Source organism: Schistocerca americana, chromosome 2 (genome assembly GCF_021461395.2).
Source record: "Schistocerca americana isolate TAMUIC-IGC-003095 chromosome 2, iqSchAmer2.1, whole genome shotgun sequence".
In the NCBI taxonomy this organism is placed as follows: domain Eukaryota; kingdom Metazoa; phylum Arthropoda; class Insecta; order Orthoptera; family Acrididae; genus Schistocerca; species Schistocerca americana.
Genome location: NC_060120.1, coordinates 1,112,024,939 through 1,112,169,117, shown reverse-complemented (window position 1 = coordinate 1,112,169,117; position 144,179 = coordinate 1,112,024,939).

The following is a 144,179-nucleotide window of genomic DNA, read 5'->3' as shown; positions in this document are numbered from 1 at the left end:
GAGAGGAAGACAGTTCAAACTCGCGTCCGGTCATCCTGATTTCGGTTTTCCGTCATTTCCCTAAATCTCTTCAGGCAAATGGCGGGATGGTTCCTCTGAAAGGGCATGGCCGACTTCGTTCCCTTCCTTCCCTGACAGGATGGGACTGATGACGTCACTGTTTCTTTCCACTCCTCCCCCCACCCACCCCCAAATCAACCAACCAACTTCATGTCTGTATGTCTCTCAACAGCTGGGAAAAATGTTGTACCGTGGGGGATAGGGTACCTAGGAACGCATGATGTTTTCTGCTCGACGTGTGCAGTGACTGAGTTTAGAATCACATGAAGGAATATGTACTAGAGATGGACAAAAACAGCTTCTGGCATTTTCTAACATTTTTGTCACTGCTGTACTGCGTTCCAGAGGCAGGCCAACACGCTCTTGATGCACATAATACGCCTACATGATTCACCAATGTATCGACACTGCACGAACAAAAAGGAGCGCTCCTTTCCAACCCCGTAATTTTCTCCACAGTCCAGGCATAAGTTGGAAATTTCGCTCAAAAGTGTCCACCATCTTCCTCTGTAATGGAGAAGCATGGCGCCCTGTAAAATCACTCTCTGCGTCGACGACGCTTCAAAGACGAAGGAAAAAATATGCCGAAAAAAGGCCAGAGCTGAGAAGTTCACGTGACGTCTCAAGTGGATCAACAATCGTCCGTCTCCGTTGCGTAGCGGTAGCGTTACCGCCTACCACGCAGGGGGCCCGGTTCGATTCCCGGCAGGGGACTGAGTGTTGTGTGCCTCTCATCGACTCGCAAGTCGCCGATGTGGTGTCACCTAAAAAGGACTTGCAATACGGCGGCCGAACTCCCCCGAATGGGGCCGTCCGGCCAACAATGCCATACGATCATTTACATTTTTTTTAATGCCACACTGGCACGTAACCTCGACACAATGCCATCCAGTGTCACTTTGGATGTGTCACAGACAGGAAGGTCGTCAAAGCCCCTATTACCCCTTACTTTGAGGCCTGTGCGATGGAGATCAGAACCGCGACACCCAGTGTTGAAATCACGCGGTATTGTTATGAATGGCCGAGGAAAATATTACAATCACACCGCCGCTCAGAGTAGAAACGAAAACGCCTTACAGGGTGGCATAAAGGGCGTCAATGAAACCGCCCCTTTCTTGGGACGCTGATACCCACACAGTTCGCTGTCTAAAAAGGCAGTTCACAGTGCAATGAGTAAAAGGACGACGTTCTTGGCGACCTTTGGCACTATTTACACCTTCTGGGCGATTCAGTTCTTTTCGACGGACATCACAGGGCTGCAACTCTACTGAACGTGCACTCACCACTTATGGGTTCTGGTGTTAAACAATTTCTCTGACACTCTCCAACCTGTCTGCTAACTTAGCCAATGCAGTGTCCTCCACATTCGCTCTTCTCAAAAACTGTCGTCTTGGCTTCTCCCACTCTGCAGTTTGTATAGGTTAGTCAATGGGGAGGCCTCTTACAACTTTTTAGGCCAGGGGTCACCCACCTCATGTACTGTGACGAAAGGGAGGCAGCCGAGCAAGAAAAGAATTTCTGTTCACAAAGCAGGCCAATTGCGTCTCATGAAAAGGCAAAACGTTAATCTATCTCTGACTGCAGCTTGCATAGCATTCGTGGAAAGTGGGTCCTCAACAGGAAATGAAGTTTCTTTGCAGTTAGTGTGGTTGCCAGGATGTCCTTGTACGTAAAAATCACGACTTCTTACCAGGTGTATTTGTCTGTCACGCCATGTTAGGATTTCTATAACTGTAGATTTGGACCCATGTCGCACAAAGCATATACCATTACGCGAAATCCGGCAGGAAGGCTACTGGTCATCACTAGCCCTTGACAACTGGGAGGTCCAGTGTCCAGTACCTTCTTCCTCCCAATCTCTGTTGGTTACACAGGCCCTAGGGGATCACTCTAACATTGGACCACTGGTCATGTTGTCCAGCTTGGTTCGTCATGTACTCATCTGAACTGCAGAGAAATTCAAGCAAAAGCCCTACCAATGTAAAGAAATTTGTATTAATTTAGACATCCGGTAACCTCACGTTATCACAACTGTAAGTGCCGACGTTTACGCTTAGTAATTGTTTTTATTCTGTACTCAATTGATAGACAAAAAGTGAACGAGAAGTACAGGAGACAAGAGTAATCTGCATCCGAGGCGGTAACTCTCAATACAAGATGGTCGGCTTAATGTGCAGATCATACGGGGGACCAACGAAAACTGCCGTTACCGGCGGAAAGCCAGATTATATCAGCCAGGTCGGCCACCAGGTGACGAGGCGATTTCCTCGAGCTCGTGGCTTCTTTCTGGCGTTTCTGTTGTGGTGACCACTTGCAGCTCGCAGAGCCACCAGTGCTGTGGGCGGCAAATACGGATCGATCTTTGACATTTATTATAGCTCCACCTCGCTGTCTGAGTCAGGAGTGGCATCCTCCCGACATGGGGTGGGTGGGAGAGCCCTTGGCCGAGCCGAGTCTGGAACAGGCTGAATCCCTATGTCGACAATCCCAGGATTCTTAGCGACAGGCATTGCCGTGTTTCTGCCACAGCAGATGAGACATTCCCATTGGAACTTGAGCAAAGACCGACGGGGCGCTGGGATCCACTCCATGAGCCTCTGATGCACTAAGGGCCCAGCCCAACTGGGGCAAAGTTGAGATGGAGGCCAGAGAGGCAGGAGACGATGAAAGCTGCGATCTGTGGGGTATCTGGTTCTCGTGGCGCCAACAAAAATGGCCCACAGCGGAGACTTCGTACATGACTGTGAGAGCAAGGGGCTGTAGCAGGAACCCAGGATGGACAGCGACAGAAAGACGGCGCCCAATGGAGTACTGATCTGGAACCGGCGTTGCGCCCGAGGCAGGAGGGGTTGCGAGGTCCTGGTGGAGAAAGCAGTGTATGGAAGTCTGCAGATCCCATGTATTATCTCTGCATGGCTCTTCCCAGTGATGTATCGTGGCAGGTGGCTAAAAACAGCTTGAGAGGCTCATCCCTGGAAGCAGAGTGCACCATGGCCAACATCTTCTCCTTGAAAGTCAGCAGCACCCATTCCGCCTCCCCATTGGTTTGTGTGTGGAATGAAGCATTAATGTGTGTGACCCCTAGTGCGAACTGTGCGGAGATTATGTGCATGCTGTCGTCCGAGACGGTAGCCGACAGAAGACCCTCAATAGCAAAGGTGTGTCACAAGGCCCGCACATGTGAAAGTGGTACAGAGAAGTGTATTCAACGTTCAAGAACGTAACCATCATAATGAGCCACGTATGCCGCAAAAAAGGGAAAGTAAAGTCACTGTAAAGATGCTCCCAGGGGCCTTCCTGGAGCCACAGCGAGGATATCTTGGCGAGGAAATCTTGGATGGTGGCGGCTGCTGGCAGGCCCACCCGGTACAGGACCGAACCATCGACTCGATATCTCGTCCTCGTCAACACTGATGAGGTTTACACTTGCTAGCACTCTTTATTCCGTATTCACTGGATGGACTAACAGAGAACAAGGAGAACAGAATAACACAGTCTGTGTCCAAGGTGGTAGTTATCATGACAATTTTGTCGGCGAAATATGCGGATCGTATTGAACATCAACGAGAACTGACGTTTCAAGCGAAGCGCCCGATTACAAACGCAGGCCGGCCATCGGATCTCGCCAGCTGCCACGGCGATCACCTCGAGGGCATGGCTTCTTTCCAGCATTTGTTTTGTGGTAGCCACTCGCAGCTCCTTGCCCCATCGGCGGCGTGGGCGGCAAGTGTGGAGCGATTTCGTACTGTTGTGACAGCTCCATATCGCTGTCTGAGTCAGATAAATCAGTTAAGTATCTTTATTAAAAGGTAGGGCATAAACTCAGATAGTACCGGTTACATAAAAACAAATTGTTCTTAGCGTATGAGACACTCCAGTCCGGCATCAGTCTGTCACCTATCAATCTTGGATTCATGCTTGGATAGCTCTGTCTGTAGGGCAATTGCCTTCAAGGGAAAAAGATCCCCGGTTAGAGTTCTGGTCCGGAGCACAGTTTTAATCTACCAAGAAGTTTCAAATCAGTGTACACTCCACTGCAGAGTGAATATTTGTTGTGTTACAAAGTTCTGAAACTTAGTTTTAAGACTGCACTAATATAAGATATTTATTACAGAGATTCTTGGAAGTGAAGTAGTGAAAACAGATAATAAGGAATGACACTTGATGTTTCCATTTTATTTCCTAACGTCTTCTTTCTTTAAAGCACATGTAGGAATTGTGAACTGCTTTTTGTTGTTGTCATCACTTAACCTTTGAATGCTGTTCGTCTCCAAGAAAATACGTGACACGAAGAATTACCGACAAGACTTTCATCCGATTGTTTATATATTCGCGGGTTTAAGAAAAATTTCGTGGATAGTGCTGAAAAAAAGCAATAAGTCCGAATGAACATTCATTCTCTATAGATGACATTTCTGTAACTTCTTGATACTGTTCCTTCTTTTGTCATTCTGCTGAGCACCTATTTTGCTGTTGAGGTGCCGCAATCTGACACCACAAAAAATCTGTCCCTAATCTACTCTCGAGCCACAAGTCCTTTATTTTCTCTCATGTTTCCTTTTTACGTGTTTCAATATCTGACCTGTATTTCGTGATGTGTATGATCCACGCAAATTAACAAAACATGCCTCTATTGTGTCAACACAACTCAGAAATCAGTGATTTAGTGTTGTCAAATATTGTTTGGGGAATGTTTCTGTGTGAACAGAGGAAAGAGTACCATTGAGGTGTAAAATTATGTATTATCCTCACAGGAATTCTTCCTATCAGTGCTCAGCAGCGTACTTTGCCTGGCTACTTAACACAGTAGTGCTTTCAGGTATTTAGTTGTACAGGATGTAAGAAGACACTTCTAGCAAAGAGGTTCCGCTCTCCCGGCTGGCATTGTCTCCTTGGATGGTTCAGACGTAGTCAGTCCTCGATCCACCGACATGTCCTCGATATCATCAGCCCAGCTGCCTGCATTTGACAAGTCCATCTTTTGATCTGAGCCCTTTCCAGTTGGACACTGTTCTTTACGCCCCTCTCTCAGGAGCTGCTGTGTCAAGCGCAGCTTTGGTGCCTCCCTCTGGTGGGAAAGGGAGAAGGTTGCCTGTTCACGTGCATTTAAGGGGCGCTATGAGCTCGCCGTCAGTCAGTCTGGGTCAGTCTCTCGTCCCCAGCTTGCTAGTCTGTCTCTCGCCCGCATTTGTTAGGCAGTTAGGTCTGTCTGTCATTAGGAGTGCTAGTATGTCTGTCGTTCGGATCAACCTTTAAAGCCGGCAAAATGAGAGTCTTTCCACTCCACCAGTAAGGGAATTCAGCGACTGGTCGCCCGGTCGGGGCTTAGTTCCTGCATCTGAGTCTGCACGTTAGGCCGCCAGTCTGCTCGAGTTTTCTCAGGCAATGGTGATTGGCAGTTGGATCGTTCGGTTGGTCGGTCGCGCACTGAGACAAAAGATGACTGGTCCGTCTTGAGCGTCGGCGCATGTGAGGTCGGCAAGTGAGTCCAGTGGGCCGCGGCGTATAGCGAGGGGTAGTGACTCCTCGGTCGACACGAGAGCAACAGGAGTCAACCCACGACATCGGTCTGGCCGCTGCGAACTGCGACGCCGTGAGACGGGAGATCGGCGCGCGTTCCTGCGTCCGTTGAAGCGGCTGGCAGCGGACGGTTCGGGATAGCGATTTGGTTGTGCGGCGCCAGGTCTTCTCGAGAAATCGCAGTTTATTAGAAGTTCAGTGATTGGTGATATGTTGTTTGATTTACTCTTGTTAAATTCTACTTATTTTCTTGGTGAGGTCACCAGCCGTTTTGCTTTGGGATCGTCCCACCATTCTTCTCCATTTGCCTACCCGCAGGGAGGAGGTTATTTATAAATAGGGTGGTCCGTTTTTCCCTTGTGGAGTAGGGGCGGGGTAGAGTAACCTGCGGTTCTGGTTGTTCGGTAATCAATCTACCGTACGTTAGTAGCTGCCTCTGTCATGTTTGTTGGATTTGGTGTGTTGACCAATTCATTGCTTGGTGTGTAACGGCCTAATGCCTGAAAGATGTTTTGATCTTTGGAAACTTTGATATTATTGCCTATGATCTTGAGAGCCGGCATCTGTGTACTGTAGAGCATCTTAGCTATTGTTTGGCCAACCTTGTAGAATTTTATAAAAGATTACATTTTACTTTAATGATCATTTTAGTATATAAAGTTGCCATCCTTTCACCATAAGACTTTTCTTAGAAGTTAAAATCAAATTGCACCTTCGGTGGCAAGGTTGATATTTTAGTTATTAGCGTTTTGTACCATTTCCATCCCTCCTACGGGGGTGCATAGTTTGTGTGTTTGTGTAAATTGTTAAAACTCTTAGTTTAATGTTATCTGGTGTGTTGCAGATTTGCACCAGTTGTAAGACGTCGTGGTCTCCTGACCTTCATTTCTTACATATTCCGACCTCATAATCACGTTCCGCACATCAAGACGCTTCATTCGAACCCAAACTCGACAAGATAAAGTCAATGTTGCATGAATTCATGTAAACGATATGCAATTGACAAGTGAGCACACTGTGGTTGAAATACTCGAGGCTCGCGTGCACACATACATTCCAGTCACGACCGTCACAGAGGCTTTTAGTTCGAGAGAGAGGCCGCACAACGGGACGCCAGACCCTTCAGAGGGCGACCCAGCCCATGTTGGCCAGTGACCGCCTGTAGCGGACAGCGTGGGCCCGAGTGGAAAGGGGGGAACAACCCCGTGTTTGGCTCAAAAGCAAATTCCGCTACATTGTGTGGGAGCGGCCAGCCTATGCATTCGTTACACATAGCACGCAGTTTCAGAGATTTTTCACAGGGAGACTGCAAACGCCAAACGCCAAAGCTACAAGTTTCCAGATTGGTCGCCTTAAACGAAACGTCATTCTCCCGTTTTAGAAGAGCAACGCTGATTGGCAGACGATATTTCTGACGCCTTGAGCTGAAGGAATAATGGAAGAGACCGAAAGATATACCTCTTCACGTCTGGGGTGGAGAGGCGCCGTTCCGTTGTCGCTCTTGGAGCGAGAACACGTAATGAGAGCGTGCGTCCTCATACGTATACTCAAAGAGAGAGGAACAAGTTCCTCCTCAGTACTTCACTGAGAGAGCACCTCTGTCGAGAGCGAATCGAAGTGCTCCTCTATATTGAGTCCTTGCGATTAAGCTTTGTTCACTGTGTTGGCCGACACACTTATTGTGCGGTGTGAACGGACAGAGTTATAGTTCAACGCCTTCGAGCGAATTTTGAGTGGCATCGAGGTGGACTGGTTATCTGACCGGTGTACCACGCCAATAGTTAGACTAGGGGCGAATAGGAATCCTTGACTTCATCAAGGCATAAGGAGAGTTTGATTGGCGAAGGTCAATCCAGCTAGAACGAGAGATATCTTATTTGTCAGCAGCGAGCGGCGCAGACGGCAGTCATCGCAGCTTACGCTATTGTGCGCTACAACTATTGCGAGTCTCATATTTCCTCCACAACAGTACACTTCACTGCATTTCACGCGCAAGAGCCTCGACTGTACCTAGCAAAATTGTAAAGGATAATTATTCAAGTTGAGTAGGTGTGCCTCTCAGCCATTCTGCCAAGTTAACTACCATCTTAAACTTTGTGAAAAAATTTCATTAGCGAATCCTATCCTTGAAAGATAACTTCACATTCCGAAAAGAACCAGGATATAACTTGTTCAATTCATAACTAAAAGTGTCATTGTGATTTTTCAGAATTTTTGCAAAATATATGATAACTTTCGTTAGTTTCATGTTTTTCTTACTCTAACTAGCACTACTCCAGTACCCAAGTATCCCACTAGTTACGTAAGAAATTTTGTGAATTTTTGTGTCATTTCCTAACAGCGGACGACTGCATAAGATATTTATTGCTGAAGGTTTTTCAGGCATTCCTCTTTAGAACGTTAGCAGCGTCTGTCTGACTTCTGTAGTAGTGTGGGGGTGTAAATTGCTTCTTGCTGGAGCCACAGGGTACAGGGTACATCTCAGATTAATCCGTTGCGCTAGATCAACCCCAAACCTCAGACAGTGTAGTCTTCCAGAGGCTGTTGTGAGCGGTCGTAACTACGGCCGTGTCAAAAGGGAACGGCAAGGTTCTCTGCCTGAAAGCTCATACAGTCAAAACTTGTTTCTTTCTGCCTCTGAATAAATTGTAACTTTGATATTTAGATGGTGCTTTCTGGTTACAATTTTAAATCTGTTTCTTTTAAAAAAAATGCTTTTAGGCACTATTAAAGTGAATAAAATTCCCATTTGTTAAAAGGAATTTGGTTGTGATTTCATCAGATACTCCCTGGCAACCACTTCCATGCTTACATAGTGTGATTAAATGTGTTAATGTTCTTGATGAATCGCTAGTAAGTAAAATAAATTCTTAAGAATATCCTTTGAAAATAAATCACTGTTTAGCCTCTACCGTAGGAATCAGAAATGAGGTCTGTATACCAAATTTAAACCCGTCATTGGGTCATACGATGGCTGTATCGGTACTATTGGAGATTGGACTCGCCAGCGTTTACTGTCACCCATTTAACTAAGCGTTTGTAGCACAAATCTGTTGTTGGGCACGAATGCTGTATATCATTTTAATGAGGAGAGCGAATTCGCAAGTGTAAACGACTCCTTGTGGCATTGCCACTACTTACGCAGCAGTTAGGCGCGATGATTATTATTTACCAATACATTAGTGCACATTATTTGATATTCACACACGTTATAAAATCGGATGAACGTATGTTCGTGCGTGTAAGTGTATTTGAGTATGTGTGTGAGTTCCAACCTACACCTAAAACAATGGACTAATATCGACCAAACTCGGTACACACATCCCTTACTGTCAGGCAACAGTCGCTGTGGGAGTAAGAACTACCTATCTATCATTGTTCAGACAATATGATGTCATAACAATGAGATTCACGAAGCACTGTCGCATTTTTCATGTTTAAATTTATTACTTCTTTGGTACTAACTTTATTCGTAACACATTTCTCACACAGTATCCACACATGCCGCTAAATTTACCTACACAAATATACAGTTGCACAATAAGTAGTCCATGAACGCTGAGGTGTGTGATAATAATGTTGCACCATGCATGAAGTTTTACTGCATTTATCCTTTAGTACTAAGACACTACCAGAATCTGACGTGTGGCAGCGTTTTTTTACACATGTCGACTGCGAAACGCAAACAGCTGTAGACGAGGTGGAACGTCGGCCCCCATGGAGTGTAAACATGTGATGTGGGATAGTGAACTATGAGCTCACAGGCACGTTTTTTACAGACGGAACACTGAACGTGCACAAGTATCGCAGCCTCCATCTTCCACGTATGCTAGAAGATATCCTTCTGCAGACTAGGAGGAGCCTGTGTTATCAACATGGCTATCCAGCCCATAGTGCACGAAGTACTACAGCAAGAATTTCTCCAAATTGTTGGATAGGACGCAGACGACCCGTACCTTGCCTGGGCCATCCCTCAAATTTGACGCCTATATATTTTTTTCTGGGAAGGGGAAGGGGGACAGAGGAAATCTGAAGAACGCTGTCTATAATGACACACCAACCACACCTGATGATATCCAACGGCGTATTACTGCACCTGCTCGGATATCTCCGCTGAAATGCTAGAAAGTGTGCAGCTGTCGTCCCATACCAGACTGGAAGCGTGTATTGCTATATACAGCATATGATGGTCAGCCGTCTATTACTGCCGGAATCCGCGTAACTAGTGTACGCACCTGTGTTATTCTTTAGTGAGTACTACCACAGGTATTGTACAAGTGTCTGTGTGAGAACATTCAAAATACTGCTTCTCGTTAACAACTCGCACTATATTCCTGCAACAAACACTACTGACATTCTAATGTACCCAACGTTTCATCTGTTAATGTCAATAAACATTATTCTATTTAAAAAGGTGTATATTTACACAAAAATTCTAAACGTATTAAAATCTGTTGACTGGCTAATAATACAAGCCGCTGACCATTCTGTGAAAACGGCACATCAATATGACTTTCTATTCCCGCAATATTTGCGGTGCAAGTTTTAGGTGATTCACTCTATATAAACACACACACACACACGTGTATTTTTTATTAAATGTATAATTTTTAAATGAAAGAATGTGTACTGACGTTAACAGGTTAAAAGTAAGTAAATTAGAATCTCAGTTGTATGGCAAGAGGCAACATTGCGTCCCTTCACATCTGTTGAGCGACGGCGAAACTGTTCATGTGGTTACCTGTTCCGGAGGAAGAACGGCCCGTCTGGTTATTACGTTATCTAAGTTCTAGAAAGTCCAGTTTACTAGTCAGACAGTTTGTAATCGTGGAAATTAAATTAGGAATGGTAGTATATGGACATCTTTAGTACTGTTTAGTCCCACCTTCTCTGTTTCATTTCTCTTACCTTCCAACCTTTCAATACTACCTTGCACACGACCACCAAATGGTCTTCAAGACATACATCATCTTCCGGAAAATATAAAATATATTAGAGCAAATTTTAAATGTTATATTACTGAACGCGTTTCTAGATCCAAACTTCTAGTGCATGCAATCTAGTGAGCTATCCTCGCAACCACGCTTGGTACGAAGACGCCGTATTAATTGGTGGAACACTGCTACGTGCCAGTCTCCGTTTTGTTAAGCGGCGTTTTGTGCACAACGAGTAAGAAGTTTCTGCTGCTTTCCATGTTTTTTCGTGAAATATGCGACATTCTGGTTTGTGACGTATGCAGCAGCAAGGACTTGACTCCCAGTGCGGAATAATTTTGCAAAATTGGTAGACGAGGGCAGAGAACGATGATTCCCGTCTGTTCGTGTGCCAGTCGCCGACTGGTGCTGATTGGCACACCCTAGCTGACTCTAGGAGAAATGTGGCTGTATTTCCATATTCTGGACATCTCACTACTTATTTGTTCCCTCACGCAGTTTCTGTTGTCTATTCGATTATAATTTTTGTTCTCTTTTGTGTCATTGACTTTAAGTGCATCATAAGGTTACAAATAAAAATCGGTGACATTGAAAATTGACTTAATTTTCAGATTCCTAAACTGTCCTACACCTGATCTTTAGTTAGGCAACCCAGAATTAATAAATGTAATACGTTATATACCCAAGTTGTGGTTCACACTGTGACAGTGTTTTTGTTGTGTCCGCAGCTCGTGGCAGTCTGGCTTTAGCTGTCGCAGCGGTCGCACGCTCCTCAAGTTTGCTCCGTGGACGCTCAGTGTTCACGCCATTGTTTTCGTGTTTCGTGATCGTTTACTGGCGTTTTGCACGTGGATTAAGCGTTATCAATTGAGCATTTGGTCTTCGTTCGTGTCGTCTTTCTATGTAGTGCCGTTGGGATTTCGGCGTTGTCCGAGATTTCTTCGCTGCATAACACCATGGCAAACTCCGTGAGAAAAAACACCGTGATTTTCACCTTTGACAAGTACACCCGTCGAGTACAGCCCTCTGCACTTGAAATACACGACTGGATTACCGAGGTAATTGGCCTTCATTCTGAATCTGTTCATACCATGCAGCTAGACTCTGATGAATACTGCATTTTTGTAAAGTTTAACGATTCCGTGAGTGTAGACCGCTTTCTGGCAAAATTTGGTTATGAAACGGAATTTATACACCGTGATGGTACTAAAAGTACTGTAAAACTCCGGAATTCCGAGTCTGTAATTAGGAATGTTAGGGTTTTGAATTTTCCCATAGAAGTAGACAATTCGAAAATTAAGGATGTCCTTTCAAAGTATGGGGTTGTGAGGCAAATAGTCAACGAAAGGTGGGCTTCGCATTTCAAGCTGCAGTGCTTTAACTGCATTCGCTCCGTGGAGATGGAAGTGAAGGCAAACATTCCCTCCCACATCTTTGTTGACGGACACAATGCGCATGTTACGTACTCAGGGCAAACCCCTACATGTCGTGTATGTAACGAGTCTGGTGACCTCCGTCAGGACTGCCCTCGCCGTGTTTTTGTGCTAACAAATAACCTTTTGCAACGCCGGAAATTAACACTCAACGATTTGTTGCCAGCCAGTAATACAACAGAGCCGGCGGCTGTCGTGGATCTTGTTACTACCTCTGAAAATGTTGCACTTAATGTTAATGACTTTCCGCCTTTAAAACCTGCATTAACTGCTGAAATCCCGTCCCGTGACAGCGAGATTCCTAATAAAAAGCGTCCTCTAGAGGACACTGAAAAAAACGTTGATGAGGACTCTTCCTGTGAAACACCCGTTGCCAGGAAGCCGAAGCCCAGTCCTGAAGATCTGTTGGAAGTGGAAAAAGGAGATGAAATGCAGGTCGATGTGGCTCCCACTTCCGCACAAGGACTTATACCGCCACGAGCAGATAGTAACGCAGGTGGTAGTGACCTTTCACGGAAATGTGACCCTGAGCCTGAGGTCACAGCTGCAATAACCACATCAAGTGCACAGCCCATACAGTGCGAACAGTACGAGGAAGTACCAAGTAAACAACCTGCTGACTCCGAAGCGCAACGTCGCACCGAAGGAGGAAATAAACAACCATCACCGCCTCGCCAGCAAGACAACACAACAGATACCACGCCGGAACCAAATATTGACGACTCGTAAGCCACGGCCGTTGCGCCAGACGGCCACCGCCGGCGGCTGCGACCGAAACCGGGTCTTGCTGTCAAGCGTCATCAAGCGAAAGACACACCAGAGAAGAAAGACATCAAGAAAAAGAATATTAAATATGAAGTCATCAGGGCCAGCACTGAAGAGGAGAAAGAGAAGGGCCACAGTGACTTATAGAAATGCATTGTCAGGATTTCAGGATACTTTTCTTCTCAAGCTCTCTGTTTAAAAGCAGTGAAAATTTTTCTAGGAAGCTAGTACATGTAATGGGCACACAGCTTGTAAAGATCGTGACTTGTAGAGAAGCACGTTGCTGCTATAATCATACCGATCCTCATCCCAAATAGCTTCTTCTGGTATGTCTGTGATGCAAGCTTATAGCATTACTACTATTAACATTAATAAAATACAGTCGCCCTTGAAATTGGCAGCACTAAAAGAATTCTTGTACCAGTCTGGGACAGATATCGAGTTGCTACAAGAAGTTGCGATAACAGAATTTCGGATCCCAGGCTTTTTTTGAAATTGTTAATGTTTCTACGGAAGCCAATATCGGTACAGCCATTCTTATAAGGGAAGCATTCCGGTGACTGAAATTGAACGACTAGAATCAGGAAGAGCCATAGACAGAAAAATTTTCGATGTGACAGTGCTTAACCTTTACGCCCCATCAGGAAATTCCCAGAAATTGGATCGTGGGAAGTTTTTTCAAGATGAAGTGATTTATTTATTGAGGAAACATCCGTGTTATCTTATACTAGGTGGAGATTTTAACTGTGTTTTAAACCAGAAAGATCATCAACTCAATTTCAACTACTCGCCACAGTTAAAAAAGTTTGTGAGTGATCTACACCTTAAGGATGTGTCGGAACTTCAGCACCCAACGTCAGTCGGGTTCACGTATATAAACGGCCACTCCCGCAGCAGACTAGATAGAATTTACGTGTCACTAAATTTGCAAAATTATTTATTAAACGTTGAAACTATTCCCGTGTATTTTAGCGATCACAGTACACTTTTAACTTGCTTTAATTTAAGTGTACAGCCAACCCGTCGATTCAGAGGCCAATGTAATTTAAATATCTCTGTTTTAACTGACGAAGAACTGGAACAGGAAATAAGAGTAGCGTGGACTATGTGCCTCCGCACAGTAGACAAGCACCCAACAGTCATCGACTGGTGGACTAGGAGGGCTAAACCAAGGCTGCGGAAAGTTGTCATGCAGTTTAGTGCAGCGAGGCCCAGGGAGTTGAGGAATACAATGGAGTTTTATTACAAAGTTTTAAGAGACTTATATCAACAGGCGCATGATGACGTAATTCGTCTGAATGACATCAAAAAAATAAAAGCCAACAGATGGAGGGACTAAAAATTAAATCGAAAGCCACATCAGTCGTAGCAGATGAAACAGCTTATCTGTATCACTTGGTGCGGCATGCTAAAAACAGACGTCAAACTTTTATTGATGAAGTCCAAACGCATACTGGTACGAGGCTCACATGCCAGAAAGAAATACTGGACGAAGTCCACAGGTACTATGAAACCTTATATGCCCTACCACAGTGGAAGATGCAGCTCTCGAGGACTTTCTCACTATTTTAGGTCCACAATTGTCGGGAACAGACAACGCTGACATCCTGTCACCTATTACTAAAGATGAAGTGCATGAGGCAGTGCGTAACTCACCTCTCAAAAAATCTCCGGGACTTGATGGCCTCCCTGTGGAGTTTTATGCCCGCTACTGGTCTATAATTGCGGACAAGATCACTTCCATGGCAAATGATGTCCTGAACGGGAAAACGGTCCCTGCAGAGTTTAAGGAAGGTAAAATATTACTGATTCCTAAGAGTAAAGGCAAAACCAACTTAAACAATTTTCGGCCTCTTTCGCTACTAAATTCTGATTACATAATAAATATTTCGTATTATCAACAAAAGACTCTCTGTCTTTTGCAACAAAATATTGAGTCATCATCAATCTTGTTCTCCGGCCAGAACGATATTCGAAAGTCTATCTGCATACAGAGACGTCATTGCAATTACCTCTGTGACAAGTATAAAATGTGCTTTAATCTTTATAGATTTCAACAAAGCTTTTGACCGCGTTAGTCATAGATACCTGTTTGCGGCGCTGTCAAGAATGGCTTTCCACCCCCAGATTGTCAACATGCTAAGAAATATTGCAACAGGTATAAATGCGAAAATAGCAATCAATGGCCAAACATCTAAACCCATACAGATAAGGCGAGAGGTTCCACAGGGCAGTCCCTTATCTATGTTTTTATTTTCCGTATGTATAGAGCCCTTCCTCCGCACTGTGCACGCAAGATTAACAGGCATAACATTGAGTGGTGAGAAAACTGTCATACGAACTTATGCTGATGACTTGGGTGTTGTCATAAGGAATAAGGAGGAGACAGTTACACTGGATAGAGAAATCCAAAAGTATTGTCTAGCGTCAGGAGCGACAACAAATGAAAACAAAAGTAAAATATTGAATTTTTAGGGCCTAGATCACCTCCGATCGGCATGGGCAAAACAAGACAACAAACATAAAACGTTGGGAATAACCTTAATGGCATGTCCGATGAGGATGGCTGCTTTTAACTGGACGGAAACTAGGAGGAAAGTTCATGGTGCTGTAATGGAGAACATCCATCGAATTATGAACCAGGTGCAAAAAGTCAGATTCATCAACTCCTGCGTTTTGTCTAAAGCGTATTTCACTGCGCAGGTATTTTCAATCCCCAAACTAGTAGCGAAAGGGATCATGTCCACTGTTACCAATTATTTATGGCGAGGAGACATATTCAGGGTTGGTGCGACTACCGTTATACTGGATGTCAGAAACGGGGGCCTCGGTTTGGTGGATATTCGCAATAAAGCGTCTGCTCTGTTCCTCAAACGGACTTTCCATATCGTCAGAGAACTTCCACAATGTATAACCGCAAAGCTCTTTGAGGCTGTGACACCCCATTGCCTGCAAGCACCGATTGATGTGGGAAGGATTAATGCCGGTCTGCAGTATGTGAGGAACTTTTTCCTCGAAGCAAGTTATCTTAGTGACGAAATCAGAAGCAACACACGTATCACAGAGCGCTATATCATACTTGAAAGGAAGTTAAATGAGGGCAGAAACAAAATTGAAACTAAATTCCCAAATTGTGCCGGCCGCGGTGGTCTAGCGGTTCTAGGCGCTCAGTCCAGAACCGCGCGACCGCTGCGGTCGCAGGTTCGAATCCTGCCTCGGGCATGGATGTTTGTGATGTCCTTAGGTTAGTTAGGTTTAAGTAGTCCTAAGTTCTAGGGGACTGATGACCACAGAAGTTAAGTCCCATTTTGCTCAGAGCCATTTGAACCATTTGAACCCAAATTGTGACTGGAAAGCTGTATGGCGGAACATCAACTATGCCGGGCTATCTACAGACGCATTTCCGCATGGTACAAAACAGTTAACAATGTCATCAGCACCAACGAGAGACTATATGGGATCGGTTTAAACCAGACACACCTCTGTGGAAAATGCAATCTGGTGGATACACTCATCCACAGATTCACCTGTGGTGGCAATGTGCATAACTGGAATTGGATCAGGCAACAAATCGCTTTTCTCACCAGATCCTCTACGGCATATATAACGCCATCGCTCCTCCTGAGACCAGACATGACATACTTTCCGAAATTAAAAACCAACGCCATTAGCTGGTTTCTGGGAAAATATGTTAGTTATGTCATCCACAAACTTGGGTCGGACAACGAGATAGAATTCCGCGTTTACATGATGTGTGAATATGCAAAAATCAGCACGTATCGCAACCACAAGAAGCACTACGGCAACATGCTGAAGATCATTTTTGAAAGAATGGGTGTTGGTTAAATATGTGGAACCACTACAACACCTTGAACGAGAACGAACAGAAGAAAAATAAAAGTCACTTGTTTTTTTTCTTATTACCTTGCTTCGGGAACTTCTGTGTTACACGAAAAGTTTTTTCTTTTTTTTCCAAAACATTTTGTTCAGAATTACTCGTGTTCGACTTCCAAAGTATTTGTGTGATTCAAGAAGAATTGTTAAGTTTTTATCAGTGTTCAGTTTTCTACTTAGAGAAGAGGTTTCTTTGTCTTTCTTACATCGGAGAATGGGAATATTGTGTTAAGATGTCTGCACACTTAGTGCTATGACCCAACAGGGAACATGAAAAAAGGGGTGGGACGGGTTTGGGCCTCGACGCACTGGCAGTGCCGTGATGAGACCCCACTGTTAGGGCGGCGTGTATCACGCCCTGAACATCCCAAAACAAAAAAAAAACAAAAACAAAAAAACAAAAAACAAAAAAAGGATAGAGCGTCTGTCATTTTAGCAGGAGATAAAAAAAAAGTGGTCGTGCGGTAGCGTTCTCGCTTCCCACGCCCGGGTTCCCGGGTTCGATTCCCGGCGGGGTCAGGGATTTTCTCTGCCTCGTGATGACTGGGTGTTGTGTGATGTCCTTAGGTTAGTTAGGTTTAAGTAGTTCTAAATTCTAGGGGACTGATGACCATAGATGTTAAGTCCCATAGTGCTCAGAGCCATTTGAACCAACCATTTTTTGTTTTTGTTGTGCACAGTGACCATACACTACCAGCTGCTGTTTGAAAATAAAAAGATCTCCCCCTCCCCCCCCACCCCCCATGGCTTTCATGGTAACCCTTATCCAGTACATAACATTACGTGTCTTCTGATATTTTGCAGTTAGAAGGCACAGTGAGACACATCTTGGGGTACATAAAGCTGTAGTGACCCTTTTTCCAATTTTGTATTTGCTTCCACATTAATTTGCAGTTTGAGTTTCGCTTGTAGATTGTGTGTTACTTGTAATTTTTTCCCTTTGTGTATTTTGGGGGATTTAATTAAATTTGAATTGAAAGAGGAGTTTTCCCTCTAAATGTTAATTTTTTTGTGCTTAGGATGTTTTATGTACGTTAAATTTCCGCCAGCGATAGTTGACTGTGAAGTAGATATCTGATTTCATTGTTGAAACATGACAGAGCAAATCGCACTTGGCCTAGAGAGGCAAGTTTTTAGCTAGGGGGATTCAATGCCATGGTAGAAAGTCGTTTCAAAGTTTTCTTAGAAGCAGATGTCAGTAGCAGTTGTATTGCCTGGAACTCCATGGACCATACCCACCAATTATGACAGTGAAATTAGCGTAGCTTCCGAAACATAGTTGGCCGTGGCGCAGAGCAAATCGAAATTCGGAATTATTGGGGACATTACATTCTGCGTCAAACAGATCCTAGAACAGGCCGAAGCAGACAGGAAACAATCTGAAGTAGACAGGAAAATGGAAGAGGAGAGAGACAGAAAAGTAAAAATAGACAGGGAAGAAGTGCAGGAAAGGTATGGGGAAGCTGGAGCATGCAGGAAACAGGCCGAAACAGAGAGGAAAGAAGCGTAGGAAGACAGAAAACAGTTTAGGCAATAGATAGTAGTGCTTCACAGAAAATTAGATTTTTTATTCAGATCAGTTGACGGAAAGTTGGGCGAAATTACAAAAATATTACTAACAAGGAACGAACTGCAAGTAAGGCTAGACAACAGAGTCAATTTTCAGAAACTAGGATGTTTGCCTCGCTGATGCGAGATATAGGGAGATTACAGAGAGATCCTAATTACGTTCAGCAAAAGAACGTTAAGTAAAAACACAAAAACTACAATGTGGGTCACAAAGGAATGAAATAAGTAGGGGATGCAAGGAAGGCAAAGCCAAATGATGAAGGGAAGCATGTGAAGAAATCAAAAAGATATGGTCGACGGATGGACTGGTTCACTATATAGCAAAATGAAATCAGCATTCAGTAAAATTAAAACCTAGGGTTTCGGCATTAATAGCGCTTACAGAACAATCGCTGTGTAGAATGAAATTACAATGAAGTCCAGACCATTAGCTGCTTACAGGCGCTGAAATGTGTGTCCCTACCAGAACTTGAACGCAGGATCTCCTGCTTCAATGGGAGACGCTCTATCCGACTTTTTTTATGCCATTTTGTTCTATACTGTTCGTTAAATGTGTTCGGGGCGGACGTGCGATGACACCCGTGGAAGTTGTTCAGTCAGTTTTTTTTATTACGGAGGGCAGCTAACCCTCTGACCGAACACGGTGAGCTACCGTGCCGGTTGACTGAGCCATCGTGGACACAAAGGATATTGAGACTGCAGGGATTTATCTCTGGCACGCTCCCCGTGAGACCCACGCTTCCAGCTTACTGTCCACACATTACACTTGTTATGCCCCTGCCCACTATACCCATTACTCGCGGCTGTCAATCTACCGATTCCCGTAAGAGTTTGAGCGATATGAGTGCATTCGTTCTGAAGAAGGGCACTGACTTATCTATATGAAGATGGTATCTATATGAAGATGGACATGTCCGAAAGAACAGATACCATCTTCATATATTGCTGTGTCGTGTTTGACAGTGTCTTACAATTCACCTGCAGAGGCAATAAGAATACATAAAAGTTGACTGGCGTATAAAGAAACCTTCCAGACAATTAACAGTAAGAAATGATTGCAAACTATGTTCTGTCACTCTTTAGTTTTTATTGTTCACCTTTAAACTATACGGAAATTGCTAATTCTCACCAAGAGAACATTAGTATTACACGTAATTCCAGAGTAAAGCAAGAGCCAGAGCTACGCCGGGTCATAGTTGTCCATAGTACCGCCAAATACAGATAGTTACAAATTAGTAATGGTTGCAAAAATAGTGTCGTTATGAAGGTCTTAAGAAGAACAACAAGAGTATTGAATAGATTTAATCCGTTCGCTACAACAGACGTAATTCCTTTAAGTGCGGTTAATGTGCTATACGTACAAAAAGGAGAACCGCATACACAGAGCATAAAAAGGTCGGTGCATTGGCGGAGCTGTCATTTGTGATCAAGTGATTCACGTGGAGACGTTTTCGTCGTGATTATGGCGCACGCCGGGAATTAACTGAACGTGGAACGGGAGTTGGAGCTAGACACATGAGACATTCCATTTCGGATATCGTTAGAGAATTCAACATTCAGAGATCCACAGAGTCAACAGTGTGCCCAGAATACCGCATTTCAGGCATCATCGGCCACCACGGACTACGCAGTGACCGTCGGCTTTTGCATAACGTCGAAGAGCAGCGTGGCTTGCGCAGAGTTGTCAGTCCTAACAGACAAGTAACACTGCGTAAAATAACCGCAAAAATCAATGTAGGTCGCACGACGCAGGTCTTAGTTAGGACAATGTGGCGAAATTTGGCGTTAATGGGTTATGGCAGCAGACACTCGACGCGAGAGCGTTGACTAAAAGCACAACATCACCCACAGCGCCTATCCTGGGTTCGCGGCCTGGTCAGATGAGAGACGATTTTAGGTTGTAAGAGTTGATGCCAGGGTTCGAGTTTGGAGCACACCCCTACGAACATATGGACCCAAGTTGCCAGCCGGGGTGGCCGAGCGGTTCTAGGCGCTACAGTCTGGAACCGCGCGATTGCTACGATCGCAGGTTCGAAACCTGCCTCGGGCATGGATCTGTGTGATGTCCTTAGGTTAGTTAGGTTTAAGTAGTTCTAGGGGACTAATGACCTCAGAAGTTAAGTCCCATAGTGCTCAGAGCCATTTGAACCATTTTTGACCCAAGTTGTCAACAAGCCACTATACAAACTAGTGGTGGTGCAGTTGATTTTATGTGGAATGGACTGGGTCCTCTGGTCCAACTGAATCGATCATTTCCTGTAAATGGTAATGTTCGGCTACTCTGAGACGATCTGCAGCCATTCGTGGGCTTCACGTTCCCGAGTAACGATGAAATTTTTATCGATGACCATGCGCCATGTCAATGGGCTACAGTTGTTCACGACTGGACAAATTGAGCTAATGATTTGTCCACCCAGATCAGATCCCCATTGATCGTTCATTAGACATAAACGTGTGGTGGTGGTGGGGGGGGGGGGGGGGGGGAGGTCAGTTGGGGCACAGAATTCTGCAATGGCAACATTTTCACAATTATGGAAGGCTACAGAGCCAGTATTGATCAATAATTCTACGGAGGACTTCCAATGACTTGTTGAGGCCATGCCACATTAAGGTAGAAGAATGTCCGACATGATTTAGGAGGCATCTCATGACATCTGCTCTCCCTTGAATACTACCATATTCGGAAAAATTACCTTAGATGTCTTCAATCTTTCACTAAATAAGAGGGGTGTTATTTCCTATGAGACTTGTGCAACATATTTTTACTATGAACTCGATGATTTTTTTGGAGAATGTTATGACGATCTCGTGGATCAGTTCCATTCCCATTGCCTTTAGAACTTTCCCTTTAGAAGGGTCTGTCTGTGTAAAAATGAACTATACGCATAGGCCCTGGCCTAACGGTCACTAATACGTCTTTCAGTCATTTTTCATAGAAAAAATTTGCGAATGTTAAACAGCCGTTCTCCTTTTACAAGGGCAAACCAATTCATTGACTAAAGCACTTGACTGATTCAATAAACAAAAAATATTCATTATTTCTGTAGCTAAAGGCATAATGAAAATATAGTACAATACCAACATTTTACTTGACTGGGACGGTGTTTCAATATTTTGAATGGTTTATAATATCAGATGGTTTGCATTCAGATGGAAACTCTATATCTTCCGAAGATACACGAAGGCAATCGAAAAGATTACGGATATTGTGCCAATATGCTATTCCTTTTTTTTAAGTATATAAATTGTTCATGAAGATTTCAGAATCTTTAATTTAAAATATGGTCGCATAACTCCCATTTGCATAGCCTCGTGGCCCGGCAAGCTATCACGTTAAATTGCCGCATGGTATTTCGACCGACTAAGTTACGCAACATGATGTACAACAGTGGTCCACAGTATTGTCACAGATTCCGGCTTTCCCTAGTAGCAGTTAGAACCTAAATTTAAAAGCGCTGGGCAAAATACAGGCTTTGTAGGCAACACGTATATTCTGTGATCAGTAAAAATTTTCTTTTTCGTCGCCGTTTCGCAAAATAAAGAACACGGTGATATTCAGAGATCAATGTTCTTATACCCTAACTGCATTTCACAAAAGAGATTTTCTTAAATACGAGTTGACAAAAACTGGCTGGGAGAAGTGTACAGTAACAATCGGTTAGTCATGCAGCATCCGTAGGGAGTCCACCGATGGCGTCTGCTGTATATACAGCAGCGTGTAAAAGAACATCGATTATTTCATTCCACATCATAAAGTAGGGTAAGGAGGATACATTTGTGATAAATTTGTTATTTTGCTAATTACTTCTGATGTTTATAAAAATAGTCGTTTATGAATACTTGCCTGTTAGGAATCGGACGTAATACAACGGCCTTAGACTGTATTTTTTTTTATTTAAATAGCGTTACTGAATAAATATAGCGGCATCATCCAAACGATAAAAAGTATGTAATTTCGTGGCCTAGGTGGGTAATTTTGTGATAATAGTAATTTAATTTCATGATAAATCACATTTCGGTAATTTCACAACAAATTTATTGGAGTACTTCTTTTTTTTTTTCAAAATACCGATACAATTGGTCATCCCGCTGAAAATAATCTTCATTGTTGTTATAACACTCTTCCAGGCATTGTTACTTACGATGTCTGAATCCTCAAACGGTTGTCGCACATATAAACGTCCTCCTCTGCGCCGGAATGCTGGCAGAGTGTATGGTATGGTGTTAGGCAAAACGAGCACTGGATCCACTTAGCTCCATTCTTTTCGCGAACATCACTTGAGTAAGATTTATGGCGTGTACCACAAAGCCAATCAATCATCTTCTGTCTTGTCTTTTTTGCGTGTGGTTTTTGTGATCTCTAATTTTGATGTAGCCCCCCCTTCTAACAGCCGTGTACCGCAAGTCTCTAGAGGACCGGAAGGTTCCAAATGATTGGAAAAGAGCACAGGTAGTCCCAGTCTTCAAGAAGGGTCGTCGAGCAGATGCGCAAAACTATAGACCTATATCTCTGACGTCGATCTGTTGTAGAACTTTAGAACATGTTCCTTGCTCGAGTATCATGTCGTTTTTGGAAACCCAGAATCTACTATGTAGGAATCAACATGGATTCCGGAAACAGCGATCGTGTGAGACCCAACTCGCTTTATTTGTTCATGAGACCCAGAAAATATTAGATACAGGTTCCCAGGTAGATGCTATTTTTCTTGACTTCCGGAAAGCGTTCGATACAGTTCCGCACTGTCGCCTGATAAACAAAGTAAGAGCCTACGGAATATCAGACCAGCTGTGTGGCTGGATTGAAGAGTTTTTAGCAAACAGAACACAGCATGTTGTTATCAATGGAGAGACGTCTACAGACGTTAAAGTAACCTCTGGCGTGCCACAGGGGAGTGTTATGGGACCATTGCTTTTCACAATATATATAAATGACCTAGTAGATAGTGTCGGAAGTCCCACGCGGCTTTTCGCGGATGATGCTGTAGTATACAGAGAAGTTGCAGCATTAGAAAATTGTAGCGAAATGCAGGAAGATCTGCAGCGGATAGGTACTTGGTGCAGGGAGTGTCAACTGACCCTTAACATAGACAAATGTAATGTATTGCGAATACATAGAAAGAAGGATCCTTTATTGTATGATTATATGATAACGGAACAAACACTGGTAGCAGTTACTTATGTAAAATATCTGGGAGTATGCGTGCAGAACGATTTGAAGTGGAATGATCACATAAAATTAATTGTTGGTAAGGTGGGTACCAGGATGAGAATCTTTGGGAGAGTCCTTAGAAAATGTAGTCCATCAACAAAGGAGGTGGCCTACAAAACACTCGTTCGACCTATACTTGAGTATTGCTCATCAGTGTGGGATCCATACCAGATCGGGTTGACGGAGGAGATAGAGAAGATCCAAAGAAGAGCGGCGCGTTTCGTCACAGGGTTATTTGGTAACCGTGATAGCGTTACGGAGATATTTAACAAACTCAAGTGGCAGACTCTGCAAGAGAGGCGCTCTGCATCGCGGTGTAGCTTGCTCGCCAGGTTTCGAGAGGGTGCTTTCTGGATGAGGTATTGAATATATTGCTTCCCCCTACTTATACCTCCCAAGGAGATCACGAATGTAAAATTAGAGCGCACACGGAGGCTTTCAGACAGTCGTTCTTCCCGCGAACCATACGCGACTTGAACAGGAAAGGGAGGTAATGACAGTGGCACGTAAAGTGCCCTCCGCCACACACCGTTGGGTGGCTTGCAGAGTATAAATGTAGATGTAGATGTAGAGGCTTTCAGTTGAAGTTCTTTATTGAGACACTTCGCTCCTGGGTCTTTTTTTATTTTTTCTGATTCACATTAGGGCTACTGGATTTTATCGCTGCTGTTGCCAGTGTCAACAGATCGTTTTCCATGTCTTGTGCCATAGACCTATTTTGTGTGGGTTTAACAGGTTTATTTGTTAGCTGTGAAGGAGCAACAGCCGCTCCTGAAATAGGATTTCTGTTGAAGGGATACATTCGAGGTTTTCTGAAGTCGCTTTGAATATTCTTCTCACAAAAAGTCTGAATAAATACTGGATTTAAAATTGTATGAAAGTTGCTTCTGTTCGGCTATTAAGCCGGAGTTTCTTTCATGTACCGCTTCAATCTTTTGGCCCAGTGATCCTTTACTGATTCATACACACCCACATCAACTGGCTGCAGCAGATGCAATGTATGAGCAGGAAATGTCAACAAGAAAGTGTGACTGGTATTAGCCATTCCTATGACATCAGGGTTAATATGCGATGCATGAGAATCCATCAGGAGATGACAGGACAATCAGCAGGGATGGCATCGACAAAAAAATTGAACCATTCTAAACACAAATCACTGTTAGTCCAGCCTTTTGGAGAGATTTTTACTAATGAATTTGGAAGACTGTCATGCTTTAGCACATCGCTCCATCGAACTCCTTTGGATATAATCACAGGTGGAATCTATGTTCCATTGGCACAGAAACAACCTAAACGTGTATGCGACTCTCCGCGACCTGCGTAAGTTCTCTTGTAAACGTATCGTTTTTCTACTGACGTAATGGCTTTATTTGCTTTTACGACATAGGGCAAATCAGTTTCGTAGCAATTCCACAATCGATCAGGCAGGTTCTGAATTTTTAAATCTACCGCCAATTTCTTTAATTTGGAAAAGAGGTCACTAATCATCTCTTCATTTGCCATAGAAGACCTGTAAGCGGCAAGGTTCTCAGGAGTTCGCAAAGTAAGATTGTACTTCGTCTTGTAACTCAACCACCACCATTTTCCGGCACTTCCTTCTTCGGAGTTTAAGAAATATCCACGACCAGCTCGTTTCGCTAATTCGTATGCCACTTTTCTCACCGTCATAACTGTGAACTCGAAACCCAGTTCTTGCATCTTTATAATGTAGTTGTATAGTTCTATGTCAAGATCTGAGAGCAAATTGCATTCCTAATTTAGAAGGATCTAGAGTCTCTTTCACATTTCTGTTGAGGTAGTCTTTTAATGTGCTCCACGGAACATACATTTGCTTTGAAGCTTGGTATATACACACATTATTAACTTTCGCTAGTTGAGCAACGTCTAGACGTTGCTGAATAGTGTACCTGCGGTATTTTGAACACTCCCTTGGCATCCAGTATATGACCTTCAATAAATGTAGGTAGGTAATTTCGTGATAATGTAAATGTAGATGGGTAATTTCGTGATATCTCAAAACATAAATTTAGAAGTACAGACGTGTAGAACACGCTATTAACAACAACTTTGCTTTAGTACACTAAGCTGATATCTCGCTTACAATTCACACGACTGGGCAAAATAAGACAGAATGCAAAGATACCATTCTGTTGAGTGGAATTTGCTAAGAAATTCACTGTTCCTCTTAAGCATTATCCCGCGTAACTTAAGGGTAGCCGGAGGTGGTCAAATCCAAAGAATTCCGATTTTTTTTGCTACCGAAAATTAATTGGAACATTCCTCTTTAATGTAAACTTTGAATTATTGTTCTACTCGCCCTAGAAGTGGAGTTATTACAATTTTCCCCCACGCCTGCAGAGGAAATGGGCGGCCGCTGAATGCATCTAACGCCCTCTCGTGACTTCCTGGCGAACTGCTTGGGATTTTCTCGGACTGTTACGCATACAGCGCCTTATGTTACGCATACAGCGAGTGTGCAAGGGTTGGCTACATTGTTTTCTGTGACAAATGAAGCGCTAAGAGCGCGGAACATTGTCTCTTTGCTGTTTACCGTTTCGAATTAGTTCAGTGTTGCGCCTATTGTTGGTAGTATTATACTTCTTGTGTAAAGCGTTGTTCTGGTTACGATGCCACGTTTTAGTAACCGTGTATATAAGAAGTGGAAGCGACGTAGAGAAAATAAAATTAACACTAATACCAAGTTGCGATACTACAATTACTGAAACTGTGCGTTCTTCTGCTAAGCAATACATGGCCGGCCATAGCCCTGTGACATCTTCTAGCAAGAAGCTGACTGGTGGAAGTGACAGATTTCGTGAATATGTTAGCGACAGTGATGATATGAACGAAGTACTGAATATTGGATTATTATCTTCTGTGCTGAAAGAAAGTGTTCTGTGCAAAATGTGTTCAAGTGTAGGAGTGGGACTAGAGATAACAAAGCACTTTGGTTTAGCTTGTGAGATGAAGATAATCTGTGCATGTTGCAAGTAACAAGTGACTTTCTACAATTCACATGCCAGTCTGTTTGGTGAAAATGGACGATCTAGAGTGTTTGATGTGAATGTTCGACTTGTGTATGGTCTTCGATCCATTGGAAAAGGGTCTGCTGCTGGTAAATTGTTTTGTGGTATTATGAACTTTCCATCGCCTCCAAGCAAATTTGGGTACTACTGTGGACTGGTTGGATCCTCTGTTGAAGATGTGGCTCTGAAAACCATGAAGGAAGAAGTGGAGGAATCTGTAGAAATGAACGGCGGTTCTAGGGATTTGGTAGTGGCATTAGATGGTTCCTGGCAAAAGAGGGGTCATAAATCCCTGAATGGGGTTGCAACTCCTACTTGTGGTGATAGTGCAAAACTGATAGATGTTGCAATATTATAAAAACGTTGTAGGTGCAAAAATAAAATCAAAGGAGAGCACAGTGGAACCTGTGAGGCAAATTTTAGTGGATCAAGTGGAGCAATGGAAGTGGATGGAGTGAAACAAATTTTTGAACGTTCAGATCCCAGATACAACGTTAGGTACAAATACTACCTTGGGGATGGTGACTCCAAAGGTTGCAAGACTGTAGAGGAACTGAAACCATATGGAAATGAATTTGTAGTTGAAAAGTTGGAATGCATTGGGCATGTGCAAAAGCATATGGGTGCACGGCTTCGAAGGCTCAAACAAACTTTTGGTTCAAGTAAGCTCAGTGATGGAAAGACAATAGGAGGGAGAGGCAGGCTTACTGATGAGGTGATTGAACGTCTACAGAGATACTATGGGTATGCTATAAGGCAAAATACTAGTAATGTTAGTGACATGCGAAAAGCAGTGTGGGCATTGTTCCTTCATACTGCCTCTTCCAATGAATACCCTCAACACAGCCTGTGCCCAAAAGATTCCTGGTGCAAATATAATGCAAAAAGGGACTATGATCACAAACATGGTTTGCCAGCAGCTGTGATAAATGCAATGAAACCAATTTTTCATGACTTAGCACAGCCAGAATTGTTACACAAATGTCTACGTGGAAAGACGCAGAATCCTAATGAGAGTGTAAACAATTTGATTTGGAAAGTGATTCCTAAAAGGGTATTTGTAAGCAAAAAAACACTGCACTTTGGCATTTATGATGCAATAGCAACCTACAACCAAGGGAACAGTGTGAAGTGTGAAGTTCTGAAGGAATTAGGATTTACAGCTGGGGTGAACACTGTACGAGCACTAAGAAATATTGACAGAGAAAGGATAAGAGGAGCAGAAAGAAGAGAATGGCATATGAAGTATGATGGAACAACAGGCCAGAAAAGAAGACTGAAGAGGAAGCTTTTGGAGGATGAAGAAGAAGACCCTGATAATCCATCCTATAGTGCAGGAATGTATTGAGAAACTTTGATAGCCATTTCCCATAAATTGGAATTTTTCGAATATAAGGAACATTTTCTCAAAATCCACTCAAGCTAGAGAGATGAAATTCTTGTACAGCACTCCTAGTGGTCAAACGTACTTTGTAACACAGCCATTTGGCAATATGTTCAGTAGTTTGATTTCAGTTTAATTATAAAGCAATTATTTGTAAAAAAAAATTGGGTCATTAATAAAAAAATAATTGGAAGGAAACTATAAAAGATACTCCAAAATCCCTCTGTCATAACTGCAATACTAAACCACTCTATATGTAAAAAAAATTCAAATTTTTCTATTTGGTAGTTTATTCATAAATGTTCCTCAAACTTAGTGATTTTAACATGGGCAGCATAGGCACCTCCGGCTCCCCTTAAGCCGCACGAGTAATTGCAATGGATTTTTATGTTCACTGTATCACTGACTATAACATACTGTAAAATTGCTTACCTTCAACAGGTTCCTCGCAGTTTTCACAGACGATGCAATAACCACCACAGTATTTCGCGAAACGGCACGAAGAGTGAGAAGAAGTTTTGTACTGTTGACTTTAACCCTTCAGTGGTCGCACCTAAAATTGTTACACAATAGGTCGCATGGATGGCAGTAGTCATCCACTGTGTTTCTCTGTTTTATACGATTATATAATGTATTTTTATTTCTATTAATATGTATTATTGGCCTAATATGAGTTCAAGAAAACGAAATATACGTTAAACTGGTTTATTTTTAATTATGAATCTTAGTTTTTATAAGAATAAGTACAAATACGAAACATGACATACAGAAACATCGTAAACTTTTACAATGTACTTTACAAATGTAATTTTCACCATGTATCAGTTCCATTTGAGAAAGTTAATAAACGAAAATAAAACCACTCAAAACAGTCGTTACACACGTCGGAACAATGATCTGGGCATTCGCAATTCAGACACTTTGAGCACGATTTTCTCGTATTTTTATTTTCGCTCGACCACAGATCTCGCATCTTCGCCTTGCACCTGCAGAGCGGTTTTGATTTTGACTGAATTTTTGTGCTTCTGTCTTGAGTAAAAGAGCACTTATTTTCCTATTTTCGACTGGTACCTGAGGATTTTCGACTCGTCGTTGTAGTTGGGGTGAAATCAGCTCCCAGCAAAATGATTCTATAAAATCATCTCGTTTGACTGCTTTATAGCCATTATTCACTGAGTATATGCACTCTGCATTAATCCCAGACATGTTCAGAAGATCGAAGAAAATAATGGCAGGGCAATCTCCTTGTATTCCTAGCCACCGAGTAGTTTGCACGAAGCTTATCCACTACATCAACACCAACTTTTATCCGGTTGTAAAAAGTGACTATTTCAGGTTTTCTTTTGTCTCCAGTAGATTCATCAATTGAATCATCCTCGTGAGTTATAGATACCAAAATCGTGGATTTGTTTTTTCTTTGGGTGTACGAAATAAGAGTTATTTTTTTGAAAACCTAAAAGTATTCAGTTACTCCTTTTTATTTAGTAGGAACACTTTTGGCAGCTCCCTTTTATTTTATTTTTTTTTCAGGGTCCCAACATAAGTAATATTTTTTTTCAAGTAATGCTTCCAACAGAGGAATACTGGAAAACCAATTATCATCAGTAATATTGCTTTTAGAGCTATAAATTGATTTGGCAAGGCGAAGGACAAAATCTTTCTTTAGCATTGCTGACTAAATAAGGCCCTGGTTTCTGTTTCCCACAGTAAACTTCTAAATTCATCGTGTACATCATTCTACGATCTATAGGGGCGAATACCTTTATTCCATATTTAGCAGGTTTGCTTGGAATAAACTGTCAGAAGAACACTTCTCCCTAAGAGGAAGCAGTTGTTCATCAACCCTGAGGTATTCGCCTGGTGCGAAATAACGCTGAAAATTCTTTGTAAATTGTTCCATAAGGCCACGAATTGGCGCTAGCTTGTCTGATTTTCTTTTGTCTGCTCTCGTGCTGTAATCATCAAAGCGGAGACAGCGCGTCAGAAAACGAAGTCTATACTCGCTCACTGATAAATAGCAAGCTTCTATTCCACATCCTTAGGAGATATCCCACATGTTTTTGGTACTTGTTCTGCTACAATGGCTCGAGCCAATAAGGAAAATAATTCCAATCAGGGCACTAATTTCAATTTCATGTGTGAGACGATTATCCCAGTCTCTGGAGAAATTACTCTTAATTATCTGATTATACAGATTTGTATATTTTGTAATGATAGTGATTATTCCGTCATCAACAAACAGTCGCAATGTATCTATTTCTGTTTTAGCATATTTAGCTCTGTCTTTGGTCCCGATAAGCTTTTATTATATTATGTGATCGAATTTTGACATTTTTCCGGGGCACATTTTTGCTCTACTTAGTGCTCCCATCGATACCTACAAATTTCTCTAAATTACAATCCTCACCACTCTTCAAAGTCAGTTGTCTTCTGTCTCAGAGCTGTGATTCTCTGATGCTACATAATCGCTGTCACAGTCGCTGATGTTACTGTCGCAGTCTAGAGGATCATCGTCTAAATCAAATTCCTCCAGCCACTTTATCTAAATGTTAGGGTCTGAAATACTTTCTTCATAATGGAAATTTTATGCTTTACTGAAATAAAACAAGAAAATAACTAAAAAGGAGATATAAGTACGATTAAAATATTTAATATGATGTAATGTGCACTAAAAAGTGTTAAGTAAGTGAAATACTGAAGGAATACATCAGTCAAAACGTCGCGTGGATGACATATGTCATCCAGGCAAAAGAAAGTGCAACTGCTCTTAGCGAAGAACAAATTTCAACCGACACGTGTGGTTACAGTGTGTCTCATCCCCTTCCCTGCAGACTCCTGGCGGCTGGTCCTCATTGTTGCCAAAAGAAATTAACCGTGGCAATTGAAAGAGGAGTGGATGACTATAATCCACGCTACCACTCGAGGATTAAGCGTAGTGGAACAGAAACAGGCATATGGTGGCATCTGACGGGAAGCACGGAACTACCACTACACGGGCCAACGTTCTCCTTGCATAGGGATATCCGCTGCACACATGGAAAAAATATCACGAAAATACCTATACCACGAAAATATCTCCCTTTACCCTATTGCTAGCTATATGCCGAAATAGCAGATCTCCTTCAGGTTACAGTATATCTATTTTTATGATTCTATATGTCAAATAAATTTTAATCTTGTGGATATGTCGTCCACATTAGGTCGTTCGAAACACTAGAAGATACTGAATGTGTCTCAATTTATTAGTTGTTGAGTTTGTGACAAGGCCGCCGTTTCTTTCACTACGATAAACTTATTGATATTTGGGGGAAAAACATGAATCTGAGTGCTGTCTGTTAAATGAAATAAAACTCAAACATAAGCAGAACTTCTGTGAGGACAGTGCGGCATAATTTCGTGGAGAGCCTGACTGCATTTGGCGACGTGCGCGTACTCTGCGGCAGTATGTGTGAGTACAGATTTTGCAGGAAGAAACACCGTGCCCGTGTTTCGTATTGACGAGGACTGCGCCGACTTGTAACGGAATCAGAGTTCTGAAGAGCTGCAGGTACTCTCTTCGCTGGTGCGTAATTAAATAGCGGCTGTTTCCTCTGCTAATTAAATTGGGGCCAGGGTGAGGGCAGAATGGGATGTGAGCCACCTGACCAGCGTAAGAAACAGCCGCAGGTCAGAAGGAGGCGTAATTACATTAACACACACACACACACACACGTCCAGGGTGGCTGGAGCTCCTACTGGTTCTTGTTAGAGGCACAGGCAACGCAACCAAGCATTGAAATGTGCTCTTGTTGTTAAGATGTTCCTCCTGATTACCAACAACGGTCAAAACGTGAAATACTCAGGTATTATTGTCCCGTTTTGTTTTGTATCGCCGCAACTGTGAAGATTTAGTTGCACCAAGTGCCTACTTGGACGTATATCTCATTGTGGCAGAATCAGTTTGAAAGCGCCAGTACATGTCTTAAGAAATACTGCCAACGGTCATCAGCTTTTGATATTTTTAAATCAGACCCTCAAGACTGGCAATCTTTTACAGAAGCTCGAAATTTTGCTCGGAGATATTTATAACTAGAGGTCGGATTATATGCATTGGTATGTTGCATATGCATTTGTATATTTGGCTCCTTTTCAGCAGTTATTGCATATTTTATTTAAAAACTAGTGACGACGCATATTTTCGCTCTATGTTTACAACATTTTAAAAATTTAGGCGGGTGGTCTCTAGCTCGATTTAGATTTGATATCTCACAGATTGACCGCTACCTAGAACTGCGTGCAGTCGCTAACCGATAGCCCACAGCCTAGAGAAATCATTAACGAAGAGGAACAGGAAAAGGCAGACAGAGTCAATGCTCCTGAACCCACGCACCCGGTTAATCCCCTCCGCTGACATACCATAGCCGTCGACAACAATTAAACTACACAAGCTTTTAGTCGCACGTCCATTGTTTCAGTTTAGCTTTCTATTTACTTGTAGAAGTGTAGTGTGTGTCGTGTTGTGCGCCATGCCACCCGAAAAAAGAAACGTCGTTACGTCGATAGCTGAACATGCTGGGACATTTACATAGGATGGAATTGTTTTATATTGTCGAGTTTGCGAGAGAAACGTTTAGTGCAAAAAAGTTTCAAATAGACAATCATGTAAAGACAAGACTTCAATCGCAGAAATGCAGACGAAAGGACCACAACTTCTGACAACAAACAGCAAGTTGTAGTAGCAGGGATTTGTCCAACGGTAAACATTAAAGTTGGTTTAACATAGATATATGTGAAGCATTCATTGCAAGCAATATTCCTCTTCGCAGACATACAAACCGTATCCTCAAAGGCTGCCTGCGCAAATATTGCTTAAATCAAAATATACTAGACGAATCAACATTGGGTAAAAATTACGTACCGACAATTTACGTAAATGTTTTGGAAGAAATACGCAATTTGTGGTGCCACCGCCAGACACCACACTTGCTAGGTGGTAGCCTTTAAATCGGCCGCGGTCCGGTAGTATACGTCGGACCCGCGTGTCGCCACTGTCAGTGATTGCAGACCGAGCGCCACCACACGGCAGGTCTAGAGAGACTTCCTAGCACTCGCCCCAGTTGTACAGCCGACTTTGCGAGGAAAGGGTCACTGACAAATACGCTCTCATTTGCCGAGACGATAGTTAGCATAGCCTTCAGCTACGTCATTTGCTACGACCTAGCAAGGCGCCATTACCAGTTTGTATTGAGATTATTATTGATGTATCAACAAGAGCGATGTACACCAATTATGGATTAAAGTTAAGTATTGCATCAACTACGTACTTTATTTGCTACTATTAATTCCCTTAACTGTTCCAGACCTCGCGCCAGCCTGCGTGAGCTTAAGCGCGTGCCTTTCGGCTCCACCTCATAGTGACTTGGCTGTCTTGCCAAGTCACAACACAATGAACTCAAGGACTGCATTGTCTGAATTTCAGTCGACGAAACTACTGACACTTGTGGCCGTTATATTGTAAATTTCATTGTTGATGCCTTAAAAGAAGAGCCTAGTTCTTCTTATTTATCAGCCTGCAAAGAACTTGAAAAAGTAAATCATTCTACGATCGCCAGATTTGTGAACGAGGGTATTAGAAAAATATTACCAGAATCTTCTGTAGATGAAAGGATGTTTGTTTTTATTTCAGATGCTGCTCTTTATATGAACATAGTAGGAAAAGCCCTCCGAGTACATTATCCCAATTTGATTCATATTACGTGCTTTGCTTATGGAATACATCACCTTGTGATCAAAAGCATCCGGACACATGACCGAAAATGACTTACAAGTTCGGGCGCCCTCTATCACTAATGCTGGAATTCAGTATGGTGCTGGCCCACACTTAACCTTGATGACAGCTTCCACTCTTGCAGCCACACGTGCTGTCAGGTGCTGGAAGGTTTCTTGGGGATTGGCAACCCATTGTTCACGGAGTGCTGCCCTCAGGAGAGGTATCGATGTCGGTCGGGGAGGTCCGACATGTCGCTGGCGTTCCAAAACATCCAAACCTGTTCCAGAGGATTCAGGTTAGGACTCCGTGCAGGCCAGTCCATTACAGGATGTTATTGCCATGTAACCACTCCGCCACAGGCCGAGAATTATGGACAGGTGCGCGATCGTGTTGAAAGTTGCAATCGCCATCCCCGAATTGCTCTTCAAATGCGGGAAGCAAGAAGATGTTTAAACATCAATGTAGGCCTGTGCTGTGATAGTTCCACGCAAACCAAAAGGGATGCAAGCCCCTTCCATGAAAAACAAGACCACACCATAACACCACCGCCTCCGAATTTTGCTGTTGGCACTACACACTCTGGCAGATGACGTTCACTGGCATACCCCTGCAATCGGATCGCTACATTGTGTACCGTGATTCGTCACTCCACACAACGCTTTTCCGCTGTTCAATAGTCCAATATTTAAGCTCCTTATTCCAAGCTAGGCATTGTTTGGCATTTACCGGTGTGATGTGTGGCTTATGAACAGCCTTTCGACCATGAAATGCAAGTTTTCTCACCTCCCGTTTAACTTTCATAGTACTTGCAGAAGATCCTGATGCAGTTTGGAATTCCTGTCTGATGTTCTGGATAGATGTCTGCCTACTACACATTACGAGCCTCTCCAACTGTCGGCGGTCTCTGTCAGTCAACAGACGAGGTCGTCCTGTACGCTTTTGTGCTGTGCGTGTCCCTATACGTTTCCACTTCACTATCACATCGGAAACAGTGGACCCAGAGATGTCTGGGCGTGTGGAAATCTCAAGTACAGACGTATGACACATGTGACATCCAATAACCTGACCACGTTCGAAGCCGTTAGTTGGTTGGTTCAAATGGCTCTGAGCACTATGGGACTCAACTGCTGTGGTCATAAGTCCCCTAGAACTTAGAACTACTTAAACCTAACTAACCTAAGGACATCACATACATCCATGCCCGAGGCAGGATTCGAACCTGCGACCGTAGCAGTCGCACGGTTCCGGACTGCGCGCCTAGAACCGCGAGACCACCGCGGCCGGCGAAGCCGTTAGTTGCGGGAGCGCCCTATTCTGCTCTCTCACAGTGTATAATATGTACTAAGGTCGCTGATATGGAGTATCTGGCAGTAGGTGTCAGCACAATGCACCTAATTTGAAAAACGTATGTTTTGCGGGTTTCCGGATACTTTTGATCACATAATATACGTTCCATGTTTGTGAATAAAAATAAACTGATTTGATCTACAAAGAAAGTGTTTTTAAAGGGTCCTGCTCGCGTCAATATCTACAAAGAAAAACTACCAAATGTGCCTTTACCTTCGGAGCTAGTGGTAACTCGTTGTGGTACGTGGATCAAAGCTATGTTGTTGCACAATCGACATTTCGAGATCATTAGAGGGATAGTAAACGACTTCAGCAGTGCAGAGTCTCTGGCAACTTGCCAGTGCAAGGAAGCTTTTAATGATACCATTATTAAATAAGACACTGCTGTGATTAGCACTCATTTTCTCCATATAACTGCAAGTGTTCAAAAGCTTGAAACTCAAGGTTTGGCTTTGAATGGATGTATTCAGTTAATGAATAAAATTATTCTTGTTTAGTTGGTTGGTTTAAAAGAGGGGGGGGGGGGAAGAGACCAAACTAATTATTGTAGTGAACTCCTCATTGCTGGTGGTATTCCCAACAAAACTCAAAGAAAAGTTTGACAAAATTTTAAACAAATACCCAGGCACTGAACCCTTGTGCCAAATTGATAGTTTTATTAATGGGATGGGTGAACTTTTACCTGAAACAATAAGTGCCAACATAGTACCCAAATCCAAATACTGTCCAGTTACCTCAGTTGTGAAGCGGTCCTTTTCAGCTTATAAAAATGTTTCGAGTGATCGAGACACAATCTTGCTGTCATATATTTGGAATAGTACTTGGTCGTTTGTATTTACAATAGAAGAAAAATGTAAAATAAATTGTAAATGATGCTTTGGTCCAGTAGTATTAATTAAACGTTAATGCTGTCCCAGAAATTCATGATTGTATGCTGTTTTTTAAATAAAGTATTACGGAGTTTTTGAGCGTGCCCGTCTGCGTGCGATATATCTCGAAGTTGGTCCTGTACATATCGACTGTTTCACTGCGACTCACTCGCATCGCATCCGCTTGTTAACGACTATAGCAAAGAAAGAACAATTGCTGAAACACGGTATGCGCCCCCATTTTGAAAATTTTTAGAAAATAATCCCAGAAAAGCGCTCTTCCTTACCTCTACCAGAAAGTATTCAGAAAATGGGATCAGCGTCCTAAATGCACCCATTTTTCGCGTGACCGGAGCTCTTACTCGTAACTGATATGCACAGGGTCGACTTTGAGATGTAATGCACACAGTAACTACTATATTTTGTTATAATTTGATCTTATAAATTTCGACACTTTTCATGCGTTTTTAAGCATTTTTCATGCAAATTTGCATGCATACTTTAAGGTTTCTATTAAGCATATTGTGGTGTCACCGCCAGACACCACACTTGCTAGGCGGTAGCCTTTAAATCGGCCGCGGTCCATTAGTATACGCCGGACCCGCGTGTCGCCACTATCAGTAATTGTAGACCGAGCGCTACCACACGGCGGGTCTAGAGAGACGTACTAGCACTCGCCCCAGTTGTACAGCGGACTTTGCTAGCGATGCTACACTGACGAAGACTCTCTCATTTGCCGAGAAGATAGTTAGCATAGCCTCCAGCTAAGTCAATTGCTACGACCTAGCAAGGCGCCATCACCAAGTCATATTGAGATGATAATACTGTATCAACAAGACCAATGTTCACCAATTGTGGATTAAAGTTAAGTATTCCAGCAGCTACGTACTTTTCTTTATAGCATTCATTACGTATCCTGTTTCAGACCTCACGCCAGCCTGCGTGAGTTTAAGCGCGTGCCTTTCCGCTTCCTCTCATTGTGTCTAGGCTGTCTTGTCTAGACACAACACATATAAACCTGTGTCTACTTATAGCAGTTTCCACTATGAAATTTTGTCTCGAAACCTGACACAAAAATGCAAAAAGATTTTGGTTGTATGTAAAATATGCTAGCGGCAAGACACAATCTACGCCTCTATGTGCGATAGCAAGGGAAGTATTATCGTTGGTAGGGCTGCTAAAGGAAAGTAACTAAACACAGCCTTCCGAAATTTCTTCACCAAGGAAGACGAAGTAAATATTCCAGAATTCGAAAGAAGAACAGCTGCCAACATGTGTAACCTACTAGTAGATATCCTCGGAGTAGTGAAGCAACTTAAATCACTTAAAAAAAGCAAGCTTTCTGTTCCAGACTGGATACCAATTAGGTTCCTTTGAGAGTATGCTGATGCAATAGCTCCATACTTGACAATCACATGCAACCGCTCACTCTACAAAAGATCCGTACCCAAGGACTGGAAAACTTCCCAGGTTAAATCAATATTCAAGAAAGGCAATAGGAGTAATCCAGTAAATTACAGGCTCATATCACTAACGTCGATATGCAGCAGGATTTTTGTATATATTGTGTTCGAGCATTATGAATTACCTTGAAAAGAACGATCTATTGACATAGTCAACACGGATGCAGAAAATATCGTTCGCAACTAACTCTTTACTCACACAAGTGTTGAGTTCTGTTGACAAAGGATTTCCAACTGATTCCTCATTTCTAGATTTCCATAAGGCTTTTGACATCGTGCCTGACAAGCGGCTTGTAATCAAATTGCGTGCTTATGGAATATCGTCTCAGTTATGCGACTGGATTAATGATTTCCCGCCAGAGAGGTCACAGTTCGTAGTAATTGACGGAAGTCATATAGTATAACGGATGTGATTTCTGGCGTTCCAAAAGGCAGTGTTATAGGTCCTCCGTTGTTCCTTGTCTATATAAACGATTTAGGAGACAATCTGAGCAGCCGTCCTAGGTTGTTTGCAGATGAGGCTATAGTTTTTATCGTGTAGTAAAGTCATCAGAACATCAAAAATAATTGGAAAACGATTTAGTAATGTATCTATATGGTGCGAAAATTGGCAATTGGTCCCAAATAATGAAAAGTATGATGTCATCTATTGAGTGCCAACAGGAATCCTTTAAACTTCGGTTACACGATAAATCAACCACATCTAAATACCTATAAATTACAGTTACGAATAACTTTAATTGGAAAGAACAAATAGAAAATGTAGGGAAGGGGAACCAAAGACTACGTTTTATTAGCAGAACAATTAGAAGATGCAACTTATCTACTAAAGGGACTGCCTACACTATGCTTGCCCGTCCTCTTTTGCAGTACTGTTGCCTAACATATCGGTTTAATGGAGTACATCGAGAACGTTCAAAAAAAGGCAGCGCGTTTCGTGTTATCGAGAAATAGAGGATAAAGTGTTACTGACATGGTTAAAACAAAGACGTTTCTCATTGTAGCATGATCATCTCACCAAATTTCGGTCACCAACTTTTCCCTCTGAATGCGAGAACATTTTGTCTACGCCGACATGCATAGAGAAAAATGATCATCATAATAAAATAAGGGAATCGGAGCTCGCATGGAAAGACGCAGGTGTTCGTTTTTTACGCTCACTGTTCGAGCGTGTATAACATTATTTGTTTACGCTTTAAAATTCTCACACGTTGGTATTATGTTTTCTGTAGATGTAAATTAAAATGTTTTATACTGTAGTTTGAAGTTCTTTGCATTGTATGTGTGTAAGGTATGTAAAATACTACGGAAACTGTTTATTACTTAAATAATTTTCTGATGACTTTTGTATCTAAAAATATTTGTGTGTATAAATTATTCATGTTGATGTAAATCTGACAATTTAAAAAAAAGTCAGGCTTAGGAACAATGTAAGGCATAGGTGTTATGTAAAAGCCAGTGTGCTTTTATTTGAAACGGAAGTAGCTCTGAGGAGTGGAAAAGGTGGTAACGGCGGGTTGGCCCGCTACGTAGAGCAAGCGCGGGATAGTCTGTAGGCAGCAGTGATTGAGGCAACACCTTGGTGGAGCAGGAGAAGCTTTGCCTGCAGATTTGTACAAAAATGCCTGGGATGAGCACTGCAAATGGCTTACGGCATGGCTGCGAGCTGTTGCGCTACTGTATGTAAAATCGAACGACGTCAAGAAGAGAAGTTGAGCCCATACAGCAGGGTACTTCCAGGCCGTACAGCGGGTAGCGTAGCCGTCATAATTATTCCCCACACCCAAGCCTACAGCCACCAGATACGACTTTTTTTTACTTTTGTACAGCGTAAACCATTAATTTAAACTGTGTTTTAATAATAATTCTTGAACTTTAAAGAAACTGTTTCACCCCGTTACTTCATCCTAATCATACGCCTACATAGTGTTCCTTCCTGGTGTTCGATTAATCCGCGTATCCTGTTTTACAGACATACAAAGTGCCAAGTTAATATAAAGAGGCATCATTTAAATTGTTTTTTATTATGTGAACAATGAAAAAAGTTTCTTAAATATTGCAACGTGTAATAGTAAAAGTTAGCTTACGTAAAATTGAATCAGACTGAAGCCTAGTTACTAGAATCTGATAAATATTTATACAGAGTTTGTTCAAAGAGTATTAGCTCCTGAAAGTAAATTCCAGTAATAAATAGGTTCTCTTGAAGTGAAATGTTGAGTGTAAAACGTGTGTGCTTTAGTACCTAAGTATTTTAGTATTTAAGTTGGTCTACTATGGAAAGTGCTTTTCTAAAGGTCCCCCCTGGTCCAATTTTTCCTTTCATCACTCTGTGGAGGTACCTGCTTGAAAATGTTTCATAAAGGGTTCTAACTATGTGTAATCTGTGTGGAAGTCCTAAGTGTCCGCATTCTCCAATACTAGAAGAACGAATTGTGTATATTTGTGCACCGTAAGTTGCGCTGACTCTGGACGTACACACAGGTTGTAACTGCAATGCGGGACTTGGCGTGTAAAACCTTTAACATCAGAATGTAACGCTTAATGAGAAGGTTATGACAGCATTTCATTTTTAATTTCAGTCGCGGGCCGGAGTGGCCGAGCGGTTCTAGGCGCTACAGTCTGTTACCGCGCGCCCACTACGGTCGCAGGTTCGAATCCTGTCTCGGGCATGGATGTGTGTGATGTCCTCAGATTAGTTAGGTTTAAGTAGTTCTACGTTCTGGGTGACTGATGATCTCAGAAGTTAAGTTCCATAGGGCTCAGAGACATTTGAACCATGTTTTTTTAAATTTCGGTCAATGATTACACGAAATGTCGAAAATCGAATTTTTGTTACCCCTACACTGCAACTGGTACCGGCCTCCGGGTTAGTACTTTAATAATGTAGATAGTTATGTATTTATTGACTCTCATTATGTTTATGTGATACCATGTATTGATACCACCCCAAAGGCGTCGTTGTGTTGGTAATGCAATGGCACGTTTCTGTCTAACACCGGTGGAGCACACCCACCGAGCCATAACTCCAGCTGCTCTGTACTTTGAGCGCCCTCTGTCGCCGCAACGTAGGATGGTCGGCGGCAGCTGCTAAGCCCATGTCCTCTCAGAGCCACATGGCTATGTGATACTGTGCAGACGATGCCTTCTTGTGGCTGCATCTTCATCGTTTGTGCTTCTTCCATCTGACGTAGATAGCTGGACTCTATTTCTTGTCACATAATATGTAATGAGTCTTCGCACAACTGGAGAAATACGTTACATAAATCTTTTTTTTGTTGCGTTATCTTGATCGCTACTCATTTTTGCTCCTGTCCAACTTTCCTACTATGACAGCCGCTGCACCACTGTGTAGCCCACCTCTCCTTACCATGCTGCATGAAGACACACTCTAAAGTTTAACAAAGTTATTATTCCTCTTTTAGAATGCCTTACATCTCATCCATACGTTTTCATCACTTTTGCATTACAATCAGTCATGGATAGTTGTTATTTCTTACAAAGTCTTTTATTTTGTACAATAACTGAAAATTAGATTTGAACAATTAAACATCGTATTCCTGTGTAATTTTTTTCGTAGCTTCTCAGCATTCGACTTATCAAAAAGAATTTCAAAATAACGTAAAATCTCTTACTATCTAAAAATTTTAATTATTTACTCGATTCCAAATAAAATGCGAAACTCCAGAAAAGACAAATTTCAGACAGAAATATACACGTGTATGGAGTGCTTCACTGAAGTGCTGTATTGGAGTTTACCCTAAATTCTAATGGTGGTAATTAAATTTCAGCGTATCGTGCTCGAATTTAGCCAGTAGACTAAAAACCTATATTTTTTGTGGTGTCACCGCCAGACGCCACGCTTGATAGGTGGTAGCCTTTAAATCGGCCGCGATCCGTTAGTATACGTCGGACCCGCGTGTCGCCACTATCAGTGATTGCAGACCGAGCGCCGCCACACGGCAGGTCTAGAGAGACTTCCTAGCACTCGCCCCAGTTGCACAGCCGTCTTTGCTAGCGATGGTTCACTGACAAAATATGTCCTCATTTGCGGAGACGATAGTTAGCATAGCCTTCAGCTACGTCATTTGCTACGATCTAGCAAGGCGCCATTATCCGTTGCTATTGATCTTGTTAATCATGTACTGTCAGACCGACGTTCACCTTTAACGGATTAAAGTTAAGTATTCCACCAGCTACGTCCGTTTTTCTATATTCTAATTTCCTTGTCCTGTTCCAGACCTCACGCCAGCCTGCGTGAACTAAAACGCGTGCCTTTCGGCTTCCTCTAGTAATCCGGGGTTGGCTCTGCTGCCAGCCCACAACATTTTTTAAATATTTTTTTAATAACGCATAGTAAACAACACCAAAAACGAAAAATTAGATAACTAATAATATATAAAATATAGCCCTCTTCTTCCCTTGAAAAACTTCATTTAATACTCTACTGTATCATCATGTACATCGACAAGATCCTGGGCCTAACAATTTTGCACTCGTTTACCTTAATCTTCAGGTACAGTATGAGGGTTTCATATTTTTTGAACCTCTGATGATCCCTCACCCTTATCTCTGTAGCTGGCGTCCCGAGAAACTTACTTACCTCAGACAATTCCTGTAACTGTCAATTGTATTTGAATCCTCTGTTGCGAGCGACAAGTTATCAAATAGTGCCATGACTAATTGAGAGTGAGGTGAATGTTACAACAATAACTTCTTCTTATTATACACTGAAGAGCCAAAGAAACTGTTACACCTGCCTAATAACGTGTAGGGCCTCTGCGAGCAACACGACTTGGCATGGACTCGACTAATGTCTGAAGTAGTGTTGGAGGGAACTGACACCATGAATCCTGCAGGGCTCTGCATAAATCCGTAAGAGTACGAGGGGGTGGAGATCTCTTCTGAGCAGCATGGTGCAGGGCATCCCAGATACTCTCAACAATGTTCATGTCTGTGGAGTTTGGTGGCCAGCGGAAATGTTTAAAATCAAAAGAGTGATCCTGGAGTCAGTCAGTAGCAATTCTGAACATGTGAGATGTTCACTGTCTTCCTGGAATTGCCCAAATCTGTCGGAATGCGCAATGGACATGAATAGATCAGACAAGACGCTTACGTACGTGTCACCTGTCAGAGTCGTATCTAGACGTATCAGGGGTCCCATATCACTCCAACTGCACACGCCCCACACCATTACACAGCCTCCACTAGCTTCAACAGTCCCCTATTTATATGCAGAGTCCATGGATTCATGATGTTGTCTCCATATCCGTACACGTCCATCCGCTCGATACAATTTGAAACGAGACTCGTCCGACGAGGCAACGTGCTTCCAGCCATAACTACTCCAATGTCGGTGTTAATGAGCGAGGCGAGGCGAGGCGAGGCGTAACGCTTTGTGTCGTTTGTGCGCCAGAAAAAGGAAATTTGTAAAACTGGACGTCACGAATTTATATATATATATTATTACTTCTGAACACTATTAACATAAATACATTATTTGTTCTCTATCAAAATCTTTCATTTGCTAACTATGCCTATCAGTAGTTAGTGCCTTCAGCAGTTCCAAAAGTAATGCACTGTGGAACATGATCGATTATGGGAAATTTGCAGCTCAGGTAGCATTTGACAGTAGTATGACATTCTTGGGTAATTAGTAGCAATGAAGTGGCTTTTCCTGTGGGAGGGAAGCCTCAGAATTTCGTCGAGCCTCGCCTCCAGAGGACGTTTTAGCTTAATGTCTCTAATGTAAGCCATTATGAAATTAAATTTATCAATTATTTACTGCCGGTCGGCGTGGCCGAGTGGTTCTAGGCGCTTCAGCCTGACTTCCACTTGTTTACCTGGCCAAGCTTTTGCTATATTGATTCTGCCCTCTGACAGTGGTTGTTGTTGCTAATCTAAATTGGAATTTATCGCTTTTATCAGAACATTAAATAAAACTTGAATGCTGAATTAATTCAATGAAATGGGGGCCATGACATTATTGTAGTCAATTATTGATAAGTGATTAATATACCTACAGAGGATTTTTTTTAAAAAAAGGCAAAATTTATTCATCATAAATAGGACAAACGACACAAGTTAAGTCAGATGACAAATAAATCATGAACTGCTGGCTATGCAGACTGAATCAACAAATAGTTAGAACTACACCTGTGTGGCGCCTGGTTGCCAAGACTAAGTTTATCTGTTTTATCTATTTACCTTGACACAAAACATTGATAAAAAAATCTAAAATCATCTAACGCTGAGTAGACTTCGACGGATTTATTCTTTGTAGAAGTATTACTACGTTGATGCACCTGAGGCCAAGTGGCGAGACTGCGACTCTCTTTGCTCTAACCAGCTCGAGCAACAATACTACACTCCTTTCTCGATGCATAGCACTGTCTAAGGTGACTTTCATGGTGTAAGTGCCTGCAGAACAACATGTGAGGCGCCTTTAATTCGTTACCATTGGCACAAAATATGAAAAATTGCTGGCAAGCGATCTGCTAGGCAGACTGCAATTACTTTCTGAAGGAGCAGTTTCCAGCCTGCAACATTCCCATTCGCCGGTCATACCATGGACCAATTTGAGTCACATATACGGCATGTGAACAACAAGATCAAAGGTCAAGATGGCTAATGTGATACAAATAAGACTGTCCTCAGAACAGGGAGTCGTCTGAGATGACTGAGGTCAAATCTTTCGGTACAGCTGCGACTTCATCACAGGCTCCCCAGTCTAGCGCCAGCGTGAAGTCACGCTCAGAACAAGTGTCCGAAGTGCAACCCACTCATAACAAGAGTCAGGACCAGTATCTTCTCTCCAGGCCAGAATCCGAATCAGAAGCCTCATTTCTACACTCGTCCCTTTCCATCAAACCTTGGTAAACTTGAAAAGTGCACCCATGCAACTGCCACCACCAGGGTTATGTACCAATCACAAGACACCACGAGCGTTATGTCTTTCCTCTAGCTTGCCTGCTCCACCCTCTTGCCCGTCCTAACCCACATTAATAATAATCTTTCCCTACTGAGGAAGCAGCCCAACCTTGACTTGTCAGTTCCCACTCAGAGAGGAGACAACGTTGTGATCCCGAATTCTTTTTCCTATGGCCACTTTAGGGAGCAAGTTTTGAGTTTTCGTTTAGACCTATAGTGAACAATACATTTATCACAGAGATCATTATCTGGATAGGTCGAATGTTACAGAATGTCTGACCAAGGGGCTCAGCTAAACTAAGAGAAGTGCTTTTTTATCGCAACATGGCCCATTTCAGAGCCAACACACATATTGCATTTCATCTTTCGAGTGCCTGAAGCTTTCAAAACAAGTCGACAGCCAGAGAGACGACACCATACGATGACTCCTTCGATAATGTCTGTTCCAAGGTAAACATGGACACTCACAGACTTTTATGGACGCCACATCTTTATAAAATGAGCATTTACGAAACTGTCAAAGCGCCTTGTTCAGGCGACCCATTTTCTCTGCTGCGCCTCTATCTCTCCACGGCCAGTAACGTCTGCCCGTTAGTGCGAGAAATTAATGGGACCACTGTTTTGTAGTGAGTAAGTGCCTTTAAATGATCCTCTACCTAATAGCTGAAAGTGGCTTCCTAGCCCTAAATGTCCACTGCAAGATTTATTGCTGAATAACGAAACTGCCTGCTCAACTCCAGAAAACACTATTCAAAGAGAGCTACCATAAAGATCCCACATGCTTTAACAATGTATATGCTCCCATCAAAACTTATTCATTTTGATAACTTCTTGTAATCCCACAAAAATAATGTCTAGGGTGTAATAACAAAATTAGAGAATAGCCTTGAGAATGGAAACAAGTGTGAGAGTGACTTGTCCTCTCTGAGTATTACTTATCTATAGTCACAAACTTTATACATTTTCTATCGTTGGCTATTGTTCCATATATACTTTCATTTTTAATTGTTTTATTATTCACTTTTACATTGTCCTGTGTATCCATGTTGTCCTGTTCTGAGTTTGCTGAGTCCCCCATTCAGTGCGTCGGGCCTAGGAATCCTGCATGCTCGGTTTGCTAGACAAACAATCAAACAACTCTCATTAATGAGTTTTATTACAACAAGAAGATTACAATACTTAACTTTGATAGATGTGTCGAAAGCAATGGGTGACATACAAAATAATCAGTCTTCTTCAGAACAGAGAAACACAAGTCTGTGCTATGTAGAGAACACTAATGGTAGAGTCTATGATGTGTCAGTAACGAACCGCATAATGTTGAAGGTGTTCTCGAAGTGGCTGCCGACAGCCGGCGCAGCGCTTTTGTCGTCTTCATGTAGAGGCCATTTCTGTTGCGCTATCGTCCCGGAAGGAGGTCGGCCAGCGTGCGCTTGGCTGACCTCTTCTCGTAGCCTTATCCTCCCTGTCGTTCCTAGCTGTCATGCTGGCACTGACGTTACGCCGTAACACAGTGGTTGCGCTGTTGTCAGAACGGTTCCATGTCTTGTGTTATCTTGGACGTTCAAAAAATGGTTCAAATGGCTCTAAGCACTATGGGACTTAACATCTGAGGTCATCAGTCCCCTAGAACTTAGAACTACTTTAACTAACCTAAGGACAGCACATACATCCATGCCCGCGGCAGAATTCGAACCTGCGACCGTAGCGATCACGCGGTTCCAGACTGTAGCGCCTAGAACCGCTCGTCCACTATGGCCGCTGTCTTGGAGGGTGATTCCCTATTCTCCATCACATGTATGGTCTTTCCTGCCTGATGTTGTGTGGTGTCCTTGTGAAATTTTGTCTGTGATGGTGTTTAGTTGTAACCAATCATCTGGCTGTCTTATCCCTTGTCATATGTCACTGTGTGGCTGTTGTGGTCGTATGTGTGTAAATGTGTCACAATGTAATGTGATGTCTTCCGCTGAGCCATATAGCACAACGTGAGGGAGATGTCGTGGGTACGGTCCACGCTCTGTAAGAAATTGGACTACCCATGTGTCGGATCACTATATTTCATGCTCATTCGTTCTGGAATGTTTGGGAAGAATGTGTACTCTGCGTACTTTGTTGTGACCCATTCGTTCTGTCAGATGTCATAACGCCATTCATTAAGTTGTTTCTTATCAGTTATCTGTTGGCCTGCAATTTCCTATACTTTGTTCTGTCGTCCCTTTTTCATCCAGTATGCTGCAACTCTGAAACGTACAGTAATGCCTATTGAGTACACATCTAGGAAGACGCATAATTCCTCCATGGGTGTTGTCTGTAACGCTCCTGATATTCTTAAAGGGATGTACCCTGTCCACGACGCGCTATGGTTTTGTGTGATGCGAGGCAGAGACTACAGGCCCATTTGCTGGCTGCAGAGCTCAGAATGGATTCACACAAAGAGATACGGTGGGTTCGTATCATCTGCAGTGATATTCTAAACTGAGTACTGTTGAGTCTGACTAGTTTATGCTTCAGATTCGTCGCTTTGTCAGTCGCAGGTTTTGTGTGGTCTTTGAATGGAAGTTTTGCAACATATACTTCTAATGCTCCCATTAGCTGTGGGTAGACAGTTTTGTTGGCTGCTATTCGAAGTTTTTTGTTGTACCAGTTATGCACCTTTTCCAGTATGTGTGTTGCCTTTAGTTCAAGATTTGCTCTTCAGTTGGGCGATATAATTACCATTACTTCATCTGCATAAGCAATAACTCGTCTCATCCTCTTGTTCTCATCAACAGTGTTTAACCATACTATTGTGTTCCAAACAGAAACACATATATTGTGAATGGGTCTGTTAGACCCGCAACTTAAAAAAATTATATGTTCTTAGATGATCCTTCAAAATATATTTTGTATTTAGTTTTTTATGTAGAAAAACAAAAGTTTGAACTTTTCAACATTTATTGAACATATTTAATACAAAAAATGTTTTGTAAAATTTTAGGTCGAGAAACAAATGTTCATACATGGTACTTCAAAATAGCGTTTGTATCAGGGCTTTTGCATATAAGCGCATGTTATAGTTTAAATTTTAACTTTTATTATACGCAATAATTATCTTAAAATTTCAATTTAATTATGATATTTGATTTTGAGGAACTATATTTAACCCAACTTCTACAGGTGTGGTATTATCGTACACAATTATTGCTGTAAATATTTGCATGCTCTTGGCAGAGGAATGATTGACGACTGTCACACGTTTTGGTTAGTCTTCCGATCTTTCTTCGGTCCACACTCTTTGCAACGGCCCCTCTTCCGTTCTTTTGCTCCTGAACTCATTGCAGCTATATTTTCAAAACTTACTTTCATTTTGTTAAGAATATTTTTCGTCATTGTTTCCTCTCGCATTGGTTTTGTAGCTCATATCCAAGTTCTCTTAGAAATAGCCGTCTTTTGTACAGTTTGTTTTGATCAGAGCCAGAATTAGTGTGTACATACAACACGTAAGCGATTATTGCAGCAATGTCTAGCATGTTATAGAACAAACAGGACATCTGTTAGTGCACGTTTTACAGGAATACGTGCTGGCAAGTTTATCTCTTGTGTCAACTCCTCCTTTGGTTTTGTTGTAATCTAGTATTACTTCAGGCTTCTTATGCTCTTCTGAAGACAAGATATAGTCATGGTGCATCATAGATAGTAATACTACTGCTTTATTCTTTTTTTTTTTTTGGCCCGTACGAAACCATCGTAACATGCCTCTGAAATCCAAAGATGGCTGAAAACACTGGTCTGCTATTGTTTGCCAGCATTTCCTTCCGAATTTCAGCTTTGTTCTTTCTGAGATTTCTAACTAATGTTAGATATTTCTATAGAAGTTCTTTGGCCAGGATGTAATCCATAAAGAAATTATCAGTGGTAATGTTGCGCCCAGTTTTCTAAATACTTTCCACAAACCTCGATACGACCTTTCTGCTTTGATTTGCTTCTAGTGGACCATTTACCGGCTTTCCTGTATGCACTTCTGCTGCACAAACATATGCTGTTTTCACATCAGAAAACAATCATAATTTTATTCCTCTCGGTTTTGAAGGCGTGTACTGACGGAAGGGACACCTTCCTCTGAATGGAACCAATTGCTCGTCCGCTGTGACATTTTCGTAAGGAACGAACATTATAGGAAATTTTTCCACAAACATTTCAAAGACAGTCCTGATAGCAACCAGTTAATCACGGCGTCGCCTACATGGAAGGTCTTCTTTGTTGTCAAATCTCGGAAATCTGCTGATTGTATTGAAACGCTGAAGTGACATCGTTGCACGAAAAACTGGTCGACCATTCATGTTGTCCGATAGCTCTTCAAGAGATTCTCCAGCAGATCTGTACACAGCAGTCAATGTAAGAAGTCCCAAATAAGCCATCAGTTCCTGAGTTGTAATAGACGTGAATGTCGCATCTTTGGCTTGTGATGCTCGGGTCATTTCTGTGTTGGTTTCATTCAACATCAATGTCGACATTTCTTCAGTTATAAAGAATGAAAATGAGGATACTTTCGTTTCGTTAATTGACTGAAGAGGAAATCGGCCACGCTCTGGAGCAGGACGAAGAATGTTTCTAGCCATAAACAAATGGAAAAAAATAAATAAACTAGCTGAGAATTAACCACACATCAGTAAGATAAACCGCAAAGAAACACAAGAAAAGTAAATCTGGCGTTAGGTGAAAAGTGAAGATATATTGCATAGAAGGCCCAAGACATTATGAAAGACGAAGGTTTCTATCTTTTTTGACAATCAGCACATTGCCTTCCCTGCCACAAAAATCGGCTTTGGCCGAACCGAGTTTCGAATCCAAGACCACAGTGATGATAACCTACCGTGTTAGACGGTTCCTTACGACCCAGAACTATAATAATAATGATATACTTGTAAAATTCAGTTGCATATAATATATTTATTATGCTCACCTCGTGGTGACGCAGCTGGAGGATTTGTAAACCACTCTGTACCATTACGTGGCTTATAAACACTCCCAACTACATTAGTTTTGTTAGACGATGTAGCTGTGCCTTCATCTGCTACAGTAATAACTCTCCTAACTTCCAGCTGATACACTATCAACATCACTTGAACTCTCAAAATAATCTTGAAAATCTGAATCATTGACACGATCATCTACTGTTTCGTCATATGACTCATTCAGAAGCCATTTTAATTGTTCGTCGCTTAGAAGACGACTAGCCATGATGGCACACTAAATTAGACTGACTGTGCAGTTGTTATACCAATTCTTACAACAATATGAAATACCTCTGAGCCATTGTAGACCATACAACATCAATTTGTTGGAAGAATTCAAATTAATATCCGCCTGGGTCTAAAATACCCATTCACGAAAAGTGTGTCAAAGCTGTTTATCTCAAAAAGTATTTCAGATTCTGAAACAAAAACTAAGGATAACATAAATTATTACATACTTGAGGATTACATAAGATCCTGTCACAAAATAAACATTGTTTATATTAATTTTAGTAAACAAACTGGGTCAGCTAGCCCCATTCACAATGGGAAGATTAAAAGAGGGTCTGTAGAGATGCGCCAGAATATGGAATCGCGTGTAGACCCCCCTGCATGCAGCCTTTCGTAATTCTTTCGATGACCGTCTGATGGCCAGCGCGACGTTGTACAACTCTGTTGTTACAGGAGTCTAGTAAACTGTAATATAACGATATGGGTATCTGCATTTCCCTAAATATGGCAAATAGTGCAGGCCTTCGGATGCGTAGTGTCTCTGTATTCGGTCTTCTTGATGATTGCTGCATTGCCAGATTTCCATGTAGTGGGTATCCTGTGTTGTTCTAAGGCGTCATTCAGTAATTCATTCAGAAAAAGTATGCCATATTCCGGATAAGTTTTTGGGCGAGTTCAATGGGGGTCTGAAGCTTCCTTTCGTTTGAGTTTGTTAATTGCGAAAGAAATGACTACTTGCTCAGTAGCGTAGCTTATTATTCGGCGGAGATTGATATGTTGCTGTTGGTCCTGAGTTAGGTCATCGTCTGGGAAACGCTTTTGTTAGATGATATCTTGTAGAACTTCTCCAGTCTCTTGCAGTGTAGCAAACTGGACGCCTAATTCTGGGCATTACATGTGGCGTTTTGATTTAGTTAGTCTGCAATTTGTATGGTTCTCCTCATATATTATTTTCTAACCGAGTCCGCCCATAACTGTGCCAGTGGTGCTATCTTGTTAAGTTCGGTTTTATATATGTCTTCAGCATCGCAATAGATTTGGCATCCCCGTTCTTCTGTCGTTTTTGACCTTTGATATTGCCGTCTTTTGTCTCGTCATACGGGTGGCTAGTCAACGTAGCGGTCTATTGAATTCCCCGTTTGCGTCCTTCGTTTGCTACTGGTATGGCAGCTGATTGGGCTTTTTGTAATACGCGTGTCAGTGTGTAAACATTGAAATCAATGCCACCGAGCGTAATATAGATGTGTGAGCTATTCCTCTCCTCTCTGAGAGTTCGCTGGTTTGCCTTGTATAGCAGCGACCGTGGGTGCTGTGATGTATGTGTGTTTGTGTGAGTAGCGTTTGCTGTGTGTGTGACTACTATGCTGTGATCGCTATGTGTGACTATGTTTGGGACATGCCAATTTACAATGTGTGTAACTGATTTTTCATTTGTGAGAGTAATGTCAATGTTAACGGTTCCACCTCCTTGTCCGCAGGAGGTCGGTGGTTGCCCTACTTTATTCAGTACGAAAAAGTTACATTCGTTTAATGTGTGTAGAACGTCCTGCCCTCTGGCGGCCGTTCTGTCGGCATGCCAGGGGATTGAGCGCGCGTTGATGTCGGTGTGTCATAGCAAGCGTCTGGTGAACTGTATTATCCCCCTTATTTATTTAGTGAGTGTTTCTATTCCGAGTGAGTATTAAGTATACATGAATGAGATTACCTAGTGTTCCATGCCTTCTTTGATTTCTGTTGTTACTGTGTGTTCCGTGGTCAACCGTGTAATTTATCTGAATGTTCTCTGTGTGTTTGCCATCCACGATTGTTGCCTTTGAATCTATGGATTACAGTTTGTTGCCTCGAAATGTCAGGTATTTTCCCACTGTGCATTTATGATTCCTTTAGGCAAGTTACGTCAGCTTCTTCGTCCTCTATTAGTTTAATCAGCACGTCCCCACCAAGGCACTTTTCATGGACTTTAGTTGGATGAGTTTCATGTTTTTGATGGATATTTTGTGTAGATGTAGCTTTTTGTCCTACCTCTCTAGAGTCGTAGTAAACACGCCCGTGTGCCCTTACGAAATTCTTGTAAATTCGTTTCCAGTCTATTCCGTCACCCGTTCTTGAGCATGCCTGACCCAGAAATTTGATTAAGATGCCGTGGTCTGTCGGGAGATGTGCTTTTCGAGATATCATTCTATCCGTTTGTTTGGTGGTTGTGAAAACATATTTTATCACCTTCTGGATATTTTGTACGTATTACCATTCTTAGTGCTCTTTGGAAAGTGTCTTTATTCTCTACTCCTCTGAGAGATAGTGTACTTTGAAATTCTTTGAGGATTAATGAGCTGTTGTCTGTTGTACTTTGTTTCTCGAATTAATTACATGACGCTTCGTTTCTCGTTGCGTTTCTGTACGTCGGTGTATCTTTATGTAGTTCTCTTACGTGTGGTATTTCTCGCTGTCTGTGAGTGTATTTGATGTGGGTGTTATGCTATCTGTTATTCCTATAGTGACTGCGTTAGCTTATCGTTATTGTGTCAGGTTTGTTTTATTGTGTGGTGTTTTTGCGATCTCGTTGTCTTCATTGATACCATTTGTGTTTATTCTGAGCGTCGGTGTATCTTGTGTGATGTGTTGCCCGTTTTTGTTTTCTGTCTTTAGCGTATCTGGGCTGTGTGGCTGTGTACGCTGCCTCAGTTTTGTTGGGCGACCATATCCCTGACAGTAAAATCAGTTCTGAACCGCTACAGACTCTTTAATTCTAAGTGACTGAAACTTGATGTATACTCTGCCCCTTCGTAGCAATTGTTGGGGAACTATTGGAGTGGTCTCAGTTCGCTTTCCCGTTGGACCCGTCTTCTCTGAATTCTTCTTCGGATACGTGGCTGCTAATTTCGTACAGTTCCTCCAAAAAGTCATCATCTGATAAGGTTACATTGGCAAGACTGACCGCAACTTGCCTACTTTACTTGTAGCTACCCACTGACACTTGCCGAAGCAGTTGTTGCTGACGCTTCTGCTGTTTACGTGGTCGCCGACGTCACACGCCGCGTTCGCCGCTGAAACCGGTGTCTCCGATTGCGGGCGTCACGCTGGTGTTGTTGATGCTGCTGCTGCTGCTGAAGATGATGTTGATGTTTGGTTCGTGGGGCGCTCAACTGCGCGGTCATCAGCGCCCGTACAAAGTCCCAGTTTATACACAGTCCATTTTCTTTTCACGGTCCAGTCTAGTCACCCTCACAAATGATGAAGATGATGAAATGATGAGGATAACACGAACACCCAGTTTCCGGGCAGAGAAAATCCTCAACCCGGACGGGAATGGAACCCGGGACCCCGTGATCCAGAGGCAGCAACGCTAGCCCCTAGACCACGTGTCACGGACACTGATGATGATGATGACGATGATGATGTAGGCTGCTCTGACGTTTCGCAATCCGAGGCGACGGGTGACACCACGACCCTGGCTGCGGGGAACGACTGCCACACACAGATGAAAGTCACGAAGAGCACTTTACACGCCTTTTGTGACCACAGTTATACGCGAACCCATCACACTCACTCACAGTGGTACTGATGACACTACCTGCACTCGCTCATCGAACTCGAACGTTAATGTTTAATGATTCCCGTTTCCCCCCTAAATGCGTAGTAGAACCGCAGAGTGCGTTAACCCATTATTGACGCGACGGCCATGTTTGCTCAGTAAGACAGTCTTTAGTGCATCGAAAGCTGCCTGCTGGCGTTCAGTCCTTTCAAATGTCTCCCCTTATTTGCGCAATTGATTTAAAGACTCGGCCAGTTCAGCAAGTTTAGGCACGAACTTACGAAAAAAATTCCTCATGTTACTTCCTTCTTGGTCTCGCATGGGCGAAAGTTGTAAACAACCTTAGTTTTCGATTCATCAATTCTGACTCCCTCAGCAGACACCGAATGACCCAAAAAGGAGATCTCCCGACCTGCTAAAATAACCTTGGTTTGTTTGATGGTTAATTTTGTCTCTCTGCACTGCTCCAAAACCTGGCACAAGTGTTCTGCATGTTCACCAAGCGGCACATTGTGTATCCCGACGTCGTCGAGGTGATTATATACGAATTTAAATTTTACATCTCCGACCACGGAATCGAGCAACCTGGAGAAGACGGCCACCCGACTGAACTCGCAGCAGTTACAGCCGGTACCGAAGGCGGTGGCTGCTTTTGATTTTTCAAGCAGAAGGGTCTGGTGGCATGCCTGGTTGAGATCAAGTATAGAGAAATATTGGTCCCCAGAAAACCAGGAAAAACATCCAAGCAAATCAAGAAGGGGAAAGGATCCCAGAGTTAGCTTTTGGTTGACTATCCAGCAACAAACCACTGGTCTGAAGCCCTTCCTCCCCCCCCCCCCCCCCCCCCAACTGCCCTCAGGAACTAAAATTATTGGTGATGCATATATGGATGTCGATGGTCTACTGACTTCCTCACCCACCATCTTGCCCACTAATTTACACAGAATCTTCATCTTGGGGAGAGATGGCCAATACAGAGATTGTCTGACATGAACCTGAATGGTTAGTAGAGTCCGAGGCTCTATTTGATTGGTCATTCCCAGCTTGTCGATCAGTGGTTCAGGGAAGCCCCTCAAATCAGCAAGGAGAGCTTCGGGATCGATAAATGGCTCATATAGAATACTACACGTCCAGTACCCACATTACAAACATCAGACGACCAAGAATGTCGACACAATCCGTACTTCATCTCAAGTCGAAACCCGTGGCGTAATCCAAATTCTGGGCTGTCTTATGTGCAAAGTCACATCCCAACAGAAGATCCGGACCCAATCCCTTAGCCACCAAAACCCCCAATGGCCAGGAAAACTTCCGAATGCGTCAAAGAACACACAACCGATCTTACCAAGGGAAGAACCTGCCCGTTCGACAGACCTGAAAGTTCTTTTCACATGCTTAAATCAGGGAATCTGCAAATTGCCTTGTATCTTGAATACCACCTGCGGGTCAGTAGTGAAATGCTACTGCCAGAATCCAATGAAGCACACAGCCGCCCCTGATTAACGCTGGCGCACACGAGTGGAGTTGCTGATCACCCACCTTACTGTGTTACACCCCGTCGACAGGCGGAAATTTGACGCCGCCGCCGACCCATGCGGTTTCAGCTGCGTGAGCGCGTGTTTCAGGCGGGCCGTCATTGACGAGCAAAATGAGCTTGTCGACCGCAGCGACGGCAACCACCTCTAGCAAAATTAGTCCTACCGGCTGGCCGCGCTCTCTGGGTGGACCCACGCCTGGTTGCAACGGCGCCCCTCCGCGTTCTTTCCGCTGAACGGCTTGCTGAACCCCCATTACGGTCGTGACTAATCGGTCCAAGTCGCCGTAGGTGGTTGGCTTTTCAGAAAATAGCATCAGTGACCGGTCTTTTGGATTCATTCCCCGGAAAATGTGTCCGCATACTCACCCTCAGTCAAGTTCAGACCGAAAGAGACGGCTGCCGTGGCCGCTTTGCAAATGTACTCCACCGGTTTCCCCTGTATGTTGTGAGCCGGGCAAATGCCCAGTCGGCAGGGCATTCATAAATGGGCATTCGTCCGGGAATATACCCAAAGCACTTTCAAGTGCCCAAAAGCTGGGAATAATTAAAAAAGTACTTTTTAAAGTTTTTACTACTAGAATGTTACCAATTAAAGTAACGGATGGGACAATACTCCCAATATTAGAAGTTAGTAAATGTTTACATTTAAATATACATGTGTCATTCATTAATTGTCTTTATTATTAAATACGAAAGGGAAGTAGAAAGAAGGCTTTTTTTTTTTTTTTTTTTGTACAGTCTCCTCTGTTTTAGTTTTACCACTTTTACTGTTACACAAACACCCATGCGTGTACACATACACACGCACCCGCACACACACACACACACACACACACACACACACACACACACACACACACACACCGCGTTGAATAGCTGTGTAGTGATACGTCGATAGAAAAAAAGAAAAGGCATTGTCGTTAGGTCATCGTTTCGTGATGTAACACACTTCATAATACGTGTCATCTCCCTGAACATTATCGAAGAATGGTTATTGACAGCAAAATTATTACTGAATATATTAAACAGATGACACGTCTTTCTTTGTTTCACTGTTTTCAGTGAAGCTTTGTTGTCAGATGTAGGGAAGCTTGAGAGAGACTGTAGTGCTCTATTCTGCTCCTTTCTTTATCTACTTTCGTATGATTGCCCTGCTGTGAAGATAAAATGAGGACACTAACATAAAAAAGGTTTATTAACAAAGATTCGATGCCGAAGACGCTGGAACCGTTCGCCCCTGATACTACTCGGGTCCTAGAGAATCGGCGATTCTTCGAGTCGCGGAACTGGAATCGGCACGGGACTCATCCCTAATTATAGTCAAAACGGGTAAACTTTTCTTACTCTAATATTGAGTCGGGAATCTAATACTTAGTAATTTATTAACATCCGAAAGAAAGATAGGATTCCAGTAAAATCAAACTCAAAATTCAAAATCATAGTAAATCGCAAAATCATTATAATTAAAATTCGCAAAGTAGAACCAACGTTCCCAAAGAATACTCCATGTGGGTACTATTTGAGATTCGTGAGTAATGGCGAAGGATAATTCAATCCATTGTCACTACGTTACAAGAGTTAGCCGAAGCAGGTCATACTTATGAATGCTCGTATATGTAGGCGCAATTAGATTGTTGTTTTCAGAATCGGTTATTGCGATCTACTATGACGCAGTGAAACGATACTTTGGCTATAAATATTACGTTATTTAGAATTCAGATAGAGGACTTGCATATATTAGACAGAAGTGACATTTAATTAGATAACCTGAAGTTAACACTGTTTAGGAAGTGAACACAGATAGACAATTTCGTTCGTAATAACTAATGGACTATGGAACTTGGCGATAGTTACGAAGCATATAATTTATAATTCCCCCCCCCCCCCAATACCTGGGAAAGCTTCTTCCTCACGGCTCTGTTAGGAAGTGACTAATATTGTGTAATAAACCAGCATATCGTGTCAATTCACGCACTTATCATTCAAGTTTTACAATATTATTTATAGAGATAACGTGCAGCGATATTATTTGACTGAAGCGCTTGGCGCTTATATAGAAACTCCTTGACGTTAGGAATTAATGACACTGTTACGACTGATTACAGATTTGAGATTACAACCAGTCTATAGGGAATTTGGTGTTTCTGGAACTAATTTGAACTTATCATTGATATTTAAATAGCAACTGATAAACCATCGATTATAAACGATTTAATTACGACATTTGGTGAAGTAAATATCTCGCACAAGTCTCGAGTTCATCACTGTTCTGTTTGAAACGTCGATACCGATACATAAGAAATAACAATCTCATTGCTCTACCGCTGAGTGTTAGCCAAGACCGAAGATCCGAAGGACGTTACATGTTCTACGTCGGAAGTGACACATTGCTGGACGACAACGCCCACCTGCCCAATACGCGTCACTGTTGCCTGCGCAGGAGTCCCTACGAGTGGGCGCAGCTACGCAGACAGCTCTACGACGTCCCCTCCTCCGATTGTCTGTGAATATGGTTTGGAATTGCTCCTTGCGTAGGCGACCCACCCCCACCACGTGTCATGGTTCCATAACGCGACTGGGTACACCCGAAACTTCTAAATCAACAGATTCTGTCAAGCCAATGATAACACAATTGAACAGGAATCCATTGAATTTTACAGGATAGTACCTTCAATTCTAAATATTTCTTAAGGTTGTGTTACGGACGATACTCAATGGGAATATCAATCTCCTAACTTCGGAAGACCACCACCCTCTGGCTGCCAACTGTGACGCTAGACTCTGCGCCTGGTCGCTAGCGTGTGGAAGGACTGGGAAAAGATGGGATTGAACATCACACACAGCACTGATGAGATTCGAAACAATACCTACTAACGCTCGTGACGCTGAATGAAATACGGATGTAATTGAAAAGAAATTATACTTTTTAGAATACTGAAAACTGAATGCCATTTAACTAAACTGTTTAAGCCAGTTCATTTTAAAACAAAGGGCTCCGTATACTTATTGAAACACGCGGCGATAATTTTTAAGTTGATTGTTGAGATCTGAAAGAGATCCGACGCATATTATCACTTTTGTAAAAACTGTACACACGCCAAGTATTACTCACCTTGTGAATGTATTACATGAAGATTGTGTTTGAAAATATATTCGAGATAGTTTTAAAAACTTGTTTAAATATTTATTTATTAGTCGATGAAAGTACATCATAGTAAATATTTCAATGACCGTGAGGACCTTTAAGGATACCAGTAATAATGGAGGGAAACACTAACGTGCCTCCCCAAGGTTGAAGGAGTATAAGAAATCATTTCAAAAAGGGACATAAGAACGTTGTTAATTTTTATATCTATATATTCAGAACGAAATTTTAAGTTTACTTTTTTACAAGCTACGGTGAGTGTTCGGATAGCTGAACACCTATTTTATCCGATAACATATGCCACAAAAATTTTAAAAAATCATTTAATCCTTTAAATAATATTCCTTAGTCGTTTCCATATCCTGTTTCCATAACTTCACAAACATAAAAAACGGTTCGCCAACTTTAATAACATTTAATAATATCAAGATCACAGCTTCAATAAGTAGACTGCAGAGTCGAAATACACTCATTAAGACCTAAAAATTAATAACATCATGATCAGATTTACAACGCCTGTTTGAAACCAGAATTAAGCACATTGAACAGCAGCACCTGCTGCCGTTAGTTCGATTGAGGAATGTCAAGAAATTGAATGGCCCAGAATTCTGCCTTTCACATTCTACAATATATAAAGTACACTGGAGAGCCAAAGAAACTGGTACACTTGCCTAACACAGAAGTGCCGCAACATGACGTCACGTAGACTCGAGTAACGTCTTAAGTATTTCTGGAGGGAACTGACACCTTGAATCCTGCAGGGTTGTCCATAAATCTATAAGGGTACGAAGGGGTGAAGATCTTATCTGAACAACACGCTGCAAGGCATCCCAGATAATCTCAATAACGTCCATGTCTCGGGAGTTTGGTGGCTAGCGGGAGTGTTTAAACTCAGAAGAGTGTTCGTGGAGCTACTCTGTAACAATTCTGGACGTGTGCGTTGTCGTATCGTCCTGTTGGAGTTGTCCAAGTCCGACGGAATGCACAGTGGAATGAGGGATGGAAGTGATCGGACAGGATGCTTACATACGTGTCACTTGCCATAGTCATTTCTAGACGGATCAGGGGTCCCAAATCACTCCAACTGCTCACGCCCCACACGATTACAGAGCCCCCACCAACTTGGAAAGTCCCCTGCTGACATGCAGGGTCCATGGATTCATGAGGTTGTCTCCATATCCGCTCGATACAATCTGAAACGAGACCCATCCGACCAGGCAACATGTTTCCGGTCATCAACAGTCCAATGTCGGTGTTGACGGGCCCAGGTGAGATGTAAATCTTTGTGTCGTGCAGTCGTCAAGGGTTCATGAGTGGGCCTTCAGCTCTGAAAGCCCATTTGATGATGTTTCGTTAAATGATTCGCAAACTGACACTTGTGGATGACCCACCATTGAAATACGCAGCAATTTGCGGAAGGACTGCACACGTAGAACGATTCTCTTCAGTCGTCGTTGGTCCCGTTCTTGCAGGATATTTTTCTGGCCACCGTCAGGTGGCTTGCGGAGTATGAATGTAGATGTAGATGTCGGAGATTTTATGTTTTACAGGATTCTTGATATTCACGGTACAGTCGTGAAACGGTCGTACGGGAAAATCCCCACTTCATCGCAACCTCGGAGATGCTGTGTCTCATCGCTCGTGTGCCGTCTATAACACGACGTTCAAATTCACTTAAATTTTGATAACCTGCTATTATAGCAGCAGTAACCGATCTAACAACTGCGCCAGACACTTGTTCTTATACAGGCGTTGCCGACCGCAGCGTCATATTCCTCCTGTTTACATATCTCTGTATTTGTATACGTATGCCTATACCACATTTCTTTGGCGCTTCATTGTAAATGTTATGAAAGTGTAACGAGACTGCGAACTTATGCGGCGGGGCTGGTTGCCCTCTCACTATTTCTTAAACGATCTGTCCGCCTACCCGGATAAGCTTCAGGTTGTCTGCCAGTTCACTCTGCGATGGCAGGTGCTGGTTTAGACGACAAAAGCAGCATTGACAAAAATTCGACTAAATACCTACCACGCAAAGGTCACGTAACTCCATTCCAAGGGCAGCTAATTAAACTGTCTGGCGTTCGGGATTCTTGCATGAAAAATGTATAAAATTGTAAGTTGGTTTCTTGTCTTCAAACACATAAAGTGGTTGTCAAGTCCACCACACTTTAATATCCCAACATCAATTATGCTACGTTACTGCCTGTCCCTCTAACAAATTCACACCCAGAAGCGGACAGAATGATTTTAGTCTGAGTCGATATTTTAAACGACCTAAATAGTAACTGACCCACGAGTATTCGCGAGTTAACAAAGTCAGTCGTTCAGTAGGCTTATTGTAAAGAATTCCTCGTAATCTGTTCGAAACGCGCCACGTGGGGTTTATGTACGTCTTGAAATGTTCACAAGCGAATATTTCCTAAAATAATCCATAAACAAATTTCAAACTTTCACAAAATACCCAAAACTGTAATCGCTTTCCGTCAGCGATACGGTAACCGATCAAACGCGCGGATTTCCACGTTTTGGTACAAATTTGATTAGCGCGATTTAACAGAGGTGTTTTCCAGAAGACGGCTCCTGAGCCACTATCTCGACTTTAAGATCTGAGGCACGAAACCCTACTCAAACGCTCAGTAAATGTTGCATTTCTATTGGCTAGTATGTTAAGCAGCGGTGAAACATCAAATCTCCAACATCGCTGATGCTGGAAAAAAGATCCCGGATGAATGGGACCAACGATGACTGAAGAGAATCGTTCAGCTTGACAGTAGTGCGACCCTCCCGCAAACCGCTGCAGATTTCAATGCTGGGTCATCAACAAGCCTCAGCGAGAGAATCATTCAACCAAACATCATCGATATGGGCTTTCGGAGCCGAAGACCCACTCTTGTGCACTTGATGACTGCACGACACAAAACAGTTTGGATCCGTCAACACCGACATTGGTTTGTTGGTGACTGGAAATATGTTGTTTGGTCGGAGGAGTCTCGTTTCAAATTGTATCAAGCGGATGGATGTATACTGGTATGGAGACAACCTCATGAATCCATAGACCATGCATGTCAGCAGGGGATAGTGGTGGAGGCTCTTTAATGGTGCTGACCATGTGCAGTTGGAGTGATATGGGACCCTTGATACGTCTAGATACGGCTCTGATAGGTGACATGTACGTAAGCATCCTGTCTGATCACTGCATCAATTCGTGTCCACTGTGCATTCCGACGGGCAATTCCAGCAGGACAATGTGACTCATCACACGTCCAGCATTGCTAGAGATGCTCCAGAACACTTTTCTGAGTTTAAACAATTCCGCTAGCCACTAAACTCCACAAACATGAAACTTATTGAGCTTCTCTTCTGTCCATAAGAGATCCCCACCCCCCGTACGCTTACGGATTTATGGGCAGCCCTGCGGGATTCATGGTGTCAGCTGCCTCAGTAACTACATGAGACATTAGTCGAGGCCATGCCACATCGTGTTGTTTCACTCCTGCGTGCTCCTGGGGGATTTATGCATTATTAGACAGATGTACCAGTTTCTTTGATTCTTCAGTGCACAATGACAATCCTTCGTGTTCAGCTTCTGAAATTTACTACTATATGATGAAACACAGTGTTATTCATTAACGGAAAAGGAAGTATAGGAAACATTACGCACTTAGAAATTTAGTACACTAAACCTCTTGCAATGTTGTATTTAGTTTGAACACTGGTTCGACATTGCTTTCCAAGATGGTCTTTTCTGAGTCAGCCTCGTTATTTCTGCAGGAATATTGCAAATCAAACACGTCTGAAGATGTATGTGTAAAGAAGCCTTACTCTTCCTGTAAAATTTTTGCATCACCCCCACGCCTCTCTCCATTACCCAACTTACGATTCTTTGTTGCCTCAGCATGTATCCTGTAAACTGATCCCTTCTCTAAGCAACTGTGTGCTATATGTTTCTTTCTTTCCTCAGTTCGGTTCAGTACCCCCTCATTAGTTACTCGACCTACCTACGTAATTTGGTCTGGTCTGTGGACAAGTTATCGGTAACCTGTCACTGCCTTTATTTTGTTCCTTCTACTTTCAGCATTTCTTATTGTCGCCAGGGTCCTACAACGGTCACCACAATCCACATCTCTGACACCAAACGTCTCTATCTTACAATTCTTCCTCGCCCTATTCTGTTTCTCTTTCCACCATCGATTCTTGTATACGGCTTAACCATCTCTATTCGTCATGCAAGTGCTTCCTTTGACCACCATTCTTCTTCCTTTCTTTTGATATGATACAACGGTCCTAGCTGTCTTTCCTGTATGATATTTCCTGATGTGGTCAAATCGGGAAAATGTCTACATGCTTGTGTTAACAGGCTCATTTCTAATGCTCTGAGACCCTTTTTGTTATCTTCCGTACGTCCCCAACACTCACTCTCGTAACTTGGTTTTGGTTCCATGATGGATTTGTGTAATCGTACTTTATAAACTCTTGTTTGAGGTCGTAAGTACAAGATCTGTTGAATAACTTAGCTGCTAGCAGACCCTGAAGGCGACGAAGAGTCTCTCATAACGTCCCAAGTTTCCTTAATCAGATCCTGATGTTTCCATTACCTGTTTGTCGTGCTGGAAGACCTCGAAACTCTGGGAATGCGTTTCTATCTACCGGTTGGCAACCAGAAATATTTCTTGGTTCTCCAGGGCGAGGATTGAATCGTTGGACCAGTTGCCCAGCTGACATTTTCTCGGCTCAAGATCTCATGTAAATGCCTCTTTTGTGCGTCTCAAAGACTGTATTCCAACCAACACTGTGAAACACTTGCTCTTACAGCAATAACGAAAGCAATTCTTAGTTGCACTTGTTGCTGCTATATAACAGTTTCATTCCTACGAGGTGCAAAATCAGACATATTTCTTTCTATTTGTAATATTTGCACTTCATGGGAAACGACGGTAATTACGTAAAACTATTACATGATATTTACTGACAATATATGCAATATATGGTATTAGCTGTACCGGGGGTCTAAAGAGTTAGCGTAAAATATGGGGCTGGCTCAGCAGCTGACTTCCGTACCGCAGGAAACCTGGTGAGGGTAATCTCCCACCGGTCGCCGTTGCATAATATACCGCTGATTTACGGGCCTCATTTCCTGTGATCCATTAAGGTAAGTAGCTCATCAACTCCACTTTATTCGCGAGCTGTCGATAAAATGGTGCGTTTCTTTTCATTTCTACAGGAAATCACCCAGGCGTCGTAAGTCACTCGATTCACTACCGTGTTAAACGTTGTCTTCCGACGAAAAATTTCGAAATAACGACTGCGACTCCATTGACTAGTGTCTTTTTTTTTCCTTTGTAACTGTATAAGCCTGAAGTTCCATTGAACATCCACAGGCTGTCATTATGAAATTGTATATTTCGTACCTCATATATACAGGATGAGACAGCTAAGACAGGCCATCCAAAGTATGTCCAGAATAGATAATTATATCGAGATGGGATTTTCGCCAAATTAAAGAGGACAATATGGTGAATTTCCTGACGTTCGCAAGCTACTTCTATCGTTTGTAGTTGCCAAATTACGACACCGGCTTTACTTTTTTCTAATGGAACTATATAAATACTTCTGTGGCATCGGAAAGAAACTCCTAACAAAACTTAAACGACATTAAATGTAAGATACTTGATTAAATAACGTCTAGATAACAGTGCCGTAATCCACTGTCCCACCATCAGCAGAAGAGGTCCCACAAACGTCTGCCCTATTATGCCAAAAGTAACCGAGCCCAAATGTAAGCAAACACGCAACTCAGGTATGGTCCTTGTGCTTACCTGTGTGATTGCAGCCCATCCGTCTGTATTCTGTTGTTATAGAAATCAGATAACTTGCCCGTGCGACAATTGAGACATTCGCATAGACAATAGAGAAAGTGAATTTAGTTTATAGCTAATGTCGCGAAGTTATTTGAACAGCAATTCGGTTATATGCTGAAGAGTATTCAGATCGTGCCAAGCACTCCCGATCTGCCTATGTAAGCAACATAAAAATATAATAGAAACTGGAAGTGTGGCAAATGATGTATGTCAAGGAAAACGGAGAGCAAATGATCAAAGGAATGAAACTAACATTTTAACAGCTGCAGTACATAATGTAAATGTTCAGTGAGGCATCTCGGAAGTACGAGAGGGATCAACCAAACTAGTGTTCTGCGAACACAACACTCCATCGCATTTCATCCTTTTCTCATTTGACTGCATCTAAAGTTTCATGGCAATGACTTCCAAAATTTTATCTACGAAAGTACAAAGAGACACTGCATATCTATGCAAAATAATGTTTAAGGGAGAAACATGGTTTACAAACCATTGGTATGTCAACCATCGCAATGTGCACTAATCATAAGCTGAAAATCAACGCTTTCTCAAAGAAGTCCGTCAACGTTTGGTGCGTGTGTTTCAAGACCCGCACCATTGGTATCTTTTTTTATTGATCGGAATCAACTACAGTCAAGTATCTAGAGTTCTTAAAATACGCTCCCGGCGCAGTTATTGGTAGACATCCCACTGCACATAAGGCAGTCAGTGTGGTAACATCATGACAGTGGATCTTCCCATTCGGCAGATCTAATGAGAGACCATATTAAGAGAACATTTAGAGAGAACTGAAACGGTCGTTTAAGAAACGCAAGATCGCCTGCACACTCCTCAAACTTTATACTTTTTTATGCGGCGAAACTTAAAACCAGAGGATACAGCGACGACGCCCGAAGGCAATAAATGCATTCTAAGAAGGGCCTGTGCTGCCTTGAACTCCAGATAAAATTCAAAGTACAATATTGTTTCACCAGAGTCGCTTTACAGAGTGCATCAATGCTCAAGGTCAACATTTTGTGGACTTCGTGTTATACCCGTAATAACAAACATACGATACGTACCTGAGGTACGTGTTTGCTTACACTCGGTACAATACAGCAGACGTTTTTGGAACCTCTTCTCCTGACGGTGGGGCGCTGTTATCTAGGTAACATTTAATACAGTCTCATTAATATTATGTCGCTGAAGTTCTTCCAAATCCCACAAAAAAGTGTATAGTTCCAGTAGAAAAAGACAGTCGGTGTCTCTCCACATTGTACGCTATAACGTGGAAAAAAACCGCACCTCAGTATATTTATTCATTCTGGATATCTTTGGCGTTGTCTGTCTTAGCTGATTCATCCTGTATAAGTATTGGCAAAGAGGTTGCTTATTGAGCCATCCCTGTGACCTATTTTCTCTCACTGACCTACCCATAGAAAATGCCTGATGACAACGTGCATCGATTAATGACTCTGTAGTTCAGTCCCTTTACTCTCCAAACGAAAGTCATCTAAGCGCCTGCAGTAGAACTCCGCTAGTTGGCGTTACGTCTGTAGCTCCGTTATCCAGTCTCGTCACATGATGAGAAAGTGAATGGTTGCTAGTCTAGCAGGTGCGTTACGGTTAATCATAGCAGTAGAAACTCCTAAGGACGAAGCTGCCGTGCAATACATTTGTGCGCAAGAAGCGTAGAATTACCGAATGTAAACAATATGGTTTCTTGCAGTCTCCAGAGATGCTACAACTACTGTGACCATCTCTCCCGGATTAAAGTCAACTGAGAACAAAAGGAAAAGAACATAAGAGTTCAATCGCCCCTTCTACGTCGAGATCATTACTGTGGGGCGTAATTCGTATTAGCTAAGGAAGGGAGTTGGCCATGTCCGTGTCAAAGGAACCATTTAGTGTTCGTCATCATCAGTTTTGAGTAGTAGGGAAACCTTTAAATCTGTATGGCTGGACAGAAATGTAAGAGCCGACCTCTCCCTAATTTCTCCGTTGTCCCGCTCGATAATGCGAGCCGATGACTGCGGATGCGCAGTGTGGCGAACTCGTACTGCAGCCACAGTGATGTTGAGCTGTTACTTCTGGCTCATATAGTCCTCTGACATCAACGAAGGCTTCAAGTGTGCTGACGATTAGCGTATTCTTTATAATGGTGGTACACTGAAGCAGATATGATTGTTTATAACTTAATGAATATGCGCTCTTGTCTATGTTTCAGGGGACCATCGAGATCCGCGAAAAGATATAGACCACGAAAACGTATTTCACCATAGCCTCAGTTTGTGTTGAGAAAAAGTGTCACTGGCAATAAGAGCCAGTTTTGGAGTGACGGAATCCTGTGAATAAAATCATTAATCAACCCATTAATGGGCCACATGTAATAAGTCCTTACAAAGTCACTTATTCCGTGACTCAAAACAGCAATCAGTCATAGTCCAGGAAACAGCAGAATGAGCTACTTCAAACCACGACTGATGTTTTGTAATCGAAACCCAATTACACTACCAAAGGTAAGAACTTCTGGTTACCACAGTAAATCGAGAGGAATGGCGTGCATACCACAATACTTAATGAAAAACAAAGTTCCATTGCCATTAATGAGTTTTCCACAGTAGAAGCTTCTTAAGGTTTACAACACGGCTACAGCTTTTGTTTGGTGGTTTTAATTGTCAATTGGTGACATTTTGGGACAAGTGAAAAGGTAATCTAAGTTTTTGAGGAAGATCAAAACTGTATGACAGTCTTCGTTGACTCGAATTGTTTCTGATACTGAGATTGTATGTAAACAGAAAATATCTGATAGAAGAATCGGTTGAAAACTTCGGCTCACAAAATCGAAATAATTTCTTTGAAGAATTTAAATTGTCCGAACAAAAACAATAACTGAATGTCAAAGTATGTAATAGAGTAAATTACTTCTTTGTTCTTACAATCACCATATATCTTAAAACTAAATAGATGAGCTCGTTGATCTCCGTGAGTGGGTAACTACACTGGATATTCAACATAATCAGAGGAAAGGAATTCGAGTACAAATCTTAACACCAACACAGTATTGGTGATAACGCAAAACTTGGAGATGTCGTCATTGAGTGCAAGTAAGAAGAACTGTGTCCTAGCAACAGATATAATGTTTTTAAAGAGTGCAACTGGTTTCAGAATTTGCTATCGGAAAAATAACAAAGAGTTGAAATAGCAAATAAGAGTTAAAATGCTAACTGGCACAAAATAATATAAAACAAACGTTAATGCCTCCGGGGAAAAATGAGAGAGAATGAAGTAATGAAGTGAAATAACTATGACCTCAGCAGTAAAAGATTGGTAGATAGCGCAAAGAAGAGATTTAAGCAGTTACGGGACCATTTTTCGGAACGGATTTGCAACGTATGCAAATTCCCCACATTCAAATTATCGATCAGCTCTCGTCTTGCATAAGTCACAGATCTTAAATATATGAATTTTCATTACTTGCAGCAGTATAAAGTTAGATCTGCATGCCATTGAGGAGTAGAAAAGTGCTTTGGAAGCATACTGAACAACACAGTCAGTGACCTCACTGCCAGGTCGATCAGACGTCCTTTTGGCCATCTTCGGAGAATGGCAGTCACATAATGGTCAAGGGCCAGCAAGGCCATTTCTTAGCGCCGTGCAGTGCCGCCAGACGGATTCCGTTACAGAAAGAGCTTCCTGGATCGACCGATTGCGAAAACGTTTTAGGAGATGGAGACGAGGAACCGAAGTGGAAGGCGCTGTAGCCTGTCGAGTGTAGAAACGACTTTTGGGATAATGCCGGGCAGATGAAAGGAAGCCCCGAGTGGGACGCTGCTCCAAGTGTAGCTCTTACAGAAAAACTTTGCTTGAGAGTGTAAGGAGATTCGACATTGGTTCACATTGAACTTTTCTCCCATGTGAATGCCTAAAGAAAGCTCCTTCATCGGGTGAAGGAAGAGCCAGAGTGAGGGATAACTTTTTTCGAGGAACCTATTATGAAAAGATTCACCAGTTAACGAACTTAAACATAGTCCGGGGAAGGGGACAAGTGCTCGCAGAGCTGAGAACGAACCAATTCTGCGAGAGATGTAGGAAGTCACATATGAGTTTACAACTTTAACGTCTTAGATTTTCACTCTATTTGTTTTGCAGGTCACGAAACCTTTGCTTGTGCTTGCAGAGCTGAGAACGAACCAATTCTGCGAGAGATGTAGGGAGTAACATATGAGTTTGCAACTTTAACGTCTTAGATTTTCACTCTATTTGTTTTGCAGGTCACGAAACCTTTGCTTCCGAATTCCCCAGCAGATACGAGGTAGTATCTTCCACAATCCAGTGTGTTGGCTTCAGTAGTCCTATCCCTTACTAACAGATTTCACGACGGTCACTCCGTTTGTTGTTTTCCCCCAACCTCCCTGTCAGATTAACAGATTTGTGTTCACGTAGGCTGCCTTACAGAGATGTTGCCACAAGATGCCTTTATAAAACGTTATTGAGAATTAAATACCTTTGTCCTAACCGTTAAGTATTAAAAAGTCATTGAGAGAAAGAAGGAAAACAAAGGGAATGGGAAATGCATCAATGACATGTAAGATAATCAGAGGATGTCAACGTCTAACACAGGGCCGGCCAAACGCTGCACAGTGTGCAGACGTGCAGAAGTGCTGCACATGAGCGCACGTGTGCGACAGCGACATCTGTTATAAGACATGTGTCCTAAATGAACGGCGGCGGCTCCACTTCCCTGTTTATGTGGTACATTTCAGACGGAACTGATGAAAGATGTAGCAATAATGGTATTGAAATAACAGGTGATCATCGAGAGGTCTGCGGTTATCATTCTGTTCAGAAGTGATTGAGACAGAAATTATGTGAGTGTATCTAAGGGCACCGAGAATTAGGAAACATTGCATTAGTTTGTTATTTGAAGTCATGAATAAGGTTCGTAGTCGCTAAGTGCTCTCTATCTTAAATACTAGATCAAAGACGTTACGCGCATTTACGTGCCGTCAGTCAAGCTGCCTTAATAAAAACTCACGGTTGTTAACTGTGTTACTTGTCTTACTGGGTTAAACTGTTAACATAAAAGTAGGCGTCTCAGTGAGTAGACTGTGACAGTATTTTAAACGTTTAATACGCGAAATACCTTACCGTGGTTGGCTTGCAAGCTGTAGAAAGAGCACTAGAATGCGCCGGTACAGAGTATCCCAGCAAGTGGATAAAGCGACATCTGTGCGTAGAAACATGCACTACATGAACGCTGACGGCTGCGGCGTGCACGCTGTGACCCGGAAGTTGCACATGTGCAGGAGCATAGCACGCGTGCAGAATTTCTGGCCGGCCCTGATCTAACAGGATGAAAAATATCTTCGGCAAACATTTTTAAATTACTGTTATAGGTAGTGCATTTTTAATTTCTAAGATTTCAGTCGATACACTACAACAGACTTTGTTTTACAGTTATTAGACATTTCGTTGTTTATTTCTGTCCTCCGTCTCTTCCTATTTAGTGTCACTGTTTACTCACAACAACCAATGCCATAACTGAGCATTTTAGCTTGTTCTAATCTTTGTTTGTCCTTAAAATTTGTAATTTCAGTTACTGTTTACAGCACCAAATACCTTATCACTTGCCTTTAGTTCTTCAGACTAACACTTGATGCACGCGCTCCCCATGTACTGGCTGTCTCAACATCCATAAATACAAGTTCCAACCGGCCATTCGTCTCCCTTCTCTCCGACGCCGTGCTAGGACCTTTTATGAATTTCTCGACTTATGATCGTCCAGAAACGACGAATATTAATTTTCTAAATCGAAACAACCCTATGCAACCTACATCCTATATCCATTTTGTATTCACATCTAGCATAGGCTTCGTAACAAACTCTGGGATCTTGTACCTGGGCGTGTACGTTAGCATGCATACCGTCCTTCTACGTCGCTGCACAATACGAAGAGGATATAGTATTCCCTTTTACTGGGGACTGTTAACAATAAAGATATCCTCCCCTATTTGTCTTCAATCAGATATCAATAAGTAGTTAGTTGTAACATAACTTCCAATAAAGGATCAGAAGAGATGCTGGCGTGGGCAGCAGATGATTTGTACCCTACAACGAGAAGGCTGTGACAGACGAAGTGGCTATTACTGCATTGACACAGTGAAGTTCTGCACATCTTGCTATTTTTCTGACTGACTCCGAAGATGTCAAACTGGTGCACACGCATTGTAATGCGTCTCCTACGTAAAACTGATAACGGAGCACCAGGTTTTCCTGCCCTCAGCACACAGCAAGAGCCCTTTCGGGTGATATTTGTGGTGTGGTGCGGAAATTTAAAAATATTCGTCCGGACTTTCCTCAGTGAGTTACTACCATTGACAGTTGCATTCCAGAGTGAGTTCCCTTCCTCTTGGAGTTTGGCCTTTTCAGGAGAAACAAACAAATAAATGGATTTTTCTTTGGGCTGTGGAAGATGTAGCACTTTGATTAACAGTTCGTTCATCTTCATGTCTGTTCAAAGATAATCGTTTCCTATTACTAATGACAGTGGGTATCGTTGTCAGTGATTCACTAATCTTTGCATATTTATGTGGTATTGCAAATAAACATAGTTTTCGTGAGATCCAAATACACGGTGTCCCAGGAGGAATGGCCTACATTCAGATATATGGGAGGAACGAATATCCAAATGAAAAGCGTCTGGTGAAAATGAGCTCTGAAATGAGAATTTCTTCATCTAAGATACTGTGAAACAAATCTCTTCCACTGCAAGCTCTTTGCTTTCCATATTTTGAGATGGGATTGTGTGGAGCAAAACAGTGTAGATTGCCTCTAAAGTGCATACGGCAACAGCTATGAGCATTTGTTCATCTTGGCTATAGTGAAACACATCTCTTCTGCTGAAGAAAATCTCATAGCTCTTAAGGTACGCATTTTAGAGCTCATTTTCACTAGACTTTTTTGCTTCGAGTGATCGTTTCATTTATACCCTTGAAAATTGACAATTTCTCCTGGGACATCCAGTTTTTAACATTTCTTGGCTTCTGATGATAACCTGCTGCGTACACTGTCACACAAGGTACACATCTGTAACCATAGATAGCACCAACACCCAGGCATTCTCCAAAGTGGCGCCACGTAGTTAGGATCGGGCGCCACATGTATAGCGCACATAACAGGAAGAGAAACGTTATTATGCTCCCGCCACAAGACTTACAGACAGTACCAAATATCCACTGATAGTTATGTATGACGCCACAGGGAGCTCTGCAGCAAGGGATTATTTCCTTCATCCGCCCAATAGATCTAGGACGGGCATTCTTCCGCCGATCGCAGATAAAACGTCCGCACACCTACACATGGCCAGTTACTGGCGCATTGCTGACCAGCTGTCACTGTTGTCGCAGATCATCGGTTGCTGCCCTCTTTACCCCATAGCTGTCAACGAGTCATCACTGGAGAGATGACGCCAAGTGTTTATGATAAACTGGGCCTGAACTACGAACTGTCCAACGGCAGTCCATACTGAACTAATACAATAGCTCAGAAGCCAGAGCCTGGTCCACGCACCCGTGCTGACTGTTGTTCATCGGAGACGAAGGCTGGAATTCGCACTCCAGTACCGCAGCAGGACGTCCACTGAGGACGACAGGTGCCCTAACCAGATGAAACTTTTATGGTCGCACAACATGAAATGTCAAGATCCTGGCAGGAGGAGGACGTGTTACGGTCTGGGAAATATTTTAGTGTCATTCTGTCCACCCCTATATGCAGTTTCTTTCTGCTCAGATACGATGGCATCTACCTGCAGGACAACGCAACGTATCACACAACGGACGTGCGTTGTTCGAAGAGCACCAGTATGAGTTCATTGTACTCCCCTTGCCACCAAACTCCTCGGTTTTAAACTCAATCGAGTACCTGTGGGACAACCTCTATCGGTCTGTTCGCGTCATGAATCCTCAACCGAGAAACCTAGCGCAGCTGGAGTCGCCCTTGCTCCACATCCCTGGCGGTACCTTCCAGAATCTCACCGACTCTCTTTCTGCACGTTTGCGCTGCCAAAGCTATTTATTGAGTCTTTGGCCTGGTGATCACATTAATGTGACTGGACGGTGTGTATTGCATAGGTATAAAAATATAATTAAAGAAGAAAGGACTAACTACATTAAATGTTTTCGAAACATCAAGTGGAGATACAGGTTGCTGCAGTTCCACATTATCTCTACGCGAGCCACACTCTACTGTAAAGTACAGCAATTACATTAGTGTAGTAGGTGGTTCCCTTCCTACTACTTTTTTCGCTGGGTGCCAAAACTGTTTGGTGAATACAACATAAATGATAAATCAGTCTAATCTAAAAGCCGTAAATTCAACTAAATACCTAGTTATTACAATAAAGAACAACTTAAATGGGAAGGAACACATAGAAAATATTGTGGGGAAGGCTAACCAAAGACTGCGTTTTATTGGCGGGACACTTAGAAAATGTAACAGAGCTACTAGGGAGACTGCCTACACTACGCTTGTCCGTCCTCTTTTAGAATACTGCTGCGCGGTCAGGGATCCTTACCAGATAGGACTGACGGAGTACATCGAAAAAGTTCAAAGAAAGGCAGCACGTTTTGTATTACTGCAAAGTATGGGAGAGAGTGTCACAGAAATAATACAGGATTTGGTCTGGACATCATTAAAAGAAAGGCGTTTTTCGTTGCGTCGGAATCTTCTCACGAAATTCTAATCACCATCTTTCTCCTCCGAATGCGAAAATATTTTGTTGACACCGACCTACATAGGGAGGAAAGATCACCAAGATAAAATAAGGGAAATCAAAGCTCATACGGAATGGATACAGGTGTTCATTCTTTCCGCGCGCTATACGAGATTGGAATAATAGAGAATTGTGAAGGTGGTTCGATCACCCCTCTGCCAGGCAGTTAAATGTGATTTGCGGAGTATCCATGTAGATGTAGATGTAATGAGTCTCTGTGTTTTTGGTGTCTACAATATTACTACTTTTCCACCACGGCGCAGTCAGTGGCCCTACCCCACACCAGTCTCCCTTCCGTGGGAAAGAAGGGAGTCTTTTTTATAACAAGGCACTCCGTTCGTCCTCTTTAATAACCCTGTATCTACCGCTCCCAAGGCATTTTCTTATGATCTTTGTTTACAGATAAAAAAATGTAGTGAAATATAGAAAAACAAAAACGCGTCTGCCTGTCTCCTCGACTCTCAACGTGACGCTACTCCGTCTTCTACAAAGAGGGACGTGATTTAGACATGTGGATATCGATGACAGCCACTTCATTTCTTTGTATGCTGTACATACGACTTATCTTCAACCACCTTACAGTGCCCTCCTTCTTATGTGTGGTATTGTAGCGAGAAGGAAGCGACTCTGCCTTCCTTCTCTGGCTTGTTTATTAATAACTTGGTGTCTTGATGCTTCTGTTGTCCCTCGTCGCAGTGGTAGCACTCAGGTGCCAGGTTCAATGTAGGTTTGTGCTCCTGCTGAAATGGGGTGTGTCGGGATGCCAGTTGTTAAAGGTTAACAATGTTTTGTAGCCGGCCGGGGTGGTCGAGCGGCTCTAGGCACTACAGTCTGGAAACATGTGACCACTACGGTCGCAGGTTCGAATCCTGCCTCGGGCATGGATCTGTGTGATATCCTTAGGTTAGTTAGGTTTAAGTAGTTCTAAGTTCTAGGGGACTGATGACCTTAGAAGTTAAATCCCACTGTGCTCAGTCATTTGAACCATTTTTTGAACGTTTTGTAATATAATAGTTTTAATGGAGAAGACTTTAAAACATGAGTCACAGACTTCCGATATGTCACCTCTTGGCTACGCTGTTACACTCAACACTTTACAACACAGTTATCACTTTCAGTACTCATTATAGATACTGCCCACGACACGTGGCGTGCACTGATAATTAATACCGTTCACTTTAACTTTATATCTTGTTTATCACGTCTACATTTGTGGTCAGTGGTGCATTCTGCTACTGCCACCGCTTACTCGCGACCGTCCTTTTGGAGCCGCCTCCGGTTACTCGACCGTGCGTTTTGAATGGCGCCGGGCTACTAACGCCGCACCGTCTTCCCGACGCACCTTTCTCCCTCAGCCGATAGCGACACTCCACTCGTCTCCTACGCTTATAGATATGAAAACTCTCAGCCAATGGCCGTTCAGATCGCAGTTGCCAGGCGGATCTGACGTCACGTTTGCCGACATTGTGACGGAAGTTTGTCTCGGAACACTTCCTCAGACTGTAAGATCCTACTCCCGAATAGTCAGATCTTGTCCCTACTAAGGTTGCACAACATTGCCTCTTATCGTCACTTCTCCTTGCTGACGCATAAGTGTCACATGGACATGTATCCTGGCTGCTACAGAGCATTCACCAACGTTTAGATCTCGCAAAGGTTCATAAAAGTGCGTAATAATTAGCATAAACAAGTGAACGGAATGCATGTATGCGTTACAACCTGGTCACGTGGGCCGAAATGTCATTCTAATGTTCAAATGTGTGTGAAATCTTACGGGACTTAACTGTTGAGGTCATCAGTCCCTAAGCTTACACACTACTTAACCTAAATTATCCTAAGGACAAAGACACACACCCATGCCGGTGGGAGGACTCGAACCTCCGCCGGGACCAGCCGCAGAGTCCATGACTGCAGCGCCTGAGACCGCTCGGCTAATCCCGCGCGGCCGAAATATCATTCGTGAGCATACATGATATTCCAATCACCCTCTCATCCCGTAACAAATGAGCACATGTCTCCGAGAACATTAATTTTTTGCACACAGTGAAAATATTTAATATCTAGGTCCTCTGTGTAAAAGCTGGTATTTTCGAGCGTCTATACACAGAATCTGGAGGTATCTTCGCATTTTGTTGATCTTCCTTTGCTACTGGAATCTAGCAGATATTCATGTTCGAGGCCTGCGACTACTCATACCGTAATGCTTTATCCTCTTTAATAACATCGCTATAAAAAGCAGTGCATATCGATCGTAACGTAGTCGAAGTTCTCGTCATCTTTTAGCACTTTCGGACAGATCCGTGATGAATGTAATGCCGTCAGCAGCTCTATTTTCAGACCAGTTCTCAGAGATAGTTTCACTTGGTTCAAATGACTCTGAGCACTACGGGACTTGACTTCTGAGATCATAAGTCCCCTAGAACCTAGAACTACTTAAACCTAACTAACCGAAGGACATCACAGACATCTGTGCCCGAGGCAGCATTCGAACCTGCGACCGTAGCGGTCGCGCGGTTCCAGACTGTACCGCCTAGAACCGCTCGGACACCACGGCCGGATAAAGTTTCACTTAAACGCTCTTTAGTAATCAGAGATCAGCAGTCAGATTTAATGTTGGTTCAGCTTCTACAGACTGTGTAGACAAATGCATACCAACATCCTCACATCAAAAGGATTTAAGCTTTGAGTTATTTCAAGGACTTGCCTGTAAAGCGGCTCTAAATAAGTGACTAGCTTCTTTAAAATTTTGGTTGAATATTTACGATCTAAGTTGAAGAAACTGGTTAACTTTCACGATGGATAAGTCGCAACCGTACACACTTCACATGGTGTATGAAAGGTTCTCTCCGCGTACGTGCTCAGAGTGCTCCATATTCAAGGCACACACCAGCAGGTCACGGCCAGGGGTTCCCATACAGCATATCTTGCCCATCCTGCGCCTTACTCTTAAGCTGAAGGCCAGAACAACATCGGCAAACATCCCCATCACGGGCAACATGTGTGTATTCCGTTCTCCACGTTTTCAGGAGCGCCTCTTATCAACACAGTAGATGTCTCGTACTCAAACTCCCATGAACGTATGCAGTGACACTCTTACTCCTAGTTTGGTTTCTCCTTTGTGCTACCCGTCAGTTTCGTAATTTTGAAATAGAGGAGTTCTGTTTGGTTTGCGATCCATAGGAATTGGGCACGCCGTACCGCTATGACCCTACATTTGGAACAAAGACGAAAAGTTACATAGGAATCTCAATTTTACGTCATTAAATATCATACGGAATTAGCTGATTAACCACTTATTTCCAACTTAATGATTAAATTTGTCATATTTAATTGCTCATTCTGTAACACTTCTACGTACGATGTATGTGAGGCTAAAATGATGAGAAAATCATGCTCTTTTGCAGTTCATAATTCTTTGACAGTGTTTCTTTTATGGCCTAGAAAGTTACGGGTCACTGGAATGCAACCTGAAACACATACTGCAGCTGTTTCTCGTTTCTCTCTTTTGTTTTTAAGCAGTTATTCCAATCTCCCGTAGCACTGACGGCTCTTGCTGCCGAATCATTTACAGCTTTCTAATTACTGGCTAGGAGGATAACACTGATAAAGTCCTTGTTTCCATGCCGCTGCATAGCATCCGTCTTAAGCAAATAGTCACTCAAGTCAAATCTAGTAAAGAAAAGTCTTGCTTCAATTTTTGATGATTTGTGATATTTTATTCGTTCTACTTGAGCTGCTTTAAATTTTGTTCTGATGTTTCCACCTAATGATTCAATGCATTGGCCAATTTCATACTTAAATGAATCATCCGCACGTGTTCACATGCTGACAACATCGTCAGTTACGACTGCAGTGACGGGACCATCGGCATTCGACCGTCGATCAATGAAAACTTGTTAGCTCTCCGTGTGAATCACATTTTAGCTATACTAGGGCGATGGGTGTATCCACAAACACCGTCATCAAGGTGAACGGCGGCTCGAACGTGCGACGTGCCACAGATGTAGGCTGATGGAACCAGTATTATGCAGTGGAAGACATTATCCTGCGCCTGCATGAGATCTGTAGTACTAAACAAAGACACTCTGACATCTGCGAACCACCTGCATCCCTTCATGCTTGATGCCTTCCCTGACGGTGATGTCATCTTTCAGCAGTACAATTATCCGTGTCGCGGAACCAGAACCATGCCACAGTCGTTCGAGGAGCATGATAGTGAACTCACGTTGATGTTTCTGCGACCAAAATCGCCAGATGTATATCCTATGGAAGTCATCTGGCTCCCTATCGGGTGCCATCACCGCGTGCGCAAATCAGAGGCCCATTATTAATGAGAATTACATGACGTGTGCGTAGACAGCTAACGCCACATACCTCCATAAACATACTAACAAACTGTCGGATCCCTGGCACGCAGAATCAGTGATGTATTTCATCCCAAAGACGGACAAACAACCTACACTACGTGATCTTAAGTATCCGGACACCTGGCTAAAACATTAATTACAAGTTCGTGGCACCCTCCATCGGTATTGCTGGAATTCAGTATGGTGTTGGCCCACCCTTAGCCTTGTTGACAGTTTATACTCTTGCATCTACACGTGCAATCAGGTGCTGGAAGATTTCTTGGTGAATGGCAGCCCATTCTTCACGGAATGCTGCACTGAGGAAAGGTTCAATGTCGATCGGTGAGGCCTGGCACGAAGTCAGCATTCCAAAACATCTAAAAGGAGTTCTACAGGATTCAGTTCAGGACTCTGTGCAAGCCAGTCCATTTCAAAATGGCTCAAATGGCTCTGAGCACTATGGGACTCAACTGCTGAGGTCATTAGTCCCCTAGAACTTAGAACTAGTTAAACCTAACTAACCTAAGGACATCACAAACATCCATGCCCGAGGCAGGATTCGAACCTGCGACCGTAGCGGTCTTGCGGTTCCAGACTGCAGCGCCTTTAACTGCACGGCCACTTCGGCCGGCCAGTCCATTACAGGGATGTTATTGTCGTGTACCCACTCCGCCACAGGTCGTGCATTATGAACAGGTGCTCGATCGTGTTGAAAGATGCAGTCGCCTTCCCCGAATTGTTCTTCAACAGTGGGAAGCAAGAAGGTGCTTAAAACATCAATGCAGGCCTGTGTTTTGATAGTGCCACGCAAAACAACAAGGGGTGCCAGCCCATCCACGAAAAACACGTCCGCACCATAACACCACCGCCTCCGAATTTCACTGTTGGCACTAGTCACGCTGGCAGATGACATTCACCGAGGATTCGCCACACACACACACACACGCTACCATCAGATCGCCACATTGTGTACCGTGATTCGTCACTCCACACAACGTTTTTCCACTGTTAAATCGTCCAATGTTTACGCTCTTTGCCCCAAGAGAGGCGTCGTTTGGCATTTACCGGCGTGATGTGTAGCTTATGAGCAGCCGTTCGACCATGAAATCCAGGTTTTCTCACCTCCCGCCTAACTTTCATAGTACTTGCAGTGGATCCTGATGCAGTTGGAGTTTCTGTGTGATGGTCTGGATAGATGTCTGCCTATTCCACATTACGAGCCTCTTCAACTGCCGGCGGTCTCTGTCAGTTAACAGACGAGGTCGGCCTGTACACTTCACTACCACATCTGAAACAGTGGACCTAGGGATGTGTAGGAGTGTGGAAGTCTCGCGTACAGGCCTAGGACACAAGCGACACCCAACACCTGATCACTTTCGAAGTCTGTGAGTTCCGCGGAGCGCCCCATTCTGCTCTCTCGCGATGTCTAAAGACTACTTAGGTCGCTGATTGAGTACCTGGGAGAAGGTGGCAGCACAATGCACGTAATATGAAAAAGGTACGTTTCTGGGGGTGGCCGTATACTTTTGATCACATAGTGTACTAACCAGGAGGTCACAATTTTTGGCTCATCAGTGTACTATTGTATCATGTCCACGCACATCTTGAAAAATGTGATTCATTACTTAAGCACTGTAGAATACTTAACGACGTCTTACAAGTTATTTGTAATTAAGCATTAACGTGTCACAGATATTTTGTGATCTGGTATAGAGTTGCCTCTAACGCCATTTTGTGGCGAAGGATATTTATTTTCTAATATGCTGACTCGCCAACCGAATTAAGAAACAATATCTATAATTCTGCAGACACTAATCGTACATTAAGGTGTGTAACTCAACTCACTGAGTCACGTGCAGTTAATAGTTTTTTCCCTTACATTTTTTGTATTGCGTCTTTGTACAGAAAATTGTTTTCCGTATTTTCACCTGTTATATTTTGTCACATACGAGTAGATCTGATGACACTGAGAGCGAAACGCGTCATAACGAGTGAGAAACGGATACAAATATTGGCGACCAAGACGAGAAGACTAATGTATTAGTGCCAAAAATGGTCGCAGATTCCCTATAAGATATCACGTCGAAAATAATTGTATACTCATCGCACCGTAAACCAGGAACGAACCACATTCCCTCGTTCCCTTGAGCTATTCCGCATCTTATAGCCTTGTTTGAGACCCTTCCCCCTTAATTCTTCGAATTCCGGCGCGTTTCATAACACTCATTGTACCAAACAAATGCCCTTGCTTGGACTGTCAAACACAACTTGGTCATTGCTTATCCTTCCAGAGACCCAGCTTTGTGGCTGCTATTAGTTCATATATAAATCACATCACAGTTGATTTACCTGAAAAGGGTTAACCAAATTGGCAGCAACTGAATATAATTAAGTAGTGGGCATACTGGATGAGACGATATCATCTTTCATAATAACTATTTACCTATGCAGCACTGTGTTATCCATTATCGGGGGCTGGAATCAGAGTTCGCTATGTCCAAGTAAGATGTTTTGAGAAACTGTAATATTTATTCATATTTTGGTGATTCTGTGTTTATCCCATCTGTGTGTGAAACAATTATGTTAGGACAAAAGTAAGTTAAAAATGGCAATACTGGAAAATATAACTAATTTATGATCAAGATATGGTGGAATACCTTTTGGATATAGTAATTTCTGCTTGTGACTAACTGGAAATAGCCCATTCTGATTCTTACATATCTAGACATAAACAGCTTTGTCACAGATCTGTTTTAAACAGCAAACAAAAAAGTTCGCTACTTTACTTAAGGAAGCCTATTATTAACCAGAACTGAATTTCTTCTAGTGGGTTATAATTTAAGATGAAAACTGAATTCCTTCCAGTGCGTTACAATTTAAGACTACTATATATTATGAACTTGATCCAAAACTACATGTTATGTAAGAGTTAAATATCAGATGTTAACCTGAAGCTGAGAATGTAGATTTCACTTAATTTAAACCTATGGTTCCTTATATGCTTCACTTAGTTCACGCAAGTTGTTGGAACAATTTACACCCGTTCCATCTGTATTGTCATTTGGAACACCAACTTATGGTAAACTCAATGGCCAACTTGTTGTCACACTCCTCTGAAATGCTTGGTAATTATATTGTCTACATCTTTCAGTTTCTCTTTCTTGATTCTAACTGGAGGAGTCATTGGTATTTTGTTCATGCAAGTGCAAGTCTTCCCCCTCTTTTTTTTTTTTTTTTTGGTCATCAGTCTACTGACTGGTTTGATGCGGCCCGCCACGAATTCCTTTCATGTGCTAACCTCTTCATCTCAGAGAAGCTCTTGCAACCTACGTCCTCAATTACTTGCTTGACGTATTCCAATCTCTGTCTTCCTCTACAGTTTTTGCCCTTACAGCTCCCTCTAATACCATGGAAGTCATTCCCTCATGTCTTAGCAGATGTCCTATCATCCTGTCCCTTCTCCTTATCAGTGTTTTCCACATATTCCTTTCCTCTCCGATTCTGTGTAGAACCTCCTCATTCCTTACCTTATTAGTCCACCTAATTTTCAACATTCGTCTATAGCACCACATTTCAAATGCTTCGAATCTCTTCTGTTCCGGTTTTCCCACAGTCCATGTTTCACTACCATACAATGCTGTACTCCAGACGTACATCCTCAGAAATTTCTTCCTCAAGTTAAGGCCAGTATTTGATATTAGTAGACTTCTCTTGGCCAGAAACGCCTTTTTTAACATAGCGAGTCTGCTTTTGATGTCCTCCTTGCTACGTCCGTCATTGGTTATTTTACTGCCTAGGTAGCAGAATTCCTTAACTTCATTGACTTCGTGACCATCAATCCTGCTGTTAAGTTTCTCGCTGTTCTCATTCTACTACTTCTCCTTACCTTCGTCTTTCTCCGATTTACTCTCAAACCATACTGTGTACTCATTAGACTGTTCATTCCGTTCAGCAGATCATTTAATTCTTCTTCAGTTTCACTCAGGATAGCAATGTCATCAGCGAATCGTATCATTGATATCCTTTCACCTTGTATTTTAATTCCACTCCTGAACCTTTCTTTTATTTCCATCATTGCTTCCTCGATGTACAGATTGAAGAGTAGGGGCGAAAGGCTACAGCCTTGTCTTACACCCTTCTTAATACGAGCACTTGGTTCTTGATCGTCCACTCTTATTATTCCCTCGTGGTTGTTGTACATATTGGATATGAGCCGTCTCTCCCTATAGCTTACCCCTACTTTTTTCAGAATCTCGAACAGCTTGAACCATTTTATATTGTCGAACACTTTTTCCAGGTCGACAAATCCTATGAAAGTGTCTTGATTTTTCTTTAGTCTTGCTTCCATTATTAGCCGTAACGTCAGAGTTGATGCTCTCGTCCCTTTACTTTTCCTAAAGCCAAACTGATCGTCACCTAGCGCATTCTCAATTTTCTTTTCCATTCTTCTGTATATTATACTTGTAAGCATCTTCGATGCATGAGCTGTTAAGCTGATTGTGCGATAGTTCTCGCACTTGTCAGCCCTTGCCGTCTTCGGAATTGTGTGGATGATGCTTTTCCGAAAGTCAGATGGTATATCGCCAGACTCATATATTCTACACACCAAAGCGAATAGTCGTTTTGTTGCCACTTCCCCAATGATTTTAGAAATTCTGATGGAATGTTATCTATCCCTTCTGCCTTATTTGGCCGTAAGTCCTCCAAAGCTCTTTCAAATTCCGATTCTAATACTGGATCCCCTTTCTCTTCTAAATCGACTCCTGTTTCTTCTTCTATCACATCAGACAGATCTTCACCCTCATAGAGGCTTTCAAAGTATTCTTTCCACCTATCTGCTCTCTACTCCGCATTTAACAGGGGAATTCCGGTTCCACTCTTTATGTTACCACCGTTGCTTTTAATGTCACCAAAGGTTGTTTTGACTTTCCTGTATGCTGAGTCTGTCCTTCCGACAATCATATCTTTTTCGATGTCTTCACATTCTTCCTGCACCCATTTCGTCTTAGCTTCCCTGCCCTTCCTATTTATTTAATTCCTCAGCGACTTGTATTTCTGTGTTCCTGATTTTCCCGGAACATGTTTGTACTTCCTCCTTTCATCAATCAACTGAAGTACTTCTTCTGTTACCCATGGTTTCTTCGCAGCTACCTTCTTTGTACCTATGTTTTCCTTCCCAACTTCTGTGATGGCCCTTTTTAGAGATGTCCATTCCTCTTCAACTGTACTGCCTACTGCGCTATTCCTTATTGCTGTATCTATAGCGTTAGAGAACTTCAAACGTATCTCGTCATTCCTTAGTACTTCCGTATCCCACTTCTTTGCGTATTGATTCTTCCTGACTAATGTCTTGAACTTAAGCCTACTTTTCATCACTACTATATTGTGATCTGGGTACGACTTACAATCCAGTATCTGATTTCAGAATCTCTGTCTGACCATGATGTAATCTAATTGAAATCTTCCCGTATCTCCCGGCCTTTTCCAACTATACCTCCTCATCTTGTGATTCTTGAACAGGATATTCGCTATTACTAGCTGAAACTTGTTACAGAACTCAATTAGTCTTTCTCCTCTTTCATTCCTTGTCCGAAGCCCATATTCTCCTGTAACCTTTTCTTCTGCTTCTTCCCCTACAACTGTATTCCAGTCGCCCATTACTATTAGATTTTCGTCCCCCTTTACATACTGCATTACCCTTTCAATACCCTCATACACTTTCTCTATCTGTTGATCTTCAGCTTGCGACGTCGGCATGTATACCTGAACTATCGTTGTCGGTGTTGGTCTGCTGTCGATTCTGATTAGAACAACCCGGTCACTGAACTGTTCACAGTAACACACCCTCTGCCCCACCTTCCTATTCATAACGAATCCTACACCTGCTACACCATTTTCTGCTGCTGTTGATATTACCCGATACTCATCTGACCAGAAATTCTTGTCTTCCTTCCACTTCACTTCACTGACCCCTACTATATCTAGATTGAGCCTTTGCATTTCCCTTTTCAGATTTTCTAGTTTCCCTATCACGTTGAAGTTTCTGACATTCCACGTCCCGACTCGTAGAACGTTATCCTTTCGTTGATTATTCAGTCTTTTTCTCATGGTAGCCTCCCCCTTGGCAGTCCCCTCCCGGAGATCCGAATGGTGGACTATTCCGGAATCTTTTGCCAATGGAGAGATCATCATGACACTTCTTCAATTACAGGCCACATGTCCTGTGGATACACGTTACGTGTCTTTAATGCAGTGGTTTCCATTGCCTTCTGCATCCTCATGTCGTTGATCATTGCAGATTCTTCCTGCTTGAGGGGCAATTTCCCACCCCTAGGACAAGAGAGTGCCCTGAACTTCTATCCGCTCCTCCGCCGTCTTTGACAAGGCCGTTTTCAGAATGAGGCTGACTTCTTATGCCGGAAGTCTTCGGCCGCCAATGCTGATAAATTATCAAAATTTAGGCAGTGGCGGGGACGAAGACGTTTTGATTATGAATCAAAGACGCTACCCTGTTTTTTTTCAGTTCACAAACACTAAATGAAATGCATCCTCTGCAAAAACAAAAAAACAAAACAAAAAATCATTGTAAAACAAATTACAAATGTAAAGGAACAGGGACACAGGAATGTTGTTTTTATTTGTTTATTTATTTATTTTCCATAAAGATCACTCTGTCAAAAGGAACATATAGATCAGTTCATGGTATAGTATGTGCATTATATATGAAGCGGTGAGAGAAGCGTGAGGTTCATTATCAGCTGTCAAATGTGCACACCGACTGCACCCGGCACATCCCAACTGCGTGGGGGGTCGAGGAAGACTGCCTGAAGATAATTGGCAAAGGTTTTCCGATAGTGAGACCATCTATGAACCTCATTGTGGGCTTGCTGCAAGAAATACCAAAAGTCGAGTCGCGACTTGGCAGCATCCCCATAGAGGTACGCGATCGTCCAACCTTTGACCCTGATGATCGATTGTGATTTGGTCGCCGGAAAGTAGTCACTCTCCGGATGTAAGAAGGAAGCAGGTGTAATATGCTGCGGGGTCACACGGAGGTAGCAAGCCACCATCTGTCTTCCTTGGAGCCATACGTCCTCCACCGCGATACAAGTTAAGCGGTGATGGTCGTCATCCACTTGGCGACATTTCGGGCATAGTGGAGTGTCCACTAGTCCAATTGCGTGGAGTCGTTGGTTGGTGTTGAGCTCGCCACAGGTGACAGAGAACCACAGTGCCCGAACGAGGGTAGGAAGGAATTTTTGGTGCACATGTCTCCAAATCTTCGGCCAATGCAACCTGGGGTGTTTGAGTTTAATGACATTACGATTTATCCGTCGTAGCAGCCAAACATAAAAATCCTTCGCGCATGGCGGTCTCGTGCGCGGAAGCTCGTCTCTGATATAACTAAGTTCCACGATATATGTTGATACATGCGCAAAATGTGGCGTAATGTTGCCCACCGCCACCGGAGGTGTGTGGGACGCTGGAACTAGGAGATCCAGTAGGCGGGATGTAAGGGAATCACGCCCGCTACGCCATTGCTTGTACATCGTGGCTAGAAGGAGCGCCGTCGCTCGGCTGTGAACATTCGTGAGTCCGAGTCCCCCCTTGTCCTTAGGAAGCGTGAGCGTTGCGTATCGCACCTTGAGGGGCGACCCAATCATCACAAAATAGCCTAGTGCTGATTGGAGTCGACGTCAGAGCGTGAGTGGTAGGGGCAGGATCTGCGAAATATGCACCAATCGAGAAACCACATAAGTGTTCAGATATTCGACTCGCTGCAAAGCATCAAGGGGCCGTAGGAGATATTGTCGGACCATGGTACGTGTTGTCTGTAAAATACGTCGGTAGTTAACTGCCGCAGTATGTTTTACAGATGAGGTAAAGTCTATGCCGAGATAGCGGAATCGTTGCACATAAGCAAACGGACTGATTTCTTCCGGCGTAAGGCCCCTTCCAACCGGCATTGCCGCCGATTTGTCCATGTTCACTGCACTACCCGCCGTCACACTGTGGTCCAACAACAGTTCGATGACCGTCTTCACCTCTTCCTCAGAACGAACGAGCAGCAGGAGGTCGTCCGCATAGGCACGACATTTGAAGGTGTAGCCCCGCAGTTCCATCCCAGAAAGAGAATTTGTTAGCCTCCCAATTAATGGTTCCAACGCTATCGCGAACAGCAGCATCGAAAGAGGACAGCCCTGGTGAATGGATCGTCGAATTTGAATGGGCCCAGCTATACGCCCATTAACCTCTACCAAGGATTGTGCGCCCCCAAAAATCCTTCTAATGAGACCAGTAAAATGGTCTGGAAATCCCATTTGTTCCAGTACAGCGTACAGATAGTTGTGGCGCACCTTATCAAAAGCACTGTCAAAATCAACCGCCACCATCGCCGCTTTAAGCCGGCACTCCTCCGCCAGCGCTATCACATCACGGCATTCGCCAGTAGCTGTTTGCACATTCACAGATCCACCCGGTGTCGTCTGTTCTGGAGAGAGAACGCTACGAATTAACATACGACATCGGGACGCTAGTAACCATGCAAAGATCTTATAGTCGGCATTAAGCAGGGTGATGGGGCGAAAATGTGTGACCGTAATTCCTGGCTTCGGTTTATGTACTGGCACCAAGAGGCCTTCCATAAAAGCCGGTGGAATAGGCGCATCGGAATTTAACATCTCGTTGTACATTTCCGTCCATCGCGGTGCCATTTCGTCGCGAAATTCTCGATAAAATTCAGCAGGAAGTCCATCAATGCCTGGGGACCGATTCAACGCACCCTTTGCGATCGCATCATGTACTTCCTCACAGCTAATGGCTTCCAGTAAGGTTCCCGCGGCTTCCACCGTCAGTGTACGGGAGACGTACGTGGCTATACGTTCGAGGTCGTCGACAGGGGCTGCTTCTTCCCGATAGGTGTGTTGGTAATGGTCGACGAATGCAGAGACAATGTCCGCTTGACGCGTCACTCCTCGGTCTTCGCGGGTAATTAAATCCCGTACCAAAACGCGTCGTCGGTGCTTTCGTTCATTCACGACGTGGTGCATGGAAGGAATCTCGTGCATTATCGTATCGTGACATCTGGCGCGCACCATGGTTCCCTGAAGATGTTTCCGAGCTAAAGCCACTAGTTTAGCTTTTATCCTTTTGCGTTCGATCCAGACGTCCTGTCCCGGCGGACCATCGTCCAGGTCGCGCAGAGCTGCAAATTAAAAGTCGGTCGTACGGCGGCGCCATTCTGCCATCTCCCTGTTATATGAGATGAACGTACGGCGAAGCGCCGGTTTAGCACAAGTCAGCCACCAATCAAGCTTCTTCGCATACCTTCCAACCCTTCGCTCGCACATCGTCCATGTCTCAAGGATCCGGTGACGGCATTCAGGATCATGTAGATGTTGAATGTTTAATTTCCTCGGGGCCTTACTGTTCCACACCTCTCTACGTGGAAGAAGCATCGCACAGATGTAAGCGCTGTGATCGGAAAATGCCAATGGCCAGCGTTCCGCGTCCTGGACATCATTTGCATGAGCCCGTGAGATATAAATGCGATCTAACCTGCTCGCCGAATGACTTGTCACATAGGTGTATCGCGGTGAATCTCCATGTCGTAATTCCCACGTGTCACGAAGTACAAGGTCGTTGACAACGATTCGCAACTCCTGGCTGATGTTTGCTTGCGGCCATTGGTCTTTCTGGCTGAGAACACAGTTGAAATCTCCACCAATTATTACACATTCATAACGTCCATGGAAAAGTGGGGCAATGTCTTCTGCATAAAATAGCGCCCTTTTCCGCCGCCGATTGTTTCCCGACGGTGCATAAAGATTGATGATGCGTGTCCCAAACGTCGTGAAAGCCGTTCCCCTAGCCGACGTAAGGTTTTCCACTGGGAAGGCATCTCGCACGTAAACTGCCACCCCACTCCCATTGTGATCTCCATGCGACGAAAGGAGTGGTAGCCTGCGATGTATGGGAGTGCAGCAAAGCAATATCCACATCAGATGCCCAAATCGTTTCCTTCAGTAGCTCTATTTTGGCCGGGGAACGCACGTCATTTATATTTAATGTCGCAATACGGTTCCCATGGCGTTGAATCCCACTCTGTCGATGCGCAACATCTCCCTGCATCGGCGCTGGGGGCTGAGTTAGAAGACGTTCTCTCGCCCCTCTCCCTTCACCTTCAGCAATTATTAGGTTGTCTTCGTGAGTGCCGGCTGCCTCTGTATGACGTCCGGCGCCTCCTCAATATCGTCATACCACATCTTTGCAGGCAGTGATGTATTCGTGTCCATTGCCACAGCATCTGCGACTGGAGAGCCAACTGGTTGTGATTCCTCTTCAGCATCACCACGTCCCGGTGCCGTCAATGTGACAGACCGCTGTGGGTCGGATCGAACAGTTCCCAGTGCCTCATCCTGTTTCGTAGAGGCTGTTGTGTCGTCTTGGTCCACAGGCACATCGTCGTCGGGGCAGGGGAGTCATCCCGAGGAGATGTCGTGCGACACCGCCGTTTCCTCCTTTTCGGGGAACGTTGTTTGCGTGATCTTCCTTCCGTGTCCTCAGATTGTAGGGAATCACGGCTGCCCGACAGGAAAGCATCCGTAGGAACTGGGAGTGTTTCGAGTCCCATCGTTGTACTTGGCGGGAGTTCTGTCGAAACTGATGTTGTCGTCTCAGAGTGCGTTCCAGACGGAACAGCATCCGTAGTGGCTGGAACTGCTTCGTGTACTATCGGTATGCTTGGTGGGATTTCGGTCTCATCTGATGTTGTCGCCGTAGATTGTAGGCTCGATGGCGCAGCATCCTCTGTCATCCCGACGTCTGCTACAAGGTTTCGGAGAGTGTCATCTTGATCTTCCACCGGGGCTGTGTCTTTTCGGTCATCAGCGGACGCAGTGAGGGCTTTGGCATAGGTGATCGGTAGTACTGTCATCGCCGGCGACGGCTCCCGCACATCTGAAGGCAGTTGCGTAATCCGCCGTTGCATACAGTTCGACCTGAGGTGTCCCTCCTGGCCACAGCCAGAACATGTACGTGCTTGACCATCGTAAATCACCACCGCCCGACAACCACCAATTGTCAGATAGGACGGTTTATGCTTCTGAAGATCAATAGTGATCTGTCGCACTCCGTTAAGAACGGGGTACGTGGCGAATTGTGTCCAGCGTTCTACTGTGTGACCATGTACCGTGCCGTATGGCTTAAAAGCCTCGATAACTTCGTCAGCCGGGAGCTCAAATGGCAGCTCAAAAACACGTATTGTCCGTACACCCAGACCAGCATGTTCTACAGTTACCGTGCCGACATTCCCGTCACTATGGCAAAATCGGAGACCTGCTTTTGTCGCCTGTAGAATTCTCTCACACGCCGCGTCATTTACCATCTTAACATACACCGTGGGACTAACGATGGACAGGTGAATTCCGACAATATCGTTTGGCGGTATCTTCACGTCCTCTCGAATGAATCGTTCCACTGCTAAAGCCTTTGGTCGTTCGTAGTCTTTGCAGAAATTGAATCGTAATGTAGTTTTCCTGTACTTGTTCGCCATGATCGTTGTTACTAGCCCGCGCGCAGTCTAAGTCCACAAGTAAACAAACACTCGCGCACGCCGCACAGGCGGAAGTATCGGACCTCCGCTTCGCACGGCCGCTAGCGCCGAACTGTTCACCTCTCACTAATCTATTTCCAGTTTTTTACTTTTTGATGAAAATTCATCTTGAATAAATGAAACCGAAATACAAATCTTCTGGTGGTTTAATTGTCTCCTTTTTAGCATGCTTCCAGTCATAAATTTTTGTATATTCACCTTATTTTCTTACTGTTCCATGATTCTGAAATGTAGCCATATACTCTTGTGGAAGAACGATTGTGTTTTTCTTTCGCAAAACCTTATGAATTCTCCAAAAAGCACGATTAGGTAGCCCAACCACAGAAAAAAATCTGCTGAACTTTTTTATATTACGTGGTACATCGTGGATAAGCCAGTAAGAAATCATTCGAGACGTAGAGGAATTCTTATTCTGGGCACCAAAACTATGTATGAGACTAACTTCTTTGTCATCTTTACCATATTGAGTATTACACAGGCGATCATATACTGCCAATGCAAATTCATTTGCTCCTTTTCAGGCATCGCTTTCTTTCCACAGATAAAGAAACATATTTCTCACTATGATTTTGTTTTGAATATCGATCACAGGCAGTGAAACTGCAACAGTACAACTTTCTTGAATAATATGCAGCTTGGTCAGGTACTTTTGGCATAACTAAATTTTTTGGGCAGTCATATGAATGTGGTATCACAGAATGCCTTAGTTCTTAATTTAGTTATTTTTAGCTCAGAAATAATTTGGATCCTCTCATTACTATAATTATCTTGAGCTTTTCTTTTAACGTAACATAGTTACAACATGCATCTTTGCAGGAGTTCGGAATCCATTATTAAAAATCTGATTTAAAATGGTACAGAAATTAGCCTTCTTAACCTTTAGATCAGTAGTGACAGATTCAATGTCTGTCTGTAATGTCTGGTTGTAACATCCTCCCGGCGATGAGCCTTTCGAGGGCATACACATTTATAGAACTGTGTCACAGATTTGTTTTTTAATTCAAATGCCTATCCGTTGCTGCCATCACCTTGAAACTCTTTAGGAGCTAAGCCAATTAGAACAAATGTCATTTACACACTCGTTGCACGCTATTATTAGGTAACTGTAGTATACCAAAGAGTTTGTCTCTGTAAACTGGAGCTACCAATGCGTTCTTAATTTGAACCAGCAATGCTTTTTTCACATACTATTTAACTGAAAAATCCATTACTAACTTTTGTCCTGGTACTTCTCTTGTTCTTGGTCTTTCAGGAGGAATGTGTATAGTGTACTTCCAAATCAGAGGGTCTTGTGTAACTATTTCAGATATAGTGTACAGAGTTGCATGGTAACACTTCATGCCATAGTTGGCTACTGAACTACACAGGAAGGCTGCAAACTTCTGGGCATAAATGGGACGTCTTTGTGGCTTGAAGCCTGTGTGCAAAATGTAGCTTGTTCCTCATCTAAATGTGTACAATAGTCAAAAGATCTGAAAAAAACTTTACATAATTGTTCTTGTCTTTACTGTTTATTTTTCTTTGCTTTCCAGTTCTCTACATTTCTCACTCTTTTACATACTCATCCAGGGGTAGATTTCACACTTACATTCATCTTCAAAAGTTTTAAAATTTAAGAATGATGTGGTTTTCTGCGTTATGCAAATAGCACTGGTTAGTGGGAAAGCTTCCCATCTAAAATCACAACTTCCATTTACACAACAGTATGTGGAGCCAACACCTAATCAGAGTTTACCAACAATCACTAACATAATGCTGCATCTGGAACTTTTTTAAAAGAAACCTCCAGGTAACCGTCTTCTACAAGTAACACTTCTAATCAACAATGATTTTAAAGCACCTTGTACAGATTTAACATTGATAAAATTTTAAAACGTTTGTGGACAGTTATGATAGAGAGTCTGTAGTTGGTTTTGTGTGGGTCATTGTTAGTTTTGATATAGACAAGATATGGCCATTTACGTTTCATACATGCATGTCGACATGAATATTTTTGTTAATAATGCACAATTTAGATGCTGCTTTTAAGGTATTAACAGCCAGTTTTGTTAAATAAATAGTGTAGCAAGGAAATCATGGTGACCAATACATTTGAAATTCAGCACAAATTCTTTTTTGTTACATAGAAGGTTGAAACACACGTCAACTGATACAGGACATGAGTGCAGATAGGAAATTTTACTTGCGAAACTTGTCTGATGTCCCGTGGTAGTGAGTTTTTAAATATCCCACAATTTTTAGTGTAGGCATTTGTAATTTCCCACAATTTTTTTTTTTTTAAATTTTAGGTTGGGAACTGTTATTTTGGAAGAGAAACGACAATTTTTGGGTCATTAATCGTAATAGTTGGGTAATAAATTATAGTAATTATGTATAAAACATTTGACCGGTCTTCAGTTACAGTAACTGGATAATAAGTTACAGCGATAAAAAGCGTGGTTGAATATGACAGGTCATTAATAATAGTAATATTATAGACCTTTAGTCTTGGATAGATCTGGTAGCCATGCAGGCTGGCCCAGCCTTCCTAACCAATACAACAGTGCTCTTTTGAATTTCCCCCATTTTTGTCTCACACAAGCATCCGAGAAAAGGGGGGTGAGGGTGGAGGAGGGGAATGTGTCTAGATTCTGGCTGGACTGGCAATAACGGAGAGTGGTCCAGGACCAGCCATGTGCCACTACTGACCCTCAGTAGCGCTCCGTGTCTGTCAGTGCATGAGGACTGCCTGATCTTGATTTGGTGTGGCTGTTCCTTAGTATTCCCGTTCCTCGATCACGTCACCAACAATCGACTTGGACACCTTAAGGATGGCTGTAATGTCTGTCATTGATCTGTTACTCAGGACACCTCCAATGACCAGTCCACATTCGATATCACTGAAATCTTCTGATCAACGCATTCTGATGTTAGTGCTTCTCCAGTGGTCTGTGTATCATAGGGGTATATCGATACTTTGGTTCCTTACCATATGCTGAATAACAGCTTCCAATTGTAGCTATTTTACTGGAATAATTCAAAATGTAAATCGAAGACTTTCCTGCTAGCAGACAAAAAACCTTTGGCAGGTTATTCACAACTTGGCTTCAGATACAAGAAATTCAGCTAAAAGCCGCTGATGTAAAATAACAAAATAGTAGGAAAAGGGAACGCAATGATGCAGGAAATAAGATAGTTTCGGAAAACTGGACAAAGATAATTGACACTCAGTCCGAAATGATGTTATTGCGTGTAAAACATGTTACGTGTTATGGTTTATTCATACTAGTCGATATCTCCAAGATAAAGCAAATGCCTGCTCTATCTCTAATTTCAGTAATGGCGACTTTGTCAGGATGTGTGCTTGTAAACAGTGGTGAATGTCAAGGCATAACTGTTGACAGCAGTGCCAAAAAAAGTTTTTGATGGATAATTTATACACATCTGAGGCTTATGTGGGTAAATATAACTCAGATAAAGAAAGTGAATATGTTCCTGAATGAAAATGCACTCAAGCGTTGCTGTACAACAGGTAAATGTGAATAATTCTTGAAGAAGTAAACAATGTTAAGTTGTGTCCATTATCAATTTTTATGAGAATTTACATGACAGTGTGTTGACAGAAATTGTAAAGGCCGTCCTTAACACTGAGCTGAATAACAGAATAACTTTTGCGGTTGTCGTATGTCATTATTTCAAAATTTGGTAATGCATACCTCAGTTTCATAAACTGAAACATTGCAGAGCTTTTATATTTGTATCTCTGAGGGGTTTCACAGTAATGATTCGTTAACTGGCGCAGCAAGTAAACAGTGGTAAGTCAATGGTAACCGACGCTAAGCAGGTTTATTTTGCAAGTAAGCAATGATAACTGACCATTCATGTATTTTAAGAACAAAGTTTCGAATATGCTTTGCGATTTTAAACTCATGTTGTTTCTCTACAAATAATTGCTAACAATGTCTTGTCTCAATAAAGAAATCACGATGAATGTCCTGGAAGTATCTTATTTATGCGAATTCATTGAAACTTTGCTGTGCTATTTCTCGAAACCACCAAACTGCTGCTTACAATTGTTTACAGCGGATGTCTTCATACTTATGACATTGTTGAGACTTGGTACAGTGCAAAACATTTGAGGAAATACGAATGGCAGGAACCCACAGTGCCGTAGGCTTCACCAAAGAGTATAACTGTCATGAAACAAGTGTTCAAGAGTGGAATCAACAGAAAGGAGCAACAGAAACACTTCCCTGAGCTGGAAGGAAAATTATATTTTGCCAAATGCTACCTTATGTGTTACTGAATAAAATTATGGTGCAGTTTATATTATGAAATATAGTTTGGAAGCATTTTCGAAACTTACCCGACATATTTGCGGTTGACATAGATTGGAATTTATTACAAAATCAACAATAAAGGGATTTTATTACTTAATGGCTTACAAACAGTAACGTAAAGTTTTCACTTAATACGAGGAAAGCAAGAATACTGAAACACTACGGGACTACACATCACAAGAATTCCGTCTTGGGATTGCATTGTGCTCAGTGGGCTAAGAAATTGAGCCTCTGTGGCGAATGTATTGCGTTCAGTGGAGTAAGAAATTAAACTGCAGTGGTTTCCTTGGGAGCACTGTGAATTCAGCGCCATTGACCTTATTTGGGCCGTTATCAAGAAGAAGTTAGCGAAGGAGAATAAGAATTTTAAGACAAATGGTTCTCCACACCTGTCACTCCGCTCTGTAAAGTGTTCCTCAGAGTATGGGAAAGGATGTATTATGTCACAGGCACAAACTACTGTACTGATACGTGCAGAGAGTGTTTGTAGCAACAAAACCGTTACTAATTAAAGCAGACGAATGCAACAGTACTGAGATCTCAGCCAGCATCAAAAACAAGAAAGGTAATATTTTTTAAATGTGTTTTCCAGCATTCTCTCATGCACAGCTAATAGTAACGCACAATACTTCAATCTTCCACTTTAATGATAAAATGCACAATAAATTTCATTGTTTATATTTCGAGTGCAGGCGAGCAATTTTCCATTTTATTTTATCGCTGTGCATGACAGCCAGTAAATGCGGAAATGCTGTACTCGAAGATGGATACGGCGATTCCACTCCTCGCTGTAGGCATATGCAGCGCTTCTATGACGACAGTGCTCCACTGCAGCCACAGCTACTAATGCAACTGCTTTTAAAACTCTTAAATGATAAACATGAAGTTTACCCATTAGCAATTATGAGTGATGTGAACAACAAAACTTCAAGCTTTACAGTCACGTTTTCTCCATTCAAATGGTTCAAATGGCTCTGAGCTCTATGGGACTTAACTTCTGAGGTCATCAGTCCCCTAGAACGTAGAACTACTTAAACCTAACTAACCCAAGGGCATCACGCACATCCATGCCCGAGGCAGGTTTCGAACCTGCGAGCGTAGCGGTCGCGCGGTTCCAGAATGTAGCGCCTAGAACCGCTCGGCCATTTACTCCATTCCAATAGGTACGACAATAAGCTCAATCATAGTATCTTACAGTTGATATTATTACAAATAACAATAAACGGGAAGCAAATGGAATGCTCTGATTTATTGTTAGAAAAAGAAACCAAAAAACTGTAGAATCCGTGGAGCTTCAAAAGTTTACAGTTCACAAAAAAACACCTGGAAAAACAGGCACAGACATAAATATTTCCGATTATATCACCCCATTTGCAACCAAAGTAATATTCAGAAGCCCAATAAAAGTTCTCATATCCACGACTGGATCAACGTAAAGGAATACCGATGGTCATTACGTCATGTAGTCCGAATAGGAACTCGAAGCCCATTAGGAAGTGGACAGAAGATGCAGATGTAGACCTGTTGGGGAACTAGAATTCGGAAGGCCGAAGTGATCGCAGTACCCCTAGGATATACTTGCAAGGAATGAGTCGCTTAACAGACGAGAACATTGTCGCCGACATGTCGAACCCATTACTTTACGTAGACACAGTTGTAACATGTCCCTGGAGTGCGTCAGATAGGCAGACGACGGATTCACTGCCCAGTGTTAAGTCAGTTCCCTGTTGTTCTTCCAGCCTCTGAAGATTGTCAAGACACCACGTTCACGGGTCCAATCTGTACTTTTTATGTGAAGGGATGTATATCACCGAGTATACAGATCATCTTCTCTGTCTTAGACATTATAAGAAGAAAATTGTGCTGTTTTAACGTGTCCTGGCACTTAACTTAAACCAACGATAATGGCGATTGTTTGCTACATCCTTGTCCTTTGTCTCAGTGCCTTTCACTGTTTCCTCTCACGGATTCTTCTTCACATACGTGAATTCTGCGTCCGTATCGAGTGGACTGTCATCCATATGTTTCTGATGTGTCATTCTGTTTCATATGATCAGGAAGCCGTCTGTCAACGCTACACAACACGTATCCCGGACGACAGTACCAGATACGCTGGGAAAAAAGCATGATACACACTGTGCTGTATTGCAGTATATTCATTAACTACTGGTTTCGGTCATACACCATCTCCACAGTGGAAAAAATATTTATTGTAACACGGTGAAGGTGGTCCATGTTCGAAACGAGTAGCTAATAAATATATTGTAATACAGCACAGTGTTCATTATGCATTTCTCCAAGTATATCGACGCTGTTGACAGCTGTCTCAAAAGAGAAAACCCTTTACTACGCGATATCTCAGCCAAAACTGTCGTTTCAGGCACGCTAAGCCATCTCATCCAACTCTATAGCCGGTGTTAACTGAAGCACACTTTTGCGGTAACGCTGGATTCAGTGGTACACTGGTTCGAATGGTGGCAGTGGACAATTTTCACTTTTTAGTCTTTGTCCAGCATAGGAAGGAGGGTCGGTGACGTAGAAGTTGTTGATCACCAGCCTCTGCGCCAGTATGCCGGTTTAAACTCTAAACCACACCCTAGAGTTCTTGAAGTGAGTGTGTGACACTGTTGCTGGTGATCCGTCCTTCGGATAGGAGCGTTAAGCTTGGTGGACTCGTTGGTACTATCCTCCCTTGACTTCATCTGTAACAACACTGCACTTCACAAGCAGTCATCACATCCACACGGCTCAGATATACACCTGAGACTTCATAACAGGCCGGAGGAAGGCAATGATAAATCACTTCCACTATAAGTGACTTCGTAGGCTTTCCCGACGTAATAACGCTTGAAAGTCTCTTCGGCTTGCTGCCGGATCCTAAAATCAACTCCATTCGATATTTCGGTGATCCAACTGGTCGCCATCTTCAGGAGAATGCTGTTTCTGCAGATGGGTCCCGCTGAGAACTGATGCCAGGCTGAAAATCGACGTCCTATTAAGCCACCGTATCGTACACGGCGCATGCGCTGCCCATCACGGTTGCTGCCCTCCAAGACCTGTCTGTTTTGATGCGGGATAGTATAGGATTCCACGTCCTGCTAACAAAAAAACCCATTGTTTCTGTTAATTAAATTATCCGCCAACCTAATTTCAATTGCCTCTTCATAGACACTGTTCCAAAAACCAGAAGTGTTGGCAACTGTTACAGTTTTCTCAAATTTCATACTGTGTCCGTCATTTAAGCAGTATTCTGCTACTGACAATTTCTCTGGCTGTTGTAGCCTCGTATGACGGCGATGTTCCACACACCTCTCATGAACTGTGCGAATTGTACGGCAGATGTAAGCCTTCCCACATTGACACGGAATTTTATACACACCCGGTTCCCTAAGCTGCAAATCATCTTTCTCATAACTGAGTAGTCCCCTAATCTTAGAAGGTGGACGGAACACACTCTTAAAATTCCTTAAAATTCCTCCAATTCTTGACGATGTGCCTCCAGCATAAGAAAGAAAGACCACCGATCTATAATACTCTTCATGCACCTCCAGTGACAGTCCAAACTCCATATCCTGGCGAATCTGCTTCTCAGAGTATCCATTTTCCTTAAAAACAGTCATCAAATGCGCTAGTTCTTGAATTAAAATCTCCGCGTCGGAAATGGCATATGTTCTGCTTACGAAAGTCCTAAGGACGCCACTGCGTTGGTGTGGTGGATGACAACTCTTAGAATGTAGATACCGATCTGTGTGCATCAGCTTTCCGCGAACACTATAACTCAAAGTACCATCTTGTTTTTTATATTCCATAACGTCTATAAATGGAAGCATCTTATCACTTTCAACCTCCATGATAAATTTAATGCGGGGATGAAGACAGTTGAAGCGGTCCAAAAATATATTTAAGAGCATCACGTCCATGTCACCAGACGAAAAAGGTATCATCTATGTATCTCCAGAAGCATATTGGTTGCAAAGCCAAAGTCCTCAGTGCCATATCCTCGAAGTCCTCCATCAATAAATTGGTGACTATGGGTAATAAGGGGCTACCCATAACCACTCTGTGTTCTGTTAAAAAATGTTGCCGTTAAATTAAAAATACGTGGATGTCAGCACATGATGACAAAGCTTCACCAACTCTTCATCCAATTTTTCACTAATCAAAGTAAGGGACTCTTCCAGAGGGACTTGTGTAAACAGCGATATCACTTCAAAACTCACTAATAGATCTGAAGGACTCACCCTCAAAGATTTCAATAGTTGTATAAAATCCACTGAATTGGAGATTTGGTGTTCACACTTGCCAGCATGTTGACTCAGAACAGATGATGAATACTTCGCCAGGTGTTTGGGCTCAAAATGGCCACCTGGCGGCAGTCTGAAGCTGGACAGTAATGCTGTCCAGTCTGGTCTGGCCCCTATGTGAAATGTTGGAACTCAAAGGGTAGTCTGGTCACCACTGTGTTGACCGAGTTTCCGCCGGCAGGAAAACACTTTTTTGTCCCACTGCTGACAGGCGTCTAAAGCTAGCGAAATGAGGGATGCTCAACTACCAGACCTACCGATAGATGGCTCTAGCGCGTGCTGGCCAAAGATCATATCATTGAGTGTCCGCCATATCTGAATTTGGCAAAAAACGAAGTGTCGAAACACAGATGAAAATGTTTTTCGTTCTGCGCCCTCATAAGTCTTTTATATTGGATGTTCTAGATATCTACACATCAACATAATGAAATGTTTCTAATTTAGCGAGAAAAAAACAGTGACAATTCTGCTATGAAATTCCTAAATTCGAGTGTGTTTTCGAAGTTTGACAAGCTGACCTATAAATTGTTTACTATTAATTTTATGAGTGCCTTACTTATTTGCCCGTTTTAAAACACTATTTAAGATGGTGGTCAACAAATTACCTTACTTGCCAAAGCTTTTAACAACAGGTATAATTCGGAAAAATCAATTGTGGAAAACGTCTCTTGAAAAATAGTTGACAACGTTTGCTTAGGGGTATCTTTACTGATAACAGAAATTACAACTGAACTATTAAAGTATTACTTACGTATAAACGGAACAAATTGTTATTTTTCTTTATCTGAAGTGGTGCATTACCGATCTGCATATATGCTGACACTGTAATTGCAACATGCACTTACGAATTTGGCTTTCTCTTTGATCAGAAATTTAAATGCCAAGATTTTATTAACGCCTGTATGTGCTATGGTGTATTTTAACTGAGTGATAAAGTAGAAGCACCAGTTTTTGACAGTGCTTCAGTCTTTGATACGAGACAAGAAATACATTTAAATGAGACAAACACAAAGGCCAATGTTAAGGCTCCTCTTAAAAGCATGACTTGTATCATTAATAACATTATATTTGACTGATCCATGATGATGTAGCAAGTGAAGGAACTTGTTGAAAATAACATCGATCACAGCGGTTAATTTTAAGGTTGGGGTGTCTTAAAACTGTAATTTTCCAGTCTGACACCCAAACAATGACTGCTACTATGTTTTTATTTTAAAATTGAATTCAAAACATGCCACTGAGCAAAATTAATTACACTATGAATTATAACCATGGAATTTTATTTCTGTGAATATTGGTTCCAGTCTTTGACTTGGTGTCAATCACTGGAATGACTGGTTGTCAGTATAGGGCCAAAGCAAAAAACAAACCTGAAAGTGAAAGCTGCAGAAGCTGACCAGACAGGCACCCCAATGACTGCTACAGTCTGTGTGAGACAAGAGTGACATTATATTGCAAATTTAGTGTAAAAAGTTCCATATTGTCTGAATTTGTCCTACACTGACAGGACATTCTAGTCCAGTCGATTTTCTTATCTGCAAAAGTACACTAGCCAATACCAGTGGCACAAAGGTGGCGCCAAATTACAAACTGCCTGGTAACATTTGGAAAATAACAAATGATGCAAGCAGAGTTTTCAGTTCTCATGAAAGGTGTGGTACCAGTGCACTCCCATAAGATAACAGAATATTATGTCTTCCAGGAATCGCATTGGGCACACCACATTCAGCATAAACTGTACAGCAACTACAATGTTTTGTGAGTAAGTAATACCAGTCAGTATCTTTAATTTTAACATAACTCTTGACTCCCACAATTACCTGCTTATATGTGCGCTTGTACTACAGGTTATTGGTAAGGCAAATACTAATTGAATAGGTCTTCACACTTTTAATACTTAGCAGAAATTCTGAAAAAAGTAAATTGTTTTATTACTGTATCACCTCTATGGTGAATTAAGAGGCACTGAACATTTAATAGAAGCCTTATTTTTACCTGCTATTGATAAAGAGCCATTCCAAGTTCTATACAGAACAATCTCTCGCATTTTTCATGAGGTTTGTTATTCTGTACACTAATATTTCTTCTTCTAAATGGTGAATAATGCATTCAGACATTGTTGGTATTAAAGATAATTCATGAAATAAATTATATTTAAACCCGAAAATTAAAGGTTCCACATGGCACATGAAAAGTGCCTTGCTACACACATGTATGTACAAATTCCAAAATGTCTGTGAATTTGAGTTACAAACTTTTTTAAATAGAAATATGAAGAGCACAATACTTTGGGTCTGCAATAACTCAAACGTAAAATACTTTAGTTCTCTATGGGAAACTTCGTTCTTTATGGGACTTGTGCAACTGCTTTCACTCTTAATGGAAAACTAAATTGCTTATGTTAAAGTTAACTAGCAAAAAGTGTACTTGTTACATAACTTCCGTGAAGTAAGATTCCTTAATGTTAGTTCCTTCCTTTGTCATCATAACTTGATAATTTCAGTTCCATACAGGACATATGAACTAAGAAAGTGAAATGCTTTTATTAATATGACCAAACAAAACATGTAGTCCACAGTTCAAATCAGCAAAAAGTGTAACAGTGTAATTAAAGTAAATGTTGATGAAAATTAAGCATGTAACGTGAATACTGAAATTCCCTAGATTTCCGAGTGTAACTGTAATGACTGTATTCTGTACTTTGTAGTGCTAGAAAGATAATGAATATTTCTCTTCCCTCCCCCCTCCTCCTCAATACAGGAAAATATAATAGAAAGACCTCCTAGCAACATAAAGATAAAATTCAGAAAATTAGGTTTTGCCTGATTCAGGCCCCTTATTCTACAATGGTTCTAAAGTAATAAGAGTGCTTACGATCAATTGGAACATTTTGTTCATTCTAGGAAGTATTAAAATAAGAATTAACAGAGTAACAATTTTATTGCTTTTATGTTGCAGAGTATCCACAAACACTGCTGTTTGAAACATAGGGCCACTGCATACTCCATTAGATCACACCCATCCTGTGATTGAACTTTTTATTAAAGTGAAAAATTCAAGTTAACATAGTTATTGAGGGACATATTTTCTCACACTGAAAGCCATCTGTCAAATAAGTCCCAGAACATTTTTTTATCATTAATATCACACAAAGCACCTGTTATTAATGCAAGTGCATATTTTGCGACACCAAACATCTTAAAATAAGCTTATATAATAAACAATTATAATTTTGTTACAATATCTACACAGGATGTAAAGAGTTAATTTTACTTCAATGTGATTCATCCTTTGAGGTTCATCATTACACAACAACAAATCTATGGACAAAATAGTTTTAAAAAATCTGTCAAAATGTCACACCCATCTGCATGGAATGCCCCATTACATAATCTTTTCCAATTTGAGCACTATACATGATTAAACAATATGAGTTTGTTTAACTTCTGCCTTATACCTGATTTGTTATTTAAAATTTTCTCAGCAGACTTTTTTTCCATATGTTTTTAAGCATATGCAGGAGTACAGGGATGCAATCTTACAAACAAGTTGAGTCTGATGTAAGCCCTCAATCCCAATTTCATTATGGTAATCATGACCACGAGCAGGAAATGGGTAATCTACAAATTTATTTTTAACACAATGCAAAAACTTGGCTTGTATACACTTCTGTCGCATATCCCCAGCAATCACAAACATCTGAAACAGTTTCTCTGAGTATTCTACAACAGAGTACATGCAGTCACTTGTTTTAACCGGTCTTCCCTGGTTAATAAAATTTACAAATGCATTTCTACTGGCCATATTGGGAAAAGCATAGAGAGCACCACATTATAATGCAGATTTAACTACTGGTGGATTCAGTATGCGAAGACAGGCTTCGCATGTGATCTGCCTTGAAAGGCGCAAAGATACATACAGTGCAATATAATAGAGTATGTTTTGCTTTTAAAATGAGAACTTAATCTTATCATCAAGAAGTGCATACCATTTCTCTATTTCATTTTCTGCAGTACTTTCATCAATTTCTACTACATGCTTTCTTGCTTGAAAATCATAAACAGGTGGCAAACAACACTCATTAAAATTTGAGCAATTCCAATTCACTGCAGTGACACTGTTACCCAAGAGCAACTTTCTCATGGCACATTTGAACTGACATGCATTTGGATTGTTGTTCCAACCACCTCTGGACCAAATGCAGGAAAAAAAGCTCTATGTGGTCTTGTGACAGTTTATGTGTTAGCAAATACTTCAGAGGAGATTCAACACGAAGCAAACTTGCCAGAGTTATGTGCCTGACTGATTGCATATTGAAAATTAACCCAAAAGCAAAAGTATTTCTTGCATGGAGCAGGAACGGAACACCATTGATTTGTAAGCTTTTGATATAATTTTCAGTATCTCTGAAAATACCAAGCCAATAAGATCTGTTGTCAAGTCTTAGGGGGCTCTTATACCCTTTACCTAATGGATTTCTGGAGTTCATAATATCAAAAATCCTATCAATATAATATAAAAATTCTACTGTTGCTTCACTTCCTTTAAAATTTGGATCACCAACCCTCCTCAAAAACTCTATTCTATCAGCCACAGTAGAAAAAATCTGCACAGCTAATGAAACATTCATTTTTCTATTTACATAACTTATATGTTGTCCTGATACTTTGTTGGCAAATGTCATACCTTCTTCTTGTTGTACCTTGTTCAATTGCTCAATGAAATGCCATCTAATAATGCCAGTTGGAGACTCAAAAACAGATACTTCTGCTGCAGCATTTCTGGCTAACTTAATCATATGACACATGTCCAAGATACAATAAACATTGTAATTTTCCCAGGATGAGGAAAGTGGCTTTTCACCCTTGGAAAAATTTAATGTACAGCCAAGTGATCGTAAAGTGCTTATATTTACCTTGCAGCCATCACATGTAACACACCAAACCCTAATGCCAGAACTATGCAACCTCTCGAAAGCAGATTTTATCAGTGTGTCCTGATTATTTGGCTGTACACCGTTGATATGGAAATATGCAATCGGGCATTTAAATTTGCCTTTAATAGAGACTAGCATGAAAACCAGAGCCTCATATGCCTCTATTACTTCTTTTGACTGAGGCACTTCCCCACCAAAGTCTAAAAAACCTGCGTATTGCTTAGTTCCTTGGTCCCAAACAACTTGCTTCCTAATTGCCATACTGTCTACAATTAGACATGAATCGCTGAACTGGTCCCTTACAATTGGGTTCAAATCAATGTACTTAAAAACATATTGTAAGAAGCCAGGTTCACAGTCTACACTTGCCACCCATTTGGAAATCAGTGATTTATGGGGCAGAGGCATTAATTTTTGCAGGTATTCATACGCTGCTGGTGAATAAATGTAGACAGTCATCGCAAACATTTTCACATTTGTTGTTTATCTATTACCCTTTGACGAGAGAAAGTTTACTAAATTGCACACTAATTCCACTTGTGTTCCTTTCTAATGATTGAGGAAGTTATGTAACTTCACAGGAAGATGCCCCTTCTCCTTCAATGAGCTTATGATGTCATCCATGGAAAACCCTTTCTTCTCTCTTCTTCGAAGTTTTTCACGGATGCACCTCAGTTTACGTTTTAATTCGCGCACAGTGTCTGAGAAAAAATTGCAAGTTTCGGTCGCCTTGTCTTCGATTTCTACTTTCGACTGTATACCACAATCAATTACTGAAGAACCAACTGCACTCTGAAATAAAGAAATAATTTCGTTATATATGACTGAAATAACTCAAGGCATGATAAAAAAATATTATAAGAAAACTTTGGGGGTGTGAAAACATCCTTATACTAACGTTTTCGACACAATTCGCAGCTTCTGCATTGGATAAATGAGACATGCTTTCCACGGAAGAACTCTCATTGACAACATTCTCCACGCAATCAGTACCTTCTGCTGTGGACAAATCGAGCACGGATTCCATGACAGAACGCTAAAAACACAAATATGGACCTGTATTATAACATTGCTTGGACCTATGTAGCCCATTTGTGTCCGTACGAAATAAATTCACAAAAGTAAAAAGCACACACATAGCAAGGAAATTAATTAGCTACCTCAAATGGAGAAGCGTCGTTGTCACACAAAGTCCTAACAACATGTCATCGTGGCTGTTTATTTGGTGGCATCAAATGTGTCGGAAAGGCAAAACATGATGGCACTGCTTCAGGTTTGAGACCTTTCTTCCGCGTTCCAGGGCTCACTACGTAATCATCTTGTCGGAAATGGTTTCCGCAAAGAAAACTGCAAGACGGAGGATTAAAACCTTTCCGCTTCACGGAAGTAATCCACTTCTTTAGCAGCTCTGGGTGCTTTAGAGGAAACCTGTTCAAAAACATCGAATTGGCAAAACGCATTAAGTCTGTATTTTTATCGTATTGTGTCAGTAGCCCTATTACCTGTGAAATGGTAAGTCACTTTCCTTACTCCATTGCTTCGTACAATTGAAAGCGGAACAAGAAATCACCATTTCGATAATCCTTAATTGCTTATACACCGTACAGACCGAGAGAAACTTCTTCCCAAATTCGAATATGGCGGACAATACAGACGTCAGTAATCATGACAGAACACCAATCAGCTGGTAGAGCCATCTATCAGCAGTTCCGGTAGTTGAGCATCCCTCATTTCGCTAGCTTTAGACGCCTGTCCACTGCTGCCCCAGCCGCAGTGCTGGGAGCTATTCAGACTGGTTCGAGAGTCCGCCGCCGCCGGTTGTCACATGTCGGACATCTCAGAGGGCTATCACCTGTAGACACTTCATTGATGATTGTTCAGCATAGTACTCGCAGTTGGCAAGATATTGTGCAGTGTACTGAGACGCAATAAAATGTTTTTAATATCCAATCTTGTTGCGTCTACTTATTTGTGCGATGGTGAAAACGATGAGGAGATCATAGTCTCTTGGATCTATACATCATCAACAAATGTACGTGGCAACCAGAGGTGCGTAAACCAGGTCATAATTGGGGGCACCCAAATTACGAATAGCAGGACGTAGAGAAACCATTTCCTTATGCAGCTTAGGCAGACCATACAACCTAGGTTGAACGAAAGCACCAGGATGAAGTTTCTTACGTAAATCTTCGGACAACGAACTCTTTTTCTACAGTGAAAGTGTCTTGCGCTTAATCCTTTGTGTGAGATCACTAGATAGTCTTCTGTGCGACGCGTCGCTGAGTAGTAAATCCATTTTTTGGACGTAATCATTACTCGCGTCATTACAACTGTCGCATTCCCCTTGTCAGCTGGTAAAACTACTTCTTCATTGTTCCTAAGGGAACGAATGGCTGCTCTCTCTGCGGAAGAGATGTTATCCCGTGGTAGCCGAGCCCGACGTAATGTGTGGGACACTGCTTGCCTTATTTATTCCGCTTGGTCCTCGGGAACGCTGCGTACTGCTTGTTGTAAAAGGTATCTTGGGAGCGGGGATAAAGTTAAACCTTTCTCCAACACCGCCTCTGTGGACCCATCCAATGGCTTGTTAGAAAGATTAACCGCAGTGCGTCGACTTCTAGTCTCTTCTAATGCTGTAGAATGAGAAAGCAACCGTTCAAATTTCGAAGATTGTTAACGGTTCACAATCCGATAGCGTCCATGTGGAATCATCAACCCACTGCCAAACATCCCATGAAAACTGCGATGACAAGTTCAAATGTAAGTAAAATAAAACTTTGGAAACAATATCTAGCTGTCTACGGGTAAAACGAATGCGTTCTGTTGTAAGTGCTTGGCTTGCACTCTCCTTAATCCCATTAGCTCTGTTACTACTAATAAAATGAACAAATCTGGCAAAATTAGGAATAATATCTTCATCATGGCATTTCAACAGGAAGGCGAGTGTACTCAATAGCTTTCCCTTCTTCCTCCGAAGTCTATCTAACTTCTGTACAAGTTTCACCACCTCCTCCCCGCAGAGGTACTTGATGTGAGTTTGTAGGCTTTCCCGGTGTAATAAGTGTTGAATGTCTCTTCGAGTTTGCTGCCGAATGCTAAAATCAGCTCGATTCGATTCGATATTTCAGGTTCTCAGCGGGACCCATCAGCAGAAGTAGCATTCTCCTGAAGATGGCGACCCTTTGGATCGCCGAAATATCGAATCTGCCGGTAAATACCGCGGCCCAACTCTAGCTAGCCAGTCTCGTGCTTGTCTCTGAAGTCTCCAGTTACGCGACGTTGAATAGCAGAGTCTTGACATTGCCTGATTTACGCTTGTGATTTGGATTGCTCCCGGACTGATGTGTACGCTTGACTTTGCTATGTTTGTACTTGTTTTTGTTGAGCCGCACACTTTGTGAACTCCGCTGTAGCCAGTGTGGGTAGTCATAAACTGTGTTCTACCTGTGCAGAGTAGGTTATAAAAGAGGTGAAGACAAATTTCTCACCGTGCATCTGTTCCAGAGAGACGTGGACCCCGAGTATCTAAAGCTGTGGCAACGGAGTCACCACAACAGTAACATCAGCAACAGATAGGAAACCAGATAGAATTCCACTAGCAACAGATGAATCTTTTTTTTATTTTATTTTACAACAGCAGCAAGACTAACAACAGTTCGCAGCTGCAGCTTTCTCGCCTCCCACGCGGCCATTTACTTGTTTCGACGAGGCAAATGAGAGCTGGAAACTCTGGTTACGGTACATTCTTTTGTTCTTCATTGCTATACAGGTAACTCAGCCTGATCGTCTTACTGTCTTCTAGTACTAGACCGTACAAAGTCGTGCAAAATCTACACCCAACTCTCAGGCCGCAGTAGTTTGAGTTTTTCTGACTCACTGTTACGGTCACCAAATCCTCGATGTAACAACTTGGCTTAAGTTCCATCAACGTCTTAAGCATCGTAAGCAATCCTCCGCAGCATGGGCTGCTAACTTGCAAGGCCTGGCACGCACTTGCGATTTTTTCTGTGTGCAGTGTGGCGCATCTTATGTGAAATCCTTAATTCGATATGTTATTATACGTCTCACCCCTGATAGAGAAAGTGCGAAGGCTTTAGAGTCAACTGATCCGAACCTGAGCGATGTGCTAAAAGTTGTCAAGGCTCGCGAAGTAACTGCTTCAACGCGAGCAGTGTTTCGTTATTCCTCTGGGATAGTCATTGCTAGTTGTATTAGTCGTCATTGTGCTCTGCAGTCAGTTGATGAGTCCAATCAACATCATCTTGCGATTTATCGAGAACCCATTCGTCCGCAAGTCCGGCGACATGGGATTCAGTAATCAGTAGAGTAGTTAGTGATCCTTCGCCCTCATCGGAGGTAGAGACGCAAAAACAGAAATACTTTGTTCCGCTTCGGTGTGTCCGAATAGTCAAGACGAGGCTCATACAACATTGTCCACCCCGTCACTGCCAAAGAGTTCCGGAGAAGTTCGTGCAAACGGCCTCTCTCTGCCCTTTCCACGACGTCATCTGTTTTGCATGCCGCTAGTGATTGCCTCGCCCAGCGTGCGTCAGAAACATCGGCCATCAGCAAAGTGCACTCTATCTTGTCAGAGTTCATAGCAGCAGCAGACGCAATGCAAAGCCTCATATTACAACTGGATATTAATGGAATGACACACGATTTTCAGTTGAAAATAGGAACGGTGGTGTGTCTGATTGATGAGTATACGGACTGGCACATTGGCTTCCCGCAGTTGGCGCTCCGATCAGCACAATATGCTGACGTGCATGGACAGTCGATCCCATTGCTAGATCAAAAATGTTCAAATGTGTGTGAAATCATACGGGACTCAACTGCTAAGGTCATCAGTCCCTAAGCTTACTCACTACTTAACCTAAATTATCATAAGGACTAACACACACACCCATGCCCGAGGGAGGACTCGAACCTCGGCCGGGACCAGTGCTAGATCAGATCGTAGTCCAAGCAAAGTATAAAAATATAGCTAGGCAACGAACTTTGGTGGTAGTCAACTTATGGATGACAACTGACATTTTAGGTTTAGACGCTTTTTGATTTTCAAAATCAGGGCCACCTGAATCTAGTTTCAACTTTGATACCATTCACAGAGTTTGACACGTCACGAGTGCAATTTAAGCAGCTGTTTGAACCAAGGTAGGTTGTGCAGCAGGGTTGTAGACCCATGTATCCTTAAAGATACCAGAAGTGCCTAAGTTCTGTATAGCTCATCCAGTGCCTTTCGCCATATGTGGGCAAGTTAAAGCAGAACTAGATAGGTTGCAAAAAAATACGAGTTATATCTCTGTGATAGTCTATCCTGTGACTACGCGCGTGGTCGTAGTTCAGAAACCAAGTGTATCAGTTAGACAGTAAATGTATTCGCAATTGCGAATATGGACAATTATCAGCTTTAGAATGGGATGATGAGCATAAAAATTTGCGCCGGAGCGGGACTGGAACCCGGATTTCCTCCTATCGCGAGTGGACGCCTTACCTTCTTCTTCGTCTTCTTCTCTCTCTCTCTCTCACACACCCCCGCCCCCTGTTTTTCTGAGCTCGTTTTGTTCATTAATGTTCGTTGCATTTGTGCGGGGCTGACGTCCCATTACATCTGTTCAAGTTCCTCGTTGATCTGTTCGCTCAGTCTTTTTATTACACAGGACACATTCTGGCTATTCGTGGACGACTCCCAACAAAAATTTTCATATGTCGTCAACTATGTGTCGACAACCTGTACGTGCACATCCCTTAAGTATATTCCCATAAAGGCGAGATATTTTACTTGAAACTCGCTTGCCTGGTGTCGGCAGAGCAACGCGATATATAATATATCGAAGTTATGATTCAGAATTTCTGGCGATTTTAAGTCTACTACTAATTCTCAGTCAAATGTCGACGTGTATCACTTCCCAGGAAGGAGGAATTGGTTGGCAAAATTGACTGGGGGGTGATTATTTTTGAAAGATAGATCTCACAAATGCCTGTTTTCAATTACCTGTAGATGACCACATGAAACGTTTTTTAGTGATTTGTGCGCCATTCGATATAACAGACAGCCGCTTGAGATCACAGGCCCTCCAGCGATATTTCAGGTATAACTTGACTAATTCGTCCAACGTATGCCAAACTAAGTCAGTTATTTAGACGACTTCCTAATTAATGGTATGATAGGGGAGTAGCACTACGCAACCTACAGATGTTGCTAGGGTGCCTCTAGGCTCATGGTCTGCATTATCGATTCGACAAATCAAGTATCTCAGACAATCAAGTATCTCAGACGCATAGCAAGGAATGAATGTGTCACAATATACACAAACACACACACACACACACACACAGATTCATGTGGACTCAATAACTAACTTGCTAGCCCCTAAGAACCTCAGAGAACTACAGTCATTCCTCTGTGAGGGTGCGGTAAAATTTGAATTGAAATACTAAGATGAATAGATGACGATGGTCCGATATTGGGTGTGATAGTTGTGTAGGAATGAAGTGACTTCCACAAGATAGTAAAAGCTAATGACTAGTATCAGTCTAAAAAAGTTCGTCTCCTTCCTAAACCTCCCATTTTTGCGGCAAGAGATGAACTGAGTGTTACTGGCTCGAAGAAAAACTTCTATTTTAATTAAAATTCGCCTATTTGTGTCAAATACTGTACAGACGCCAGTTTTTATTTTATTTTATTTATTTATTTATTTTTTCAAGCGTGCGGATGCTCCTCAGTAGCTACAGAAATTATCTTTAAATGTTTCCAAACTTTAGCTATTTCGATTAAGACACGCTAACTGACGCCCTTCCTCTTGTAGCAGACTGCAGCGTCACCGGGAGATAACACTCGCAGTTGACCACAGCGATGCTCTTTACAGTTAATCAGATTTTATCACGTATCTGAATTACAGGTATTGTCTCAGTAATATCGATGATAAATTAATGCTTATTCGGAAACTGTAAATGTGCCGATAGTAATACCCTATTACGAACGAGCTTTAGTCTGATTTATGTGTGGATAACAGAGGAAATTGCAAGGATTAGTGCGGTGTAACCACATGAACACTGGTATAATTTGTTCAAAAGTTATTATTTCCACAATACAACGTAGGATGCGAGCAAAATTTATTAATGGCGGAAATTACACGTTGTACAAACAGAGTATCATTTTTTTCAGATTGAGTAGTGTGGTATATACTTCCCGCGCTCTACAACAGTCTGTTAGTAAGCCATCGTTAAAAATTTAAGTTTACTTTGTCTGGACGCACTCACCAACCGATCATAATTCCTTTTCTATACCTTTAATTTCCTTTCACCAGCGTCGTCGCAGAGAAATCTCTCTCAGGCTGTTTCCCCTTGCTCCACAGGACATGCTTCACGCCTGAATTCGGTTTGCGACGTAATTGCTTCACCGTGACCAATCGAGTAGTAACTGCCGGACCCGTATGAGCTCTCTGCAACCGGAAAGATTAGGGTGTCCAACCTCGCAGTGATCGGGAATAGCAATATTAATAGGTCATTTATCACAACAGCCGTTATCAAAGAGTGTCCTATGGTTTTAGAATTATACGCCTATATAATTATGGAACACGTTTTATGACCACGTACTATGATATTTTTATAAGCCTAGAATCTCCTATGTACGAATCAACATCTGTGGAAACTCTGATAATCTTTTTCGACCAGTGTGTCATAGATAAGGTTGACGACGCGTTGCTTGACTTCAGGGCGACATTCCGTACAATACACCACCGTCGGTCAAAAAAGAGAATACGGGCTTTTGGTGTTTTGACAGCAGCATTTATCCGCCGGTTCCCTTCTCTTCGCCACTAGCGCAGGGTGTGCTGCTTATACAAAACGAATTCTAAACATCAGTAACGTTTTACCAGTTTATTTATATACGTCGACATATTTATATTCTTCGACATGAATAAAGAACAAATAAGTATGCATAGCATAAGGTTAACAAAAAATCGTTTGCTTAAATTTTTTTCTGGATGCTTTTCTCATCGATATTAAAATACAAAAGCAAAAATGTTGACGGAAATATTTTACTGACTCTGCAGTAAATTTTTGGAAGCCGTTTTAAGTCACTTTCAGGCATGTTAATGCCTTTTTGAGTCCATTTTTGTCACTGCTGCATCACTTCGGGCATATTTGTATAGGCGTGACGTGTTCATTATACTCATACAGCGGGACATAAGAACTTTATTGGTGAAAAAATGCTGACTAAAAGCTTAGTTTAGTGATAAAAATAACCATTACGATAACCTTAATGGCCTTTCGTGTGTACAATGCGCCAGTTAAAACTACATTTACGCCTCAGACCGGATATTACGTGCATATTTACGGCCATAAATACGGTAATTTCGAATGTCTGGATCTCGTTGAGGGATAAAGATATCGAAAAATGTTTCAAGATTACCCGAGATTATCATCTTCAGAATAAACTGAAAAAGCTTCGACGATTTGCCATGGATAGAAACTATAGAAGTGAGCATACCCACAGCTGATAATTCGGTAACCAACAACCATAATTTTTCGGGTGTCTCTTGACAAAAGATACAGAATTCCAAAAACGAGGAAATTTCGTTTCTAGATGAATGCCTGAGGCTTGTACAGTTTTGAGCCATTTGCTATTGTTAGTTACGTAGACTTTTCCGCCCACGAAGTAAAAACGGCTAAATACCTGTTTAGCGGTCTTCTGCATAAGTACGAAAAATCTGAATGTCTTGATGTTGGTGACGAGGAATTATATCGATAAAGCTTTCCAAGTTCCCTGAGAATATCATCTTACCAACATATGGTAAAAATTTCGACAGTCTACCATGAACATGATGGCCATCCCCGCACCTAGTACTTTTCGTACTCAAAAATCGTGGTATTGTAGGACAGCTACAAGATGTCTGTTCTTCAGATGGGTATACAAATCATCACTAAGAAAGAACTATCCAGAATACTTGATCGCTTATCTTTGAGACGGACGCTGTGACCGAGCGGTTCTAGGCTCTTCAGTCCGGAACTGCGCTGCTGCTACGGTCGCAGGTTCGAATCCTGCCTCGGGCATGGATGTGTGTGATGTCCTTAGGTTAGTTAGGTTTAAGTAGTTCTAAGTCTAGGAGACTGATGACCTCAGACGTTAAGTCCCATAGTGCTCAGAGCCATTTGAACCATTTGAACCTTATCTCTGTGATCAATAGGACCCGAAAGAAGGCTTCCTGAAAAATCTAATTTTTGAGCGTAGCTCTTTGGAACGTATCGGTGCCGTGAGTACGGACAGATGTTAAAAATAAAATCTTTCTTACTCCCGAAGTCGTTAGATAGGCAACTTGCGATCTCGTCAGGGGGACTGAATGTTCGTTTCAGCCGTTTGTTAATGTAGATGATTCAGTGACTTCGTGGCCCTCGCGTCTAGATTCCCGCAGTTCGTCTGGCTCAGTCAGAGAGAACACCATACACCGCCACTGTTCTCGCAGACCCGCCCCTGATGGTGCTCGAGCGTCGGCAGTTAATTCCGGTAATCCAGCGGCACACGAGCCGGCCCGTGGGGAGCTATTTGTCGTGTGCGAGACAGCCACTGCCCGTGGTATCGGCAAGTCGATTAGCCATGCGGCGAGCTCTGACCGCCGGCTCGCCTTTCTGGCAACATGACATGGTGCTCGATTGTCAGGTCATAACTGTAAACTCTGATGTCCACGTGTGAACAGGTTTCCACACAGGATGTATTTATCTATGAGGAAACTATTAAATTAATAGCCGGAACTTGGAAAAATATCCACCTTATGCCAAGACTGACTACTTGCTCTCAAAAAACAGAGAACTGTAAAAGCATGGTACTCTTTGACGGCAGGGTTAATGAGTCGCAACGAGAGTTAGCTCTGTAAGAAGTGAAAAACTCTATTCATCGATGGTATACGGCGTTCCAAAGAGCTACGCTCAAAAATTAGATTTTTCAGGAAGCCTTCTTTCGGGTCCTGTTGATCACAGAGATAAGGTTCAAATGGTTCAAATGGCTCTGAGCACTATGGGACTTAACGTCTGAGGTCATCAGTCCCCTAGACTTAGAACTACTTAAACCTAACTAACCTAAGGACATCACACACACCCATGCCCGAGGCAGGATTCGAACCTGCGACCGTAGCAGCAGCGCAGTTCCGGACTGAAGAGCCTAGAACCGCTCGGTCACAGCGGTCGTCTCAAAGATAAGGGATCACGTATTCTGGATAGTTCTTTCTTAGTGATGATTTGTATACCCATCGGACCTATGGTCTAAATGACCAAAAATATCTACCTTTGACCCATGAATGAACAGCCACGCGATCTGCCTGCAGTTAATTAAACACGAGGTAGAAAATACCTTAAGCACCGCAACGGAATATAGCCAGTGCATCGAAGTCTTTGCTTCAAACGTCCGCCTCCTTAGCTGAGTGGTAACGTGCTTGCCTCCCATGCAGCGGGCCGAGGTTCGGTTTCCGGCCAGGGTCGAGATTTTCTCCGCTCGTGGACTGGGTGTTGTGTTGTCCTCATCGTCATTTCATCCTCATCACTGACACGCCAGTCGCCCAATGTGGCGTAAGACTTGCATTCGGCGGCCGAACTTCCCCGGATGGGTCTCCCGGCCAACAATGTCATACCATCATTTCATTTCATTTCATTTCATTGCTTCAAATGTCTAGTGACGATAGATCACGTCTTGGGGAACAAAGACAAAACATTTGGTGACACTTTCAGGCGATGGTAGGTATCTTTTCATTGCATTCAATGGACCGGGCAAGACCAAATTTGACCAGATTACCAGAGTTTACTAACCAGGTGCGCTGCATGTGTATACCACCAACCCCAGTAAATCGATTGAGCGGTTTTCCAACAAGGAAACCTAAAGCGGAAATGGAACTGTTATTTTGCTGAGCCTTTTTCCTTTCAGATAGTGCAGATGAACGGATTACAGGTAACACACGCTGCGTGCACACATCGCAGAGTGCGTACGCCCTGCTGCCTCTCGGGGGCATAACTAGTAATAAGACGCCAAGCAACAAACTCTCTCTCTGCTCATGATGCACGGCTAACTAGGACATATAACACAGTGCCGTACAGTATGCATACACCTCAGTGGAAATCAGTTAGAATAATTATTGACTCCAGGAAAAAGTTTTTAAGGATAGTTTACACGAGCAGACCAGGGAAGAAATTTATAATCAACCTAATGCTAAAATAAAATTCAATCTGTTCCATGATACATTCATAACATTATTTGAAAATACCTGTCCACAATAGTTAAAAACGGTTCAAATGGCTCTGAGCACTATGGGACTTAACATCTGTGGTCATCAGTCCCCTAGAACTTAGAACTACTTAAACCTAAAAAGCCTAAGAACATCACACACATCCATGCCCGAGGCAGGATTCGAACCTGCGACCGTAGCAGTCGCGCGGTTCCAGACTGAAGCGCCTAGAACCGCACGGCGACACCGACCGGCAAAGGTAATCAAAGAGGAAGTTAATCAGAAAGGCCATTGTACGGCCAGACCATGGATCACTAGAGAAATGAAAATACCATGTGAAAGGAAATGAAAACGTGCCTCTTAGCAAGAAGAAGTAGAGATAATCGTAGACTACAAAAACTACTCAGAATTACAAATAAAACTTATTTCAAATCAATGAACATGCACATTACTAATTACGACAACAGGCTCAAGGCTGTATGGTATGTAGTGAAACGAGAGACACGAAAATCATCCACAGAACAGGACAACATCACTATTGAACAGAAGCGAAGGGCTACGAGTGATCTACAGGTGCCAAACACATTTAATAATCATTTCTTAAATATAGTAGAAATATAGGGACGAACAGTTAAAGAGAAAAATCACAGCAACTCTCGTAGAATTCAATCAAATGTATCACCAACTTCTTCTTTCTGAAATTAGAAAAATTTTACCGTCTCTCAAAAATGAAAGGTCAGCCGGTTTTGATGGTGTTTGTACGGCACGAAAGAACTATCTCTTAGGATAGAAACTACGAATATTTGAATCCTAGGACATATTTATCACGTTGATATTGCGTACATAAATTGTCAAATGCCAGCTCGCACGCAGACGTCCTTAGAACGCTTCCTCCTTGAATGGAAAGACATAAATCATAATGTAGTATATGATGCACTGAAGAGTGTACTGAGTCGCACATTTCAAGGTGACCTGTAGAATACAGCAGCAGATGTAGTTTAACCACTTACGATGGTTTGTTTATCTTTCTGTGTAATTCGAAATTTAGTGACCACTTGACACAAAATCACAGCTTAATTCACTTACTTTCTTGACAATCGTCGCTAAACTTCACAACACATTTCATGTGAATGTAAACGTAAAATCAAAAAGCACGTAAGTCAAACCCCTTAGATACATCCTCATCGTAGCTTGCTGACATCCTCTTCTAGCTTTTTCTTGATTTCCATTCCGTTTCGATTCCTTCTCCGTATTTTGAACGTAAACAATTCTGAGATTATTTTTTTTTTTTTTTTTTTTTTTTTTTTTTTGTCATCAGTCTACTGACTGGTTTCATGCGGCCCGCCACGAATTCCTTTCACGTGCTAACCTCTTCATCTCAGAGTAGCACTTGCAACCTACGTCCTCAATTATTTGCTTGACGTATTTCAATCTCTGTCTTCCTCTACAGTTTTTGCCCTCTACAGCTCCCTCTAGTACCATGGAAGTAATTCCCTTATGTCTTAGCAGATGTCCTATCATCCTGTCCCTTCTCCTTATCAGTGTTTTCCACATATTCCTTTCCTCTCCGATTCTGCGTAGAACCTCCTCATTCCTTACCTTATCAGTCCACCAAATTTTCAACATTCGTCTATAGCACCACATCTCCAATGCTTTGATTCTCTTCTGTTCCGGTTTTCCCACAGTGCATGTTTCACTACCATACAATGCTGTACTCCAGACGTACATCCTCAGAAATTTCTTCCTCAAATTAAGGCCAGAAATGCCTTTTTTGCCATAGCGAGTCTGCTTTTGATGTCCTCCTTGCTCCGTCCGTCATTGGTTATTTTATTGCGTAGGTAGCAGAATTCCTTAACTTCATTGACTTCGTGACCATCAATCCTGATGTTAAGTTTCTCGCTGTTCTCATTTCTACTACTTCTCCTTACCTTCGTTTTTCTCCGATTTACTCTCAAACCATACTGTGTACTCATTAGACTGTTCATTCCGTTCAGCAGATAATTTAATTCTTCTTCACTTTCACTCAGGATAGCAATGTCATCGGCGAATCGTATCATTGATTTCCTTTCACCTTGTATTTTAATTCCACTCCTGAACCTTTCTTTTATTTCCATCATTGCTTCCTCTATGTACAGATTAAAGAGTAGGGGCGAAAGGCTACAGCCTTGTCTTACACCCTTCTTAATACGAGCACTTGGTTCTTGATCGTCCACTCTTATTATTCCCTCTTGGTTGTTGTACACATTGTATATGATCCGTCTCTCCCTATAGCTTACCCCTACTTTTTTCAGAATCTCGAACAGCTTGCACCATTTTATATTGTCGAACGCTTTTTCCAGATCGACAAATCATATGAAAGTGTCTTGATTTTTCTTTAGCCTTGCTTCCATTATTGGCCGTAACGTCAGAATTGCCTCTCTCGTCCCTTTACTTTTCCTACAGCCAAACTGATCGTCACCTAGCGCATTCTCAATTTTCTTTTCAATTCTTCTGTATATTATTCTTGTAAGCAGCTTCGATGCATGAGCTGTTAAGCTGATTGTGCGATAATTCTCGCACTTGTCAGCCCTTGCCGTCTTCGGAATTGTGTGGATGATGTTTTTCCGAAAGTCAGATGGTATATCGCCAGACTCATATATTCTACACACCAACGTGAATAGTCGTTTTGTTGCCACTTCCCCCAATGATTGTAGAAATTCTGATGGAATGTTGTCTATCCTTTCTGCCTTATTTGGCCGTAAGTTCTCCAAAGCTCTTTTAAATTCCGATTCTAATACTGGATCCCCTATCTCTTCTAAATCGACTCCTGTTTCTTCTTCTATCACATCAGACAAATCTTCACCCTCATAGAGGCTTTCAATGTATTCTTTCCACCTATCTGCTCTCTCCTTTGCATTTAACAGTGGAATTCCCGTTGCACTCCTAATGTTACCACCGTTGCTTTTAATGTCACCAAAGGTTGTTTTGACTTTCCTGTATGCTGAGTCTGTCCTTCCGACAATCATATCTTTTTCGATGTCTACACATTTTTCCTGTAGCCATTTCGTCTTAACTTCCCTGCACTTCCTATTTATTTCATTCCTCAGCGACTTGTATTTCTGTATTCCTGATTTTCCCGGAACTAGTTTGTATTTCCTCCTTTCATCAATCAACTGAAGTATTTCTTCAGTTACCCATGGTTTCTTCGCAGCTACCTTCTTTGTACCTATGATTTCCTTCCCAACTTCTTTGATGGCCCTTTTTAGAGATGTCCATTCCTCTTCAACTGTACTGCCTACTGCGCTATTCCTTATTGCTGTATCTATAGCGTTAGAGAACTTCAAACGTATCTCGTCATTCCTTAGCACTTCCGTATCCCACTTCTTTACGTATTGATTTTTCCTGACTAATGTCTTGAACTTCAGCCTACTCTTCATCACTACTATATTGTGATCTGAGTCTATATCTGCTCCTGGGTACGCCTTACAATCCAGTATCTGATTTCGGAATCTCTGTCTGGCCATGATGTAATCTAATCGAAATCTTCCCGTATCTCCCGGCCTTTTCCAAGTATATCTCCTCCTCTTGTGATTCTTGAACAGGGAATTCGCTATTACTAGCTGAAACTTGTTACAGAACTCAATTAGTCTTTCTCCTCTTCCATTCGTTGTCCCAAGCCCATATTCTCCTGTAACCTTTTCTTCTACTCCTTCCCCTACAACTGCATTCCAGTCGCCCATGACTATTAGATTTTCAACCCCTCTTTGACAAGGCCGTTGGCAGAATGAGGCTGACTTCTTATGCCGGAAGTCTTCGCCGGCCAATGCTGATTATTTGTCAAAGTTTAGGCAGTGGCGGGGATCGAACCCGGGACCGAAGACGTTTTAATTATGAATCAAAGACGCTACCCCTAGACCACGTTGACCCAGGTTATCTGAGATTTAACGCTAAAATAAACAGTCTTCAGAGTATCAACTACGTTAAACTGTTAACTTGTTTATGTCAAATAATTTAAATCATCTGTGTAGAAACACTTGTACGGCACGAAAGAACTATCTTTTAGGATAGAAACTACGAGTATTCTGAATCATCTGGCATATTTATCCCGTTTGTATCGTGTACATAAATTGTCAAATAACAGCTCGCACACAGACGTTATTACAAGGGAACCTCCCCATCACACACCCCTCAGATTTAGTTATAAGTTGGCACAGTGGATAGGCCTTGAAAAACTGAACACAGATCAGTCGAGAAAACAGTGAGAAGTTCTGTGGAACTATGAAAGAACGTGCAAAATATACATACTGAGTAGTCCATGTGCAACATAGGTCACATCAAGGATGACGTGAGCTTTAGAGCGCCATGGTCCCGTGGTTAGCGTGAGCAGGTGTGGAACGAGAGGTCCTTGGTTTAAGTCTTCCCTCGAGTGAAAAGTTTAAATTTTTATTTTCAGACAATTATCAGAGTTCAGGCACTCACACATAATCAACTTCACTCTCCAAAATTCCAGGACATGTTCAGATTTGCTTGGACATATGCAGGATTTGACGGTCTACACACGGAAAAATTTGAAAACATTAAAAACATAAGTTTTGACGGAGCACAGGGAAAACTGTGCGACTGTGAAACTGGTGCATTCATTTGTTGCAGTTTATGTGACACACTCTTATGTTTTCATCACTTTTTTGGGAGTGATTATCACATCTACAAGAAAACCTAAATCAGCAAGGTAGAAGAATCTTTTTACCCATTCGCCAAGTGTGCAAGTTAGGTGGGTCGACAACATATTCCTGTCATGGACGCACATGCCGTCAACAGTGTCGTATAGAATATATCAGACGTGTTTTCCTGTGGAGGAATCGGTTGACCTATGACCTTGCGATCAAATGTTTTCGGTTCCCATTGGAGAGGCAAGTCCTTTCGTCTACTAATCGCACGGTTTTGCAGTGCGGTCGCAAAACACAGACACTGAACTTATTACAATGAACAGGGACGTCAATGAACGAACGGACAGATCATAACTTTGCGAAAATAAAGTTTTCACTCGAGGTAAGATTTGAACCAGGGACCTCTCGTTCCGTAGCTGTTCACGCTAACCACGGGACCACGGCGCTCCTGAGCCGATGTTCTCCTTGATGTTCCCTATCTTGTACATGGACTACTCAGTTTGTATATTTTCTTATTTTTTTCGTAGTTCCACACAACTTCTTCCTGTTTTCTCGATAGATCTGTGTTCAATTTTTGAAGGCCTATCCACTGTGCCAAATTATAACTAAATCTGAGTGGGGTGCGATGGGGAGGTTCCCCTGTTAGAACCATCATAACGGGGTTAAACTACATCTACTTCGGTACTCTACAGGGCACCTTGAAATGTGCGACTCAGTGCACTTTTGATTGCACCATATATTGCATTATGATTTGTTTCCCTGTCGCATTTTAATACATGATTAAAGGTCACAAGTTTTGCAAGAAAGTCGTGTTTCAGGATATAAAGTGCATGATAGTAAGGACAAGGAAACATGGAGCACTCATGAAGAGTAAAATTATGTTCTTGTGTATTTGGTTATCAGAAGATGTTCGGACGCAAATCGGAGAACACCGTATAATAGGGACCAACCGAATGAGACAGGATGAAGGGGTACCTCTGTCCAGCCGTCCTGATTTGTGTTTCCGTGATTTTCCTGCACGTCATCAGGCAAATATCTGGATGGTTCCTTCATCAAGTCTATGGCTGACCACCCGTCCTATCCATATACTCAAGAATACTGTGTGTATATTTTGGAGCTATTGACTTTTCTTGTATTACCATGACAATTCCTAAATCACTGTAATGTGAACCTTTGGAAGTAATAAGCAGATTAATAAATGTACCTATTGTCTCATGCATGCTCAAACACAGCAACAAATATTACGTATTAAGTGTAACTGTACTTCCATATCCGCAATAATCACCAAGAATACGGAAGGATCATAAATTATGCCTCATCAGTGGACTGCGACATCAATAACAGCTACAAAAATTACATTCTGGAATAACATTCAGTATTACAAACATAAAAAACAGGTGAGCACATAAAATTCTACATCACCTGTAAGTTTCTCCCTCTCTGTCTTTGATATAACACTAAATATAATATTTTATGTTAATAGTGTATTGTCTCGTCAATGAATCTCACATCGCTTCGCCTCTCCCACTTTCTTTCTGTTTAATACTTAAAAAAGTATGAAAAGTATAGTAATATCTCAATCAAAACGAGCTGTATCATACATCAAAACTACGGAAAAAAATTTGTATCAAATATTCTCTGTCATCTCATAAGTTCACTAACACCATCAAAAAATATATATTTGTTGAGCAAAAAGCATTTAGTGATCGGTATTATTAATCAAAAATGCCCAAGCACCTGAAATTCTGTCTCATCACTAAATTTCTTCTCTCTCTCTCTCTCTATCTATCTCTCTATATCTGCGTGTGTGTTTTATACCACACTAAAAACTGTTTACTTCAAATATTGTACTACCTCATCAATAATTTTAATCTATTTGGAAATCGTTAGGTCCTATAACACGACAAAACACATGTGGCTAAAAGTAACATGATAGACAGGTAACTAACACATGATTTTACGCCTAAATATGGTTATGTATCTTCTTAGAAGGGATGTGATATGTTCTGATTAAAGCTATGCGGCTAAGGTTCGCTGCAAAGTTTGTAGACTGTATTTTCTTCTGTTTCCATAGTGAAGTAATAAATAATACCAAAATCTAATCGTGATCCCCTGAATACAAGCAATAAACACAAAATGTGGTGAAGAAGGTAATGGACAGGGTTACACACAGAGAAGAAAGTTCACTTCATGGCTAACTTCTGTGTAATATGTATCAAAGCATTTAAAATGGGTTGGTATTTTGGTTTTATACTTACTTGAGACTATGTCAGTTGTTTTACCGGAGATCTAACTGTGAACACCTGATATCTTTACAAGTTTTTCAGTAATGCTTGACCTCATTAATCACAATAATTTCAGGGGTTCAGTGTCGACAATGCATCATGTTCTACAGCAGCAAATTATAATCGATGATACTGACAGGCTAATATTGCTTTTTATTACATTTCATCCAGGCCCACTTGAAGTTATGTACAAAACGAACTTTCGAGACAACCTTTCACATATAGCTCTTCAGAACTGTGGTTCGAATACTCTCCAAGAATTTAGAAACTGTATTCCCTTTCCTCTCCATAATCAGCTACTAAATAACACCAAAGTCTAGTCAAAATACGAGATGTAGACACAAGACATGGACAAATAAAATGGTGGATGAAGTTCCACACGGAGAAAGCAAAATCTAATACCTCGAAAATACTATCTTTACACCAACGTAGAATTATTTATAAAATAACTAAAGATTTTGTTTATCAAACCACACATAGGTTGCTCATCGTAATATGCAGGTATAACTGTAGAATTCAGATCATGAACGAAAATTCGACATTCCATCAAAACAAAATCATTTTTGGAAATAAGTAAGATCTATCTACAAAACATATGTGGCGTTAATTTTGGCCCTCCTTTCGTATTTCCATTGTCCCATAAAATTAAAAACAATGCACATGGGTCACATAATATCACTATTGATAAAGGTTACAGGTAAAGTACTTCTGAAAAGGAACAGAGTTCGATACCTTACCATAGTTTGTAAGGCAAAATGACCATTAAATTAAAGATTTTCACATCTCAATTGTCTGCATTACATATCACAATACAACAGATTGTAGCAAATTGCACTATATGTGACAACGTTACAGAAAAATTGTAACTAATTGCCCCTTGTTATAGGAAGATTACAATATATCGCCCTATACATCATTGTAGTTAATGTAAAAGTTTAACAGACTGCCCCACACATCATGAGTACATGATGCACATTGTTAGGGTAATACTGATCAGTTGACATGGTGGCAGCCACTACCACACAGCCAATCTTGTGCACGCAACTGAGGTAATAAAAGTAGGTTGACATATAGGTAGGGAGCCAAGTACGTTCCTGTAACAGATTTTAAGTAAATAATCAATATAACTGTAATTTTATATCCACAAAAAAGATCATCTTAACAGTTTATATCGCCCACTGATAAACGTCGATTTTTCTATGTGTATGTTTGATTCCACGTGCAATTACCCAGTGTGAGGCAATTTAATTGGACACATAATTAAAGTCTTAATATACCGAAATATTTACACAGATCTCCATGACAATTTGTGCTGTCATTCATAAACATTCTTCGCATACAACATTTAGGTTAAACGAATTGTATGATTAATTGTCAATCTGAATCAATTATTATACATTTTGTGTGGTTTACCCACAGCTTGAATTCTGATTGCAGCAGGGGAAAAAGCAGGTCATTTGCTATTAAAAATAAAGGTGATAAGCAAGTGCAATGATTGTTTAGGGCATAAAAAGGCAAAGACTGAAACTGATCACACAAATTAAAATATCTATAGATCCAGCTTTAATTTTTGGGCAAACAACTTAACATGCAATCAAGTGTAATATGTCTTTTTATTTACGTTTTAGCAAAATTCTGATGATGGGCTTAATTTTAAGCTTGAATCATTGCTTTAAAAAAATACTACTACTGACTGATGTAGATGCTTGGGATTTCGTCACTATGGTGGACTGAACTTTCAACAGTTTTTAGTTGTGAACACATGCTGTGTTATTGGTTATTTTAGTTGTGTCGTAGGCTATTTAAATCTGCTTAACTTCACCGGTAAGATTAATCAACAATCTGCATTCACTGTGTGACAAAAGAGAGTAAACTATCGTTATTGAACTTCAGATATTATAGTAGGGGCACATTATTTAGATTACTGGATCTATATTGACCCTAACATTGGTTATTCAGATTCATACATTTAATATTTGTTTGCAAATGAGCACTGACATGACTGGCAGCTTGCCCTCAGACAAACAACTTTTATTTCAAAATATTTAACGGTGCAAGTCGCATTCTTAAATTCTGTTCAACCTCAGAAATTTAATTTCTGTATGGAGCTAATACTGTTGATATACGAATTATAAATATGTTTCTATTTTGTAGCTTAATATAATCGAGTTATGATGCAGTTTCAGATCATTAACTGAAAAACTGTCATCCTTAGCGATACCTATTACATGAATTGATGTTCAATGCATTTTCTACCGAAATATTCTCACATTTTGCATATGTAAGTGAGTGGATATACAGCATTCCCTTCAGGTATTATAAATTTTTACACGTCTTGTTAAATTTAATTGTTGGAGTGCGACAAATCCTCGAACTCCACGAATCAGGTACATAAAACAAAAGTAACTTTAAAATTTTGTAAGTTCCTTTATAAATTTCTGGGGTCTTCCATCTGCGCTACTGGACATGGAAAAGAGCAAAAAAGTAAATGCTTAATTTTGACGTTGGATGCCCTCTTTCAAATTAAAATTCAGAATCAATTCTCTGGGCTATTCCCCACACCACTGCTGAGTGATATACACAAATCAAAAAAAGTTTTGGAGCACCCCGGTTCCCAGAACTCCTGAAGATAGACGTTGATTGTGGATATTGTATCACCGACAAAGTTCGTTTGACTGTTCAGAGATGTCACTAAACCCATCCAAAGATGTAAACAACCATGCATGAGCAGCGCCTATTAGACGGACAGCATCCGAGAGCCGAGCAGTACCAGTCATTCCGCCAGGAAGGAAGTACACGACTTGTATTGTCTGTAGTTCAATCATGCCTACACGGTCAATACCGCGGTTCGATCGCGTCCGCATTGCTACTTTGTGCCAGGACGAGTTCTCAACAAGGGAAGTGTCCAGGCGTCTCGGTGTGAACCAGTTGTTCGACATGAAGGAGATACGGAGTGACAGTAACTGTCCAGCGAGTGCAGCAAGGTAGAGGTTCCCTGATGTTTTGTGGTGGCATTATGTGGTGCCGACGTACGCTGCTGGTGGTCATGGAGGACGCCGTAATGGCTATGCTCGCTCTGGTCGCCCAAGGGCTACTACTGCAGTGGATGATCGCTACCTATCGATTATGACTCGGAGGAACCCTGACAGGAACGCCACCATGTTGAATAATTCTTTTCGTGCAGCCACAAGACGTCGTGTTACGATTCAAACTGTTCATAATAGGCTGCATGATGCGCAACTTCGCTGCCGACGTCATGGTGAGGTCCATCTTTACAACCACGACACCACGCAGCGCGGTACAGAAGGGTCACCCAACAGCATGCTAAATGGACCACTCAGAGTTGGCATCAGGTACTCTTCACCGATGAGCGTCGCATATGCCTTCAACCAGACAATCATCGGAGTCGTGTTTGGAGGTAACCCGGTCAGGCCGAACGCCTTAGACGAACTGTCCAGCGAGTGCAGAAGGTAGAGGTTTCCTGATGTTTTGTGGTGGCATTATGTAGGGCCGACGTACGCCGCTGGTGGTCATGGAAGGCGCCGTAATGGCTATGCGATATGTGAATGCTATCCGACGACCGACAGTGCAACCATATCGGCAGCATATTGGCGAGACATTCGTCTTCATGGACGACAATTCGCGCCACCATCGTGTACATCTTGTGAATGACTTCCTTCAGGATAACGACATCGCTCGACTAGAGTGGTCAGCATGTTATCTAGACATGAACCCTGTCAAACATGCCTGGGATGTATTGAAAAAGACGCACGGGATTAGCGGAGCGGTCTCAGGCGCTGCAATCATGGACTGTGCGGCCGGTCCCGGCGGTGGTTCAAGTCCTCCCTCGGGCATGGGTGTGTGTGTTTGTCCTTAGGATAATTTAGGTTAAGTAGTGTGTAAGATTAGGGACTGACGACCTTAGCAGTTAAGTCCCTTAAGATATCACACATATTTGAACATTTTTGTATTGAAAAGGGCTGTTTATGAACGACGTGATCGACCAAGCACTCTGAGGGATCTACGCCGAGTTGCCGTTGAGGTGTGGAAAATCTGGACCAACAGTGCCTGAACTTGTGGATAGTATGCCACGACGAATACAGGCATGCATCGATGCAAGAGGACTTGCTGCTGGGTATTAGAGGTATCACTGTGTACAGGAATCTGGACCACCACCTAGAGAGGTCTCGCTGTGTGGTTGGACAACATATGTGGTTTTCATGTGCAGTAAAAAGAGTGAAAATGATGTTTATGTTGATCTGTGTTCCAATTTTCTATACAGGTTCGCGAACTCTCGGAACCGGGGTGACGCAATAATTTTTATGTGTGTAGATGTTAGTGTTAGCAATATTGAGAAAGTACTGAAATTGTTGAAACTAAACAACTCATATGTTTAATTACATGACATCCTGTAGCCATGGATGAAACCAATCAGGTACATGCTTTACCTGCTGACAACCAAAAAAACAGTACCACATCAAACGTTAATACAGTCAGATCATGATGTCATTATAAAGTGGTGCGAAGATAGGTGACTTGCTTTAATTGTTTAACAACGTAAAATATCGAACTTCACAAAAAGCAAAAATTTAGAATCTTATGACTATAATTACAACGAGTCAGAATTGGAATCATTTGTATAACTCGAATAGCTAGGTGTACCTGTTTGTCAGAATTTGAAATATAAGCCCACGAGAGAGCAGCACGAAATTACCGAAAAGCCTGAAATGGATGACGCTTGAAGAAGAACGCCAACTATCCCGCGAAATCCTGATTACAATGTTTCAGTAGGTAGTATTAATCGAAGAACCGAGAATCTGACTACAGCTTACCATGTACCGCGCTCGTTGGGAAGACAAAGACAGATTACAGAACGCATAAATGTGTTTAAGTCGCCCTTCTTCGACCTGTTCGATTCGCGACTGGCACCAGAACAATCCCTGATATGCGGTACAATGGTAATTACCCACTGCCGTGCACTTTATACTAGTTTGTGGAGTGTAAGAGTGGATGAAAACGAAGAGTGAGGACATGGGACATAGTTGATGGGGTATACGTATCGTCTTTCTGAATATGCCATCTGGTTTTTATGACTGTTGTTATTCCGCCCATCGAGTGTTCAAGTTGAGACGTACAACGACCTCTCGTTTCATTTGTACCTTGAAACTGCCAGGATCTTCATCACTTTTCGAAATATCTTCGACTGTCGAGGACGTTACTGAATGCATAACAGTAACTTACAGTGCGTAACAAAAACAGTGACGCACCCAGATGGAAGGAGGAAACGAAAAGGAACTTACTAGGTTAAGAGGGTATGTGATTTCATTCTAGTAATTAAAACTCGTCAAATTTACAAAGAACTTGGTGAACCGTTGAGCGTTCGACAGGTCGCACCACGGATTCTAGTGAAACATCTTTTCCATAGTAGGGGGTGGTGCGCGAAGAGATCGTAGGTGCGAGGGGTCCGTTTGGGGTTAGGCGGCTGAGTTGGAACACGGCGACGAGGTGGGTACCGAGACGGCATTTGATGGCTGGTAGAAGTTCGGAATTTAACAGGCGTCGCTCTGAGGGTAGTGGCGACGCAAGGAAGAGATACTCAGGCGGAACATTATTTCCTCATCTGGTGGCCGGCTGCAAACCTTTTCAAGTGCGTGGCGAGGGAAGTATTGTTGTGCGCTTCAGCCGAACCTGGAGGCAGCATGGCAGACCTCATCTGTGGTGAAGTTGCGTATCGGCTCCACGCTGACTTGCCTGGATCGTTGTATGGATATGTCTGGTGAACTTCCGATTTGGTTTGTCGGATGCCAGCGAGCTGAGCATCGGCAGTAACCACAGCTACAATTAGCATTTCTTATACCAGTACTGTGACTTTTTAGTTCGGTAGTTTTCTTGTTGTTTGTTCGAGGGTCACGTCCAGTTCCGTACCAGACTTGTGGCTACCGATTCCGCTTCTATTTCTAAGCGGGAAAGTTGTCTGTGTACTCTTATAAAACTACTGAAATTGTTTATTTAATAAACCAGTCTGCGTCTTATTTGCCAATTTCGGTCTCAGCTTCCTAGCTGGCTGTTGTAAGTCGTCGGTTTTGTGGCGACGCTCATTTATGTATTAAGTGGGTTCATTTAATGTGCCACGCCCTCCACGTTACTGGAGCGCACAGTTTCATTTGTTGTCTTATTAGGTGTTTATACTACCAAGTTTGACTGCGTTTTTTGGTTGTTTGTATGGGTGAAGGCTCTTAATTATTAAGTCTCTCTTAGTGAGGAACTTTATTTGACCTTTGTTTCTACTATTATATACCTATCTGTAATGTTATTCAATAGGTTATGTTCTGTTTTCTGTTAGTCAGTAGTTCGTTAGCAAACCGAACGGCCGGCTGGAATGGCCGTGCGGTTCTAGGCGCTGCAGTCTGGAACCGAGCGACCGCTACGGTCACAGGTTCGAATCCTGCCTCGGGCATGGATGTGTGTTGTCCTTAGGTTAGTTAGGTCTAATTAGTTCTAAGTTCTAGGCGACTGATGACCTCAGAAGTTAAGTCGCATAGTGCTCAGAGCCATTTGAACCATTCGAACCAAACCGAACGCATTAACTTCGAGTTTAGGGCTGTGCTCCACCTGGTTGTTACCACTCACCTACGTGGCGCGAGTTTGGTGCAATTTGTGGTTCGCTTTCCATCATCCTGCTCCGTAACTCTACTGTATTAGAAATGTATTTAAATTTTGGCTCTTTACAAGTTTCATTGCGCTGACTACTTTAACTAACAAAACATTATTTACTTTTTATTTTTATTTCTTTTTTGGCCTGGCCGAATTCCTGTACTAAATTCTGTGCTTCTCTGTTAATTAGGCTAACATTTGTTTCTTTTTATGGAACTTTGGTGAAATCTGCCTTGTTAATAGAGCAAGCGCAGCATCCGAAAGCGGAGTAAAGTCCTTGCTCGATCGAAGTACACCTTGCGAACACAGTCTTCTAGAGCACGACGATGTTTTTGTCTCAACCACTGCGCGCTAACCTCAGCTCTCTTTTTCATTCTTTTTGTGTCTACCTTGTGTATATTGTTGAAGTGTTAACCGGCTAATTTGTCAGTTGACTAATTACTAGAATTAGTAATATACATTACAGTTTTTGAACTGGCCATACGCTAGCAAATGTAAGATCTCAATTTCATGAAGGTTCACTGGTTACTTGTACCATTCAGGGCGCAATATTTAATATTAATTTTGTCTGGTTATTTCTCTTGCCTGCCTTAGTCACCTCCACTATCCGGCGGTATAGTAATTTTCTTGTATGGTGCTTATTTGTGGAGTATACTACTGCTATGGATTGTAAATCTTGAAGTTCCTTTCGAGAAAGAATTTAGAGCTCTTCTCTTGTATTGCTTCAGTTTCTATTATTGTATTAATCGATCTGGTATATTTTTATGATTGTAAATTATTCTACTCCTTAGTACTCAATACCACGGGAGGTGTTTTTCCGAGTGATGTTTAATAAATAAAAGTTAGTGTGTTTTGCCTTCCTACCACAGAGATCCTGACGCGTGTATTACATTCCACTTGGCAGGACAATCCTACCTATCAGTATGGCCTTTCACCCTCCCTGGCCAAGATGCAAGCAATGGTTCTGTTGGCCGGAGATCATAAACCCACTGAATCCTCTTGCGACAATGTGGCCCACGCCTGTTGTACCTGGTTCCCGATACTGGTACTGAGAGCGACTTGACGTCTGGGCTGCATCTTTCTGAGACAGATATCGGGATTTTGTTGGCCACAGGTGTACCTCAATATCAGGCTGATATTTCATAGACACACGTGCCACATAAGGACGAGCACTGTCCTGTAAAAAATGACACGACAATACTGTCACACGAGAAACAGCACAAGAGACAAGATGTCCGTGACGTACGTTGTGCCATCAGAGTTCCGCCAGTGACTACCACCTGTGACGTCACGTCATCCTCAGTGGCTCCCCGAGCAAGGACGTCTGCAGAAACACAACTGTAGGACTTCACCCCAGGTCGTCGTCATACTCGACGACAGTGACCATCTGGGGTAGTCCAGGACCGCGGTTTATCGCTGAACACAATGCAACGCCATTCATTAACATTCCACGGTTCCCCATCACGACACCACTCCAAACGCAGCCGCTTGTGTTTTGATGTTAACGGAAGCCTACGGTATTTCCTTAGTCCAGCCGCTGATAGCCTCCGACCCGTGGTGTGGGATGACAGTGTGATGCAGGGAGTCCATCACTTCTTCTTGCATACGAGGGGCAGATGTGTATAGCCTACGATACGCTTGGTGCGCAGTAGTCATCATCACTTGTGACGGTGAGACGTGGTCGGCCTGAACGTCACCAAGTACACACGCCCCTCACATTCCCATGCTGTGAAACATCGGGCCGTTGTCAAATCTGAATCACCAACAAATCTGGATACTGCACGATTCAACAAGCTGGCCAAATGAAAACTCCCCAGTTAGCCCCTTTCAAAGCCTGCCAGGTGTTTATAAAGCTGTTTCACGCAAGTAGACAGCATCTCCGTATTCTCCACAGTAATCACCCGACCGAGTGTCAGGCATTGTAATTTAGCCCCGGCACAGTGCCACGTCAAGATCAATTTATCACTTTATCCATAGCACATAATTTCCATTATAACGCTGCATTGTTCTGAAGTTAAATTTAACTTGTTTTCTATTTTCAGACATCTTTTCCGTTCTTTTTAAACCGTCACAAGTGGGGCCTGAAAACGGAGCGATTTCTTTTTTTTCTGTTTTCGCTGTGCTTATCGAACTGACGATGTCCTCCCGCATATACTCAAGTTCACGCCGTGCAACCTTTCTTTTATATGGCTCATTCGCTTGCTCGTTCGTCTCTCACATGCCTGAGACTATTTATGCCTACTTAAAATTTTTGCACTATTATGGAGTGAAGACTTGATGTCTCATTTTCTAACTTTTGCATGTGTTTGTGCGTCTTGTTGTGTATACGGCGCGGATGAAATTGAGTCCCGAAGACTGCGCAGAACGCCTTTTCAACTTCGCGTACGCTGTTACTTTACGCACCGATTCATTAATTCACTCAGAAGAACTTAAAATGTGTGGACTGTGTTGAGTAACTTCATCACGTGCCGTTACTTACCGCTACAGCTTTAGTGATTGGTCTTTGGTATTAAGGTGTCTTGTAGTTTGCGTTAAAGTTCCCACAACCTGAACATTCCGAGATTTCCAATCGTACTGCGATATTTTTCTGTGATTCAACTAACGAGTGGCATGTCTCTTGTAACGTCCACTTAACATTACATTCACATTAACAACTTCTTTCTTTGCCTTCTTATTAGTAATAGGATACGAATGGAGACATGAAACAGAACTGTCCATTTCCCAATTTAGCTTAATGCCTCTGAGTACGTGAACACAGTTTCTGTTAGAACTTGATAACCAACAGCCTCTAGACCGCCACTGTCGGCAAGCAGGTGCGCTGGAGTCGCCTGTGCAGCTCTTCACTATTTTAGTGACCCTCACGCACCTCACGCTAGTGAAGCGTCAAGTTCGTTCCAGCAACATTAATCTTACATCCTGCCTTACACCTTCACCGGCGGAGATTACAGCTTCCTTTCTCGAGGGCTCTTGTCCTCCTCACCACCCCGCCTACGACCGCTCTTAGGGTGCCACTACGTACTGGCGACCTATGACAATCGACGTACTCTCTGTCGGCTTCTTTCCTACACGTGGCCTTTTGTCGACGTGAATGTCACGCTATTTTACATGACATTTAGTGCTCGGCCGCTTGCAGTTCCCGTACAGTTTATAACACTACGCTACTGCGCACGATACTTATTAAAGCCTGTACTATGGTAAGTTGACGGGCTTCACCTTCTAAGAAAGGATTTTGGTATATATGTTGACTGCGTGTACCTGAATGGAGGCAAAATCAGACTTTCACCCACTCAGTAACAACAATGATACGTCAAGCAAGTCTGAAGTGCAACTACACGTTAGGACGGACAAGAAACAACACAGCAGATGCTACCAAATTGTTAATAATACGGTCGCCAGCCTAATTAGGCATTAACTGAGTTTCTTCCCAGTACAAGTTGATGTACGTTCATACAAAACAACACGTAATAACACTGAATAATATGGTAAATTTTGGAACCAGAAAAATCTATTGAACTAATAATTTCACTTTCTGTACTAATATGGACAAACCAAAAATACACAACAATACACTATAATGTTTACTACAAACTTCGTACTGTCTATTGATCTGATTAAAATCGGGCATAGGTTACCCTAGAAATAGCACTTTCGAAACACACATACAATGTCAATTTTGGAAAAGGTAAAACACTAATAAATTTTGGTTTTGTATCGACTTTAACTTTGCTGGTCAAATCAGTTTAGTACACTTCAGAATTTAAATGAATAGAACAGAAAAAGGGGGGGGGGACCCTGAAACTGTAATGATCACTGTACTAAAACGTTTGATTATCGAAATCGTTAAGCACTCAAGATTTCCAATATATGAGTTACTACTCTTTTTGTCTTATTTCTTGCTCATTTAACTACCATTATTTTTGTCTCAAATTAATTAGCCTTCATTACTAAACCAATTTCAACATTATCTTCCAACTTTGTCAGACCTATATTATTTACCTACATATTCATTAACAACAAAATTCTTTAAACATCATTCTAACACAGATAGGTCTGCAGGTAATCATTATTAACATAAGCTTTAAATCTTCATCTCGGGACACTCGGATTGCACAACATGTGGAAAGGACCCTGTCTAGGTTAGTTATGAGGATAATTAAATGATAGGACAGTTCTGGTAAAAGTTAAGTTGTTATTGAACAGTACGGAACAAAAGTAACACTGGTCCACACGAATACAGTACTAAAAGATTCAACCTGTTCGTATCGATGCGGCGGTTGGCGGGCGGCGAGATGGCGAGGCGCAGAGCACACATACAATCACAGCTATGGCTCTTAATGTATCGGCACTTTACTTCTTCATAGCGTCGCAATATTTTTCCATTTAGTGCCTATGTAATTTTGCCATGCTGTATAGTCGTCGGAAACGGCACATCCGAGGCTCAATGAAACTACGTCTTCCAGTAGAGCCTCCTTGGTCCAAAACGTGTTACTCAGACCGATGCCCACCTCCGACTACTACTGCTGAGCCCGGTATGCCGTGCAGCGCCCGTGTGCATTTTCCCGCGCTCGCCTGCCATCCACCTTTTACCGCTCCCCTACAGACAGGGTATTCACCAAAGGTTTTGCATTCTGCATATCCTAATGCATTGCCTACGTATGGACCAGGCGCACAATTACAACTTTAACATCTTACAACAGTTTCAACATTTCTTACATTTCCATTTTGTTATGATATTGCTTGCAATTTGACATAAACATTAATATCCACATCGAAAATTGTTTATAGTTTCCTCAACACAATGACATGAAAAGAAAAAGACATGAAATCAGAACATCGATTACACTAATTTACCAAAATCAGAAGAAAAAATTATTATATGTACAATAGTATAGCGTTGGTGTTGTTACAAGTTCCTCGTCAAGTTCTCGGAATAACTTTTTAATATTGTTGTTGAGAAACTGATTTTTTTTCTCTATTCTGTAAGTAGTGTTTATATTTATACTGCTGAGTACTTTGTATTTTCTCTTAGTTTATCACGTAGTCAATATTTCTGTATGATTCATCTTTCACAAAAGTTTGAAGTTGACACTTAAGATTTGTTCACCTGTTATGATTTTCCTTATTGTATACCTTACTCTTGAACTGTAATTCCCGTACAAAAGGGAAAGATACGCTTGAAGCGCTCTTGAAATTTAGAAATTCTATTCTGTGTTTATAAATCTCTTTTGCATTTGTGCACTAAGAGCAATTTTGTTGAATCCGCAACAAGGACTCTTGTACGACTTAGATATAATTACCTCGGCTGTTTCTTCCCGTGTTGAACATCGTTTTGTGATATGGGAAAGGTAAGTTTTGTATTGTTCTATGAATGGATAAAAATTTTTATAAATTCTCCTGCGATTACTGCTGCAGACCATGCTATTCAGTTGTATTAAGCTCGATAATTTTTTGTTCTTGGAAACCTGATTAAGGCATACGTTACACATTTGGTACTGGGTTTAAATATGGAGCTCGCTTGATAACACTTATAGTACATAAATGCGCCGCTACTTAATTCATTGTCTAACTCATATTTGAGCGCTGAATTTTATCGTAACGCATTTTGGGAATTTTACCACAAAAGGTATCAGTTCTCCGTTTTTTTGGAATGCCAATAATGAAGTGGAGTAGATTTCCTTTTTTAATTCTTCCTGGGTTTGATGTTTTAATTTTTATTCAGCGGCAGCTGTAACACTCAAGCACTTTGATGGCATGTACACTTATTTTGTGACTTTAATGTGTCTTAGGACTTTTCGTTTTTGCTATGGACTTACCACTGAACAAGTAATGTTAGTATTCAAAGAACTGTGACTGACGCCCGAACAACAGGGACTTACGTGTATTGAGAATAAAAAATAGCGCAATGAGAATGGCTAGTTACTAGCCGAAATACGGATTTGCATAATAAAATATAAAAAGGACGACTGATTGCTGCACTCTATAAAAAATACTAGTTCTGTTTCCTTATTTAGCAATATAAACACCCTTTTCAAAACACAAGAGTTCATAAATTTACAGTAGGTTACATAGTTACAAACAAGAACATCTGTTCTCAGTAGCTGCTTAGGACTTCAAACTCAGTGAGCATAGGGAGTGATCAATGTCTACTTACGGCACGTCAGATTGCATGTAGGAAGAAACAAGACTGCAATAAAAGAAATATTTAATATAGTCATTACGGAATGAAACTACAAAAATCAGAACCATTCGAAGAGAAGATATAAGAGGAAGCAGGATATAACATAGATCAGGCTTGGGAGAGAAAGTATTCAAGCAGCAGCTCAAGAAGCACTAGGAGCACGAGTTATAAAGCAAGAGAGGAAAAGAAACTGTTTTGTAAATAGGTTAGGGAAATATGTGAAAAAGAGGTTCGCCTAGTTGAAATATAAAACACCTAAAACACAAGTTCTATGAAGATAACGTAGGGAATAATAACGACTGAAAATCACCTGTGAACCTTTTTAAGCGGAAAAATGCGAAATATTGTTTAAAAATTTAGGACTTGATTTCCGTGTGTTGCAGAAAGAAAGGTGGAAAATTATACGACAGCGAGGAAATAATTAAATGATATTTTGGAAGCGAACGACACACAGGTAAAAAAAAAAATTCACCTGAAAACGAAGGGAGATCAGAGACCAGTACAGAAGTAAATGATAATGTAATTGTTTCACATGCAGAGGCAGAAGAAGATGTAAGTCTGTTAAAAAATGGGAAGTCTCCAAGGAAAGCTAAGATTCCCAATCAATTGCTACAGTATGGAGGATATACGCTAACTGAACGATTAACCAAGTTGATTAATAATGCTATAACTGGTAATAAAATTGAAAACGAATGGAGAGCTAGTATTACAATTCTCGTGGACTAAAAAAAAAAAAAGAACAGAATAAGAAAGACCCAATTCCGTAACAAAAGTAATAGGAAACAAAATAAAAATTATTAACCCACTGCAGACGAGAAGTATGGTTTTTGATCGATTGGCCACGCGCATATGCAGTGACTCTTTCACCTCGCTACTTTTTAAAATAGTCATGGACGAGGTGATAAAGAAGGTACTGGACGGTAGTTATTATAGAATGGGGGATGAAGAAATAAAAATCATATGTTATGCTGACGGTGCAGTTCTGGAGGCAAACAGTGAAGATAACATGCAGAAACTGCTACATGTATTTAATGTGGCAGCCAGAAACCTAAATACGATTATATCCACTCGAAAATTGTTGAAACAATTAGATTCAAACTGGAAGTTGATAAAAAAGTATTCTACAAGTAATGACTGAAAGTCGATTAGGGCGATTCAGTAACAACAACTTAAGTACACATGTTATTCCAAAAACGTTACCGTGGAAGTAGGGGGCAGGGGGTGCTGGTGAAAAAGACGCATTGATAAGGTTATCTTTTATTTTAAAAGGCTTTATCAGTAATAAATTTTTATGTCTAGCATCACTTAAAAAAATACTTTTGTGGTGTCACCGCCAAACACCACACTTGCTAGGTGGTAGCCTTTAAATCGGCCGCAGTCCGTTGGTATACGTCGGACCCGCGTGTCGCCACTATCAGTGATTGCAGACCGAGCGCCGCCACACGGCAGGTCTAGAGAGACTTCCTAGCACTCGCCCCAGTTGCATAACCGACTTTGCTAGCGATGGTTCACTGACAAATTCGCTCTCATTTGCCGAGACGATAGTTAGCATAGCCTTCAGCTACGTCATTTTCTACGACCTAGCAAGGCGCCATTACCAGTTACTATTGACACTGAATCATGTACAGTTAAGAGCGATGTTCACCAATTATGGATTAAAGTTAAGTATTCCACCAGCTGCGTCCGCTTTTCTAAAGTCTAATTTCCTTGTCCTGTTCCAGACCTCACGCCAGCCTGCGTGAGCTAAAACGCGTGCCTTTCGGCCTTTCGCGTGACCCCGGTGTTGGCTCTCCTGCCAACCCACAACAACTTTCAAAACAATTTTAAATAGCCTGACAATTTTCATTATGAAAAGAAGATTACCAGGTATGATATTAACCACTTGCCAATAATGAGATTTTAACTTGACATAAGAAAACAGTTACAAAACTCTTTTAAAAAGAGCTTTATGTAAAGGATATTGCAAGGTTTTACGTTAACAATAAGAAGATTTTAAACTTATTATATCAATAAGGGAACAATTACAAAACCTTTAAGTAGCTAGCTTGTACTAAGCGAAAATAGTTGTCTCTCGCCAGTTGCATAACTTATATTTGTTACAAGATAAATGTGAATAAGCCAGCACACAAACCTTCACATTAAAGGCAGTTCCCCCCAAAAAATTTTCATTAGCTCGGTGAGGGAGTGACACGTGTAAAGGGGGCCAAATCACAATAGGCGGAATAGTTACTGGTGGTCTACAGGGCCACAGCAGATCAGCCCCAAACTTTCCATTACAAACCGCCACCTCCCCGTGTTACTCAAACCCAGAAGGTGTAGCAAGGGCGGTGCCTGCACAGACTCCGAACCACAAAGATCCGCCCCATTGACCCTAAATCACGCAATCGAGGTGTGAATGAAAACAGGCCGACCAAGAAGCAATTGCCACATTCCCGCGGACAGGCAAACGGAAACTGTAGTAGGACGACCCCAACAAAACAACTGGTCAAGAAACTCATACACTTCACTAGAACTTGAAAATCTTCTCTTAACTCTGCTACATAAAAACAGTACTCAGCTTCTCACACTCCACCACAGCGCTGGTAACTCGTTGCACTTCCTTATGCTCGTCAGAGCCAACCGCTGCCAGTGGTTTCAACGGCCGATAAGAAGACATACAGTTCCACGCGCTGATCTCCTGCACCACGGCTTCTAAGCTTCATAAGCCACGTACAAGCGGGTAAGGCAGACTTAGCCCCTGACAGCCAAGAGGTCGGGCAAAGCACGTGGCGAGCAGTTGACGACTCCCAACAGCCGGGCCCCGCTGACGCCACCGCCTATCTCGGACATCGCCCAGTACGTACTGCCTAGATCGTCACGTGACCGTACTCTTGCTCCACCTCCCGCCAGAGGGCGTTAGCGATCCAAACAGCGCGCCAAACCGAAAGCGCCACCGCAAACACTAGACTCGAAGCAAAAGCACTCCGCCTGGTGCGCTTTTCGAAGAGCCAGACACAACTACGGCTCAATGACATTTAAATATCTTGATATTTAACTTTTCAGCGGTGGAAATGTCTAAAAGGAAGTTAGAGAACAAATAGCAAAAGGAAATAAGTGGCAGGGTGCTTAAATGATATTGTTTGAAAAACAAGCGTATCGGAAAAGATGCAAAGGCAAGAATATAGGAGTGAAAAACAATCTTGAGACCAGTTATGACCTACACGGTATGACAAGATCAGAAACAACAAAAAGAAAGACTTTCGGAAATCAAGGAAACGAAAATTCTTCAAAGCCTTGCATGAAAGACACTGAGAGACAGTGAGAGAAGTGTTAGCATTAGAAAAAAATGTGAAAGAGGGAGCATGACTGGAAGGAACACATAGGATGAATTGTGAAAATCATAAAATATAAATTGCCAGATGGCAAAAGAAATACTGGCTGTCCAAGGAAACGATGGAGGAAAAAACTGGGGGTAGACTGAGGGGTACTGAAGGTAATAGGCTACAGATTATGAAGAGAGGAGGAGGAGGAGGGAAAAGTAGAAGATTTATGACGTTCCAATCTATTTGTTAATGTACATGTTCGAAAGAAGAGACATATAGGTATATAGTTCTGGCAATACCGGCTATGACCTTCCTCTTCTGTGTGGATGCACACATATTACCGGAACTCTTACAGGACTTGGTAAGAATGTCTTCCACGAGTAATGAGTATGTTGGCTAGGGACACAACGAATGTAGTGTGTGGACATATATGGTGACAATGTGGGTCTCGCGGGAGACGTGCGCGAGATAGTCCCTGCAGTCGCACTATCCTCTGCACTCCGCTGCTCGGCTCGCCGCACCTCGCACCGTTCACACCGTCGCTCGCGCACGCCTTTGTTCCAACCACAAGTTATGGCAGGACGCAAGGGCAACAAGTTAGCAGCCGCACTGGATCTCTTCATCAATGCTTTGGGGAGCTCCCGCGGCCGCAGGCGACAACAGAAGCCGAAGCGCAAGCAGCGATCTCTGCAACGTGTGCAGTGCTACAAGTGCCAGCAGTTGGGGCATGCGGCGGGTGTCTGCCGGAACGCAGTCGCGTGTTTGAAATGCGCGGCGGCACACGACACCCGTAACTGCCCCAAACCACGCGGAGCAGCCAGCAGATGCGCGAACTGCGGCGGTCCTCACGCCGCCAACTCGCGTAGCTGTAGCTACCGTCGGCAGTACACCACAGCAAGTTCTCAGGTGCCTGCCGCCAAGTCGGTCGCACTGCCTCACCGCTCCGGCGAGGGCCGCGCTTCGTGCCGCTTCGAAGCGGCCACTGACCAAGCGCTGGCCGACTTACAAGCAGCCCCAGCGGCCGAAAGGGCCGCAACGAAGGACGAACTCGTGGCTGTCCACCGGCAGCTTCAACAGCTGCGGCAGGAGCTGCGGCTTCTCGAGAAGGCGCCGCGTGTCCCTGCTCCCGCCGCCCATGTGAGGCGGCCAGTGGGGGTAGACGCCGCCACCCAGACATCCACCGACTCGCCTCCTGCAGCAATGCAGGCGGCGTCTCGCATGGAACTCGACGTCGGGACGCCTGCACTGTCTTCTCACCTGGAGACAGACGCAGAAGAAGAAACATCCGAGGAAGAGTTGCCGACCGCTTCTTCGCACGATGAAGAAGCGGAAACCGACGAAGGACTGCCCCTCCCGCTCCCAGACGAGTGGAGTGCACAGCCCTTCCTGAAGAAGATCGCTACGTCGCTAAAGGACGGGACGTACCCTCACGGGGACAACCCGTACGCCTTCACGCCGGCGCACGCGAAACCACCACTCCCTCACTAACCGTGCGACCTTCGCCACACGCGTGGCATGTTGCGCGAGGCGGTGACGAGGAAGGAGCTCATATTTCTGAACAGCCGCCCCATCTTCATCCCATCCGACTGGGACCACATCTATCACGTCACAGAGAAGTGGGTGAAGGAGGAGTGGCGCTCCGGCAGGCGTCAGCCTGAACCAGATGACCTACCAGCAATCAACTACTTCGCTAGTTTAAACTCAGCGAGGTAGCCAGAGGACCATTCCAGCGAGAGGCCACGCACGACATCAGAGCTCATAAAGGAGGAATAGCAACACTGCTGCTTAACCTCCCCCATCTCCGGACAGAGGATGTCCGTGATTTTAGCGAGCGAGCGAGCACTATCCTCTGTGCCCTCGGTGGCTCACATGAATAGAGCGTGTGCCATGTAAGCAGGAGATCCCGGGCTTCAGTCCCGGGCGAGGCACACATTTACACCCGTCCACGTTGATATATCGACACCCGTCAGCAGCTGAAGGTATTAATGTACAGGCTGGTCGATTGATAGTTACCGGGCCAAACATATCACGAAATAAGCATCAAACGAAAAAGCTACAAAGAACGAAACTCGTCTAGCTTGAAGGGGGAACCCAAATGGTGCTATGGTTGGCCCTCTAGATGGTGCTGTCATAGGTCAAAGAAGATATCAACTGCGTTTAGTTAAATAGGACTCCCCACTTTTATTACATATTCGTGTAGTACGTAAAGAAATATGAATGTTTTAGTTGGACCACGTTTTTCGCTTTGTGATAGATGGCGCTCTACTAGTCACAAACCTATAAGTACGTGGTATCACGTAACATTCCGCTAGTGCGGACGCTATTTGCTTCGTGATACATTACCCGTGTTAAAATCGATCGTTTACCAATTGCGGTAAAGGTCGATATCGTGTTGATGTATGACTATTGTGATCAACGGGCGTGTGCTACGTATGCTGCTCGGTATCCTGGACATCATCTAAGTGTCCGGACCGTTCGCCGGATTGTTGTTGTTGTTGTTGTGGTCTTCAGTCCTGAGACTGGTTTGATGCAGCTCTCCATGCTACTCTATCCTGTGCAAGCTTTTTCATCTCCCAGTACCTACTGCAACCTACATCCTTCTGAATCCGCTTAGTGTATTCATCTCTTGGTCTCCCTCTACGATTTTTACCCTCCACGCTGCCCTCCAATACTAAATTGGTGATTCCTTGATGCCTCAGAACATGTCCTACCAACCGATCCCTTCTTCTGGTCAAGTTGTGCCACAAACTTCTCTTCTCCCCAATCCTATTCAGTACTTCCTCATTAGTTATGTGATCTACCCATCTAATCTTCTGCATTCTTCTGTAGCACCACATTTCGAAAGTTTCTATTCTCTTCTTGTCCAAACTATTTTTCGTCCATGTTTCACTTCCATACATGGCTACACTCCATACGAATACTTTCAGAAATGACTTCCTGACACTTAAATCAATACTGGATGTTAACAAATTTCTCTTCTTCAGAAACGCTTCGCCGGATAGTTACCTTATTTAAGGAAACAGGAAGTGTTCAGCCACATGTGAAACGTCAAGCAAGACCTGCAACAAATGATGATGCCCAAGTAAGTGATTTAGCTACTGTCGCGGCTAATCCGCACATCAGTAGCAGACAAATTGCGCTAGAATCGGGAATCTCAAAAACGTCGGTGTTGAGAATGCTACATCAATATCGACTGCACCCGTACCATATTTCTATGCACCAGGAATTGCATGGCGACGACTTTGAACGTCCTGTACAGTTCTGCGACTGGGCACAAGAGGAATTACGGGACGATGACAGATTTTTTGCACGCGTTCTGTTTAGCGACGAAGCGTCATTCGCCAACAGCGGTAAGGTAAACCGGCATAATATGCACTCTTGGGCAACGAAAAATCCACGACGGCTGCGACAAGTGCAACATCATCAACCTAGCCGGGTTAATGTATGGTGCGGAATTATGGGAGAAAGGATAATTGGCCCCCATTTTATCGATGGCAATCAAAATGATGCAATGTATGCTGATTTCCTACATAATGTTCTACCGATGTTACTACTAGATGTTTCACTGCATGACAGAATGGCGATGCACTTCCAACATGATGGATATCTGGAACATAGCTCGCGTGCGGTTGAAGCGGTACTGAATACCATATTTCATGGCAGGTGGATTGGTCGTCGAAGCACCATACCATGGCCCGCATATTCACCGGATCTGACGTCCCCGGATTTCTTTCTGTGGGGAAAGTTGAAGGATATTGAACCGTGATTTATTTTCAGAGAATGATCTTAAGAATTTATTTTATTTACTAGCGATTCATCAAGAATATTAACACACTGAATCACACTATGTAAGCAAGAAAGTAGTTGCCAGGGAGTAGACGGCCGAAGTGGCCGTGCGGTTAAAGGCGATGCAGTCTGGAACCGCAAGACCGCTACGGTCGCAGGTTCGAATCCTGCCTCGGGCATGGATGTTTGTGATGTCCTTAGGTTAGTTAGGTTTCACTAGTTCTGAGTTCTAGGGGACTAATGAGCTCAGCAGTTGAGTCCCATAGTGCTCAGAGCCATTTGAACCATTTGAACCAGGGAGTAGTTGCCAGGGGATGAAATCATAACCAACTTGCTTTTAACAAATGGGAATTTTATTCACTTTAGTAGTGCCTAAAAGCATTTTTTAAAAGAAACAGATTATAAATTATAATCAGAAAGCACACTCTAAATATCAAGTTACAATTTATTCAGAGACAGAAAGAAACAATTTTTGACTGTATAAGCTTTCGGGCAGAGAACTTTACCGCTCCTTTTTGACACGGCCGTGGTTACGACCACTCACAACAGCCTCTGAAAGACTACAATAGTGCAAATCTGCAACACACCAGATTACTTTAAACTAAAAGTTTTAACAATTTACACAAGCACACAAACTATGCACCCCCCGTAGGAGGGATGGAAATGGTACAAAACACTAACAATTAAAATATTAACCTTACCACCGAAGGTGTAACTTGATTTTAACTTCTAAGAAAAATCATACGGTGAAAGGGTGACAACTTTATATAATAAAATGATCATTGAAATAAAAGTCCATGAAATGCATCTTATATAGAATTCTACAAGGTTGGCCAAACAATAGTTAAGATGCTCTACAGTACACAGATGCCGCCTCACAAGATCATAGGCAATAATATCAAAGTTTCCAAAGATCAAAACATATGTCAGGTATTAGGCCATTACACTCCAAGCAATAAATTCGTTAACACACCAGATCAGACAAACATGACAGAGGCAGCTACTAACGTACGGTAGATGGATAGGGAGATTACCGAACAACCAGAACCGCAGGGAAAAACGGACCACCCAATTTATAAACAATCACCTTCCCGCGGGTGGGCAAACGGAGAAGAATGTTGGGACGACCCCAAAGCAAAACGGCTGCTGACCTCACCAATAAAACAGAACAACAGTAAATCAAACAACATATCACCAATCACTTAACTTCTAATAACTGCGATTTCTCGAGAAACCTGGCGCAGCACCCCAAAATCGCTCTCCCAAACTGTCCGCTGCCAGCCGCTTCAACGGACGCAGGAAGGCGCGCCGATCTCCCGTCTCACGGCGTCGCAGCTCCCACCGGCCAGACCGATGTCGTGGGTTGACTCCTATTGCTCTCTTGTCGACCGCGAAGCCACTACCCGTCGCTATACGCCGCGGCCCACTGGACTCACGTGGCGACCTCACGTGCGCCGACGATCAAGACGGACAAGTCATCTTGAGTCTCAGTGCGCGACCGACCAACCGATCGATCCAACCGCCAATGACCAATTCCTGAGCAAACTCGAGCAGACTGGCGGGCTAACGCGCAACTCTGATGCAGGAACTAAGCCCCGACCAGGCGACCACTCGCTGAGTTCTCTCACTGACGGAGTGGAAAGACTTTCATTTTGCCTACTTTAGAGGTTGATCCGAACGACAGACAGGCACTAACTGCCTGACAAATGCGGACGAAAGACAGACTAGCAAGCTGGGGACGAGAGACTGACCCAGACTGACTGACTGGCGAGCTCATAGCGCCCCTTAAATGCACGTGAACGGACAACCTTTCCCCTTTCCCACCAGGGGGAGACACCAAAGCTGCGATTGCGACAGCGGCGCCACCGCCAGAAACGGAGGGCGACTGCTTCACACTACGCGCTGCAGCGCGCTGTTCAAAACAGCAATTTTTACCACGGCTCAGGTATCTGCTATCGTGATCCACCGTCGACGCCTGACAACATGCGTCAGAGCATTGTCAATGCATGTGCGAACATTACGGAAGGCGTACTACTCGCTGTTCAGAGGAATGTCGTTACAGGTATTGCCAAATGCATTGAGGGTGACGGACATCATTTTAAAGCAATTGTAACATTAATGTGGTATTTGCAGGTAATCACACTGTAACATCAGGCGTTCTCAGAAATGATAAGTTCAAAAACGTACATGTATCAACTGGAACAATCGAAATAAAATGTTCAAACGTACCTACGTTCTGTAATTTAATTTAAAACACCTACCTGCTACCACCTGATCGTCTAAAATTGTGAGCCATATGTTTGTGACTATTACAGCGCCATCTATCACAAAGCGAAAAAAGTAAGTACTTCACGAATATGTAATAAATAGCGGGCCAACCATAGCGCCATCTGGTCTACATCTACATCTACATCTATACTCCGCGAGCCACCTTACGGTGTGTGGCGGAGGGTACTTATTGTACCACTATCTGATCCCCCCTTCCCTGTTCCATTCACGAATTGTGCGTGGGAAGAACGACTGCTTGTAAGTCTCCGTATTTGCTCTAATTTCTCGGATCTTTTCGTTGTGATCATTACGCGAGATATATGTGGGCGGTAGTAATATGTTGCCCATCTCTTCCCGGAATGTGCTCTCTCGTAATTTCGATAATAAACCTCTCCGTATTGCGTAACGCCTTTCTTGAAGTGTCCGCCACTGGAGCTTGTTCAGCATCTCCGTAACGCTCTCGCGCTGACTAAATGTCCCCATGACGAATCGCGCTGCTTTTCGCTGGATCATGTCTATCTCTTCTATTAATCCAACCTGGTAAGGGTCCCATACTGATGAGCAATACTCAAGAATCGGACGAACAAGCGTTTTGTAAGCTACTTCTTTCGTCGATGAGTCACATTTTCTTAGAATTCTTCCTATGAATCTCAACCTGGCGCCTGCTTTTCCCACTATTTGTTTTATGTGATCATTCCACTTCAGATCGCTCCGGATAGTAACTCCTAAGTATTTTACGGTCGTTACCGCTTCCAATGATTTACCACCTATGGCATAATCGTACTGGAATGGATTTCTGCCCCTATGTATGCGCATTATATTACATTTATCTACGTTTAGGGAAAGCTGCCAGCTGTCGCACCATGCATTAATCCTCTGCAGGTCCTCCTGGAGTACGTACGAGTCTTCTGATGTTGCTACTTTCTTGTAGACAACCGTGTCATCTGCAAATAGCCTCACGGAGCTACCGATGTTGTCAACTAAGTCATTTATGTATATTGTAAACAATAAAGGTCCTATCACGCTTCCCTGCGGTACTCCCGAAATTACCTCTACATCTGCAGATTTTGAACCGTTAAGAATGACATGTTGTGTTCTTTCTTCTAGGAAATCCTGAATCCAATCACAAACCTGGTCCGATATTCCGTAAGCTCGTATTTTTTTCACTAAACGTAAGTGCGGAACCGTATCAAATGCCTTCCTGAAGTCCAGGAATACGGCATCAATCTGCTCGCCAGTGTCTACGGCACTGTGAATTTCTTGGGCAAATAGGGCGAGCTGAGTTTCACATGATCTCTGTTTGCGGAATCCATGTTGGTTATGATGAAGGAGATTTGTATTATCTAAGAACGTCATAATACGAGAACACAAAACATGTTCCATTATTCTACAACAGATTGACGTAAGCGAAATAGGCCTATAATTATTAGCATCTGATTTATGACCCTTCTTGAAAATGGGAACGACCTGCGCTTTCTTCCAGTCGCTAGGTACTTTACGTTCTTCCAGCGATCTACGATAAATTGCTGATAGAAAGGGGGCAAGTTCTTTAGCATAATCACTGTAGAATCTTAAGGGTATCTCGTCTGGTCCGGATGCTTTTCCGCTACTAAGTGATAGCAGTTGTTTTTCAATTCCGATATCGTTTATTTCAATATTTTCCATTTTGGCGTCCGTGCGACGGCTGAAGTCAGGGACCGTGTTACGATTTTCCGCAGTGAAACAGTTTCGGAACACTGAATTCAGTATTTCTGCCTTTCTTCGGTCGTCCTCTGTTTCGGTGCCATCGTGGTCAACGAGTGACTGAATAGGGGATTTAGATCCGCTTACCGATTTTACATATGACCAAAACTTTTTAGGGCTCTTGTTTAGATTGTTTGCCAATGTTTTATGTTCGAATTCGTTGAATGCTTCTCTCATTGCTCTCTTTACGCTCTTTTTCGCTTCGTTCAGCTTTTCCTTATCAGCTATGATTCGACTACTCTTAAACCTATGATGAAGCTTTCTTTGTTTCCGTAGTACCTTTCGTACATGATTGTTATACCACGGTGGATCTTTCCCCTCGCTTTGGACCTTAGTCGGTACGAACTTATCTAAGGCGTACTGGACGATGTTTCTGAATTT